Raw genomic sequence first — 144,179 nt, 5'->3', positions numbered from 1 at the left:
GGAAAGAGGCGTCAGTACTAGGGACCAAGCTCCAGGTCTTGCATGCACTGGCAAACACTCTACCACTCAGCCAAATCCTCTGACCCAGTTCATCGCTTGCACACGCACTTTTTAGGACTGATGTCGGGGATCGCTTGTTGGCCTTTTGACTAAGCTGTAGCATAGAACTGCCGTTGCCCCTACTATAAAGACTGAGTTGGCCATGGCAAAGTATATCCACACACAGCGGCATTTCTCTAAACACAAGAGATCAGGAACTCAGGGCAGAGTTTCAAAAAGCCTTCAACCTTTTTTTCTGGAGGTTCGGTAAATTTCATTAATCTTCATTCCTGATCTTAGACTGGGACAAGCTTTCAGCTCATTAGTTATCCTGTTCTGTGGTTGTTCCTCATATTGACAGCAGGATTTTTTTTTTCCTTAAAAAAAAAAAACTTTTTTGGGCAGGAAAGATGGCTTCGTGGTTAAGGCACTTGCCTTCAAAGCCAAAGGACCTCGGTTCAATTCCCCAGGACCCATGTAAGCCAGATACACAAGGTGACACAAGCTTCTGGAGTTTGAAGTGGCTCGAGGCCCTGATACACCCATTCTCGGTGTGTGTATGTCTGTCTGTCTGCCTCTGTGTGTGTGTCTCTCTTTGCTTCTTCCTCTCTCACTCTTTCAAATAAATAAATAAATTAATTAAATTGAAAAAATCTTTTTATTGATGTGGTGCTTAGATTCAGGTGTCCCCCATATACTTAGGTGTTCTGAATGCTAGGTTCCTAGCTGAGGGAGATTTGGGAATTAACGCCTCCTGGAGGCAGTGTATTGTTGGGGGTGGGCTTATGGGTGTATGGCTAGCTTCTCCTTGCCAATGTTTGGCACATTCTCCTGTTCCTATTGTCCATCTCATGTGAGCCAGGGGGTGATGTCCACCCTCTGCTCATGCCATCATTTTCCCTGCCATCATGGAGCTTCCCCTCGAACCTGTAAGCCAAAATAAACCTCTTTTTCCCACAAGCTGCTCTTGGTTGGGTGATTTCTACCAGCAATGTGAACGTGACTACAATTGACAACTTTCATACATATAGAAAATATACCATCATCATAATCCCCTCCCACAACCTTCCTTTTTCTCTTCCCAGATTCCTCCATTGAATCAATTCTACTTTCCAACTAGTCAGGGGCCAGCGAGATGGCTCAGCAGTTAAGGTGCTTGTAACCAACTAGTGTGTCTTCTACTTGGATGTCATTTTTTTTTCTCTCTCCTATTATGTGTAGGTAGAATCAGCCACAGCCACTTTGTGTCTGGAAAATAGTATCATAAGCAGTCCTCCCCTTCCTTTGGCTCTTTCATTCTTTCCACCACCTCTTCCGCGATAGTCCCTGAGCCTTGGAGGGTGTGATAGGGATACTTCAGTGCTGAGCACTCCTCTGTCACTTCTCAGCACTTTGGTGAGTTTTGAGTAACCCCAGTGGTCACCACCATCTGAAAACAGAAGCTTCTCTAACCCAAAGTGAGAGTTGCATTAATACATGGGTCTACACATAAGAATTTATAGGGAAGTTTGGTGGGCACAGTATATTCATCTACCCAGGCACAACAGTAATAGTTTCCTCCATAGGGTTTATGACCTCCTCACCCACAGACTTTTTTTTTTTGTTTGTTTTTCAAGGTATGTTCTCTCTCTGGTCCAGACGACCTGGAATTCACTATGGAGTCTCAGGGTGGCCTCAAACTCACAGTGACCTTCCTACCTCTGCCTCCCGAGTGTTGGGATTAAAGGTGTGCACCACCATGTCTGGCAGCCATAGGCTTTTGACTAGGTTTTCAGTATCAGGCAGGAGTTCCCTCATGGAGCAGGACTGCAGCATTTTCAATGATTTTGTATTGAAGGTTGAAGCCCTTGTAAGCACACCTCACATTTCCTCAGCTCGGCGGTTCCTGTTGCTTTCTCTGTTACTCCTGGCCATAAGTGTCCCAGCTGTCCTCCCCACACGAGGCCTGCCATGTCCTCTGACTCTGCTGCTCAGTTGGCAGTATAAATCAGCTCACACTCAAGATGGTCTGGATGGAATAATGCGCCTCTGGTTGAGATGTCAGAGGGTCTGATGATGTTGTCTTAGACTCTCTCAGTAAACACTGATGTGACCAGTGCCTTGTATCAGAGGATACGTATCACCTCCAAGGAATGATCGTTAAATTAGCCAAGATTCTTCAGCAACAAGTAGCAGAAAATGAACTCACCAGGACTTAGACAAAAACCCCGTGTTCTCTCTTAATTAGTTCAGGAGGAGGATAGACTGAGGACTGGTTAATGAGTGACTCGGGTTTCTTTGTTTCACCATTCTTGGGGTTGCAACTTTCATGCCATCATCTCCCCTGGGGAAACAGCAGTCTCAGGTGTCGCTCATGTGTCTAGAGGAAGATGACTAGTCTCACACGACCTCCTTTTTGAGAGGAAGGGAATCCTTCCCAGTAGCCCCCAACCTCCTCACACGATTGCCCAGCAGTCAGTTGCATATCCAACCTTAAAATAATTCTGCATCTGGCTGGTTAGATGGCTCAGGGATTAAAGGCACTTTCTCGCAAAGCTTGCCAGCCCAAGTTCAATTCCTTAGAAACCGTGTAAAGCCACATGCACAAAGTGGCGCCCACAACTGGAGTTTGTTTGCATTACCAACAGGCCCTGGCATGCCCTGTACCAAGGTAGTAAGATAACCACAACAGTCTAAGACATACAGGAAGGCACTTCTAGGACCTTTTGTTTTCATAGACTGGGGTTCTGCAATGAAGAAGGATGGTAGAATGAATGTTGGTTTGGCCACAAACAGCTTTTGGTTGAGGACACATATGTGTTAAGACGATTGATCCTTTTTCTAAGGACTTTGGAAAAGGCTCAAATAGATGGCAGGTGCCCACCCACACTTTCAACAGAGAGGTGCTGGACATGCTAGGTCAACTTTTTTCTGCCCTCAGCAACCTACCTGTCACTCACCCAAACAATTCACCTTTTTAAAAATAAGATATGTATATTTTATTGACAATTTATGTACTTACAGACACCAAACTTTGGTATTTTCCCCCCCTCTCCCTCCCCCACTTTCCTCCTTCATAAATCTGCTGTCCGCCCTCTCTCCATTAGTCTCTCTTTTAATTTGATGTTATCTTCTTTTTTCTCCTATTATGAGGGTCTTGTTTGTGTGTTGCTAGGCACTGCGAGGTCTTGAATATTATGGCCAAATTCTGTCTGGACAGTTGTATGTAAGGAGTGGTACCCTTCCTTTAGCTCTTACATTCTTTCCACCATCTCTTCTGCAATGAACCCTGAGCCTTGGAGAGTGTGAGATGTTTCAGTGCTGGACACTCCTCCATCCCTTCTTCTCAGCACTATGTTACCTTTTGGGTTACCCCAGTGGTTATTGCCATCTGAAAAGAGAAGCTTCTCTAACCAGAAGTGAGAGTAGAATTAATATATGAGTATGAACATTAAGTGTAGTGCTTTCAGGGTAATTTGATGAGAGATGCATTTATCCAAACAAGAGCAGGCTTTATACCCCTAAGGCTCATGACCTTCCTGGCCAGAGGCTTTTGATTAGGTTTTCAGTACCAGGCATGTATTTCCTCCCATAGAGTGGGCCTTCAGTCCAATTAGAGAGCAGCTGGTTTCCCCCAGAGCAGACATGCCACCATTGCACTTGTTCAGTCATTTGACCTGTCTGGACAAACTTGAGGTTTCCAGTGTCCACTGTTTTCACTGCTGGTGACTTCTGTCTCCCATAAGACTGCATGAAGTTCAGCTTTTTCCATTTTTCAGTTGGCTAGGGTACTGGGAGAAGTTTTTCTGCTCAGTACCAACTTGATTTCTCAGTGACTCTGCCACTCAGGCATGTGACATCTTCAGCAATAGGATCTTACCATCTCTTTCTAATGGGGAACCAAGGGCCTTGGAAATTGCTTATAATGTTTTGGAGGCAACAGGCCAATGACTCACTGGAAGGTATCCCATTCCAGGTACTGAAAATTTTCTACTAGCAATCTATGGCTTTTGGATGTGCCATTATTTAAGAAAGTAGATTTTCATATGTCTTATTCAGAATATCTTGAATTTTGATTGTCCCACCTCCCCCGGCCTTTCTTTCATACAATCTCTTCCCCTGACCTCGTTTAGGACTTTCCCTCCCTGCAATCTGTTCTTCTGCTTACATATATACAATACCATCATCTTAAGACCTTCCCTTTCCTACCTCCCTTATATCCTTTTTCTAACTTATGGGCCTCTGCTACTGATTTTTGGTTCCAGATCACACACAAGCCTACACATTTGTAGTTAGGATCCACATAAAAGAACATGTGACATTTGGCTTTCTGGGCCTGGGTTAACTCACTTAATATAATCCTTTCCAGATCCATCCATTTCCCTGCAAATTTCATAATTTCATTTTTTTTAAAATTATTTATTTATTTATTTGAGAGCAACAGACACAGAGAGAAAGACAGATAGAGGGAGAGAGAGAGAATGGGCGTGCCAGGGCTTCCAGCCTCTGCAAACGAACTCCAGATGCGTGCGCCCCCTTGTGCATCTGGCTAACGTGGGACCTGGGGAACCGAGCCTCGAACCAGGGTCCTTAGGCTTCACAGGCAAGCGCTTAACCACTAAGCCATCTCTCCAGCCCCATTTTTTTTTTTTTACTGCTCAATAGAATTCCATTGTATAGATTTATGACACCTTTATTATCCATTCATCTGTGGATGGACATTTAGGCTGGTTCCATTTCCTACCTATTGTGAATAGAGCAGCAATAAACATAGTTGTGCAAGTATCTCTAAGATAGTGAGAAGAATCATTAGGACATATGCCTAGGAGTGCTATAGCTGGATCATATGGCAAATCTATTTCTAGCTGTCTCAAAACCCTCCACACTGAACAATGGATGTACCAGATTACATTCCCACCAACAATGCAGAAGGGTTCCCCTTTTACCACATTCTCACCAACATTTATTGTCATTTGTTTGCTTCATGGTAGCCATTCTGATGGGAGAGAGATGGCATCTTAAGGTAGTTTTATTTTGCATTTCCCTGATGGCTAAGGATGTAGAACACTTTTATAGATGTGTATATGCCATCCGTATTTCTTCTGGTGAGAACTCTCTATTTAATTCCATAGACTATTTTTTTATTGGGTTATTTGATTTCTTATGGTTCTGTTTTTTGAGTTCTTTGCATATTCTGGATATGAATCCTATGTCAGATGTGTATCTGGCAGATTTTCTCCCATCCTGTAGGTTGTCTCTTTGCTGTACTCACAGTGCCCTTTGCTGTACAAAAGCATTGAATTTCATGAGATCCCAAGAGTTGATTAGTGGTTTTATTTTCTGAGCAATTGGGGTTATATTCAGAAAGTCATTACCTATGCCAATATGTTAAAGGGTTCCCCTACCTTTTCCTCTAGCAATTTCAGTTTCAGGTCTGATATTAAGGTCCCTGATCCACTTGGAGTTGATTCTTGTGCATGGAGAAAGACAAGGATCTATTTTCATCTTTCTACACATAGATATCCAGTTTTCCCACCACCACTTGTTGAAGAGACTGTCTTTTCTCCAATGAATATTTTTGGCATTTTGTAAAAAATTAGATGGCTTAACTTCTAGTTAAGATGGTGGTGTAGGAAACCATGCCAAATCAGCCAAGGGGAGAAAAAAGCTAAAAAACAAAAACAAAACAACAACAACAAAAACAACAGCAAAATTCACTCTTCTACTAAAAAGTGAGGTGTATAAGAAATTACTGATGGCAGCAGAGAAGTAGGAGAGATCCACACAGTGCACCAAAGAGGGACCCAAGCAGGAGCGCAGCGCAACTGAGACCAAAATCATCCCAAAAGGTAACTAGGATACATCAGGTCAGTACCTACCAAATAAGACTGGCATATAGGCCTAAACTGGAAGTGCTAATTGCACCTTCTATATCAGGATAAATTATATGTTAAATCTGATGGATGGTTGGATTTGCCATTCTTAAATAAGCTATATTTTGGGCTTGTTATTTGTTGTTTCTTGATTTATAGTGGCTTTGTTTCCTCTTCTGTTGTTCATTAGGGAAGGGTCTCCCTTGGTCACAAGCTGACTTGGAACCCTCAATAGACCAGAAGTCTTGACCTCCTAGTTGACAGGATTAAGGGTGTGGGGCACCACACACCCTAAGGGACAGTGACTTTGTTAGAGTACCTGGTTGTCATAATACCTCCTCTTGCATAAACACACTGTGCTATTTTTCATTAAATGTGTACATTGCTTAGTTAAATTTTAGAATCTGCCTGTATTTTGTTCCACACAGTCTACTTGAATACTCTCATAGCAGGCAAATGCAACATCAAGGGTCACTTTTGTAGATACTCTGAGAGTCTTAAGAGCCAGACCTAGCACCTTAAGCTCCTATCCTAAAGATATATAACATGAGATTGATTGATACATCTAATAATACTGTAACTAACTAGAAAATCCAAGCATTAAATTAAACCGAGATGCAAAAATATATATATTATAACACAAGAAACACCAACTATCACAACAATATAAACCTACCAAAAAGTATTAATGCATCAGAAATGACCTCCAGTGAGAATGAGTTAGAGAAAATACCTGAGAAAGATTTCAAAGGAATGATTATAAATATGCTCAAAGAAGTCAAAGAGGAAATCTAAAGGACCTTTAACATGAGACCTGAAACTGAAACTGCTAGAGGAAAATCCTTCATCATATTGGTCTTGGCAAAGACTTTCTGAATATAACCTCAATTGCTCAGGCAATAAAACCACAGATTAACTGCTAGGACCTCATGAAATTACCAAGATTTTTAAAAAATTTTTTTGTTATTTTATTTTTATTTACTTATTTGAGAGATACAGGCAGAGAGAGAAAGAGTCAGAGAGAGAGAAAGAGAGAGAGAATGGGCGTGCCAGGGCTTCCAGCCACTGCAAACAAACTCCAGATGTGTGCGCCCCTTGTGCATCTGGCTAACGTGGGTCCTGGGGAATCGAGCCTCAAACCGGGCTCTTTAGGCTTCACAGGCAAGCGCTTAGCCACTAAGCCATCTCTCCAGCCCAAATTACCAAGATTTTGTATAACAAAGGACACTATGAATAAAGCAAAGAGGCAACCTACAGAATGGGGGAAAAAAAAACCTTTGCAAGCTATACATCTAATAGAGGATTAATATCTAGGATATACAAAAAACTCAAAAAAATAAATAATAAGTAATCAAACAAACCAGTTAATAATGGGCTATGGAACTAAATAAAGAGTTCTCAAGAGAAGAAATATAGATTGCATATAAGCATCTTAAAAAAATTCTACATCCCTAGTCATCAAGGAAATGCAGATTAAAACTACATTGAGATTTCATCTCACTCCTGTCAAATGAGCTACCATAATGAAGCCAAATGCCTATAAATGCTGGTGAGGCTGTGGCAAAAGAGAAACCCTTCTACACTGTTGGTGGGAATGCAATCTGGTGCAGCCATTGTAGAAATCATTATAGAGGTTCCTAAGACAGCTAAAAATAGATCTACCACATGACTCAGCTATAGCACTCCTAGGCATATATTCTAGGGACTTGTCTCACTACTTTAGAGATACTTGCTCAACCATGTTTATTGTCACTCGACTCACAATAGCTGGGAAATGGAACCAGCCTAGATGTCCCTCAACTAATGAGTGGATAATGAAGATATGGCACATTTATAGAATGGAGTTCTACTCAGCAGTAAAGAAACATGAAGTTATGAAATTTGCAGGAAAATGGATGGATCAGAAAAGGATTATAATAAGTGAGGCAACTCAGGTCCAGAAAGCTAAATGTCACATGTTCTCACTCATATGTGGATCTTAGCTACAGATGACTGGACTTCTGTGTGACTAGGAAGAAAATTCAGTAGCAAAGGCCAGTAAGCTAGGAAAGAGATATAAAAGGAAGATAAAGGAAGGGAGGGGGGGACTTAATAGGATGGTATTGCATATATGTAAGTAGAATAGATTAATGGGGATGAAAAGGCCCAAGTCAGGTCAGGGCAAGAGATTGAGTAAAGGAAAGATGGAGAGAAGCTAATGAAAATCTAAGAGGATACAAATAAATCATATGGAAACCTACTTTTTTGGACAATGCAATCCTCAGGAGCCATAGATTCTTGCTAGAAAAATTTCAGTGCTAGGGATGGGATACCTTCCAGTGAGTTGTTGGCCAGGGAGGTACCTGATGCCTCCAAAACATTACATGACATTGCTGAGGCTCTAGGTTTCCCACCAGGAATAGATGGTAAGACCCTATTGCTGAAGACTCCACATACTTGGGCTGCAAGGTCAGTGAGAAATCCTGCTGGAACTGAGCTGATAACCTCCTCCATGTAGACCAGAAAAGACCAGACAGAAAGCTGGAAGAAGCCATTCTGCATGCAGTTCAATGGGAGAAAGAGAAATCACTAGTGAAGATACTCAACAGTGGACACTGCAAGACTTATATTTGGCCAGCCAGGCCAAATGAGCCAACGGGTACAATGGTGGCATATCTGTCATGGTGAAATCCATCTGCCCTCTAATTGGACTGGAGGCCCACTCCATCAGAGAGAATGCATCCCTGGTACTGAAAACTTAAAGCAGAAGTAGTCATGAGCCCTAGGGATGTAATGTCTGTTGCTGTCTGGCTAAATGTATATACTATGCTCATCAAACTGCCCAGTAAACACTTCCCTTAATGTTCATACCCATATATAAACTCTACTCTCACTTTTGGTAGAGCACATTATCGTTTCAGATGGCAGTGACGTAGGATGACTTAGAAGGCATCATAGTGCTGGCAAGAAGTGATAGGAGTGCTCAGCGCTGCAATATCTCTATCACATCTTCCAAGGCTCAGGGTCTGTTGTGGAAGTGGTGGCAGAAAGTAAGTAGAGCCAAAGGAAGGGTAAGACTCCATACACTGTGTTCCCCCCGACACAAGATAGCCTGGATATCCATGACCTCACAGTGCCTGACACTACCTACATAAGACCACCATAATACTAGGAAAAGATCATGACATCAAAATAAAAGAGAGACTGATTGAGACGGGGATGGAATATGATGGAGAATGGAGTTTTAAAGGGGAAAGTGGGGGGAGAGAGGGCATTTCCATGGGATATTGTTTACAATCATGTAAGTTGTTAATAAAAAAGAAAAAAATAATTAAAAAGCTGGGTGTGGTGGTGCACACCTTTAATCTCAGCACTTGAGAGGCAGAGGTAGGAGATTCACCATGAGTACAAGGCCACCCTATGACTATGTAGTGAATTCGAGGTCAGTCTGGGCCAGAATGAGACCCTACCTCAAAACAAACAAACAAACAAACAAACAAACAAACAAACAAACAAATAAATAAATACATTTTTTAAAAGTTCAAATAAAAAAAATCAGGTGGTGGTAGCTGCCTGGAGTAACATCTGAGTCCTCTATTCTGTTCCATTGATCTAAATGTCTGTCTTTGTGCCAATAGCATGCTGCTTTTGTTATTATGGATTTGTAACATAGCTTAAAATTGGGCATGTGATATGACCAGTCTTAGTTTTGTTGCTCAAAATCATTTAGCCTATTTGAGGTTTTTTTGTGCTTCCAAATGAAATGTAGGATTTTTTTTTTCTGTTCCTGTGAAGAATGCCATTGGAATTTTAATGGGGATTGCATTAAATGTATAGATTGCTTTTGGTAAGATTGACATTTTCACAATACTGATTCTTCCAATCCAAGAATATGGGATATCTTTCCATTTCCCTGTGTCTTCTGCAATTTTTTGCTTGAGTGTTTTAAAGTTCTCATTGTACAGATCCTTCACTTCCTCAGTTAAGTTTATTCCAAGGTACCTTTTTTTTTTTTTGAGGCAATTGTGAATGGAAAAGATACCCTGGTTTCATTCTCTATACGTTTGTTGCTAGTGTATAGGAAAGCTACTTATTTCTGTGTATTTATTTTGTATCCTGCTATATTGCTAAAAGTGTTTATCAGTTCTAACGGTTTGCTGGTTGAGTTTTTAGGGTCTTTTATGTATATAATCATATCATCTGTAAATAGTGATAATTTGATCTCTTCCTTTCCAATTTGCATTGCTTTTATGAGTGCCTCTTGCCTTATTGCTATAGCTAAGACTTCCAGCAGTACTATGTTACATAAAAGTGGGGACAGTGGACACTCTTGTCCTATTCCTGAATTTAGTGGAAAAGCTTTGAGTTTTTCACCATTTACTTTTATGTTGGCTGTAGGTTTGTCATAAATAGCTTTTATTATGTTGAGACCTGTTCCTTCTATTCCCAGTTTCTGTAATACTTTTATTATGAAAGGATGCTGGATTTTGCTGAATGCCTTTTCTGCATCTATTGAGATGATGATGTGATTTTTGTCCTTCAGACCATTTATATGATGTATTATATTTATTGATATGCACATGGTCGGGGTAAATAATATTTTTGATATATTCTTGTATTTTGTGTGCCAATATTTTGTTCAGAATTTTTTCCTCTATGTTCATGAGGGTGACTGGTCTATAATTTCCTTTTTTTTGTTATGTCTTTGCCTGGTTTTGTTATGAGGGTGGTTCTGGTTTCATGGAAGGAGTTTGGTAGAATTCCTTCTTTGTCTATTTTATGGAAAATTTTTAGAAGCATTGGTGTTCTTCCACAAAGGTCTGGTAAAATTTGCCAGTGAATCCATCTGGTCCTGTGCTTTTTTTAGTTGGGAGACTTTTTATAACTGCTTGGATCTCTGTACTTGTTATAGGTCTATTTAAATGGTTTTTCTCATCTTGATTTAATTTTGGTAGGTCATATGAATCAAGGAAATCATCTATTTCTTTCAAATTTTCAAACTTAGAGGTATATGTATTCTTAAAGTATGCCCTTATAATTGTCTGAATTTCTTTGGTATCTGTTGTAATGGTGCTTTTTTCATCTCTAATTTTATTGTTTTGTCTCTTCTTTCTTTCTTCTGGTCAAATTTGTTAAGGGTTTACCAATCTTTTTTATCCTTTCAAAGAACCAACTCTTTGTTTCGTTGATTCTTTGGATTGGTTATTTTTTTTTATTTTTTGGTTTCTATTTCATTAATTTCTGCCCTAATCTTTATTATTTCTTCTCATTAACTGATTTTTGGTTTACCTTGTTCTTCTTTTTCCAAGGCCTTAAGGTGGAGCATTAAGTTGTTTATTTGTGAACTCTCTAGTTTCTTAATACAGGCACTTAGAGCTATAAATTTCCCTCTTATGACTGCCTTCATTGTGTCTCAAAAGTTTTGGTATGTTGTATTATCATCATCATTTGATTCTATGAATTTATTCATTTCCTTTTTGATTTACTTAATGACCCATTGATCATTCAATAGCGTACTGTTTAGTGTCCATGAATTTATGTATGTTCTGTAGCTTTTCTTACTGATAATTTGCAGTTTAATCCCATTGTGGTCAGATAGAGTATAAGGGATTATTTCAATTTTCATGTATTTGTGGAGGTTTGCTTTGTGTCCTAATATATGGTCCATTTTAGAGAATGCTCCATGTGCTGCTGAGAAAAATGTGCATTCTGCAGCATTTGGATGGAATGTTCTGTAGATATCTGTTAGGTCCATTTGTTCTATGACATCATTTAATTCAGATGTCTCTGGGTTTGTTATTTGTCCCCCCCCACCCCAGGATGACCTATCAATTGATAAGAGTGGAGTATTGTAGTCTCACTACAATTGCATTTGATGTTATCTGTGACCTAAAGTCTAATAGTGTTTGTTTGATGAAACTGGGAGCCTCCATGTTAGGTGCAAATATGTTTAGGATTGTAATGGCCTCCTGCTGGAGAGTTCCTTTAATCATTATAAAATGACCTTCTTTATTTTTCCTCACTAATGTTGGTTTGAAGTCTATTCTGTCAAATATTAGGATAGCAACCCCTGCTTGTTTCCCATTTCCTTGAAATACCATTTTCCATCCTTCCACCCTAAGGTGGTATCTATCTTTTATTGAGAGATGAGTTTCCTGGAGGCAACAAATGGCAGGATCCTGCCTTTTAATCCAGTCTGCAATCCTTTGTCTTTGGGTTGGTCCATTGAGACCATTGATATTAAGAGTTATTATTGAAAGGTATGCATTTATTCTTGCCATTCTTCTTATTTTGTAGTGTTATTTCCTGTTTTCCCTTTACTGGTTCATTTAAACTGTTAGTTGAGTGTGGTTTGTTTTTTCCTAGTTCCTCCTGTGTGTGTTTTGCTTTCTCTTCAGCATTAAGAATTCCTTCAATTATTTTCTGTAGAGTTGGTTTAGTTGTCATAAATTCCTCTGGCCTGTCTTTGTTGTGGAATGTCCTTATTTCTCCATCAATTTTGGTAGATAGCTTTTCAGGATAAAGTAATTTTGGTTGACAGTTGTTATCTTTCAAAACTTGGAATATGTCATTCCAAGCCCTTCTGGCTTTTAAAGTTTGTGTTGTGTAATCTGTGGTTATTCTGATGGGCTTGCCTTTGTAGGTGACTTGCTTCTTCTCTCAAACTGCTTTCAATATATTTTCTTTGGTTTGTGTATTTAGTAGTTTAATTATAACATGGTGAGGAGAGGTTCTTTCCAGATTTTGTCTGTTTGGTGTTCTAAAAGCTTCTTGTATCTGCACTGGCATTTCTTTCCCAATTTGAGGAAAATTTTCTTCTATGATTTTGTTGAAAACACCTACTACTAAGCCTCTGGATTGAAATTCTTCTTCTTCTGTTATACCCTGAATTCTTATGTTTGATCTTTTCATAGTGTCCCGAATATCTTGAAATTCCCATTCATACCTTTCTGTTAGCTTGTCTTTCTCTTTGTTGGACTTTATTAGATCTTCTACCTGGTCTTCTAGTTTAGATATTCTGTTTTCTCCTTCACCCATTCTACTGGTGAGACTTTCCACCGAGTTTTTTTTTTTTTTTCTTTGACTGTATTTTTTGGAGCCAGGATTTAAGCTGGCTTTTCTTCAGTATTTCTATTTCCTTACTCATATCTTGTAATGACCTCTTTATTTCAGAAAACTGGTTTCCTGTTTTCTCTTTGAGAAGTTTTTTTCTTCTTCTTTAATTTCTTTGTTTTCTTCTTTGATTCCCTTCATTTCTTCTCTGATTTCTTTGAGCACAGATACCATCATTTTCTTGCAATCTTTATCAGACATTTCACCTAAAACTGTCTCATTGGTGATCATTTTTGATGGATTTATAGTTTTTGGTGGGAGTATATTGTCTTGATTCTTTGAGTTTCTTGTATTATATTGTTGCGACTTTTGCATCCTGAATTGATTTGATGATTGGGTTTTCTACTTGTCTGCAGTGTTCCCAGATGTGGCAATCACCTCTATATACCCACAGGATATGAGTTCAAGGTGCCAGGTTTAGCTCTTGTCCCCCAGGCAAGCCACAGAAGTAATCCTAGGTGTTGAGTTTGCTTGCTAAGCAAGTATTCTAGTGGACTAAGTGGAATGATTTACTGGTAAATTCTAAACTTCAACGAAGTAACATACACAATCAATAAAAACCAGCACAAAGTATGCAATTGTGGGGATTAAGACAAATAGTCACATAAAGCCAAAATCCCTAATGGTGCGTGATGTTCTACACCCTTCATCTTGTCAGCTTGGAGGTAAAAATCTCTGTTCTGAATTGGGTTCCAGGTCAACCTGAATCTGGATCAGACCCTGCCCCCAATAATGACAGAAGCAAAAAACAGAGGCCCTATATATATGAAAGCACCAAGGCAACAAAATTCAACCTCCAAATACAGGCTACTTGAAAATGGTAAAGCCAACCAAGAATATATATCCCACAACCTGCCCTGAGGAGGAAAGAGAGATTAGTTCTTGCAGAACTATGTACCTGTTTGTTTGTTTGTTTTGTCAGTCAGCCTCTGTATCTTTTGGGGTGGCTTCCAATCTCACCAATGCTGAGTACCTGCCTGGATCCCTCCGTGTTGTGCTGTGCAGCTGTACCCCTGATCTGCTCTGCTGGCTGCGCTGCCACTGGGAGCTGAATGCCAGAGGTTTGCGGTTTTGACGACGGGGGATGGAAGAGTTCAGACTTCTGGAGTTGCTCGCACTTTCAGTAGCTCTTTAGTTGATCTCAGCTGTCCCTCCTTCAGATTTCTTAACTCTGCAAGGAGGTTGATGGAGTTGAAACATCTGTTGCTTGGTCTCTGCTGCGGCTGTCGCCTGGCGTGCCTGTGGGACTGCGCTGGGAGGGCGGGTGCACGGATTGTGGCCACGATCACCACAGTGGGACTTTGGCCATTTTCTTCCTTTCTGGTGGATCTTGGTCTCTCCAGCTTCTCTGCTGTGTCTAAAAATAACGTATATTCCTTCACTTTTCAGAAAAAGAGTGTATTTTGCTAGGGTTTTGCTCAAATCCCTGCCTAGGCTCGTTTGGTGTGGCTCTTACGCTGCCATCTTACCTGGAAGTCCCAGACTATTCACTTTTTGTGTACTTATTTGTATCTGGCTTTCTTTTTTTTTTAAATTTTTTTTGTTTATTTAATTTATTTATTTGAGAGCAACAGACAGAGAAAGAGGCAGATAGAGATAGAGAGAGAGAGAATGGGCGTGCCAGGGCCTCCAGCCACTGCAAATGAACTCCAGATGCATGCACCCCCTTGTGCATCTGGCTAACGTGGGTCCTGGGGAATCAAGCCTCGAACCAGGGTCCTTAGGCTTCACAGGCAAGCGCTTAACCGCTAAGCCATCTCTCCAGCCCTGTATCTGGCTTTCTTTAGCCAACATAATGTTTCTAACATAATGTTAGATCCACCTATTATCACATGTGTTAGTAGTTTGTTTTGAATCACTGCACAAAACTTCATAGGCTTGGTTATTCATTTATCTGAGAAGATCACATGGCATTTACAAGTTTAAGGTCAACAAGTATATTAACTCTTTTCCAGAGAGTAGGGCTTGGACCTAGAAGCCCAGAGCTCTGAAGTCCTACGACTACAGATGTGTGGCTCCCAAGGGCAGGAATCTGTTCAGATGACAGTGTACCACTGAACAACTCTTATTTCCATTTATGGGGAGGTGCAGATACAAGATGCATTGTTGGTGAGGCTCCTTGGGCTGCCTTCCCTAAGGATGGTTATTCTCCTCATACAACTTGTCAGCAGGGCTTCTTTTATTCTGAGAATATTGGGCTTTGCATCTGAAGCAAGAATCCAAGTCACACCGTGGGCTGCCGCAAAGATATTTTTTCCCCTCTTGCCTAACAGAGACTTGGAACATATAAGACAGAAGGAGACAGGGAGGTTCCCTTCATGTCTGAGCTTAACTTAGTGTATCATTAGCAAACTCTTGGCCTTGAAGTTAGAAGACAGGTCCAGTAAACCTAATTCAATCCCTATTTTCTGTTGGAGTTATAGTAGCCCCAGACCTCTGCACACCCAGGGCTATGACCTCAACACTTAGTTCTTCAGTATATTTAACTCATGTGGCTATGAGTCATTGTTAATATGTTCAGCAGATATGCTGGTTTCCAAGCTGCACATCCAAAGTAAGAGTTTTAATTATTTTTCTTAGTGATTTGCTCATGTCTGCATACCAGCAGTCAGGCTTGGCTGACCAAAGCCATCTTGAAATATTTAACTTAGAATTCAGTATAGGACTGAGACATGCCAAATATTTCTAAGATCTCTATCCAGAGACAAAGGTCACTTGTCAAAGTCAAGTTCTAACCAAGCCACAGTAGAAAGCAAAATTCCATATATTAACCTCAGCTATGAAATGAATAAAATAAAAATTTGCACATCCTGTTCCAAAAACAAGTATGCTAGATATCCTGCAAAATAGGGGAAGAGGAAATTTTTATCTGGTGAGCAATAATATCAAAGATAATGAAAACCATTAAGCTGATTATCTTCATGTGCATTTGGATATATATGTGTGCACAGATAGATACAACATGCTTTGACTTACCAGTGCTATCAAATTAGTTAAACAACTAATACAAGTTTGCAAAACTTACATACATGTAATTATAATAAACACAAAGTATTATTCCATGGAGTTGTTTGTATATACAATGTTATTTATAACTTAGCAACTTTTTTTTTGCCTTAGAGGCTTCCATATCAAGGTACATAAATTTCATTTTATGACTTTCAACTGCTAATTTATATACTTTTACTTCTTGTGTACATGGTGTGGTGGTTTGATTAAGATGCTCCCCTGTAAACTTATGTGTTCTGAATGCTAGATTCCCAGTTAGTGGTTATTTGGGACCTGAAGTTTCTTGGAGGTAGTGTATTGTTGCTGGGGGTGGGGGGAGGGACGGGACTTATGGGTGCTATAGCCAGCCTTCCTTTGCCAATGTCTGGCACATTCTCCTGCTACTGTTGTCCACCTTATGTTGGCCAGGAGGTGATGTCCACCCTCTGCTCATGTCATCAGTTTTCCCCTGCCATCATGGACTTTCCCCTTTCGTCTGTAAGCCAAAATAGACCCTTTCCTTCCACAAGCTGTTCTTGGTTGGGTGTCTTCTGCCAGCAATGAGAAGCTGGCTGCAACAGATGGATTCAGTTCTCTCTTCACTCTGTATGCTTGCTGAGGGAGAGCACATCTTCTTATACTGTAGTTTCTCCAGCATGTTGAGAGCATCTAGTCTCTGCAGGGCCCCCAAGGTCCCAGCATTGTCCTCCTCCCAGTTTTGGATGTGTTGTGTTCCTTTCTTGTGGTTTTCACTTTGATGAAAAACCCTTTTCGGGGGGTCAGAGGTGTACAGCAGTGGTAGAGCAATTGTCTAGCAGAGCTGAAGCCCTGGGTTCCCTCCCTAATACCATCGCCACGAAACAACAAAAATAAAGCTTCTTTGACTATCTGGGGCCTAGAAAGCTTACCTATGAAACAAGGGAGAAGGACCTGACTCTCCCCAACAGTATTTGGCTAGGATATAAATACTGTTAAATAATGTTAAAAATACTAATGTTAGTAGTATGTCCATATTAAAACCAACCTTTAATGTTTGCTTCTTCTTCAAATACGCTAAGATGATGGGCGGGGCAGGGGGGAGCCAGTTTGGCTTTTGGATTGACATATCAGACCCTTCTCTTGCTCCTGGCTGCCCTGAGTGAGGGCTATCAACTAAGCAGTCCCTCCACTGGCAGCTGGTTGACCTGTCATCACGATATCCAACTGCCCTGATCACATCAGCAACACCTTGAGGAAACTGTCCTCCAGCCAGGTGTGGTGGCTCACACCTTTAATCCCAGCACTTGGGAGGCAAATGTAGGAGGACTGTCATGAGTTCGAGGCCACCCTGAGAATACATAGTGAAGTCCAGGTCAGCCTGGGCTAGAGCGAGACCCTACCTTGAAAAACCAAAACCAACCAAACAAAAAGAAACAAAGGAAGGAAGAAAGAGAGAGAGATAAAGAAACTACTCTAGCTGCCAGCTATGACTGTTGCTAAAAGCACAAATTTTCTGCTTCAGTGGGTATTGTTCTAACCCCTACTGCTCCAGCCTACATTGAGGGCAGAAAACTTCACTTGAGTCATGACCTCCTAATGTCCCTACCTGCAGCTATCCCTGAAGACCCACCCCTATCGCTCTTGACTTTATCATAGCCTTTCTCAACAAGCGCTGTGTGAGGAGGAAGAGCTCCCCTAGTATCCTCTGGCAAAAAACCTTGTGACTATCAGCAAGGAGGATGTGCCTGTGGGAGGCTTGTGTTTGGTCCTTATGGAAAGCTTGTGTTCAGTGGAATTGGAAGCAAGCCTATGGTAGGCTGTAGTTGATGGGATTATAGTCCAAGCACAAGTGTGCCACACCCTTTTTCTGGCTATATAAACAGGCTATTGCCACTCTTTTTAAAACAAAAAACAAGCCTGGTGTGGTGGTGCACGCCTTTAATCCCAGCACTCAGGAGGCAGAGGTAGGAGTATTGCAGTGAGTTTGAGGCCACCCTACATAGTGAATTCCAGGTCAGCCTGGGTTAGAGTGAGACCCTACCTCGAAAAACCAAGCCAAAAAAAAAAAAAAAAAAGGAAAGAAAACACAAAAAACCCCAACATTTTATTTACTTATCTGAGAGAGAGGGAGGGAGAGAGAGAGACAGACACAGACACATACACAGAAAGAATGGGTATTCCAGGGCCTCTAGCCACTGCAAAGGAACTACAGACATATGTACCACCTTCTGCATCTGGCTTGCATGGTGGGTACTAGGGAATTGAACCTGGGTCCTTAGGCTTCACAGGCAAATGCTTTAACTGCTAAGCCATCTCTCCGGTTCCTATTCGCCACTCTTTTTGGGGTTGGTGTGTGTAACAGTCAATAGTGTCCCTCTGTCTCTTTGGGATTTCCATCCAGACAGAGCACAATACTCCCAGCCAATCTTTTGTGACACATGAAGTCTGAGGACCAGCGACAGTCGGTTGAAGAAATGCAGCGCTGCTGTTCTGCTCTACGTCACTTTCTGTTTGCCCAAAGCTTGCCTATGGGGACAACATGTCTCTGGGCATGGTGGTGCATGCCTTTAATCCCAGCACTCGGTAGGCAGAGGTAGGAGGACCGCTGTGAGTTTGAGGCCACCCTGAGACTACAGAGTGAGTTTCAGGTCATCCTGGGCTAAAGATAAAGATAGAGCAAGACCCTACCTCAAAAATCCAAAAGACAAGCAAACAAAAAAAAAGCATGCCTTTCTTTTCCCAGAGAGCCTGAGCTACTTTGGGGTCTGGAGCACAAAATACCAGCCAAGGTGCCAGTGGTCGACTTTGTTTACAGACCTGACTTTTCTGTTTTATGAACGTTTTCATGGAGGCTGTTAGAAGGACAGAAACCAGCAGGAGAGCTCTGAGTTTGCTGGCGACTCTAGATAAAGTGAGGAGTCTGTCTATTCAGACTTTAATATTTTCTGTCATGGAAACAAATTTAATCCTAGAATTCCTGGACTAGATCCCTGAGGAAATCAACTCTCAAAACTAGACAGTTTTATTCTAGCTAGGACTTCTGGAAAATGATGGAAAAGATAGTATATTGTTTGATTTTCTTCTCAGTTTAGGAAACCTTTTGTGCTTTTTTTTTTTTTTTTTTTGTGAGAACATTCTTTATTGGTTTGCAACAGTAAATGAAGAAAGGGAACACATGAACAATTGTTCCTGGATCGGAGTCCCCAGAAGCAACTGCAGCTCTCCCTGTGCTTCTTAACATATCCAAAATATGGTATATAAACTATATGTAGTGGCACATGCCTGTAATCCCAGCACTTGGGAGGCAACAGCAGGAGGACTACTGTAAATTCAAGGCCAAGCCAGGCCTACATAGTGAGACTGTCTCAAGAAAACAATACATATGTATACATTTATAACTGCATGTAACTTATACTTATATATATAAATATAAATGTAGGGTTTAATATAATTTTGCAGTAGGAATATTAAAATCCAGTGTAAGTAAAAACAAGTAAGAAATATATACAGTGGGCTGGAAAGATGGCTTAGCAGTTAAGCCGCTTGCCTGCAAAGCCAAAGGACCCAGGTTCGATTCCCCAGGACCTACATAAGCCAGATGCACATAGTGACGCATACATCTGGAGTTTATTTGCAGTGGCTAGAAGCCCTCTAATTCTCTCTCCCTCCCTCTATCTTCCCTCTCAAATAAATAAGTAACATATTTTAAAAAATTCTGTAATATGTGTTTGCACAATAATTTATTCAAAAGAGTCACCATGGGGGCTGGAGAGATGGCTTAGTGGTTAAGCGCTTGCCTGTGAAGCCTAAGGACCCCGGTTCGAGGCTCAGTTCCCCAGGTCCCACGTTAGCCAGATGCACAAGGGGGCGCACACGTTTGGAGTTCGTTTGCAGAGGCTGGAAGCCCTGAGGCGCCCATTCTCTCTCTCTCCCTCTATCTGTCTTTCTCTCTGTGTCTGTCGTTCTCAAATAAATAAATAAATAATTTAAAAAAAAAAAGAGTCACCATGGGCTGGAGAGATGGCTTAGCAGTTAATCCTAAGGATCCCAGTTCGAGGCTTGATTCCCCAGGACCCGCGTGAGCCAGATGCACAAGGTGGCACATGTGTCTGGAGTTCGTTTGCAGTGGCTGGAGGCCCTGGTGCGCCCATTCTCTCTCTCTCTCTCTCTGCCTCTTTCTCTGTCTGTTGCTCTCAATTAAGTAAGTAAAAATAAACAACAAAAGAGACACCATGAGTTCAAGTCCAGCCTGGAACTACAGGGTGAGTTCCAGGTCAACCTAGGCTAGAATGAGACCCTACCTCAAAAAAAAAGTTTTTTTAAGGACTTTGTGTTTGTATATGCATGAATGCTTGTAGGTATGTCAGAGTGACACCTAACCTAGGTCCCCATGCTTTCAAGACAAGTTTACTGACTGCGCCACTCCCCTACCTTTCGAGATAGAGTCTCACTCTAGCCCTGGAATTCACTATGTAATCTCAACCTACTCACCTTTTTTTTTCCTTTTTTAAAAATTTTCTTCATTTTATTGAGAGATAGAAAGAGGGAGAGAGGAAAAAAAAAAAAAACGGGCATTCAGCCACTGCAAATAAACTCCAGACACATTTGCCAATTTGTGTATCTGGCTTACATGGGTCCTGGGGAATTGAACCTAAGTCCTTTGGCTTTGCAGGCAAACACCCTAACTGCTAAGCCATCTCTCCAGCTCCCATCCAACTTTTGAACATAGGGTATCTCATGGACCTGTAGCTTGCAAAGTAGTTAAGGCTGGCAGGCCACTGAGTCCAGGGAATCTGTCTGTTTCCCCCACCTGCTGGGATTACAAATGTACATCACCACTCCCAGTTTTCTCAGTTGTTTGTTTGGTCAACATTGGTTCAGGGGATCAAATTCAAGTCCTCAGGCCCATAAGGTAAACACTTTATTGACATAGCAATATCCCCAGCCCCTAAGGAGCTCACTGGGCAGCCTAGATTGGCTTTAAACTCACAATAAACAGTAATCCTCCTACCTCAGCCTCCCAAATTCTAGGATTAAAGGCATGAGCTACCACATCCAGATCTTTCTCTTCCTGATAGGGTCTCATGGAGCTCAGGGTACCTTTAAACTATGTAGCTGAGGAGGACGTTATTGAATGGAAACTCCTGTGGTAGTTTGCATCAGGTGTCCCCATAAGCTTAAGTGTTCTGAATGCTTGATCTGCAGCTGGTGGCAATTTGGGAATAGAACCTTGTTGGAGGTGTGCTATTGGGGGCGGGCCTATGGGTGTTATAGCCAGTTTCCTCTTGCCAGTGTTGACTCACTCTCCTGCTGTTGTTCACTTGATGTTGGCCAGGAAGTGATGTCCAGCCTCTGCTTATGCCATGTTTTTCGGGGCCATCAAGGAGCTCTCCCTCAAGTCTGTAAGCCAAATAAAACCCTTTCCTCCCACAAACTGCTTTTGGTTAGGTGCTTTGAGTCAGCAACGTGAAGCTGACAGCAAGAATTCCTGTTCTTCGCCTCCTAAGTGCTAGAATTACAGGTGTGCACTACCATACTCAGCTCTTAAGGACATTAAAAATTTTTTTCTTTTGTTTTGTTTTTCAAGGTAGGGTTTCACTCTAGCCCAGGTTGACCTGGAATTCACTATGTAGTCTCAGGGTGGCTTTAAACTCATGGTGATCCTCCTACCTCTGCCTCCCGAGTGCTGGGATTAAAGGTGTGTACCACCATTCCCAGATAAATTTTTTTTTTTTTTTTTTTTTTTTTTTTGCTTTTTTGAGGTAGGGTCTCACTCTGGTCCAGGCTGACCTGGAATTAACTCTGTAGTCTCAGGGTGGCCTTGAACTCACGGCGATCCTCCTACCTCTGCCTCCCAAGTGCTGGGATTAAAGGCGTGCGCCACCAGATAAATTTTTTTAAAATATTTATTTGAGAGAGAGAGAGAGAAAGAGAGAGAGAGAGAGGGGGGGGGGGAGAGAGAGAGAGAGAGACAGAGAGAGGGAGAGAACATGATGGGTGTGCCAGGACCTCTAGCCACTGCAAAGCCCAGACACCTGTGCCACCGTGTGCATCTGACTTACATGGGATCTGGAGAATCAAACCTGGGTCCTTAGGCTTCACAGGCAAACGCTTTAACTGCTAAGCCATCTCTCCTGCCCTTAAGGATATTTTTTATCAAGACTTAAGTAGATTCATCCTCTCTTACCTTCTTTTGTAGTAGAAAATTAGAAAACTTTTCTTCAAAGTTTTCCTGCTTTCTTTCATCTAGGGATGAAAAATAAAAATCTCTAGATTTGGCTTCAAAAGTTTTTTCATTTTAGGGGCTGGAGAGATGGCTTAGCGGTTAAGCGCTTGCCTGTGAAGCCTAAGGACCCCAGTTCGAGGCTCGGTTCCCCAGGTCCCACGTTAGCCAGATGCACAAGGGGGCGCACACGTCTGGAGTTCGTTTGCAGAGGCTGGAGGCCCTGGCGCGCCCATTCTCTCTCTCTCCCTCTATCTGTCTTTCTCTCTGTGTCTGTCGCTCTCAAATAAATAAATAAATAATTAAAAAAAAGTTTTTTCATTTTAGCAATAATTTTCCATTTCTATGTGGCATTTAGCACTTTTCTTCCTTTCACTTCTTTTCTTTTGTAATTGCTCCCTATGGCTCTTCTTCCCCCAGTAATATTCTTCATGAATTTCACAGTGTTGCTTTCCACTCTATCTAGCTCTGGGCCCCCAGGCCTTTGGTCACTTTGGATTAGGCTTTTAATCTTTCCTCATTCTCTTTATGGGTTCATTGCCTTTGTGAGTTAATAACAGCATGATTCCTCTGCACATGACGGATCACAGCGGCTGCTGTTAAGGCATTTACCATCTGGAATCGGTCTTTGACTTTGGCTATGGGCAGTGAGCTATTGAAGATTATGCTTTCCCAGCAGAAAAGCAGTGGTGGGGCTTCTTGTGGTTATTACAAATTATATCTTTCATTTCCTGAGAATGCTAGTGCCGGCCTTGACAATGGGAAACTTTCCATCAGTGGTTACTGGACACACCCACCAGTACATTGCTGATTAAAGTAAGGGAGCAGGGAAAAGGATTTGGATGAGGGCTGCAAATTGCTAGTAGGGTTTGGTCTAGTTTGATCAGGAAGGTTTAGGTGACATTTCTTTAGAACCATGAAGAGCATCACAGTTACGAATTCCAGTGCTCAGTCCTTCTGAGTGATGGCATTCTGTTCAATTCTGTCATGTGGGCAGCAAACCTTTAAATCGAAATCTGCCTCATCACATCTCTGCTGCTGTTGGGTACAGTTACACACTACTCATGCCAACTTTATTGTTGTAAGTATAAATCCAGTGACACTATGTAATTTAAGCCAACTTTCTCTTCTTTTTCAAGGTAGGCTCTCACTTTTTAGCCCAGGCTGACCTGGAACTCACTCTGTAGCTTCAGGCTTGCCTTGTTCTACTCTGTCTCCTAAGTGTTGGCATTTAAGGACTGCATCAACATGCTTGCCTTCTGATGTTTTCATTTCAAAATGAGTACGTTAGCCCTGCGTGGTCGTGCATGTCTTTTGATCCCAGCACTCAGAAGGCAGAGATAGGATAATTGCTTTGAGTGCAAAGCCATCCCCAGAGCAGAGTGAATTGTAGATCAGCCTGGACTAGAGTGAAACCCTACCTTAAAATAAACAACCACCCGCCCTCCACCCCCTGCAAAAAATAACCCCCAAAACCAAAATGAGTACCTTTAAAATTCAAACTTAACTAATTATCACTATTAAGCTCAAGGTTGATTAAGTCACGTAGAATATAAGTAGATACATATGCGAATTTTATCCAAATACACAAATTACATATGTAAATTAAATCACTAGTAATTCGAATGCAGTAGTATATTCAGTGATATATCATGCTTAAGGAAGGCTATCCAACAAACAAATTGAGGGTGTCATTACATTAGGTTTACTGAACACATCAAATTAGCAGATTGAAATGCTAGCCATGGCTCACTAGGTTTCTTCTCCCTGACAAACACACATCTAGAATATGTTTCTCAGCTTCTCTTGTTGTCAGGTATGGATCTGTGCACAGGTAACACAGCTGGAAACGTTGTGTCACTTGCAGCTCTGGGCCATGACTTTTAGCCTGTGTACTTAGTCTTTCTCCGTGAGAGAGATGGTGGAGCCACAGACAGAAGGGATGGATGACAGTGGAATAATTATTTGGAAGGTCACTTTAAGAACATTCACACTTCTCACTCGAATAACAGTTTTGCACACTACTAAGACTTGGATGATTGTTAATATTAGCAACCTAATACTGATTCATTTTGATTAAAAAAAAAAAAAAGCCAGCCAGGGTTCAATTCCCAAGCAACCCACCTAAGCCAGAAGCAAAAAGAGGTGCAAGTGTCTGGCATCTGGCATTCATTTGCAGCAGCAACAGGCCATCGTGTGCACACAACCCCCCACCAATAGACAATTTTTTAGTTTTCTTTTTCTTTTTTTTCGAGGTAGGGTCTTGCTGACCTGGAATTTACTATGTAGTCTCAGGGTGGCCTCAAACTCATGGTGATCCTCCTACCTCTGCCTCCCGAGTGCTGGGATTAAGGTCATGTGTAACCACACTGGTATAAACAATTTTTAAAGAAATGCCTATCATATTAAATGCCAATGTTGTTCTTTTTTATTATTACTAAGAATATTTTGTATGGATCCATCATGTGCTGGTAGACTCTTTTCCCTCATCCCTGCCCCCATTCCACAGGGGACCTTCCTCAGGGGAGTTGCAGGTATTCCCCATGGGGTTGTGGTTTATGCATTATGGGAGCAGCAGTCAGTTATTTTTTTTGGGAGGGGATGCCTCTGGGCATGATGTCTCGACCTGTGGTTCTTACAATCTTTCCACCCCCTCTTCCACAAAATTCCCTGAGCTGTGATGGGAGAGTTTTAAGTCTACTTCAGTGATGAGCTCTTAGGAGCCTCTGGATCTCTGCTTTGTTAAGTGTTGAGTATCCTTAGGGTCTGTTTCCTTCACGCTGGCACTGATTATCAGTTTCAGCATGGAAGGAGCATTCTTGCTCAGCTCCCCAATTCACCTATGGTTTCAGCTGAGGCTTGGCTGAAGTGCAAGGGGTAATTCATCTTCTCTGGTCTTGCTACCTTCTGAAAAAGAACAGATTCTCCAACGGAGAGTGAAGTCAGCACAGCTTAAATGGGATAAGCATTATTAATTTAGGGAGACAACTATGAAATTCCACCTTACTCCAGTAAGGATGGCAATCATTAAAAAAAGAATCCAATAGTGGGCTGGAGAGATGGCTTAGCAGTTAAGGCGCTTGCCTGTGAAGCCTAAGAACACATGTTGGAATCTCCAGGTCCTATGTAGCCAGACACAAAGTGACGCAAACATGCAATGTCACACATGCACACAAGGGGGCGTATGTGTTTGGAGTTCACAGTGGCTGGAAGGCCCTGGCATACCCATTCTCTCCCTCAAAAATTAATTAAAAATTAAAAAAATCTAACAACAAATGTTAGCAAGGATGTGGGGAAAGACTTGCCCTACCTGGGTCTTGGGGAATTGAACCTGGATGCTTTGGCTTTGCAGGCAAATGCCTTAACCACTAAGCCATCCCTCCAGCCCTGTTTGATTTTGTTTTGTTTTGTTTTACGAGGTAGTGTCTCACTCTAGCCTAGGCTGACCTGGAATTCACTATGGAGTCTCAAGGTGGCTGCGAACTCATGGTGATCCTCCTACCTCTGTCTCTCAAGTGCTGGGATTAAAGGCACGTGCCACCACACCTGGCTGTTTAACTTTTTTTAATTAAGTTTTTAAATTCCTTATATATTCTAGATATTAGGTTTCTGTCAGTGGTATAGCTGGTGATGATTTTCTCCCAGTCAGTGGGTAATCTATTGGCTCTGCTTATGGTATGTTTGTGCAAAAACTTTTTAGTTTCATGAGATCCCATTCATTGAGTGATTGTTTAATTTCCTGGGCTACTGGAGTTTTGTTTAGGAAGTCTTTCCCCACTTCTATATTGTGGAGAGTTCCTCCTATATACTCATTCCAGTAGGAGAAGAGTTTCAGATCTTTCTTTTTTTTTTTTTGGTTTTTCGAGGTAGGGTCTCACTCTAGTCTAGGCTAACCTGGAACTCACTATGTAGTCTCAGGTGACCTCTGCCTCCCAAGTGCACCACCATGGCTGGCTTGAGTTTCAGATCTTATATTAAGGTCTTAATCCATTTGGAGTTGATTTTTGTGTATGGTGAAGTGAATGGGTCTAATTTCATTTTTCTACATATGGTTATTCAATTTGTCCAGCACCATTTGTTGAAGATGCTGTCTTTTCTCCAATCTGCTTTATTCATACTTTGTGAATGAGCAAGTAATGGTAGTTACTTGACCTAAGGTCCGGGTCATTTTTTTTTTTTTAACATAGGGTCTCACTCTAACTCAGGCTGGCCTGGAATTCACTATGTAGTCCCAGGGTGGCCTCGAACTCATGGCAATCCTCCTACCTCTGCCTCCCAAGAGGTCCGGGTCTTTAATTCTGTTCCATTGGCTTATATTTCTGTTTTTATGCCAGTACCAGGCTGTTTCTGTTACTATGGCTTTGTACTATAGCTTTAATATTTTATTTTATTTTTAAATTATTTATTTATTTATTTGAGAGCAACAGACACAGAGAGAAAGACAGATAGAGGGAGAGAGATAGAATGGGCGCGCCAGGGCTTCCAGCCTCTGCAAACGAACTCCAGACGCGTGCGCCCCCTTGTGCATCTGGCTAACGTGGGACCTGGGGAAACCGAGCCTCGAACTGGGGTCCTTAGGCTTCACAGGCAAGCACTTAACCGCTAAGCCATCTCTCCAGCCCTAATATTTTATTTTTTATTTTTATTTATTTAAGAGCGACAGACAGAGGAGGAGGGAGGGAAGGAGAGAGAGAAAGAATGGGCGCACCAGGGCCTCCAGCCCACTGCAAATTAACTCCAGATGCATGTGCCACTTTGTGCATCTGGTTTACATGTGTCCTGGAGAATCATGCCTTGAACCGGGGTCCTTAGGCTTCACAGGCAAGCGCTTAACCACCAATGCATCTCTGTAGCCCCTGTACTATAGTTTTTTTTTTTTTTTAAATTTTATTTATTTATTTATTTGAGAGCGACAGACACAGAGGGAAAGACAGGTACAGGGAGAGAGAGAATGGGCGCGCCAGAGCTTCCAGCCTCTGCAAACGAACTCCAGACGTGTGCGCCCCCTTGTGCATCTGGCTAACATGGGACCTGGGGAACCGAGCCTCGAACCGGGGTTCTTAGGCTTCACAGGCAAGCGCTTAACCGCTAAGCCATCTCTCCAGCCCACCTGTACTATAGTTTTAAATCAGGTATGGTGAACTTCCAGAGGTGTTTCATTTGCTGAGGATGTGTTTAGGTATCTGAGGCCTGGCATCCCATAAATTTTGGCAAGTTGTGTTGTCATTGTCATTCAATTCTAGGAATTTACAATTTCTTTTTTGATTTCTTCCACAACCCATTCATTGTTTATTGTGGGAGGAAGTTTATTCAAATTATCTAATCCACTAACAGGTGGCCAAGGCAGGGGTTCTCTTTACTTCCTCCACTACCTGATGCCTTCCATGGTTGTTAAGCATTCTTTAAAACACTTGTTAATTTAGTTATTTGCACGGAGACAGAGAGAATGAATGTGAGTGGGAGGGCATTCCAGGGTCTCTTGCCACTGCAAAGAAACTGCAGACACATGTGCCACTTTGTGTATCAGGCTTTATGTGGGCAACTGAACCCAGGCTGATAGGCTTTGTAAACAAGTGCCTTTAGCCACGGAGCAATCTCCCAGCCCCTAGGTTTTAAAGAATTCTGATGGGGGCTAGGGAGATGGCTAGGCTGTTGGAGGTGTTTGTTTACAAACCTTGTCGGTCCTGGTTCAATTCCTCAGGATCCATGTAAAGCTGGATGCAGAAAATGGTACACATATCTGGAGTTCATTTGTAGTGGTCAATAAATTTTTTAAGTGTTCTGATAAATATGACTATATAATTTACACTTTGGGGATGAAACTGACAAAATTCAAGAGTTCTGATTATCTTTTTTTTTTTTTTTTTTCCGGTGCTGAGGACTGAACCCAGGGTCTTCTAAATCCCCAACCCCTGTTTTTTTTTTTTTTTTCAAGCAGAGTGTGAAAGAAATAGAGAGAGAGAGAGAGAAAGATAAGGAGGAGGAGGAAAGAGAAGAGAATGGGCATATCAGGACCTCCTGCCACTGAAAACAAACTTTAGACACATATGCTACTTTGTGCATCTGGCTTTACATGGGTACTGGGAAATCAAACCCCATCAGGTTTTGCAAGCAAACACCTTTAACCACTAAGCCATCCCTCTTTATTTTTTACTTCCTCAGTTAAAAAGTAGCTTCTGGCTGGGCATGGTAGCACATGCATTTAACCCCAGTACTCCAGAGGAAGAGTAAGAGGATTGCCGTGAGTTCAAGGCCACCCTGAGACTACATGGTGAATTCTGGGTCAACCTGGGCTAGAGTGAGGCCCTACCTCAAAAACAAAACAAAACAAAAAAAGCAGCTTCTGGTCTGTCACGGCATCACTAATCTGAAAACTATTATTTCCCAGATTAGCACTACAATATGTAGCCACAGAATACAATCCCTTATACAAAGAAAAATTTATTAATAAAAGGTCACACACAGAAAAGTACATGAATACAAAGCTATCTGTTTACAAAAGTAGAAGTTAGCATTTAAAACCTTCTCCATACAGTACATGATAATTTCCATTGTGAGCTGTAACAGCATTCTACACAGGCCAAAATCATCAGAAAACTGTGATCAAAAATAATACTTAATGAGAAACAAAACTAAGAAAATTCCTTAGTATTTTAAAATGAGTTGCACAAAATACATTTTGTTTACCAGGATTAGATTTTTCCCAGTTGGTTGGCACTAAAATTAACACACTTCTGGATGTAGCTACAGAAACGATTCTCACATAACATCTGAGAAAAGTACTACACGTTTGCAGTAGTCTAAACGCTAACAATGTTAAAGAAGGGAAAAGTATAAGCAGTCATATGTGGCCATGCAATTCTGGTGGCCATGAGACATTAAGAAAAGGAAATCAATTGCACTTGGCTTAATTTATAAAAGATGACTATTCCATGCATGAACACCTCAGGACATTTTACTTTATAAATGCAGAAGGACCAGGGAGTATCACAGTTCTATCGGCCCTGGGGACACTATTTCAGCAAGCACCTCTCTTCAGCTGCAGAACACGTCTGTGAAAATCCTAAAACAAAAACTTGGAATTCACGCATGTAAGATGGGAAGGTAGAAGTGGTTTTAAAAATTGAATGTTCATTACAAAACCTTTTGGGATGTGTCCTCTATTCTTTACACCATAAAAAATACTACTCCAATTCTCTTAAAAATTCAGTGTCAAAGCTACCATAGTAGCAAAGTAGTTAAAATATCAGAATAAAAGAATAAAAATACTTGAATCAATTTTCCAGGATTTTAAAAAAAGTTCAAATACACATAAGCTTATTTTCAAATATATATATATATATATAAGTACAAAGACAAGTTTTAAATATTTCAGCAAAGAAAAATCTTGATTTTATATCAAAAGACTGGGCTAGTATAATACATCTTAAAATACTTTAACAAGAACAGAATCTTCATAAATAGAAAAGATTCCTCTAACTCCAAACCCAATTTAAAAATATTATTAACCTGCACAATTTGTTTTTCAGGTGTCCTGTTATCATGAACTTTTGTGGCAATGGACTGTATTATTCTTGCAATCTGTTCTCTCTCAACCCCCCTCCCCTGCTGTAACAGTAGACAATGGAGCACTAAGTGCAAAGAAGAATGTAACAGTGTGTTTCCAGTGCTGGAAACCATACCCAAACCCAGGTCTTCAAGTATGCTAGGCACGAGCTCTACTCCAGAGCTGCGCTACCAGCCAACAGTGATTCTTATATTGGTCACGTCCAGTGTAAAAGCTTTTACTCACAGGTAATTTTCAAGTATCTGAATGACTGCCAGCACACTGCTCTTTTCTAACTCCAGAAGTGGAGTGGACAAGCAGAGATGTGGAACCTTTGAAGCTGCTTGGTTCTGAAGAACTGGGGACCTGCAGATTGTTGCTCTTCACCAAGCCAGTTTCAGTGACATCACTCTTTGGACTTCCTCTAGCGAAAGAAACAAGAGTCGGCATGCATAGATTCATAAGCACAAGTGTGATGTCAGTCATCTTCGGAGCTGTTACTCATTTTTCATTAGCTTTACCCCAAATCAACACTGACCTATATCAGAATATAACCAACCTGAACTCTTGGTATATTCTACCACTTCAAAATACAAGTATTATTTTTCCAAATATACTTTTGCTAACTTCCAAAACCTCACCAAGCCCTCATGTGCAGCTGAGCACAGTGTCTCAAGGGAATACAATTCAGTATGATCTACTTCCTGTGTCCATCTTATTGATTCCCACCACAGGTGAGATACCCCATAAGATGATTGAGATTTCAGCTCCTCCTTTACATTTTCAAATCCAGCAGAGGACAAACACATCTGTCTTGGAGCTGGGAAGATGGCTCAGTAGTTAAAGGCACTTACTAGCAAAGCCTGCCTGCCAGCTAGGGTTCAATTCCCAAGCTACCCTCATAAACTGGACACAAGCAATGGTATAAGCATTGGTGTGAACACACACACATAAAATAAAAAACCCATCTGTTTAGTTATAGTCAAGTATGGGAATACAGAGAAGGCTAAATTTTCCCACTTCAGAGGGCTATGCAAGATAACCTTAAAGTAGTATGCTATCAGCATTCTAGCAACAAACAAAAACCTGTTTTGTTGACCTTTGACCATTTAGGAAAAATCACTTTCATATTCAGAGAAAAAAAAGTTTGATAATTATCTTTATATAATACCATTTAGACAGAACTATATAATATAGTGGTCCTTTAAAATATCTTTTGGTTTATTTATTTGTTTATTTATTTAGGGGAGGGGGAAGGGGGCAGGCAGGCAAATAGGCAAAATGGACATGCCAGGGTCTATAGCCACTGCAAACAGACTCCAGATACATATGCCACCTTGTGCATCTGGCTTACATGGGTACTAGGGAATCAAACCTGGGTCCTTAGGCTTCACAGGCAAGCACCTTAACAGCTAAGCCATCTCTCCAGCCCAAATGTGTAGTGCTTTTTTGTAAGACAAGATCTTGATAATATAGTAGCCCAGGCTGGCCTTGAACTTGCTATTATATAGCTCAGGTTAGTCAACCTCAAGTTCATGATCCTCCTGAGACAGATCTTGACATTACTGTAACCCAGGCTGGCATTGAACTTGTTATGTAGCTCAGGCTAGTCAGCCTCAAATTCAAGATCCCACTGCCTCTGCCTCCCAAGTGTTAGTATTAAGCTGTGTATTAACTGTGTTGCATGATCAAATTTTAGTCTGTATTTCAAATAAAATTAAAACATTACCTAAATGTCAAGTACTTCTTGACAACTGCCATAAGAAATGAACATTACTGCTTGAACAACAAATATTAGGATTTTTCTTAAAGCTAGTAATTAAATTATTTATTTAGAATATTTTGCTAATAATTCTTTTTTTTTTTTTCAAGGTAGGGTCTCACTTTAGCCCACACTGATCTGCAACTCACTTTATAGACCCAGGCTGGCCTCAAGCTCACAGCAATCCTCCAACCTCAGCCTCCTGAGTGCTGAGACTAAATGCATGAGCCACCATCACTGGCCAGAATTAACATTTTAAAGAGTCTATTTAAAGGCTGAGCCCAAACTCCTTTGACTAAGCATATAGGGACATCTTTATAACATGGTTAATTTCCATAGTGTTATGCTTTAATAAAGAAAGGATAATTGGTTAATCTCACCTTCCTTCACTCCGAGCACTTTCCGATGCACTACTTTTGTCCCTCCCACTGCCCACTGGAACTTTGCTGCCGTCCTGTCCCCCAGAGAGCTTGGACCTGGACGCCGCTGGAGAGGCAGGTTCTCCACAGCCCTGCTCCCGGGCTTTGGGACTGCTTCCTCTGTCTGCTTTCACCTCTCTCACGGATGCTTCCGGAGAAGTTTGGATTTCTGTCAAGGTCTCTTGTCCTAAGAAATCCTGGTCAGTGATTGCTACTGCAGAAGTGCCATGGTTTGCTGTAGCTCCAGTGCTGGTTCCCATGGACTTGGAAATGACCTTCAGCTTATGTGAACTTGGTTTGTAATGCTTCTTTTTGTGTTTCACTTTAGAATTGTGCTTTAAGAAAAACTCACATGACTCTTGTAGCACTCTTCGACTTTCACTGATTGGACTGCAGGAAAAGCCAAGAAGAGGACTGACTCAATACATTTACATGCTACAGACAGACACCATAAAGGATAGCATGGCATTTTTGCCAAAAATCCTTATCCACTAAAGTTACAGATTCTATGTGACTGATTCTTTTTTTTTTTTTTTTTACAAAATCTGGAATTATCAATACTATGAAATTAGTAAATTTCCATGTAGTGAAGTATTTTGTGTAATTGCTTTATTTGCTTTTGTTAGTAGAAATAGCAAATTTGTAAGAAATTAAATAGCCAAAATCAAAGATGAAAGGCAAGGAACTTCAAATCAACATAAAGTAAGGGCCCAACTGTACTTTATCATAATAAATATGCCAATTATGAAAGTAGATAAAAGAGCTGGGTGTGGTGGTACACACCTTTAATCCTGGAGAGTTACGAGGATCTCTGTGAGTTCAAGACCAGCCTGGGACTACAGAGTGAGTTCTAGGTCAGTCTTGGCTACCGTGACACCTTACCTCAACAACAACAACAATAACAAAAAAGGTAGAAAAAGGACATGGAGTATCATCAGTGTCTTTGCTTTCTTTCATTAAAGCTGGTAAGTTTCAGTTGAGTTACTGTGGGTAGATAAATATAAGCTAGAAACAGAGCAACACTGCAAAAAAAATGATAAAGACCAGTTAAATTAATTTTTTAGATGTCAAAAAATTATTAGTGAAAAGGTCTACAGTTCCGAGTTTAAAATGTTTTCTGTGTCAGACAGGGCCTCACTATCCAGGCTAGGTTCAAACCCACCATCTTCCTGCCTCGGCACACAGCCTCCGAGTGCTTGGGGTCACAGGAGCACACCCCTTGCTCAGCTACACTTCTGAAATTTCTACTACAGAGTCCATTAGTCAAACCACTGGGGGATAATGTTTTTATAACTACAGTCCATTATGTACAATAACATACATAACTAAAATGAACTACTTATCAATATGTTTCAATATGATATAGGATATTCCATTATTTTGAATTTTTACCACTTGGGTAAAAGATATTGGTATTTATTTATGACAAAGAACTAAAGAGAGAGAGAGTGGGTGGGCATGCCATGACCCCTTACCCCTGCAAATGAACTCCAGATACATGCACCACCTTGTGCATCTGGCTTTACATGGGTACTGGGGAACTGAACCTGGGTCCTTTGGCTTTGCAGGCAAGTGCCTTAACCACTAAGCAATCTTTCTAGCTCCAATTTTGGTATTTTGATTGATTTCCTCCCTCCCTGCCTTCCCTTTGTTTCCTTCCTTTCCTTTCTTCCTTCTTTTTTAGTTTATTCACGGTAGGGTCTTACTCTTGCCCAGGCTGACCTAGAAGTCACTCTGTAGTCCTAGACAGAGCTCAAGCTCACAGCGATTCTTCTATCTCTGCAGTCCCAGCCTGCACCTACTTTAAAACAAAGTCAGGTAAGACAACAGATTCTTACTCTCTCTTGCGGTTTCGTTTAAAGAACCCAGCCCATTCTGTGCATGTTTTTTTGCTTCCAACCCAGAAGACAGCAGAAATACCAACAATTAATGTCATCAGGTATTTTATCATAAATAAAGCCAGTTCTGGCTGAGCTTTTGATTCCGCCTATAAAAACAAAACAAAATAAATAATGATATATTTACAATGCAAAGATATCCATAATGTCAATGTAAAGCTTAAAAGTAACAAATCTTCAATCTGAATTATTGTTAAAAAGTTTGAAATAACATAATTAATTGCAATTTAAGTGTAATACATTCCTACTTAAGTTCTGAACAATCTTTATGAGTATCGAATTATAGCTCTCAAAAATAAAAATTACTCTAAAGAATGAATTATCTTCAAAACGTTGACATGATTTCCTGTCCTTCCCTCACATAGATACAGCAACCTCTTATAATTGCTAACATATTTTGCCTCTTAAGTATTTACCTATTTTTCCTTCAACCAAATCTATGTTTAAACATTTAAACTCATTATAACTTATACTGTATGGTCTTTCTGCATTTATCTTTATGTTACTAAAACTTGGTTGGCTATAATAAAACAAGTATTAATAAAATATGCAATTGTAGAAAACTTATAAAAATTAACACTATAATTTTAAGTATAAATTTTCAAATACTATTTTAAATGTACAATAGAACTATCATATATTTTGCATTATAATTTGCTTTTTATACCAATATGTCTGAGAGACCAGTCTATATCAGTACAAATCAAGCTTTTCTTTATTAAAATATGTGTGGATATGTGCGTGTTCTTCTGTATACAGTTTTGTGTGTGTGTGTGTGTGTTGTGTCCAGTAGAAAACTTGGGTGTCATCCTTAGGAACACCATCCACCTCCTTTGAGACTGGGTCTCTTACTGGTCTGGAGCTAACCAATTAGCTTGACTGACTAGCAAGCCACAGGGTGCTTCCTGAGAACTGTCCCACTCTAGGATTATAGGAACTTGCCCCTCAGGCCCAGCATTTGTGTGTGACTGGTATATGCTTGTGAGGACAGGGATGTATATGCTATGGCATGCATGTGGAGGTTAGAGGACAAGTTTGGGTATTGGTCTTTGCTATCCACCTTGTGGTAGAGTGTTGTCCTCACTTCCCCCCTCCTGCTTCTCTTGTGGTAGGAGCATTGGGATTACAGACACACACCATAGCATCCAACTTTTTTTTTTTTTTTTTTGGTTTTTCGAGGTAGGGTCTCACTGTGGCTCAGGCTGACCTGTAATTCACTATGGAGTCTCAGGGTGGCCTTGAACTCTCAGTGATCCTCCTACCTCTGTCTTCCGAGTGCTGGGATTAAAAGCATGTGCCACCATGCCCGGCTGCATCCAGCTTTTACATGGGTTCTGGAGATGCAAACTCAGATACTCATACTGGCACAGCAAGTAGTTGATTTGCTAAGCTCTCCCACGGCCAGCATTTTTGCATGATTACTGAAGACTGAACTCAGGCCCTCATGCTTGCCAGGGAAGCATTTTACCTACTGAGCTATCTCCACAGCCCACTTTTCTATCATTTAAAAGGCTTGTGTGGGACTGGAGAGGTTGCTCAGTGGTTAAAGTCACTTTCTAACAAAGCCTGACAGCCAAGGGTTTGATTTCCCAGTACCAACATAGAGTCAGATGCACAAAGTGCCATATGCATCTGGAGTTTGTTTGCAGTGTCAAGAAGCCCTAGTGTGCTCACTTCCTCTCTCCCATTCTCTCTCTCCTTGCAAACAAATAAATAAAAATTTTAAAAAAGGCTTCTGTAGAGAAACCCTAACTTATTCAACTACCCCTATTAAAGATATTTAGGTTATTTCCAATCTACTTTCAATTTCAAATGATGTTTAGGAAGGGCTGGAAAGAGGAAGGGAGAGAAACAACGGAAGGACGAATAGATAAGAGGGACAAAAGGAAATGAAGTTGTATGCCTAGGACAACTATGTTCGCATGTAAAAATTTTGATATACTATAATGATAGTGCTCATGTAAAATGGAGGTGCTATCATATATCAATATTCAAAATAATGTATGAAATATATTATTCTTGTTGTTGTTGCTATGTTAGAGACACAGCCCAGGACCTTGTGCATGCTAGGCAAGTGCTTTACCACTGAGCTACATCTCCATGCAGACAAAATTTACTTTACTTATTTGAGATACAGTTTTGCTAAGTTGCCCAAGCTGGCCTCAAACTTGGTAATTCTCTTGCCTCAGCCTCCCAAGTAGCTGGACTATAGACACAGTGTACAATGCTAAAATCTTCTTTTTTAAATTTTCTATTTAAAAACAACTAGAATACTTTAAGAAATTTTATATTTTGCCAGGCATGGTGGCGCACACCTATAACCCCAGCACTTGGGAGGCAGAGGTAGGAGGATCACCATGAGTTCAAGACCACCCTGAGAATACATAGTGAATTTCAAGTCAGCCTGCACTAGAGTGAAACCCTACCTTTAAAAAAAAAGGAAATTTTGGGCTGGAGAGATGGCTTAGCGGTTAAGCGCTCACCTGTGAAGCCTAAGGACCCCGGTTTGAGGCTCAGTTCCCCAGGTCCCACGTTAGCCAGATGCACAAGGGGGCACACGCGTCTGGAGTTCATTTGCAGAGGCTGGAAGCCCTGGCGCGCCCATTCTCTCTCTCTCTCCCTCTATCTAGCTTTCTCTCTGTCTCTGTCGCTCTCAAATAAATAAATAAAATATTTTAAAAAAAGGAAATTTTGGGCTGGAGAGATGGCTTAGCGGTTAAGCGCTTGCCTGTGAAGCCTAAGGACCCTGGTTCAAGGCTCGGTTCCCCAGGTCCCACGTTAGCCAGATGCACAAGGGGGCGCACGCGTCTGGAGTTCGTTTGCAGAGGCTGGAGGCCCTGGCGTGCCCATTCTCTCTCTCTCCCTCTATCTGTCTTTCTCTCTGTGTCTGTCGCTCTCAAATAAAAAAAATTTAAAAAAAAAGGAAATTTTATATTTTAAGGACGTTACATTCAAAATTTAAAAAATACCACCCTTGTATTAATCATAAGCATCAGAAATGCTTGCCACATTGTTTTTAATTGTGGGATTTTCTTCCAGTTAAGAAATGACAGGATGGATTGGGCAAAAATCAAAATCCTATTTTTTTGGATCACATACTATGAAAAAGTTATGTCTACTGCTGGAGGAATGGCTTTGTGGTTAAGACGTTTGCCTGCAAAGCTGAAGGACTCAGGTTCAATTCCCCAGGACCCACGTCAGCCAGATGCACAAGGGGGCTCACGCATCTGGAATTTGTTTTTAGTGGCTGGAGGCCCTGGCGTGCCCATTCTCTCTCTTTCTTTCTCCCTCTTTCTCTGACACGTAAATAAATAAATATAATTGAAAAAAAAAGTTATGTCTAAAGACAGGTTTTTCCTACTAAGCAAGAAGTAAAAGCAATTCCCAAGTTAGCAGAAGTTACTCTCATTTTTTCCCTCTAATGAGGTTTCTTCTTCATAATTGTTAATCTGCTTTTGCCCACCCAATTTGATTTTTAAAACAGTAAAGACATAAAGGAGGCACTTGAGTATTGTAACTGGAGCTACAGCTTGAGGAGAGAACATGGAACACTTGTTCCAGTGTCAACTGATGCTCCCTGTGCTTGCTGAGTTTCGTTACCTGAAATCTAATTTTACGTCCATTACTAGTAAGTGTATTTCCAGGAACATTGTCTACATGAAAAGTAAACGGTGGCATAATCCAAATGGAAGCTCTTACCAGATCTGGACATGAGATATGGAACTTGCGGCAATGATCAGAGTACCAAGTGATCTCCCAGGTAATCCTGTTGACCAGCTCATAAACATAACACCCAAGAAGGGTCACTAATGGCACAAGATACAGGCCACTGAAGACTCCAATTCGAATCATAAATTTCTTTAGTTTCTCCTGGTTCCGGCCATCGTGTTGTATAACTTGTCGGACATGATTTAAGGAGATAATGCCAGCTAAGAGAAGAGACAGTCCAACAAACACACAGAGGCACAGAGGCAGAAGGACAAAGTAGCGAGAAGCATCCAGGTCATAAAGGCCAACAAAGCATACTCCACTAATGTTGTCTCCCTCAACTTTGTTCATGGCAAGCAGCATGACGGTCAGGAAACCGGGAACTCCCCAGGCAAAAGCATGAAACCACACTGCTTTCTGTTCAATGGCTTCACAACTCCATTTTCTTCCTGCAGCTAAGAACCAAGTGATGGTCAGAATAACCCACCAGACGGTGCCAGCCATCGTGAAGAAATACAAAAACATGAACACTACAGTGCAAGCCTTGTTCTGAGATCCCAGAACGACGGTGTCACCAAGTTCTAGCTTCTCATTGGCCTTATTGCAGGCTGTGCTGTTCCCTAGCAAAAATCCAATGAAGTACATCAGAGATACGATACTGTAACAGACAGAGTAATATATAATTGGTCTCTCTGGGTATCTGAATCTTTTTACATCAATTAAAAATGTAAGAAATGTAAACAGAGTTGCACAAAGACAGAATATAGAAACTATTCCAATAAAGCTTTTTGCAAATTCTAGCTCATCACTTTTAAAATACATGTTGGGACATGGAGGAGCACACTGATCAATTCCCAGAAACTTATAGCCTTGTCCCCCAGAAGTCTTAAGATGCCGTGGACACCAAATTCCAAGGTTTCTTTGGACTTGTTCAGTTTTCTTCTGAGGGCCAAGAGACTCTGTGTGTGGATCAAGAGTTACAGGAACACTGCCATCACAGTATTTCAATCTGCAAAGATTACAAAAAGTCTGTTAAGTCATTGCTTTTGACCTGTTATTTTATCATGTGCTTTCCAACTGTAAAATACTACCTTTGGGGCTGGAGAGATGACATAGTGGTTAAGGCGCTTGCCTGCAAAACCAAAGGACCAAGATTCAATTCCCCAGGACCCACATAAGCCAGATGCACATGGTGCCACATTCATCTGGAGTTCGTTTGCAGTGGATGGATGCTCTGGCATGCACATTCTCACTTGCTCTCTCCCTCCTTCTCTCATAAATAAATAAAAATTTAAAAAATACTACCTTCTACATTCATAGCTAATGAGAAGATATACAAACCCAAGTAGATTACAGATTAGGGTTGGATAGAAAGTTTCAGAACTGACTAAAAACTTGCTTTTTTCATTAATTCTCAACATACTAAAATATATCAACTTCAAGCAGTTAAACATGAAAACCTACTTCCTTAGAAAATAATTTAATAGTAATGATTACATATGTTCTGCTCTTGGGCTGGAGAGATGGCTTAGCAGTTAAGTGCTTGCCTGTGAAGCCTAAAGACCCCAGTTTGAGGCTCGGTTCCCCAGGTCCCACGTTAGCCAGATGCACAAGGGGGCGCACGCATCTGGAGTTCGTTTGCAGTGGCTGGAAGCCCTGGCGTGCCCATTCTCTCTCTCCCTCTATCTGTCTTTCTCTCTGTGTCTATTGCTCTCAAATAAATAAATAAAAAATTTTTTAAAAATCTTAAAAAAAATGTTCTGCTCTTAAGACTATTTTTTTTAATGTAAAATTTATATTACTTGGTAATCTCCAGACAAAAGTATGCTGGCTTGCTTATTCATGCATCTGAACTGTAGATCCTAGGAAAGTTTGCTTTTCCTTATTACTACGGTATGGAGCAAGCACAGGGTTTTGCACATTCTAGACAAGTGCCCCATCACTGAACTCCAGCACCACATCCACAGGCAAAGCAACTAAGAAGGCCAAAATGAGCTTCTTCCCTAGACTGGCAACGTAGAGTTCAAGTGCTAGGAAAGCAAGATAACCACCCAGGCTTAGGGAGGATCATCTTAAAATACCTTTACTGGACAGAGCTGAGAGATTAGAGCTATTTCAGTTTTGCACATAATTTTATTACTAAGTTGAGTTTGCAGACACCAGTATTACTCTGGAAGCTCTAAATAGGTCAAAAGTAATGGGAAAGTGTTGAGAATATACCTTAGAGTAAAAACATAATATGTACCCATAAAATGAATACTCAAAATTATAAAATAAAATAAACAGTGAAGGTGCCTGCTCGAAAAACTTAACAACCCGGGTTTGATTACCCAGTATTCATGTAAAGCCACATGCACAAGGCAGTGCACACATATCTGGAGTTTCTTTGCAGTGGCTAGGGATCCTGGTACACCCATTTTTTTCTCTCTTGACCCTCTTCTTTGCTTGCAAATAAATAAACATTATAAAAAATGAATACTTATATCTACCAACTTTATTAAAATATAGTATCATGTCAGTTTTGCCTAATATCTTTTTTTTAAAAAAATTCCACTAATTATTTGCGTGCTTGCATGTGTGTGTGTGTGGGGGGGTGTCAAAGTCTCTTGCCATGACAAACTCCAGACATGTGACACTTTGCATCTGGCTTTTTATGTGGGTGTGGAAGAATCAAACCCAGGCCACCAGGCTTTGCAAGCAAGTGCCTTTAACTGCTAAGCCATCTCCTCAGCCCCTTAATATCTTTTAAAAAATTATTTATTAGTTTATTTATTTGAGAGAAAGACAGAGAGAAAGAAGCAGAGAAGGAATGGGCATGCTAGGATCTCCTGCCATTGCAAATTAGCTCCAGACACAAGGGCCACTTTGTGCTTCTGGCTTTATGTGGGCACTGGAGAATTGAATCTAGGCCATCAGGATTTGTAAACAAGTGCTTTTTACTGCGGAGACTTCTCTCCAGCCCCCTTAATAACTTTTTTAAATAAAGATACACACACACACACACACACACACACACACACACATATGCAGTCTTAAAGCTATAGTTGGCACCCTTTTTAGGCCTTGCTTCACAGAAGAATTCATTACCAGAAATTTGATTTTTATTTTCCTTCTCAAGCATTTACAGATAGTTTACTGTACTAATGGATATGCTTAACCTCATATAGTAGCAATTTCACAGATTCTGACCTTTATATAAATGACATCATGCTATAACTTCCTTTTAAAAATGGTATGTTTAGACAGCTGTGTAGTACACATCTTTAGTCCCAGCACCCAGAAATCTGAGATAGGACGATCACTGTGAGTTCAAGGCCAGCCTGGGACTACAGAATGAGACCCTGCCTTGAAAAGAAAAACACTATTTATCCATGTTGACAGATGTCAGCTGCATTCATTTTATCAACAATATGGCAGTTGTCCAGTGTGCATTTCACACTTTGTTAATTGTTCTCTGTGATGAACTTTCAGACTTTTTCCTATTTAAAAAAATCAAGAATAACTGATATTCTTTTGATGACTTCTTATGTGTTAGGAGTTTCTACAGATGATTTTTTTAGGATTTAGGGTATGAGTACTTATAACTTTTCCATTGATTATGCACTTGTTCTGGAAAATAATTAGGTATTGACCAGAAGATGTAAGTTCCACAAAGGTTCTACAGTTTTTTCAATCTAGAAATAAAATCCACAAAACTGTCCTCCTCAGCTTAGTTATAAGAAATTTCTATATCACCAGGATCTTAAAATTCTAAACTCTCAATAGTAAAGAATAGAAAACAAAATTCAGTGAGTTAACAAGGTTCATTCATTACTTAACTATTGCTTAAATCTCCATTTCATTTTTTTCTTTTGTTTTTTTGTGACAAGGTTGCACTGTGTAGCCCAGGCTGGCCTAGAACTCCAAGTTGGTCTCCTGTTTCAGCCACCTGAGCACTAGGGTTACATACAGGTGTGCCCTACCATGCCATGCTCAGCTTTAAAATTTTCTTAACTATGAACTCTACAAATGATCAAGCCAACCAGTATTAATTACATTTATTTACTATCATAGAAAGGCCCGCTGGTGGTTTGACTGTAAGTGGCGCCATAAACTCAGGTATTTAAAAAAAAAATTGTTTATTTTTATTTATTTATTTGAGAGTGACAGACAGAGAAAAAGGCACATAGAGATAGAGAGAGAGAGAGAGAGAGAGAATGGGCACACCAGGGCCTCCAGCCACTGCAAACAAACTCCAGATGCATGTGCCCCCTTGTGCATCTGGCTAACATGGGTCCTGGGGAATCGAGCCTCGAACCGGGTCCTTAAGCTTCACAGGCAAGCACTTAACGCTAAGCCATCTCTCCAGCCCTCAGGTATTTTTTTGAAAACATATATATATATATATATATATATATATATATATATACACACACATTTGCAAAGCAGAGAGAGATAGAATACAGACAGAGTAAATGGGTGCACCAGGGCCTCCAGCCACTGCAAATGGAGTCCAGATGCATGTGTTACTTTGTGTATCTGGCTTTATGTGGGTACTGAGGAAGTGAACTTGTGTTATGCTTTGCAGACATGCATTTTGACTGCTAAGCACTCCAGCCCCAACTCATGTATTTTTTTCCTTTTTATTTTTGTTTTTTGGAGATTGGTTTCACTCTAGCTCAGGCTGACCCGGAACTCAGTATTGTCTCAGGGTGGCCTCAAACTCATGGTGATCCTCCTACCTCTGCCTCCAGAGTACTGGCAAAAAGGCGTGTGCCACCATGCCTGGCCCAACTCAGGTATTCTTTTTTATTTTTATTTTTGAGCGACAGACAGAGAAAGAGGCAGATAGAGACAGGGAGAAAGAGAGATAGAGAGAGAGAGAATGGAGGCGCCAGGGCCTCCAGCCACTGCAAATGAACTCCAGACATATGTGCCCCATTGTACATGTGGCTTACATGAGTCCTGGGGAATCGAGCCTCCAACTGGGGTCCTTAGGCTTCATAGGCAAGTGCTTAGCCACTAAGCCATCTTTCTAGCCCCCAACTCAGGTATTTTTTGATTAAGCTTCCTACTTAGTCTTCAGCAGACCAAGTCCTGCTGGAGTTGGCATGTCATTGGGGTGGATCTTGAGTCCAGCCCAAAGAGGTGTGTTCAGAGCCAGTTTGGGATCTGGAAGTCTGTGTCATCTCTCTGCTATGGACATATGAAGTGAGCCAGCTTCCTCTGCCATGATGAAGCTTCCCCTGGAGTCTGTAAGCCTGAAACAAACCCTTTCCTCCTATAAGCTGCTTCTGGTAGGGTGTTTGTCCCTGCAACAAGAAGGAAACTGTAAAAGAAAATTAGTACTAGAGAAGTGGGATTATTGCTGCAATGAATCTGACCATGTGGGTTTTGGTCTTTTGGAATGTGTTTGTGGAAGGATTTGGTACTTTGGGCTGGGGAAGCCTTGCAGAGCTCTATTGGCTATTCTGGTAAGAATTTGAAAATTCTAAATGCAAAGACAATTGTGGACTGTGAAGATATGGTTTATGAACTTTCAAAGGGGAAGAAAAAACTTTGTCAAGGCTGGGCTACTGGCATAAAGGCTGGCTGTGTTCTTTTACCCATGCCCTGAGAAGTTGAACAAGGTTGAATTTGAAAGTAATGGACTGGTGTGCTTGGTGGAAGGTATAGAACAGAAAGATGCACAGTTTATTAGGGGAAGAATTCAAGCAAGTTTGAAGTTATAGGCACAAAGACCGGTTTTTAGGTTACTTAAACTGCAATTGTTTAGGCGATTACCACTATTAAAAGTGGTCCTTCTGAAAAAGCCGGGCATGGTGGCGCATGCCTTTAATCCCAGCACTTGGGAGGCAGAAGTAGGAGGATTGCTGAGAGTTCGAGGCCACCCTGAGACTACCTAGTGAATTCCAGGTCACCCTGAGCCAGAGTGAGACCCTACCTCGAAAAACCAAAAAAAAAAAAAAAAAAAAGTGGTCCTTCTGTTTTGCATTGGGACAACAGAAAAGACATGCCCTTAAGGTGAGCGATGAAAGGCCAGCTAATAAGAATGCAAATTCTTTTGAAAGGCAGTGGGTTGAAGGAAGACTTGTGAAGGTCAAGCTTTACTCCCCTCTGGAGTTACAAATTTGGCTATGTTGCCCACCTAGTACTGATTTTCAGAAGAATGAAAAATGCAGAAAAGTGGCTCATGAAGCACACATGGTTCCAAGAGCTGCTGAGATGCAGCAATGTAAAGTGGTTAAAATCTCTGTATGGAGACCTAGTAAGGCCACTATATGGAACTATGAAGATGAACTGGCTCCAGGAGCAGCTGAGATGCAGCAATGTGAAGCAGGAGTAAAGCTTCTGAATACTGTATGATCTACGATGATGAAGTGTGGTTTACAGTGTAGACTCAAGGATGTTTTAGATAGACCTGCACTGTGGAATGGCTGATATGAAGAGCTGCAAGCTCAGAATGGAGTTTTCCTTAGGCTGTGAGAGGCCCAGCTAGAGGGACAGAACTGGAAACCCAGAGACTGTGTCATTGGTTTTGGGTGTTGGACTTGGAACTACAGATGCTTGCCTACTGGTTATTGATTTTTCATTGGTCTAGTCTCTCCTTGTTATGCCTTATTTTGCAATTGTGCCATTATATGTTGTAAGTATGTATCTTGTGTTTTGATTTTACAAGGCTCATACTTAAAAGACAGTCTTGAATCTCAGATGAGACTTTGGGCTTAAAAAAAAATTTAATTTTGGGCTGGAGGAATGGCTTAGTAAGGCCTTTGCCTTTGCCTTTGCCTGAAAAGCCAAAGGACCCAGGTGCGATTCTTCAGGACCCACATTAGCCAGATGCAGAAGGAGATGCAAGCATCTGGAGTTCATTTGCAGTGGCTGGAGGCCCTAGCATGCCCATTCTCTCTCTTTCCCTCCCTCTTTCTCTGTCAAATAAATAAAGTAAAAAATAAAAATAAATTAAAAATATTTTTAACTTTACTTATTTGAGAGAGAGAGAGAGAATGGACATGCCAGGACCTCTAGCCACTGCAAGTGAACTCTAGATGCATATGCCTCCTTATGGATCTGGCTTACATGGGTCCTGGGGCTTTGAATCTGGATCCTTTGGCTTTGCAAGCAAGCACTTTAATCACTAAACCATTTCTCTAGCCCAAGACTTTGGGCTTTTGAACAATGCTAAAGTTGGAAAAGACTATGAAGACTTTTGAGTTAGAATGAGTATGTTTTGCACTGTAAGATTAAGTCTATGGGGCTAGGGGCAGAATGTGGTGGTTTGAATGTAATGTTCCCATAGTCTTTGGTATTTTTGATTAAGATTAAGCTTCCTACTTAAGTCTTCAGCAGGCAGAGCCCTCCTGGAGGAAGGTGTCACTGGGGGCAGATTTCGAGTCCAGCCTTACTAGGTGCCCTGAGTCAGCTTGTGCTTGGTGGTATTGGTATTTCTCCCTCTTTGCAATGGATGTATGCTGTAGCAAGCCAGATTCTCCCATCATGATAGGGCTTCTCCTGGAATCTGTACACTGAAGTAAACCCTTTTCTCCTATAAGGTGTTTCTGGTCAGTGTTTTTCCCAGCAATGAGAAGGTAACTGCAAAGGCCTAGACTGAGTATTTATTTAAAGTGAAAATAAATATGAGATGGTTAAGTTCTGTTGTCAACTTGATCAGATCAGAGATCAAGTAAGAGACATACCACTTAAGCAGATCTGTGAGGGCATTTCCACAAAGAATTCACAGAAGGAGGAAGTCCTTCCTTTTGAGTGGGTGGCCCTTCTAGTGGAGGGCTGTATATAAAGAAGTCCCAAAAAAAACACAGGGCATTTTATATGGTTGCCTGAGCTACTTGCTGGTGCATACATCTACCCTGTTGCTTCTATTCTACCAGGACTTTGGAACCAGCTTCATCAGCCTTTCAATGTAGATGGAAGACCAGGGGGTCTGCAGAAGCCATTCAGGACTTCAGTGCCAGACTGAGACCATTAATGCATCCAGCCTCATGGACTGAGCAGCTACGGGGTTCTCTGACTCTCCAGCCTGCAGACAGTTATTGTTGGACTGCCTAGCCTGTATCTGTAAGCTAATCTAATAAATCTCCTTCACAATACATATTCACAGGCATGGTAGCAAACACACAAAGGTAGGAGGGATCACTGTGAGTTCAAGGCTACCCTGAAACTACTTAGTAAATTCTAGGTCAGCCTGGGCTAGAGTGGGACCTTACCTCAAAAATAAATAAATAAATAAAATATAATATAATATATATTCATTTATAGGTTCTATTCTCCCAGAAAACTCTAACACAAAATATATTCCTGGGGTTTTTATATCTGATAAAGACAATTTCACCTGGGCTAAATGTTACATAACACTGGCATGAAGATATATGTAACAAATGTAATTAGCATTTCAACTTTGAAACAGTAGAATATTTCACATTATAAAACATCTGTTAAGTATTTTCATTCTAAAATATACTTACTAATTTAAAACTGTATCATAGTATACTGGGTGAGGGGTGGAAATACATGCTGATTTGTTTTCTTGAAAGCAAGATAGGTATAAAGTTGAAAGGCAAGTTTGACTCTCACAATGAAGGCATGGAAAAAAGACACAAAGGTTGGAGAGATGGCTTACTGGTTAAGGCACTTGCCAGCAAAGCTAAAGAACCCAGGTTCGATTAGCCAGATGCACAAGTTGGCACACACATCTACAGTTTGTTTGCACTGGCTAGAGGCCTTGGTATGCCCATTCTCTCTCTTTCCCTATATGTCTATTTCTCATTTTCTCTCTCTGAAATAAATGTATTTTTTAAAAGACCCAAAAACAAAGGAAAAAACAACAACAATGTGATAGAAAATGGAAAATTTCCAAGATTGTCCTATGGCATGGTGGATATGCACTGTTATAGGGAAAGAAGGGTGAGAAATGCAAAAGGGGATAAGTGTAGCAGGTCAGAGTGGAAGAATAGCTGGAGCAGAGCTGAAAAGAAAGCCTCCACTGCTATGGAAGTTCTTGCACACAAGTGTGCCTATACTCTGACCTGCTGAGGAAACTGAAGGACTCAGAACTTAAGTGTCCTTCTAAACCTGACCCGAGGCAAATGCAGTTTGAAGGACAAAGACAGTCTCCCAAGTACCAGCAGCCTTCAGTGTATCATCATCAGAGTTCCATGGTTTCTCAAATAGAAACTGTCTTTATTTTTTAATCCAAAGTTAAATATGTTAGACCTTCAGTATGTAAGAAGCCTTTCAGCAAGCTAGAATTAGGGTATTTTTTAAAAAAAATATTTTACTTATTTATTTATTTGAGAGAAAGAGAATGGGCATGGCAGGGTCTCTAGCTACTGCAAACAATTTCAGACACATGTGCCACTTTGTCCATCTGGATTTATGTGGATATCAAGGAATCAAACATGGGTCCTTCGGCTTTGCTGGCAAGCACCTCAACTACTAAGCCATCTCATTTCTCCAGCTCTGGAATTAGGGTTTTTAATCAGAAATTCCCTTCATATTTTTAAAGTTGCCATAAAATCCAATTTTATTGACATATGAAGAAGATGAAATCTCTCTAGTAACCCAATCACCAGTATACAAAGGGATGTTGATGGAGGATTTTTATATCCATTGACTAGTTTGACATAGAGTTTATATTATTTCTTAAATGTAGATTTCACTTCTCAATACAATGCATCAAGTTTTCCCAAATATGAAATAAATTTGATTTGGTTTAATTACAAAGAAACAAGTTGTCAATTTCTCAAAAATGTCAAACTATACAAATCAAAACTCACAAGTGATGGGAAGTACAGCACAGGTCTTGGTGCTCATGTGTGTGAGTCACACCTTCACTTGCTTGGAAACTGCATAGGTAATCCCGTAAAGAACAAGCATCTTCTCCACAGACCTGACCACTTTGGAGTGTAACTAGAGCTTATATACTTCATTTTCTGCCTCCCTCTACTAGGATATAAGAAATTTTTGCATGTTGTATCTCTAGTGCTTAAAATAGGCCTGGCATAAAGTAAGTGCAGTAGTACTTGTTGACAACTTGCCATTTTCTTACCTTTCCTGTTGCTGTCATCATCCTTGGCTTTGGGCATTCTTAGGGCAACTCATTGAAACTCTTGCTTCTTGCTTAACTTTCTGACAACCAATCCCTAATCTACTTTGGCTACCTGTAATTGTGGTGAAGGAATCCTGCCACTGTCTTAAGAGCACACGATCTTCAAAAATCAACTCAGGCATCCTGCCTTTGATCTTGAAAGCTTTCATCCTTGCAGCTTGTTTATCCATTATGCCTCTAAAAAAAAACCTCACTGCGATCTCCTGTATCTGTTTCCATGAAAGATTTCATTTCTCTACTTCACCCCACATCTACTTAGACATTTAAGGGCAGTCCTTCCCCTCCACATATCCTTTCTTTACATTCCATCTGTATGATAAAACCCAGTCACAGATAAACCCAACTCTGCTTTCTCTGGACTTAGCCCCAGGCATCCCACCACTGTTGCAGAATATCTCAACAAGTCACTGTCCAGTACAAATTCAGATCACCCAAGCCTCTCCTGTCTAATCCTACCTATCAGTTCTCAAATTCACATCCTTCCTTCCCAGATGCTCAAAAGGACATTGACTCCTACTACTATTTCACAATGGAAATAGAAACCCACAGGTAGGATTCTTAAAAGAACCTTTACACCCTTACAGATGTTTGTAGCCATCCTGTCCTCCATCCTACCATTATGATGAAAACTCCTTGTAGCCACAGCCGCACATTACCTGTGATTGGGATCCTACTGCCCACAAAAACTTCTGATTCTCTCTCCTACTCTGCATACCCCAGCCTTTTTTTTTCTTTTTTATTCCTGGCATTTCTTAAAGGAGTCATGACTGTCCTTTTCCTTTATTGCCCCACTGTATTCATCTGATAAAACCCCTACCACAGATAATCTCAACCACTGATTTTCTCTGTACTTTGCTACTCTCACATTAAAATAAAATCTTCTGAGCTTTCCTTTGGCTGCCATATCTCTTCCTCTGTTTTATCACCAAATTTTCTGAGCATGTGTCCTGTTTTACTTTATACTTACTCCATCACCACTATAGCCTATCCTTCACCACCACTCCGGTGAAAAGGTAAAAGTACTGGACACTTCTCTCCCTTCAATATCCTTTCCCCTTCTGGACACACATGTTCCAGTTTCCTTATTAGTTCAACAAATGAATGATACCTTGCCAAAAGGAATTTAAATAGCAAAGGGATGAACAGTCAGAAGCAGCTAAGGGCCTATATCTTCTTTCACTCCTACTTACTGCAAAGTAATACTTACTGGAAAAGGGAATGGTCTACATTCCTCAGGTGACTGTCAAGGACAGTTGCCCCAAACCCCTAATGACAATGTGAATGAATGGCTCTACACAGAAACCATTCTTGTCTTAATATATTCAGGGATCTCATTGCTTTTAGGATGAAAACATTCAAGATGGACTCCAGAACAGTCTGACTGCTGCTCATCTCTCCTTCCATATCTTGCACGAGAGTCTTTCTTGACTCTAATCACTACAACTATATTGGCCTAATGTTTTTTCTGAGTGTTGGGATTATTGGCATGTACCACCATGCTTAGCTTTTTTTTTTTTTTTTTTTTTTTTTTTTTTCTTTTTCAAGGTAGGGTCTCACTCTAGCCCAGGCTGACCTGGAATTCACTATGGAGTCTCAGGGTGGCCTCGAACTCATGGCGATCCTCATACCTCTGCCTCCCAAGTGCTGGGATTAAAGGCATGCGCCACCATGCCCGGCCATGCTTAGCTTTTCATAGGCATTATAATTCTCCACTACGTCAAACTTTCCTGTCACAAAGTCTCTTAACAAGCTATTCCTATCACCCAGAATGTTCTTCCCCTCCTCTCCCACTGCCTAGTTACTTCATACTTTATCTTAACTTTCTTTCTATCTTTATTTATTTTTGAGACAAGGTCTCATGTACCCCAGGCTAGCCTTGAACTGTCTATATAGCTGAGGATGACCTTAAACTTTGAGTCCTTCTGCCTCCATCTCCTGATTTTTGGATTATCGATGTGCATCACCATTCCCCCTATGCAGTGGTGGGAACTGAACCCAGGGCTTCATGCATGATAGATAAGCACTCTACCAACTGAGCTACATACCTAGCCTCCAAGTCATCTCCTTCTTGATCCCTCAATTTAGGTCAAAGATATCAACACATATTCTCACAAAACTATATACATCTCCTTTGCTGTATCTACCACAGTCATAATTTTGTGTTTACTGGCATACTTATTTGATTATTCTGTCCTTCCCACCTCACTGTCAGTGCCCTGAGAGCAGCAACTGAATTTGTTTATTGCTAATCATTATGTCTGCACCACTGTACCCAACATATTATTAAACATTTGTAGAATAAAAAAGTAGAAGTCTATCACTATCATTATGGAAAACTACCAGTACTAAAACACCATTAGTATTCACTAAAAGTGAGAAACATAATTTACCTGTTACATTCAAGTTCTTCAGGCCATCTGATCTCAAATGTATCCATTAATTTTTTGCAATCAGAATATACTTTCTCACACAATTTACGACAAGGTGGGACCACATCAATTTTTTCTGTGCAGGTTGGTACAAAAGCTTGGCAAAGGAATGTTTCAACATCTGGTGAACATTCCAGATTTGCAAGAGGAAGAAAATGCTATTAAGAAAAACAGAAAGATGAGATTAGGAAAAATTTAATAAAAACTGAATGAAATTATTTATTTTGTTTAAAGTATGTAGTTTTTCATTTATGCTCCACAAAGAATCTTTAGTTCTCAATATGACCAAAAATTTGAGTTTATAACTTCATTAGTCTGTTTGTCTTAAGATCCCTTCATATAAGAGGGAAGCTATAACTTATTCAAACATGCATTTCTTAGAAGACATATTCCAGTGAGACCACTTTTCATAGTCAACACACTATTCAACTCAAACACTGACTCAGTGGTTCTAGACTCTTCCCCAGCACTCCTTATGGTCTTACAAGTTTTTCTGTCTTGCTGTCTGTTCCTTTTCTGATTCTCTCATTGCCTGATTGATTCTAAGCATGGAAATGTTCCAGAGCTCAGTTATTTAGCCACTGGGGAACCCACCAGCCCCCATATGTCCTGTGAACTCCAGATTTCAATGAACACCTGTTTCCTGGACAACTCTATTTGGCTGTCAACAGGCATCTCACACCCATCACAACTCAGCCTCACTGCATTCCTATCCCCTAAAGATTCTTCAATCTTCCACATTTCAGTAAAAGATACCACCATTCTAGGTACTCAGAGCCCAAAATGTCAAGATTCATTCTTTATTTCTCTCGCTTTTCACATCATGTCCAGTCCATCAACAAATTTTACTGGCTTTCCTTTCAAAACGTGTTCCAAATTTGACTATTTCTCACTATTACCACCCAGTCTAAGCCATTATGTCCTTGTCATGGACTACTGAAAAAGCCTCCTCCTTCTATGGTCTAAATTCCACTCATGCTAATCTTACAGTCAACTGTCCATATCAATCCCAATCCCTACCAGTGTGATTCTGTAAAATCTAAGGTTGTCTTTGTTCAAAGACTGTAATGGAACACATGCCAAAGTTTTTATCAACTCCTATGAGGTCTCAAATTTCCTGGATCTTAGCTGTGGCCCCAGATTTATTTCTTTTAATCATTGTTTATCTTGTCCATTCCATCACCATAAAATGGCCTTTTGCTTCCTTTTATTTCATATGTGTTTCTACCCTCAGAATCTGCTTTATTTATTAATTTTTTTTTGAGGTAGTGTCTTACTCTAGCCCAGGCTGACCCAGAATTCACATGTAGTCTCAGGATGGCCTCAAACTCGCAATGACCCTCCTACCTCTACCTCATGAGAGCTGGGATTAAAGGTATGTGCCATCATGCCTGGCCTGCCTCAGAATCTTTTTTCTTTTTTTAATTAGTTATTTGGGGCTGGAGAGATGGCTTAGTGGTTAAGGTGCTTGCCTGCAAAGCCAAAGGACCCAGATTCCATTCCTCAGGACTCACATAAGCCAGATGCACAAAGTGGTGCATGCATCTGGAGTTTGTTTGCAGCAGCTAGAGGCCCTGGCACACCCATTCTCTCCTTCTCTCTCTCTCCACTTCTTTTTCAAATAAATAAAATTTTAAAAGTTTTGAAAAAATATTTATTTGTATGAGTATATGTGTGTGTGTGTGTGTGTGTGTGTGTGTGTGTGTGTGTACACCATGGCCTCCTGCTGCTGCAAATGAACACTATACACTTGTACCATTTTTTGTGTCTGGATTCCATGGGCAGCTTGGTAACTGAACCTGAGCTGGCAGGCTTTGCAACTGAGCACCTGTAATCACTGAACCATCTTCCCAGACCTCAGAATCTCTGCATCTACAGCTTTCTCCAATTTTTCTGTCAGATACTGACATACTTTTTGACTTTATTTGGTTATCTGCTCAACTGTCACCTTGGAAGGGCATTCTCTGTCTACCCTATCTAAAATGTCATTTCCCATTTCATCACTGTAGTTTTCCCTTGCAAACATATAACATTTCATTCTATATTATTTATTTCTTAATTTCTACCTTCAATATTAGGAGAGATTTCATAAGGGAAAGAGTCTGTCAATTCCATTTACTACCCAATCTCCAGAGTCAACAGTGACTGCTTACTCAGTAATTTCTCTACAAATACTTACTGAATAAGCAAATACCTGTTGTTGCAGTTAGCTTTGCATTGCTGGGACAAACAACTGACCAGAAGCAGCTTGTGGGAGGTGAGGGTTTATTTTGGCTTACAGGCTTGAGGTTACGCTCCATGATGGCAGGGGAAAGGATGGCACGAGCAGAGGGTGGACATCACCTCTGCTACAGCAGGTGGACAACAGCGGCGGAAGGGTGAGCCAAACACTGACAAGGGGAAAATGGCTATAATATCCATAAGCCCACCCCCCAATAATACACTTCCTCCAGAAGGATCCAATTCCCAAACTGATACCAGTTGGGGACCAAGCATTCAGAACACATGAGTTTATGGGGGACATGTAATTCAAACTACCACATCTATGTAAAGGATGAGTCAATGTTAAAAAAAAAAAAGTAGGCCAATAAAAAATTTCAGAACATCAAGACAAATGAAAACAATCAGAGCTGGGCTGGAGAGATGGCTTAGTAGTTAAGCACCTATCCATGAAGCGTAAGGACCCCGGTTTGAGGTTTGATTTCCCAGGACCCACGTTAGCCAGATGCACAAGGGGGCACACATGTCTGGAGTTCATTAGCCGTGGCTGGAGGCCCTGGCATGCCCATTCTCTATCTGCCTCTTTCTTTCTCTGTCTGTCACTCTCAAATAAATAAAAATGAACAAAAAAATTTTTAAAAATCATAACTATTCCAACGAGGGGAAGAACACAGGCAAAGGATATAAATTCTAAATGCTCGAAATCAGATGTTAAAAGGCAATGAAGCACTAACTCTACAATGCAAAGCAAAGTTACTTTCAATCTAGACCCCAACCATTCATTTAGGTTAGGGTAAAATATTCATATTTTTGGCCCTCAGAAGACAAAAAAAAACCTTTCAAATTAAAAACTAGAGGATGTCAAATTCCTTGCTCAGCTTTTTTTTTTTTTCCCTCAGTTTTTCAAGGTCTCACTCTAGCCCAGGCTGACCTGGAATTCACTATGGAGTCTCATGGTAGCCTTGAACTCATGGTGATCCTCCTACCTCTGCCTCCCAAGTGCTGGGATCAAAGGTGTGTGACACCACGCCTGGCAAAGATGAACATACAAAAGGATATTATGAATATACCAGGAAGAAAAATATAAGCTGCACGATTTAGCTGGTCCAATAATGGAGAATAGACAGAGGAATTCCAAGCAGGACAGCTACCAAGCTAGTCCAGAAAACAATCGGAGAATACTTGTAGGAGGACAGATAACTGAAGGAAAGCTCTCCAAAGGATAGAAGTGGAGGACTAGAATCAACAGGTAATACCGTATTTGGAGAATCTGGGAAAACTGCTGCTAGGTATCTGACAAGTTTACTAAGACATGTGAAAAAGCCAGCCATATGCACACACAGCAAAGGAACTAGGGAAAATTCAACTGCTGCATTGGCAAAGAAATATGGGGACCAATATATTACTTGAGTCAGCAATGTATAACATTTAATATTCCTAGTAATGTTAACACTGACTTTAGATTTAGATAAAAATTATTATTAGGAAGTTGGGGAAAGAAGTAAAATGGTAAAATAAGAAAAATGAATCAGCTAATGTAATAGAAGAGAATGGACAGATATTGCTTAACATTCAGAAGTGGTGAATCAAATAAGAGTAAGCATATCAGATAGAACATTGCCTACACAGCCGAAGTACAATTAATGTTCAAAGTGGCTGCCCTGGGGAGCAAGCTTGGGATAGGGGTAGAAAAGGGTAGGCAAGGAGTGCTGATGCTCTGTTAAGAGTTGTAGTATTGAGTTTTCCCAGCTTTATTCAGATATACTTGGTATTTGAATCCAATATATATAAAGCATAGAGCATTATAAGCTTTAAAGCCAATACTATAACTTCAGTAAATATATTCATTACCACCAAAAGTTTCATCATATTCCTTTGTATTCTCTTTTCCTCCTTTTCCTTCCTCCCTTTGACTTCCTCTTCCATCTCTTGAGTAATTTTTCCCTGCGAAAATACTGACCTGAGGTCATCACAGAATGATATTTTCTATAATTTTTTTTTTGTTTGTTTGTTTTCTGAGGTAGGAGCTCACTCTAGCTCAGGGTGACCTGGAATTCACTATGTAGTCTCAGGGTGGCATCAAACTCACAGCAATTCTCCTACGTCTGCCTCCCAAGTGCTAGTATTAAAGGTGTGCACCACCACACCTGGCTTTATAATTTTATGTAAGTGGATTAACGTATGTTTTCTTTTTGTTGCTTAGCTTTTTGAACCCAGAATCACTATTTTGAGATACATTCATATTGTTTATCATAAAGTAGCCCATTTCCTTTAATTGTTCTAGCATCCAACTGTATTGTTATATTATCATTTCTCTATCCATTACTGCTGTGGACAGATTCAAGTGCCATTGGTTATGAGTGTGGAATAATTACTAGCAGGCAGTTCAACAAAGCTACAATGGTAAGAGACTTTAGTTTTCAGATATGGATTTAAAAGTCATAAATATAAAAATTGTTAAGTGACTTGGGTATGGTGGCACAGCACTCAGGAGGCAGAAGTAGGAGATCTGCTGTTAGTTCAAGCCCACCCTGAGACTACATAGTGAATTCTAGGTCAGCCTGGGCTAGAGTAAGACCCTACCTTGAAAAACAAAAACAAAAACAAAAACCTTCTCAAACCCACAGCTGTATCTAAAACAACAAGGGCTAGAGAGATAATTTAGTAGTTAAGGCACTTGCCTGCGAAGCCTAAAGACCCAGGTTTGACTCCCCAGTACCCACATAAGCCAGATATACATAGTAGTGTATGCATCTAGAGTTTTTTTGCAATGGCTAGAGGTCCTGACATGCCTATGCTCTTTCTCTCTCTTTATCTGCCTCTTTTTTTTTCTCTCCCTCTCAAATAAATAAAAATATTTAAAAACTAAATTTAAAAACCCATCCAATCTAACTCATCTAAGACTGAGATACTTTGAGGCCAAAATGGAGTGCAGAGCACGACCTGCTTCAAAATTCATTAACAGCATATACATAACCTATATGCCAACAATTAGAGGATAATAGTTTTAGAGGATTCTGATCCCACAGAAATTTCATCTGTCCTCGTAATGGGGCAAAATGACTAAGCAAAGACTGGGTCACCACAGTAGGTGTTCTGTGTCTCTCTCATCTAAATGATGCTAGGAGAGCTGACCTGCCCCTTCCTGTGCTTTGTTTTTACCTAAGAGGATTAGATGGAGAGCAAAGTACTTCCCTCAGTTTCTTTCACCTGTAGAGGGGGATGCCCTATGTTAGTATTCTTTAGGACTGAGATAGGCGGAGGAGGCACAAACAACTAGAATACTTATTTATTTACTACTCCCAACAAGCCCAGTTCCTAAATTTTCAAATTTCTAGGAATCAGATTATTTGGTGAAAAGCAGGAAAAAAGTACTGAGTTCTAACTCAGTAGCCCTTTTGCAATAGCCATGATAAGGACTAATTCAGTTTGTGACAGGCGTAAAGAAAACATTATTATACAGTTTTGCTATACAGTTTTCTAATAAGGCAAGTACAGCAAGTCAAGTCATTTCAATGTTTAATTCTTCTGGAGTACCAATGCTGATTAATCCAGTGATGCTCACGTTCATTCACAGAGTAGATGATAAATCAAATGCTGAAAACTCAAAACAAGCCAGGCGTGGTGGCACACGCCTGCCTTTAATCCCAGCACTCGGGAGGCAGAGGTAGGAGGATCACTGTGAGTTCAAGGCCGCCATGAGACTACATAATGAATTTCAGGACAGCCTGGACTAGAGTGAGACTTTACCTTGGCGGGGGGGTGGGGGAGTGGGGAACAAAACAAAACACCTCTGAAGACCACACAGGTAAATTGAAAGAGGTGGAAGACAACAATAGTAGTTGGACTGTCACTTAAATCCAGCAGATAGTTGTTTAGAAATATGTATTCAGAATTGTCAGATAAATAATATTTGTGTGTGTGTGTGTGTGTGTGTATATATATATATATATATATATATATATATATATATATATATATAATATTTTACAGGAAAAGAGAATTTCACATTTTGTATAAAAATCTCTACCAAACCTTATGTTTTTGCATTTTAATTTACACACTGAAAACACTGAAAGACAAAGAAAATAAAACTTTGGGTCAGAGCCAGTCGGGCTATGAACTTCCAAGTTGTGTTGCAGACTAGTAGCCAAAGAACTTTAGCCTTAGAGGGATCTGAGGGGACCCTAAGTCAATTATTTTCAAAGCGTCTGTGTACGTACTCATCTTGACAAAAATACAAAAAAAAAATTCCTTTAAATGAGAAGCTACAAAGAAGCCTGATATATTAAATAATCAAAAGTACAGCTACTCTGGCTGAAAAGGAAGCGCTCCCTGCTGAGAAGCCTCTAGAAGTTCCCTTTCACTACCAGTGACCTCAAAGCACCCCAAAGAGATCACAGATTGAAAACCACTGTCCTAAACCAAACATCAGACTACAAGGGAGAACTCTGGTGCCAGTTTTTTTTTTTTTAATTGGAAATTATTACTGAAATTCCAAAATCAACAGTGGGATTAGAATCAAGATGTTCTTGACCCAATGCTACTTTTACCAATATTACAACTACTGTAAACTAAGCCCTGTGCCTTTTCATGTGCCATTTCCCTTCACAACAATCCTGTGAGACAGACCTTGAAGATGAGGTTTCTAGGCTCTGAGAAGCTAAGCAACTTTGTGTAGTGACAAAAGTAGGGAGTAGCAGAAGTAGGCTATGACTTGGGAACATATGACTCCCGAGTATGTCCTACTGAACCTTTTACAATGCTACACCGAACTCTCCTTGAACTGCAAGACAGGCAAAAATTCCAATAGGATGAAAGGAAGAAAGATATCAAAAGAGTATTAGAGATGTTCATGCAAGCAGCTCTCCAGTTTGAAAAAGCAGAAGTTCACAGGCAGGTCACATCAAAGACTATACAACCTCAATCAAGATGTTATGCTTACCTTGGGAAGCACAGAATGGTATGCACACAGCAACAAGAAATAGCACTTTAAATAATAATAGGTCTGCCTATTGTTGATCTCAACACATTAATCAGATGAAAACACAAAATGATATGAAAATAGTTTCCCAGTCTTCTGAAATAAAAATCTTGTAAGAATCAATATTTTTTCTACAGTGTCTAAGTACTATATTGAAACCTTTAGATGCAAAGATTACTTACCTGACTCACTGTGATGTAATTTTGAGTGTGTGCATGTACATGTGTGTGTGTTTGTGTACATGCAGGTGTGTAGAGGCCAGAGAGCAACCTTGGGTGTCATTCCTCTCAAGTACTATCCATCTTTATTTCTGTACTTATGTGTGCATACATGTGTGTATTTGCATGTGTAGGCATGTATGTGTGCATGCATGCACATGAAAGTATATATAAAAAAAGTATATAAAAGGACAACCTAAGGTGTGGTTCCTCAAGAATGCCATCTGGTCCAATTAGCTAACATCAAGAAACAAAATGACAAGAAATGCTGGCAAGGGTATGGGGAAAGACCAACCCTTATTCACATTTGCTGGGACTTCAAATTGGCACAGCCACTGTGGAAATCACTGTGGAGGTTTCTCAAAAAGCTGCAAATAGAACCACCATATGACCCAGCTCTATCACTCCTGGGCAAAGATTCTAAAGACTCTATTATCTACGATGGAGACAGTGCTCATCCATGCTTATGGCTGCTCTATTCACCACAGACAGCACATGGAATCAGCCTAGATGTCCAAGATCTGATGAACAGATAATGAAGACATGATATACACACACAATGAAATTTTATTCAGCTGCAAAGAAAAATGAAAATATGAAACTTTCAGAAAAATAGATAGATTTGAAAAGACTGTATTAAGTGAAGTAACCCAGCTTAGAAAGCCAAATACTGCATGTTTTCACTTACATGCAGATCATAGCTTTTAATTGTAGGGTATGGTGTAAGCTGCAGAGAGCATCAGTAGATGCTGAAGCTCAACATGAGCCATGGGGGTGGGGAAGGGTGAGAGGGCTGAAGGAGAGGGGACAGTAGAACACATGTGATATAAAAGCAGATGGGTAAAATATTGGGGATAGAGGTGGAAGGAAGGAATACTAACAAAAATTAAAGACATGACAAAGCCATATGGAAACTCACTGCTTTGTTACCTAATTAAAAATAGAATTTAATTTTCTTCTTAAAATATTTTTAGAGAGAGACAGAGAAAGAGAGAGAGAGAGAGAGAGAGAGAGAGAGAGAGAGAGTCTAGGCATGCAGGATATCTGGCCACTACAAGTCTTGTAGTGATTTACATAAGTGTTGGAACTGAACCAGGGCCAACAGGCTTTACAAGCAAGTGCCTTTAACTGTTGAGCCATCTTCCCAATGTGAAAATATAATAAAAAAAAAAGAATTTGACTACAAGTCCCCTGTATGGATAGATAATACTGCTTTCAGAAGCTACAAGTTACTTTAGGAAAATCCTAGTGCCAGGGGTGGGATACCTTCCAGTGAGTTGTTATAGGTCAGGAAGGCTCCTGAAGCCCCCCAAAGAGTACAGGCCAATGCTTCTGGTTGTCTACAGAACTAGGTGGTAAGACCCAACAACTGACAAGACAGTACTTGCTTCTGCTGTAGGACATTGAGAAATCATGTGGGAATGGAGCTAGAAGCTTTCTTCTCCCTGCTGGCTAGCTTTCATGGTGCTAGGAGGTTCTATGTAGGCTGCTAGGGGGGAAAACAATTCTCACCAATCTTAGCCAACAGTGGACCCTGTGAGCTACACAATAACAGCCAGGCAGATGTGCTCACTGGTACAGTAACGAAATGACTGTTCTTTGGATAACCAACTTTTTCTGAATGGATCTGATGCCTGCTCCGTGAGAGGAAATTCATGCTTAGAACTGAAATCTAGTCAAAAGCTAGGAAAGTCACAGACCTAAATTGTTGATTGGCTAAATGGATATGTTGTATGACCATCAAATTGCCCTCTAAATATATGTCCATAGATCAGTGCTGCTCTCACCTCTAGTTAGAGAAGTAGCTACCACCAACTTTGCAGATGGTGGTGGCTACTGAAGAGATGCAAAACTCATCCAAGTGCAGAGAATAAGTGACTTTTGAGTGACTGGAGCTAAATGAGACATCTATATCACACCTTTCATGGCTAGGAGAACAATGTAGAAGAGAGGGCAGAAAGAATGTAACAGCCACAGGATGGGGAGAAAAGCCGTAGAACACTGCCACCCAGGCATGGCAGGGCTGTTTTACGTATGATTCACAGTGACCAGCATTACCTGTGCAGGGCCTACACAATACTGAGTCCATCAACATTCTGTCATGGATGATGGAGGAAGCATGAGGCCCTGGAATTACAGACAGTTAAGAGCAGTTGGAGGACTAGGAGACATTTTTTGCAGAGGTACAGCCACTAGTAAGAGCCACACGCTCTATAAATTACCTCCCCCCATGTCCATGCAAGAACCCTAATTAAACTCAGTGGGTTATAACTCCACACAAGAAAAGACAGTATGCTTCCTTTTATTTTAATTTGAGACAGGATTTTGCCAAGACACTAAGGCTGACCTAACTTGCAATCCTACTGCCTCAGTGCACAAAAGAGCTCAGATTAGTGGCCTGTGCCACCAAACATGTCTCCAATCCTCTGGCTATGTTCTTAATAAATTGTTTTTAGCAAAGTTACAAATGGTTATGGTGCTTTCCCACATTTTTTTTAAACTGTAACAAATTGGTACAGCCCTGGTTGGTATCTTGTATGTGGTTCTAATAGTACTAATGCTCTTGTCTCCAAAAAGCAGGCTGGAAAGATGGCTTAGCAGTTAAGAGCTTGCCTGTGAAGCCTAAGGACCCCAGTTAAAGGCTCGATTCCCTAGGACCCATGTTATCCAGATGCACAAGGGGGCGCACGTGTCTGGCCCTGGTATGCCCATTCTTTCTCTCTCTCTCTCTCTCTCTGCCTCTTTCTCTGTTGCTCTCAAATAAAAATAACAACAAAAAAAATTAAAAAGCAGGTACAGTGGCACATCATGGCCAACTTGCCTTAGGAAGCGGTGCTCAAAGAGTAGTTCCAAAATTAACAACTTCAGCAGTATCTAGGAACTTGATAGGAATACAAATTCTCCTTCTCATCCCAGACTTACTGACCTAGGAACTCAGAGATCTAGTTTAATAAGTTATTCAGATGATCCTAACAAGGTCTGAGAACATTTCCCTAGAATAAGGTCAGCTATTCAGCTCCATGTCTCAAATTTACTGCCAAAGGTCCTAAACCGTATTGCCATTACACAGGACATCACACTAGGCCATGCTATTGAGGACACAAAGCTGATGAAGCCATAAACAAGTACCCAAGATGCCACAGTAAGACATGGGTGCAAAGGAGGAGACTATCTCTGCCATGTAAGAGGGACTTTCAACTTTGGTTTTTCCGCCATTTGTTGATGATGACTGAAGACAATGATGGGACATCTTGATACATGAGCCTAAGTTACTTCCCATGAACTAGGTGTCATCAAACTCATGTACTCATGATGTCTCGTGTATCCAATAGCAGCCCATCTTCAAGTGACTAAGCAGATATTATTATTATTATTATTATTATTATTATTATTATTATTTTAAGGCAGGGTCTCATGCTAGCCCAGGCTAACCTGGAACTCACTCTAGCTCAGGCTGGTCCTAAACTCATTGCATCCTCCTACTTCAGCCTCTGAGTGCTGGGATTAAAGGCATGCGCCACCATGCCAGGCAGCTAAACAGATATTAAAACATAGGAAAAAATAGCTCTAGCATATTACTCATGTTCTCAGAATGCCTACTTCTGCCATATTACCAGTCTTCCCTTAAAATACATTAAAGAACTGAGGGTATAGCTCAGTTATAGAGCCTTTGTCTAGCATGCTCAAGGTAATGGGTCAGGCACCAGCACCATAAAGTACATAAATAACAAAAATTGAAGGCTTCATGGAGAGTTCCCTATGACCAAGTAACTGACATGGAATCAATTACAACCTGATTTCTCCAAGATAGCCCAGTGAACTGTTATATGATAATAAATCCATCCAGAGGTGTCTCTACTGGGTAGAATTCCAACCATTATGTCTTGTCCATATTGTCAATAGAAAGATAGTCTGGAATAAGAAGTTACAATGATGAGCTACTACTAGTGACATAACTTTAGAGAAATTTTAAAGAACAAGACTATACTTGGATGGGAGAAAAAAAGAAGAAAATTCTTTTTTGGGGCTACAGGAATGGCATAGCAGTTAAGGCACTTGCCTGCAAAGCCAAAGGACCTAGGCTCAATTCCTCAGGACCCAGGTAAGCCAGATGCACAAGGTAGTACATGTGTCTGGAATTTGTTTGCAGTGGCTAGAGGCCCTGGCATTATTCTATCTGCCTCTTCTATCTCTATCTCCCTCTCAAATAAATAAAATGCTAATAAAAAAATCTTTTTCCAAAAGTTTCCCTTTGGAAATTGGATAAATCTACATGGTATTACAAACTTGGGGCTTCTCAAACTCCTTCTTGCATCCTTGGGCAAGAGTTCTGCATTTCTTCCTCCTCTTAAGTTCTGGGCTTCTTTATTTCTGGGACCCCAATCATGTGCACAGGCTGCACATGCACACAAGATGGTGCACAAGTCTAGAGTTCGACTGCAGTGGCTAGAGGCCCTGGCACACCAATTCTCTCTCTCTCACAAATAAAATAAATAAAAATACGTAAATACTGAAAAGTCTTCCCACATAGTAGTGTGTATCACGGCAACTGTATTATTTTCAATGTATACCAAAAGCTTACTTGTCCTTTGTAATATTGTATTTAGATAAAGGGAAAGTGTCTTGACTACTTCTGGGTCTACAGACTTAAATATAAACAGAAAGGATAACATTTCTCCTAGCTAGACAGAGTTCCTATCCCAGTTCTTATATTAAGAGCCTGTCCACAATGGGACATAATTCTGTGGGACCAAAAGAAGATTATTGTGATTTTTTTCCTTTCCCTAGAATGTAGCATGCAGGTAATGAAACTTTGTTATTCTATTTTGTATATTTGTTGACTATATACCTGAATGTTTCTCAGAATTTTAGCTTTTAAGTTGTAAGATTTCTTTTTTCTTGTTTTGTTTTTCAAGGTAGGGTCTACCTATAGCCCAGGCAACCTGGAATTCACTATGTAGTCTCAGGGTGGCCTCAAGCTCAGTGATCCTCTTTCCTCAGCCTTCTGAGTGCTGGGATTAAAAGCATGTGCTACCACGCCTGGCTTAGATTTTTTTAAAACTTTGTAGATTTTATTAGATTATAGATAGAATTTATGAGAAGGTAAAACAGGTCATGAGTGGGGTCCCAGAAATGAGGAAGCCCACAACTTAAGAGAAGGAAGAAACACAGGACTCTTGCCTAAGAGAAGCTGCAAGTTGTAAACTTTAAACAAACAAACCAAAGATTCTTTACTGGCACATTTTGAAATACCAACCAGTTAACATGTAGATTTATCCAATTTCCAAAGGAAAACTCTTTTGGAAAAAGATTTTTTTAAACATTTTATTTATTTGAGAGGGAGACAGAGAGGAAGAGGCAGACAGAATCATGCCAGTCGAACTCCAGACACGTGCACCATCTTGTGCGCATGTGCAGCCTTGTGCTCACGCGTCACCTTGTGCATCTGGCTTACATGGGACCTGGGGAGTCAAATCTGGGTCCTCAGGCTTCACAGGCAAGTGCCTTAACTGCTAAACATCTCTTTAGCCCTTCGGTATTTAATTTTATATGATCAATATCGTATTTGTGGGTTAGCTATAGCCATTTTATTTAGTATACCCTGAAAAACAAAGAGGCTAATCACATTAAATACCTACTCTCCTTACAAATTGGAGTGCAAGGATTGAGAATAAGGAAGAGAGGTGGTAAGTGATAGCAGGGTAGGGTCTATTGTATTTTTCTAAAAGTAAAAATATTGTCCAAGGGCCTCTTGCCACTGTAACTGAGCACTAGGTGCCCGCATCACTTTCTGTGTCTGGATTGTCAGTGGGTGAGGAGTTAAACCTGGTTTGGCAGGCTTTGTAAGCAAGTGCTTTTGACCACTAAGCTATCTTTCCATCAACCCCCACCTTTAAAAATATATATTTATTTATTTATTCACTGTGTGTGTGTGTGTGTGTGTGTGTGTGTGTGTGAATGTGTCTGCTCCAGGGTCTCTTGCTGCTGCAAATGAATGCTATACATGTGTGCCATTTTTTGTGTATGGCTTCATATAGGTGCTGGAGGATCAAACCTGGCAGGCAGACTTTGCAAGCAAGTAAATTTATCCATCTCCCTAGCCTTCCCAAGATGCAAATATTTATCACACTACACAACAGTAATCAATTTTTCTTGGAAGTCTGTTGATCCAGTATTTGTCCTTTCCATTATTTTTAATTGAGCAGAAACACTTTAATAATACATACTAGCAGGTAGAAAGGAAAAGTTTTTATAGCTTACTTCCTTTAGTCTGCTTAAAAGTAGAATGGCCACATGCTGTTCCAAACACAATACATGACTCTAATTCTGCCTAGATCTCAATAACGGGCATTCAAAAAGGAAAATACAATATTCCTGTTTCCATTTTCCCTAGACCAGCTTTAGTCTTTCTGGATGAAATCAGTCTCTCAGGGGAGATCAACCTCACAATTTGAGAAACAATGCTCTGTCTAGATAGGAAACAAATGAACACAATGGAAAACCAGCAGCCATTTGTTTTTCCACTTGGAGAGTTAGACTGTCCAACATCCTTTTCATTACAAAGCCAAATTACTAATCAGTCACAAATTAACTTTGTAAAACAAATGGATTTAGGATTAGATAATCAAATAAGGAAAATACTAAAGACCTTTTTTTTATTATTTATTTAGGAAAGACAGAAAAAGAGAGAGAGAGAAGAATAATGAGTACAAGCATTCCAGTGCCTCCTGCCATTTCAAATGAACCCCAGACACATGCACCACTTTGTGCATTTGGCTTTATGTAGCTATTGAGGAATCAAACCAGGGCTGTGAGGCTTTGTCTTTAACCACTGAGCCATCTCTCCAGACAAGCAATTTCTGAAGCAAGATTAAAAATTCTGATATCTCCAGATCCCTTTGGTTGTGGTAAATTTAACTAAAAATTTCACATGGGCATGGGGAAATGGCTTAGTCAGTAAAAGCACTTGAAATTCAGGTGTGAGGACTTGAGTTTGGAAATGTTGGGCATGACAACTTATGCCTGTAATCTCAGCCCCAAGCACTGGGACAGGAACTCTGTTCCTATCTGCCAGACTCCCGGGAGAAATGTTATCCTTTCTGTTTATGTTTAGGTCAGCCTTTATTCTGAGACACTTTCAAGAGCTTTAAGGTTCACCCTCTAAAATGTGTTTTTTTCCCATGTATCAGTGCTGCATCTCTCACTGAGATGCAGATGGCAGTGACTACTGGGGAAACTCAGAGGACTGAGAACATGGGACTGCCCAGTGCTCAGCACTAAATGAGACATCATATTCTACCTCCAAGGCTCAGGGAACACTGCAGAAAGGGGAGCAGAAAGGATGTAAGAGCCAAAAGGTAGTGAGGAATACTTTGTGACACTATCCTCTGGACATGAAATGACCATTGCATTCATGACCTCAAGACCTGCATAATATAGAGCTTATCAATATATCTTTTATGACACAGACAGAAGTGGCATGCCAGGGCCTCCAGCCACTGCAATTGAACTCCAGAAGCATGTGCCACCTTGTGTGCATGCACAACCTTGCGCAAGCATCACCTTGGCTTATGTGGGATCTGGAGAGTCGAACCTGGGTCCTTAGGCTTCACAGTCAAGCGCCTTGACTGCTAAGCCATCTCTCCAGCCCTAAATCTATCAATATTTTAACATGAATGATGGAGAGCAAAAAAAGAGAGGAAAAAAATTAAAACAGAGTATGGGTTAGGGAGATGGCTCAGCAGTCAAGAGCACTTCTTGTGAAGCATGAAGGCCTGAGGAGGTCCCAGACAGACTGTTCCAGTTAGATGCCTAGGACCCACATAAACAGCTGGGTGTGACCACACATTTCTGTACTTCGTGTCCAAAGGTGAGCAGAGACCCAAGAATCTCCAGAGCTCCTGGAGCTTCCTCCCAATTAACGAGCTGTCAGGATGCTGGAAAGACCTATGTAGCCCTCAGCCTTTGTGAGGAAAATAAGTCATCAATGGTCTTAACCAGCAATGGACCCTGCAAGTTCATGCCTAGTCAGCCAGGCAAAATGTACCAGCTGGTGCAAAGGTGGCAATATCTGTTTTGGGGGAAACCAACTGCTCTCTAATTGGATTTGAGGCCCTCTCCATGGGAGGGAATTCATGAGGAGTACTGAAAACCCAGTCAAAAGCCTATAGCTGACAAGGTCATGAGCCCTAAGGGGGAAACTACTACTGTTGTCTGGTTAAATTAATATATTATGACCACCAAACTGCCCTCTAAACACTTATGTTAATGCCCATATAATAATGCTATACTTGGTTAGAGAAGCTTCTCTTTTCAGATGAAAGTAACCACTGGGGTGATTAAAAAATAGCCAAAGTGTTGAGAAGGGACAGTGGAGTGTGCAGCACTAAGACATCATTATCATACCCTCTAAGGGACCATCACAGAAGAGGTGTTGGAAAGAATATAAGAGCCAAAGGAAGGGTAGGACTGCTTACAATACTGATATCCAGACACGAAGTACCCTTGATATTCAAGACCTCACAGTGGCTAATGTTACCTACACAAGGTATAATAGGATGAAAACAATGATGGTATCAAGCCAGGCATGGTGGCACACACCTTTAATCCCAGTGCTTGGGAGGCAGAGGTAGGAGGATCACCATGAGTTTGAGGCCACCCTGAGACTATGTAGTGAATTCCAGGTCAGCATGGACTAGTGTGAGAACCTATCTCAAAAAACCAAAAAAAAAAAAAAAAAGAAAAAAAAAGAAAGAAAGAAAGAAAAAGAAGATGACATCAAAATAGAAGAGAAACTAGTTGGAAAAAAAGTAGGGATTCAGTGGAGGGGGAATTAGGGACTCTTTGGAGAAGATATAAAACACATTTTTAGTAAAAGCCACAGTACACGCAATTATAATCAAGTACTTGGTGGACAATCAACTTAAGTACTAAAGTATAATGCTTGAAAATAATCTGAAACATAGTTTATAATCCAATGACCAAATCAAAAGGTGAGTTCCTTTACTTCTATAAAAACAGAAGCCAACTTCCTTAAAAAATTAAGTTCCTTACAGAAATCCTAACAAATATATGTGGAGCTGATATGGCAAGGAAAATAGACATTAACTGATACATCTTGTTAGTATGAAGTTCTAGCGAAAAAAAAGATGATATGTAAAACATCTAAAAAATAGGGCTAGAGAGATGGCTTAGTGGTGAAGGCACTTGCCTGCAAAGCCAAAGGACCCAAGGTTCAATTCCTCAGGAATCATGTAAGCACAAGATGGCACATGCTTCTGGAGTTCATTTGCAGCAGCTGGAGGCCTTGATATGCCCTTTCTCTCTCTCTCTCACTGTCTCTCTGCCTCTTTCTCTCTCTCTCAAATAAATAAAAATAAATGTTTAAAAAAATCTAAAAATAGCAGAATGTCCTTCACATGGACAATGTAGTGAATAGAGATGAAAAATAAGAATTAGAAGAAAAATTCTCTTTGCTGGTCTATTAGGATGGGACATTTTTTTTTCAGCTTTTTAAAAACTTTTATATATTTTTTTCTCAATATATTTTATTTACTTATTTGAGAGAGAGAATAGGTGCACCTGGGCCTCCAGCCACTGCAAACAAACTCCAGATGCATGTGCCTCCTTGTGCATCTGGCTTATGCTAAACCACCTCTCCAGCCCTTTTCTTTTTCCAGCTTTTATTGAGCATCCACCATGAACAGAGGCACTGTACAAGGCACTAGGGTTAGAGATGAATTAATACCATCGAACCTTCAATAAGCTTACAATTCAGAGGCAATAACTGCAGTAAGAAATGTTGAAAGTATGAAGCATTATAAGTATGCAGTGAACTGGCCTATTCATTATGATTGGGGGAGAAATGAAAGCAGGCCTTACGCAAAACACTTATTTCTTTAACTGAGATCTGAAGGACTTGAGTGAGTTGAGAAACCAGCAGATTCACTGGAGCACACAATGAGCAAAGTTGGTACAGACATGAAAGTCATGTGGGTATGAGTTCTATCAGAACGCCCATCAGAAGCAAACTCTGATGCAGAGTGCACAGTGCGGGAAGGCAGGGTCCAGCATGAGGAGCCTCAGGTATCGCTCTAGAATAAAGCTTTATGTCTCAGGTTTCAAGAACATAGTGGAGTATATGAATATGAATATGGATTGTGTAGATTTGCATTTTTAATAACAATCACTTTGGCATCACAAAAGAGACTAGAAAGCAAAGATCTTTTTTAAAATATATAGTTTTTTCCTCCTCCCCACTTGTTTACTCTTTGAGACAGTTGTCTTACTGTCTACCTAAACTGACCTCAAACTTGTGATTCTCTTGCCTTAGCTTCCTAAACACTAAGATTATAGGTCTGTCACCATGCCTAGCAGAATTTTATTTTTGATTTAAGAAGACAACGAAATCAAGACACGGATGAAATGAATAAAGGCAGATAAAGTTGAGCAGAGGTTTAAAAAAACTGGTTCAGTTTTTATCTAATTGTAGTCTTCAAGGAAGTAGAAAAGATGAAAGTGTACATATTGCATGCTGTATATTAGGAAATATTTCCATGTTTAACCAGTAATGTCAAGTGCAATAAAAAAACACACACAACAGTTAGAGACACTGCGCACCATGTAGACAGTGAAAACTGAGTCACATGTAGTGCTCAATCCAGGGACAAAGTGTGTGTTCTCTGGGCTTCAGTCTCTTCACTTGTATGAGGGGCTCAGAAGCTCTTAATCTGAACCAGAAATAAAATTATTTCAATATATTTTTCAGTATGTTTTCTTTTATAATACTACTCATTCTCATTTTACAGATTCTTTTATACTGAGAAAGAATTACTAGCATCCAAATGGCTAAGAAGCTCTGCATGATCTTTAGGGTCAAATTATAGAACTGTCAGTCCAATATGAAAATTAAAGGAAGCTGGGCGTGGTGGCACATGCCTTTAGTCCCAGCACTCCACTGGGGAGGCAGAGGTAAGAGTATCACCCTGAGTTCAAGGCCACCCTGACACTACTTAGTCAATTTCAGGTCAGCCTGGGCTACAGCAGAACGCTACCTCAAAAAATCAAAACAATAAAATAAAATAAAGGAGAATGCTGCTGGCTAAGACAACTAGGAATGGGAAGGTAGGAAAACCAGACACTATAGGGGTTAAGTCTGACTCAGGTTCATGGGGGCGGGGTGTTTATTGTTTGTCGATTTCAATGCATCTTTTCCTTTTATAGGCTTGGATTAATGCTAGTATCACTGCTACTCAACTGCTTTGTTCTTTTGTATCCTTAGCCTCCTGAAGGATATTTTACAGAAAAGAAGTCTTTATGAGTAAACGCTATAAGAATGTTTAATGTGTGAAGATTATACAAGGATGAAAAAAAAATTCCTTTTTGATAATGTCCAGACACACAGCTACCTAGGAAAGCAGCTAGATAAATAAATAAAAAATAATAATAGCTTTTTAAGATAGAAAAGAAACAACTGGCTTTGAAAAGACATGTGTGCAACAGAAACCAGTTGTCACTGTCTTAAAATTATAGGCCTTTTAAATTAGCAGGGATGCACATCTCTCTACCTTTATACTGGCATTCTATAAGGAACTTGATCAAGTCTAAGTTATGAATTCAAACTTAAAACATATGTAGACACAATGCAGAAAGAAAATCAGATTAAAATGCTACAAGAACATTACTGAGATGTGTTATACAACATAATTATCATCAGAGAAAATGTGAATGAATGATGCAATTATTGCCTGAAGGCATTCCCCTCCACACGCTTTATGGTCTCACTGCATCATTTGTTTAGGGGCCAAAATATCTTACAGGGCCTGGAATGTGGCTCAGTGAGAGAGCACTTACCTAACAAGTAAGAGGCCTTCATTCTCAGTACCCGCTCCCCTCCAAAAAGAGAAAAGGAGATCATGCAATGGTTTGAAAAACTACTGAAAGATTACAATATAATTTGTAACATGTTTTAAAATTACATCTACTTAGCCTTTAAAAACTTTCCTGTCCTAGACATGAGCCTACAATGAGGTAGTCAAACAGCTATTCAATTAAACAAAAGACTTTCAAAGCTGCAAAATCAAGTGCAGTCAGCTTTTAAAAATAGTGTCTGTATTAAATTTGTGGGGGCCAGTTGTCTCATAAAAATAGCTTGAGGAACAACCTTTAATGTCCTCAGTTTTTCTAGAGAAAGATTACAAAAAAACACTTTAGTCTTTTTTCCTTCATGAAACTTATCAACCTAACAGATCTGTATGGCAGGGCAGGTTCCTGTCTCTACAGGTAACTCTTTCTTCCCACACCTCCCTAGCAATTTGCATATCTCTAAACCAGAGACAGGTAACTGAGGCACCTAAGGCAATCTTTAGTGTCACTCCACTTCTCACCTGATGTGTGGAGCTTCTCTGAACAAGAATCTTATAAAGAATATTTAAGTGCTATGCTTAAAAATGATCACTTTTTAGTAAAACACTACCTTTACCCCCAACGTATTCCAATAGTTTATTTGCTTAGGATAAGCTGAGCCAAGTAAACTTTTAAAAGAACAGTAAATTTCTTTTTCAAAAAATGCAGTGTGCCGGGCATGGTGGTGCATGACTTTAATCCCAGCACTCGGGAGGCAGAGGAAGGAGGATTGCCATGAGTTCGAGGCCATCATGAGACTACATAGTGAATTCCAGGCCTGCCTGGGCAGGAGTGAGACCCTGACTCGAAACCCCCCCCCCAAAAAAGCAGTGAACTTTAAAATAAAACAGCAAATTTCTTCAAATTTTAGTACATTGCAATATAGATTATTATTAGTCAATCAGGGAAAAAATCAGAATTCACCTTTCTAAAGAATCCACCAGCCAGCCATGGTGATAAATGCTGGCAGGAGGTGCTGAAGAATTGGAGAGGCAGAAGGAGCAGGAGTTTGAGGCTAGCCTGGGCTACACATTTTGCAGGGCATGGTGGCACACACCTTTAATCCCAGCATTCGGGAGGCAGAGGTAGGAGGATCAATGTAAGTTTGAAGCCACCCTGAGACTACATAGTAAATTCCAGGTCAGGGCTGGAGGGATGGCTTAGTGGTTAAGGTGTTTGCCTGTCAATTCCAGGTCAGCCTCAGCTAAAGGGAGACCCTATCTGGGTGTGTGTGTGGGCGGGGGGCGGATCAACTATACATAATTAAGAAAAGCAAACTATCTTCTAAGAGCAAGATATTTAGGAATCATTTGTAACCATATTTATTTATTTGAGAGCGACAGACACAGAGAGAAAGAGAGAGAGAGAGAGAGAGAATGGGCACGCCAGGGCTTCCAGCCTCTGCGAACGAACTCCAGACGCGTGGGACCCCTTGTGCATCTGGCTAACGTGGGACCTGGGGAACCGAGCCTCGAACCGGGGTCCTTCGGCTTCACAGGCAAGCGCTTAACCGCTAAGCCATCTCTCCAGCCCACCATATTTTATTATAAAACAAACCTTACATTAAACAAATTCACTGAAGATGGACTCAAATACACACAAAATATGTCAATAGGGGGATTTAATTTTCAAAAGAATTTTTCAGAACATGACTTGTGCAAAACTTAAAGAACTCCTTTTATGTTTAAAGGTTAAAGCCATACTTACAGTTTATTCTAGAACAAAGTATGAACCATTTTTCAATAAAGGCATGAAGAACTACTCACCTTCATTTCCACAGCAGCAGCACCCTGGTCATAATGACCCATTAGATTAGGAAAAAATGTCATGTTGTAGTCCATTTTCATACATCTGGGAACAGTAATTGGTTCACAGGTGAACAGACTGTGCCCCCTTATCAAGGGCAGAAAAATACACAGCAACAAAATTGGGGACCTCTTTTCCATTTTCTTCAAATTCTTGGTTTTACCACATGGCTTGGATTAAGCTTAAACTCCTTTCATCCTCAGAAGATTCTCACCCAAAGGCAATTTGTTCTGACTCTTCATTTAATTATTTTACCATTGTGAAGGCAGTTGCTTTCCAGAAAATGAGTTCTGGGTCAATCGCTGTAAAAACAACCTAGAGTGTTTTATCAGCAATATTTTGTCACAAAAATCAAAAGCAAGTCCAATTTCATTTGAGGTAACTGACATTGGCCAAAATGATGGAAAATTCCACCCAAGCAAGATACTCTCACCTACTTTAGCACAGAATATATCCTTTTGCTAAGGAAGCCTCATCTCTAGGGAACTGCTGATGGAAGGAAGGGTTGTACTGCAAGGGGGCGCAGGGTAAAAAAATGGGGGCACAGGATGAGTGAGATAGAAGGATTAAAAGAAATGCTGGTAGTTACAAATAAACTAAAACGGACCCAACATAAGTATAAAATCCAAAGACCCCTTGGGGCATCTTATTACACGCCAAGACAACTGAGGCCAGGAGAGCAAGAATCCTTAAAGACCCAAAGAGGTTTTCAACTTTTAGGACTGAAAAGCACTCTTGTCGGAGTATACTTTTCCCGTGTGTTGCTTGGTTGTTTTTTTTTCCCCATGGGCGAGCGAGGGAGACTTTCAGGATTCGGCCCGTGGAGGGACACGGCTAGTTCTCACGAGCTGAGGGGGTGGGCTGCGCTGAAGAAGGCAGCGTGGAGATAAAGCGGACAAACGCGGCCGGGGCGGGTGCGGAGACCCCTAGGTCCCCCCTTCTCCGACCGCTCCTCCGACGCCCGGGGTCCCGCGCCGCACCCACCTCCAAGGCCAAGTTCCCCGGGGCCACCTGCTCGCTCGCGGCGCGGAGCCCGGCCTGCGGGCGGGGAGTGCTGGGGGAACCCCGGGAGCCCTTCGAGGAGTCGGAGGGAACTTTTCCCACACACCTGCGGCTCGGCGCGCGCCCCCGCCGCCCCCCGCCGCCCGCCGCGCCTCCTCACCTCCCGCGGCGCGCCCTCCGCGTCGCCGCCCGCGCCCCCTCAGAGCCCCGTCACCTCAGACGGCGCGGGGCGGCGTCCGGGACTCGAGCGGCCGCCGGGGCCGCACGGGGAGCGAGAGCTGAGCGATCCCGCGAGACTGCGGCGCCAGGTCGGGCGGGCAGGTTGGGGCTCGCGGCGGCGGCGGCGGCGAGGTTGGGGGGGGGACTGGCCCTCCGCCCGGCTCCGCCCGCCCGGCCGCCCGCCTGCCCGGCCCGGCCCGGCCCGGCCTGACGCACCGGGCCTCAGGGGACGGCCGGTCCGGGAAGCCCTGCACCTTCCTGTGGGTCACCGCAGCCCCGGCGCGCTTCTGGGACCCGAGGCGTCCACCCCAGGATAGTTTTTAAACTCTTGCAACGCACTTCCCATCGCTTTGGCAGGAGCTCCGTCCGCCGTGGCCCAAGTGACCCGAGTCTGTAACTTCCTGGCTCACTTTCCCTGGCGGGGAGGAAAGGAAAGTTACGTGAGGGAGTGTGGTCCGCACCTGGGAGGGCAGGTGGCCCTGGGCGTCGCGGCGGCTGCTCGCTGTTTCTACGGGTTTGACTGATGCAGAAACCTTAAACTTCAAAACGCCTTTAGAAGTCAGCCTGGTTGTTAAGCGCCAGCTCTGCCCCTCATCCCACGTCAGATAAATTGCCCAATCTTTCAGGGGCTTAGATTCTTCACTATTGTGGATATGAATGTGAGCCACTGAACTTCTAGAAACCATTTGACAAATGCAAAGTGACTTTTTTTTTTTTTTTCTTGTTAATGGGCATAGAACCCCGAACCTTGTGCATGATGGTAGTTACGTGCATGTTATTATTGACCTGTATTCCCAGTCTTCAGAGTCATATTAAAAGAAGGTTTATGGAGGGAATACATCCCTGATACTGAAAACTTAAAACAGGGGTAGTCATGAGCCCTAGGGGTGTAACCTCTGCTGTTGTCTGGCTAAATGTGTATATTATGCTCATCAAGCGGCCCAGTAAGCACTTCTGTTAATGTTCATACCCTAATATTAATGCTACTCTCACTTTTGGTAGAGAATCTTCTCATTTCAGATGGCAGTGACCTTGGGATGACTCAGAAGGCATCATGGTGCTGGAAAGAAGTGACCGGAGTGCTCAGTACTGCAATATTTCTATCACACTTCCAAGGCTCAGGGTCTAATGGAGAAGAGGTGGTGGAAAGAATGTAAGAGCCAAAGGAAGGGTAGGACTCCCTCCAGACACAAAATGGCCTGGATATCCATGACCTCCTCAGTGCCTGACACTACCCATACAAGAGCCTCAAAATAGGAGGAAAAGATCATGGCATCAAAATTAAAAGAGAAACTGATTGAGATAGGGAGGGGATATGATGGAGAATGGAGTTTCAAAGGGGAAAGTTGGGGGATGGAGGGTATTACCATGGGATACTTTTTATAATCATGGAAGTTGTTACTGAAAATTTGAAGAAAAAAAAAAAAAAGGAGGTTTATTAGATCAATTATGGTACCGCAGGAAAAAACTTCACATTCAGTACTTGGGATGAAGGACACCACCAAATCAGCAGAAGTCAAGAGTTCTGAAATCTGCAAAGCCTCAAAATGGGGATGAAATTGAAGAGGAGAATTCCTTACTGCTTTATCAAAAGGTTAGTACTTATGTAAAGGGAAAGAAAGTAACAGGGGAAGAAAAATCTTAATAATATTAAGAGCTGAACAACTGCAGAATAGAAAAATGGGAGGACTATTTCTCACAAAATTTCTAAGCTTCTGAATGGAAAGAATATTTTTCAGCTGAGTGTGATGGCACAGGCCTCTCATCCCAACACTTGAAAGGTTGAGGTGGGAGTATTTCCAGTTCTAGGTCAACTTGAGAAACAGAGCAACTTCAAGACAAGCCTGGGAGACCCCATCTCAAAAAAGAAAAAAATACTACAAAATAATTAAATGATCTTGCTAAAATGAATTAATAAATTATATGTAGTAGCAAATACATACTTAATTTCTTTTTACTTTTATTTGTTTATGGGGGGGGAGGATGGCACGCCAGGGCCTCCAGCTGCTGCAAGCAAACTCCAGATGCTTGTGCCACCTGTCCATGTGGCTTACATGGGTCCTTGAGGAATCGAACCTGGGTCCTTTGGCTTTGCAGGCAAGTGCCTTAAGCTTTAAGCCATCCCTCCAGCCAGCAAATAAATACCTTATTAATTGTAGAAGTATTTTATTTCATTGCTTATTCCAATATCTTTAGCTCATCACCAGCCTATGCAGAAATGTACAATAATAATTGACCTTTGATACTTTGACAACTCTCATTAAAAATACTTTTATATAGCACTTGTCCTTGTCTTTGTTGAACTGATGGACAAAGACTTAAATACAGGTGCAAAAATAAATCCTCTGTTACAACCCAGAGCTCATTGTTAAGTATGAGCTTTTGCGGCGAACCCCCTGACCAGCAGGAGAAGAACGACCAGCAAACGAAGATCCTTCTTGATCACACTTTATTGGAGAGCCTCTTGGTTAACAGGAAAGCTGATGGCTAGGGGCAAGGAGGGTAGGATTACAGCTGCTTTTATAGGGCAGAATACTACGGGGCGCCTGCTGATTGGCTGCCATAGGCTCACCCACCCACAGGAGCCACGGGATAGGCTCAGGACAAGGTGCGTCAAGCGCATGTGCAACCTCAAGCGAGGTTGGCGCCAAGGCGTTGCCTAAATAAGGAAATGTTTACCTCAAGACTGGAAGGAAGCCAGCGCCATCTTGTAATGGCGTCTGCATTGGCTCCCTACAAGCTTTGATATATATAAGAAGGAATATGGTAAAAATACTTTTATAAATTTTAAAAATATTTTTCCTTTTTTTTGAGGTAGGGTCTTGCTGTAGCTAGGCTGACCTGGAATTCACTATGGAGTCTCAGGGTGGCCTCAAACTCTTGGCAATTCTCCTACCTCTGCCTCCCGAGTGCTGGCATTAAAGGCGTGCACCTCCTCAATCAGCAAAATATTTTGTCTTTATAAAAGTACTTTTTCAGTACTTTTCAGATAGGATAGTGGAGCATACTTTATATAGCAACTCTATATGTAACTATATAGACATACAGTATGGTGTCCTGTTTCGAGCCCTTACCTGGGTCCAAATTACACAACTGTGGCAGGCCTGCTTGAGCCTACTGACCTGTTGCTGAGGCTGAAGGTTCAGAGAGCAAACTGCACTAGGTATGCCCCAACTGAAAAATGTTGATTGGGCTGAGCAGAGACACAAAAAAGAACAGAGGTGGATAGAGGAACGTTGGGGGGAAAAAAAAATTAGAACATTGGCATGGGTCCCTTCCAACCTGAAATTCTTTCCCAATCTCATCTTTCCTTAGGCCTTTAGAAGCTATACTCAGGTCCTGGAGATATGGTTTAGAAGTTAAGGTGCTTTCCAGCAAAGCCAAAGGACCCAGGTTCAATTCTCCAGTACCCACATAAATCCAGATGCACAAGGTGGCTGTGGTAGTTTGAATAGATGGCCCCCAATATATTCAGTGTTTTATTAGTTTGTAGTTTGCATCTGCAGCCACCTGGCTGGAGGCAATGTTACTGGGTGGATCTTAAGGTGTGGTGGTGGGTTTGAGATTTCAATCTAAAGATATGCAAAGTGTGCCTAGCTGGAGTTCCTGAAGTGTGCTGTGCTGTGTGGCTTTTGGGCTTTTGGCTTGTGTTTCTTTCTCTGCTTGGACCTGTGAAGGCAGGCCAGTTTCTTCTGCCATTATGAAACTTATCCTGGATCTTATGCTTCAATAAATCCCTTCCTCCATAACTGTACCTGGTCTGGAAGTTCATCTCAGCAAACCTGAAGCTGTCTTCTACAGTGGCATATGTGCCTAGATCTTGTTTGTGGTGGCTAGAGGCCCTGGCATGCCCACTCTCTGTATATATCTGTTTCTTTGTCTCTCTCAAATACATAAATAAATAAAATATTTTTTAAAAGCTATACACAGGGCTGGAAAGATTGCTTAGTGGTTAAAGGCACTTGCTTGTAAAGCTTGATGGCGTGGGTTTGATTTCACAGCACCCATGTAAAGCCAGTTGCACACAGTGGCAGAAGTATCTGGAGTTTGTCTATAGTGGCTACTGGTCCTGGCATGCTCAAATACATTCTCTCTCTATCTGCTCTCTCCTCTCTCTCAAATAAATAAAATATTAAAAAATAAACCTCTACTCAAGCTTCAAGTTCCTTCAAGTAATATATAGGAATTTAATCATGTATTGACCTGACTTAGGGGCATTTGTGAGCATGACCTAGAAGACGGTCTTTATTTAAAAATTTTCAAGTGAAGTACATATCTTTTGCTTCCTGCTCTAACTTCTAAGTGCCACAGTGTTTGTAGCATAGCAGTTAACCTTTGGGTTGCATACATTACAGTAGGCCAGAAATAACATACCTTCTAATGACTACCTCCGATATTTCTGGAAAAGTAAAATTTTCAGTGCAGTAGTAACATGACACTGTGGGATAGAACCACATACTTTAGTGACAGTTTGATGTATAATACAGCCTCATTGGAGCTCTGGTATTGTCATCTGCAAATAAAGAGATTTATAATGCTGAAGAAAAATGGCTTAAGCTCTACTAATGCTTTGAGTTACATTTTGTGTCTATGAGTTTACCCTGCTGAGTTTTGTTTTTAGTGGCTTCAATACCTACCATCTGGTCATCTTTAATATTTAATATCTATCTTTTTTTCATTTAGCAAAGCAGCCATGTTAAGTCAATTAATAGAAAGGGTATTTCCCCTCAAGCTTCAGTTTGCATCTAGAAAAGAACATCCTCCTTTGAACTTAGTGATTTGGATAACTGAATTAATTTCCTTTGATGTGTAAACCCCATTTTATATCTAGTAGTACATCATGGACTGTTAATGACTCTATGACATTGTTCAAGTGCCCTAAAAATAAATAAGATAAACTCATTTATTAGAAGAATTAATATTAAATGTAAAATGTCCACACTATCCAATGTGATCTAGATTCAATGTTAGTCATATCAAAATTTCTACTGGATTTTTGGTTTTTGAGGTAGGGTCTCCCTCTAACCCAGGATGACCTGGAACTTATTCTGTAGTCCTAGGCTGGCCTTAAACTCACAGCAATCTTCCTACCTCTGCCTTCCAAGTGCTGGGATTAAAGGCATATGCCACCATACCCAACTTTGCATTTTTAAGTAGAAAACCTAATCCTAAAATTTATATGGCACAACACAAGACTTGGAATAACCAAAGCAATCTTGAGCAAAAGAAATGAAGTTGAAAGAATCATATTACCTGATTTTTAAAGTAAACTTCAAAGTTAGGTAATCAAGACAATATTCCTGGCATTAAAAAAAGAAAAAAAAAAGATAGACCAATGGAACAACAAAGGGAGCTCAGAAAAAAATTCTATGCATATACAATAAATTTATTTTTTTGTTTTGTGTTGTTTTTGGAGGTAAGTTCTCACTCTAGTTCAGGCTGACCTGGAATTCACTATGTAGTCGCATGGTGGCCTAGAACTCACAGCAATCCTCCTACCTCTGCCTCCCAAGTGCTGGGATTAAAGGCATATGCCACCATGCCCAGCTCAATCAATTGAATTTTGACAAGGGCACCAAAAATATACAATGAGAAAAGGGCAATCTCTCAACAAGTAGAGTAGGGAAAACTTGATAGCAACATGCGAAAGAATGAGATTAGGGTCTGGGGAGATGGTTCAGTGGTTAAAGGCGCTTCCTTGCAAAGCCTATTGGCCTGGGTTTGATTCCACAGTACCTATGTAAAGCCAGATGCACAGAGTGGTACATTTGTCTGGAGTTTGATTGCAGTACCAAGAGAGGCCCTGCCACACCCATTCTCCCCTATCCTTTTCTCTTCCTTTCTCTCTGTCTCTCAAATAAATAAACATTTTTTTTTTAAAAAAGAATGAAATCGGACCTTTATCTTAATCAGATATAAAAATGAACTTGGATTGTCAGGAGTCAGGGGTTAGAGAAAATAGGGAAATGTTGGGCAAAGGATACAAACTTTTAGTTGCAAGATGAATAAGTTCTGAGGATTTAATATTCTGCATGGTAACTATAGTTAATTGTATAGTTATTGTACCCTTAAAATTGACTGAGAGAGCAGGTCTTAAATATCTCCCTTTGCCCCTATAAAGTAACTATGCCAGGTGATAGATGAGTTACTTCCTTGACTATGCTATTTTACAACATATGTAAAATCATCACATTGTAATTCTTGAATGTACATAATTTTTATTTGCCAATGTTAACTCAACAAAGCTTGGGATAGGTCGTGAAAAACAAAAGAGGAAAAATGAATAAGGAAAATACCTACTAATTGGATAAGTGTTTGCTTTTATTAGGTAGGGTATTGCTCTAGCCCAGGCTGTCCTGGAATTCACTATGCAGTCTCAATGTGGTCTCAAACTTATGGTCATCCTACAACTTCTACTTCGTAAGTGCTGGGACTGAAGGTATGGGCCACCACACCAGGCTTCAGGTGGATTTGGGGGCAGTTAACAACATTTAAAAAGAGTTGTACTGATTTCTTCTAGAAAGAGAGGAATGGTGAAAGGGAAATTGAACCTGGGCCATCGGGTTTTGCAAGCAAGTATCTTAACCACTGAGCAATCCTTCCAGCTTCCTCTTTTTTGTAAATTAGTAACACATTTATAAACTAGTTAACTTTCTTATATATCACTTTTGTAAAATTTAAATCTTTATTTATTTGAGGGGAGTGGAACATTGGGCAGCCATGAACATGTAAGTTCTCCATTGCAAAGGTTTTCAAACCAGGACAAAGCATCACAGTGTGTTTCTGTATCCTTCCTCCACTCTAGGGACCCTAGATGCCCATGCTTCATGGGAAGAGGAAATCCTTCTCCAGCATTGCTTGTCCTCCCCATTACCTTCCCCACTAGTGATGAGTGTTGTCTTTCCATCAGTGGAGTTTTCTATAATTCTTCCCCATGGATTGGATTTTCCTCATATCACTACAGTTGTAAGTAGAGTTGATCTTTAAGGTGGTTTTGGTAATTGCACTCAGGAACGACTAAAATACAATAAAATCTTGGTCCAACTTTTGTTTCTTTTTAAATATAGTTCTGGATGATCTCTTTCATTTTAATTTCTACTCAATTTTGCTACAAACCCAAAACTATTACAAAAACAAGATCTACTAGGAGAGGGAGGGAGAGAAAGACAGTGAGGGAGAAAGAGAGAGAGAAAGGAATTCTGAGAATTTCCCAGAATGGGCTAGCATCTGGCTTTTGGGTGTCCTCATTTAAATTCGGCTAATTTAAAGGGAAAGGAGGAGCTAGGAGGTTCCTATCAAGGCCTTTAAAAATATAGGTAAGGGGCTGGAGAAATGGCTTAGCGGTTAAGCGCTTGCCTGTGAAGCCTAAGAACCCCGGTTTGAGGCTGGGTTCCCCAGGTCCCACGTTAGCCAGATGCACAAGGGGGCGCACGCGTCTGGAGTTCGTTTGCAGAGGCTGGAAGCCCTGGCGCGCCCATTCTCTCTCTCTCCCTCTATCTGTCTTTCTCTCTGTGTCTGTTGCTCTCAAATAAATAAACAAATAATTTTTTTAAAATGTTTAAAAAAATATAGGTAAGAAGGACTTGAGATTGCAGGTATGCCTATAATATTAGTTAGCTAGTGGGTGAAATAAAAGAAGGTCTATGTGCATTTACCCTGCCTGGAACAGTGGGTCAAATCCCTAGCAGTGTGGAGGAGTTATAGATGAGGGTGATACAGATGAGGATTTCCACAGTCCCACATTAACTCAATGATTATTAAGTCCTACTGTGTGTAAGGGGCACTGCCTAAAGGTTCAGAGATGTGTCATTAAAAAACAAACAAACATCCACAATTGACAGGAAAATAAGGGACATTGCCTGTTCTGATGGGAAAATGAGACAAGGCAGAGGAAATTTCTAGAGAATGATGTGTTTTGCTCATGTTTCATCCAGTTTGGGAAATGGAGTTTTCATTTAAGAAATCTCATAGCACAGAGCTATATGCTGTCAGACTGTGCAGACAGTATTAGAAGAGACACATTCCTTGACTTTTTCCTGTTGGATTGGTTTTACTATGATTGAAGTGTTGGCAGTCCATTATATGCAGCAAGAAATCCAGCAATTTGAGACATCTTGTAACTGTCATGAGGTTTGGAGAAATTGTATTGGTAGGGGGGATCCTTAAAGTATTTTGGATTTGGGGCATGATTATCAGGTCTGCCTGGATCATTGTGCTCAGCATTTGACTCCCTACAAAAGCATTTTGCACACACTCACCTCCTGTGTTCTTTCTAAACCTTATTTGCAAACTCTTCCATTTTTCGGAAGGATGGAAATTCTCACGTTGGGGAACTGATTCTTTGTTGGGAAGGAACAGTTCTTCTACTTGTTCCCATGCTTTTGGTAATGAATCCTTCAAACCTTCTCTTAATCATCAGTTCTAAGTTTTAAGATTAATAGTGAGACTCCTCAAAAAAAAAAAAAAAAAAAAAAGTTAGTAGCAAAAGTGACTTTCAGGCAGGAAAAACCTGGAAAGTAAGTGAAGTATTTGGTGACCCCTAGGCTCTGTGAAGAGCATCTGGTAGAAAATGTCCGGAAATACAACTACAGGTTTGTGATTTGGTACAGTCCCTGTAAACAATTTCCCTCTTTAGGTCAGATAGCAAGAAGCAGTATTGTGTAGTTAATAGTGAGGGCTTTAGTTCTAGAGACTTCTTGAGCTCTATTCCTGGGCTGGACTTCTAACTCTGTTATCTTAGACATCTGCCATAGTTTCTGTATCTGTAAAAATCAGTTAATAATAATCATATGTTTCTCACTAGTTGTCACAAGGGTTCATTAATTTATATAATTATAATATATATATATAATTTATATAATGCATTAAGACCTCTGCTTGGCAGGTAGTAAGATTCACAATTAATGTTGGTTATTCTAGCTCCCTTAGGGAAAAACCCTGGAGACCTTCTGAAATTTAGGCATATAATAGAGGCATAAGTCATTCTGATACCATCATCAAGCATTTTCTGTATCATTTTTTCTATAGTTACCATCTTGTTGCTGGGACCCCAGAAGCAGCTTCAGGAAGGAAAGGGGTGATTTTTGGTGTACAGTTTAGAGGGGAAGTCCATCGCAGCAAGGGGAAAGCATGGCAGAAGCAGGAAGCCAGTGTCACATTGTTATATTCACAGGGAAGTAGGGAGGAAGAAAACTGCAAACCAAATTGAACTATAAATCCTCAAAGCCTGCCCTCCAGGGACACACTTCCTCCAGCAAGACTCCACCTCCTAAAGCTCCCACAACCTTCTAGAACAACACCAACAGCTATGATTTAAGTATTCAAGTATGTCCATTGTGGGGGGGCATTTTACATTCAAATCACCACACCTTCATCTCAGGAGATGCTTTCGTGAATCACACTGCAACCATTTATCACTGCCCATGTTCTTAGGTGTATTAGGTGTGCTTCTTCAGGTCTTTCTTTTGTGAGGAGATGTTAGGTGGGGTCACATTATATAGACCAGCCTTGTGGCATTCCTCTTACCTTAGCCTCCCAAGCACTGGGATTACAAGCACGTGCCATTGTGTTTGGCTTAGGTTCTTCTGGTCTTGGCAGAACTTCCTTCTGCATCTGGTTAACTAGGTGGCACTGTTTCTGGAAGTCAACTGTCTATCTGCTGGAGCACTTCCTTCCATGAAGTCACTTATCCTCTAGCAGCCTTGGGTTTGTTCACAAAGAAATATCAGGGTTTCCTCCCTCAACAGGCTGCATAGCTACTTACATCCTGACAGCTAGTCAATAGGGATGACGCTTCCAGCTCAGCTCCAGCTTGATTTCTCAGGTCCTGCAGCCCAGACATGTGGGGTCTCTAGCAATAGGGTCTTACTATCTAGTTCTAGTGGACAACCAAGAGCTTTGACAATAGCTTATAATGCTTTGGGGGCATTAAGTGCCTCCCTGACTAACAACTTACTAGAAGGTATCCTACCCCAGCAGTGAAATTTTCTTGTAACAACCTCTACGGCTCTGGACATAGCATTATTTACCTCCACAGGATATTTCTGCCCAAAATCTTTCTTTACAGCAGTTATTTTTAAAATATTCTTCTGTACTACTCAATTTAATAATTTCTTTTTCAGCATGTCTGGCAGGTGGCCATTTACCTGGAACACCTTCAAAGATGGACAGGTAACTAATTTTTAGGCAGCTTTCATTGTATGGTTCTTTGTTTTGTCCCTGTAGAGGCATCGACTCTCAGGATCTTTGAATTATAGAACTGAAGGTCATTTAGGCAATGCACTTTTTGAAGCCAGATTCTTGGACAGGAAGCTGTAGGAAGGAAGTCTGTAGTTTCCACTGATTTATTCCAGTTCTGCCTTCTAGAGCAAAAAAAAAAAAAAAAAAAACCATTGTGTATTTGTTATTTACTTGGGTTCTTTTGTCTGTTTGCTTGTTATTTTTTCGAGGTAGGGTCTCACTCTAGTCCAGGCTGACGTGGCACTCACTCTGTAAATCCTCCTACCTCTGCCTCCCTCCTGAGTGTTGGGCTCAAAGACGACCACCACCATGCCCAGCTTGTTTTCTTGGGTTAAGATCTCCTATCTCTGGATCCCTAGTGCTGGAGCTACAGGTGAGTAACTCCACTCCCTGTTCTGCTTTTCCTTTTCGTTGTTGTTGTTTATTTTTATTTATTTATTTGACAGAGACAGACAGAGAGAGAAAGAGACAGAGAGAGAGAGAGAGAGAGAGAGAGAGAGAGAGAGAGCGCGCGAGCGAGCACAAATGGGCACATCAGGGCCTCCAACCACTGCAAACAAACTCCAGATATATGCACCACCTTATGCATCTGGCTTACGTGGGTTTGGGGAATCAAGCCTTGAACTGGGGTCCTTAGACTTCACAGGCAAGCACTTAACCACTAAGCCATCTCTCCAGCCCTTTTTTTTTTTTGTTGTTGGTTTTTTTTTTTTTTAAGAGAATTTAATCAAGTCTTTCTTGGACATTATATAATAGGTACATACTCTATGCCAGACACCTATTAATCCATGTTTTTCATTCATTTATGCTTTCAGTGTCTATTAAACAGTATTCCCGGGTTAAGGACTTACCCTTGAAAGTTTCTTGAGGCTGGGCTCCACCATCAGGATGGCTCTGACTTCATTATCCTCCTGCCTCATCATCCCAAATTGAGTTTGTCACCACACTCATCCTAACATGATTAGCATGGGGTTTCACTTCTATGTGAATCAAAGCCTCATTTTACTACTTGCTGACTGTATGACTAGGGAAAGTTATTTAATTTCCCTAATGCTTAGTTTCTTCATCTGAAAAATAAGCATAATTATTCCTCTTTCACACAGCAATTGTGATAATTAAATGAAATAGCAAATATAAAGTGCCTGGCTTATAGTAGGCACTCAGTTAATAACAGCTCTCACTACATTATTACTGCTTTTATTATTGTTATTAAGGGATGGTTACCACCCTCAGTATTTCAGTATGTGATCTCACTGTCTCCTAGGGTCTCAAATTATTCTCCATGGCTTGGCAATGCTTCCTTATTAGACTGTAGTATTCTGCATAGATAATAAAATATAGTGCCATGGTTGGGATAAATGGCTTTTACACTCTGGGATTTTTTTTTTTTACATATCTGGGATTGAATTCTGGCTCAGCTATTTACTATGAGTTTTAAGCCTCAGTTTACAGATCTGCAAAATGAGGGTAGCCCTTTTAGGGTTCCTCCCTGCCCCAGGAAACTCTTCTGCTTTCATATTTCAATAAAGGTTTGTTGGGCTGGAGAGATGGTTTAGTGGTTAAGCGCTTGCCTGCAAAGCCTAAGGACCCAGGTTCGATTCTCCAGGTCCCTCGTAAGGCAGATGCACAAGGGGGCACATGCATCTGGAGTTCGTTTGCAGTGGCTGGAGGCCCTGGAGCACCCATTCTCTCTCTCTTTCTCTTTCTGTCTGTCTGTCTCTCTCTGCCTCTTTCTCTCTCTCTGGCTGTTGCTTTCAAATAAATGAATAAATAATAATTTTAAAAAGATTTGTTTTCTTGCCCTTAAAAAAGCAATAGATCAGCCCGGTGTGGTGGTGCATGCCTTTAATCCCAGTGCTCAGAAGGCAGAGGTAGGAGGATTGCTGTGAGTTCAAGGCCACCCTGAGACTACAAAGCGAATTCCAGGCCAGCCTGGGCTTGAGTGAGACCCTACCTCGAAAAACAAAAACAAAACAAAGAAAAAAAAATCAATAAACCTGCAAAATAAGAAAAGTCATCTTTGTTAGCATTGGCATGAGAATTACATAGACGAATGTGCCTAAGACCCTTACCAAAGTGCTGTCACTCAGGACTTCCTGCACTGCCCGCTCTGCACCCTGTAGAAACTATAAACGTTTTTCCCAGTGTATTTTCATTGCCTATATCACGGTGTCATAAAAAGAATCAAAAGAAAATTGGGCCAAGTCACTCCAGCTCTTGCAGCCTTCCCACAATGCACAAGGAAGGGGACAAATACTGTGGTGCCTAAGCTTCCGGAACTTGCAGCTCCAGTAACCCGTGGCTCACTTTCTTCCTTATTAGTTTTTTGTTGTTGTTGTTGTTTGTTTGTTTTGGGTTTTTGGAGGTAGGGTTTCACTCTAGCCCAGGCTGACCTGGCATTCTGGAATTCACTATGTCTCAGCGTGGCCTCCAACTCTTGGCAATCCTCCTACCTCTGCCTCCAGAGTGCTGGGATTAAAGGTGTGCACCACCACGCCTGGACTTTTTTACTTTTATGCAGAGAGTCCATGAAAATGAAAATTCAAAGTCTTTCCAGATGAAGTAATCCCATAAATATAACCATCTCGACTCTCCAGATTTGCCAAGACTCTCCATCCTCGCTGACCAAGTATGGCTGTCTGGAAAGTCAAATCTGGGGAGAAAGTGCCCGCTTTGGTGCAGGCGTTGTGCTGGAGTTTCGTGAGGTGCCAAGCAGAGCGTCGGGCTTCCCCGCAGCTGTACCTGAGAGGACAGGCAGCTAGGTACTATGTTTTGAAAAAAGCATTAACTAATGGCCAGAGGCTAATTTCCTTTTGCTGGATTAAATGCTGATCAGAGGTAGGAAGGAAGATTGGAGACAATTACTTATTTCCATCATCCAAGGGTGCCAGAATGTCTTTTTTCTGTTTTTTTATAAACAGCTCGAGTCTTGGCAAATGATTCCCTTCACAAAAGCTCGACAGACATGATGTGTAGGTCTAACAGGAGGGAGAGAAGACTGCAGAACAATGGGTCTTGTGATGCTTTAATTTGTTTGTTTGTTTTTAAGCGTAAGAAAAGAGCTCTCACTAGCATTAATTGGGCATGCACAGGAAAAACACGTGACCTTGCCTGGCTTTGGTAAGAAGCCTGCTGTGCCTCTGGCCCTGTCATCACTTCTCACTAATAACAGCCAGTGGGGCTGCATGTGGGCTAACCTTACTATTGTGGATTACATTTAGAACCCAACATTCCCCCTTTTATGTTTGCCCTTTCCTCCGCGGGCTCCTTTGTATATTACTGTTGCAGTCCAGTTTGCATTGCTGGTAGAAATCACCCAACCAAGAGTAGCTTCTGGGAAAAAGAGGTTTATTTTGGCTTACAGGCTTAAGGGGAAGCTTCACGATTACAGGGGAAAACGATGATATGAGCAGAGGGTGGACATCACCCCCTGGCCAACATAAGGTGGACCATAGCAACAGGAGAGTGTGCCAAACACTGGCAAGGGGAAACTGGCTTTAATACCCATAAGCCTGCCCCCAACAATACACTCCCTCCAGGAGGTATTAATTCCCAAATATCCATCAGCTGGGAACCTAGCATTCAGAACACCTAAGTTTATGGGGGACACCTGAATCAAACCACCACAGTTACCTAGAAATGTTCTGTATCTACCCATGTGGTTGAGCAATGAAAATACAGTTAGCGTTCTCTGCCCCAGTGAGGGGATCACCTCATTCCCAGGTGTGTCTTATCAACACTGTTTCTACTAGGACCAAAATGGTCCTTTAACACGTTACAAGGATGAGTCTGTCTTGTGAAATTTCCATTCTTTCAATATTGTTCTCAAAGCAGCTGGCAACACATAGGCCGTATCAACATTATTTGCATAAGAGATGAGTTTCCAGGTCCTAGAATAAGAAAGCAGAAGAGACTGTGGGAGAGGCAGCTTGGTTTGGCACAAAAGATGACATTTCATAATAAATTAAGTCTCTGTAATGTATTAGAACTACTACAAAAACATTTGTAAGTGCATATGTATCTCTTATCTTTAAGAATTTGATAAGGAAAAGTCAGGGGTAAATATACAGTGTAATGTATTATGACTAAAGCCTCTTATCATATCATAGTGGTGTCAAAAAAATCCAGCTGGAGAGATGGCTCAGCAGTTATTAATACTTCCTGTGCAAGTGTGAGGGCCTGAGGAGAACTTGAGAGACTGAGTTCCATTCCTGAACACCCCTGAACACCTGGGCATGGCACACGCATCTGTAACCCCAGTCCCATAGCAGAGCAGATACCCAAGGGTGCCCAGAGCTCATGAAAAAGCAGCAAGCTAAGGGATCCATAAAAGACTCAGGCCCAAATGGGAACTGATTGGAAGAGTGATGGAGTGGGACAGCTAACAATCTCCGCATACTTACACAAGATGCTGATGCACATGTACACCACACACACACACACACACACACAAATTACAAAACAATCATGGGGCTGGGGAGATGATTCAGTGGTTAAGAGTGTTTGCCACTTAAGCATGAGGGTGTTTCTAGCCAGAAACCACCAAGTTCCACCCAGAGCCCATGTAAAAAGGTAGGGGTGGCCATGCACGTGTGCAACTCCAGTCCACAAGGGAAGGCAGAGAATCACTGGGGTTCATTGACCAACAGTGGCTCTAAGGAAGAAACCCCTGTCTCAAAGAAATATGTGAATGAATGATAAAAGAGGGACATCTCCTGTGGCCTTCACATACATGCACATGGGACACACACATCTACACACAAGCATACATGTGCATATACCACACACACATGCACACACACACACATACACATCCACATATACCACACACATAAAATCACTTTTGGGAATGAAAATGTAAACAGTAAAAATAAAAAATTATATGATTGTGTATTGCAGTTATCTTCTCATTGCTGGGGAAAACACTGACCAGAAGCAGCTTATGGGACAGAAGGGTTTCTTTCAGCTTACAGGAGAAGCTCTGTCATGATGGAGGAACCTGGCTTGCCACAGCACACATCCATTGCAAAGAGGGAGAAAAGCCAATACCACCAAGTACAAGCTGACTCAGGAAACCTAGTAGGGCTGGACTCAAAATCTGTCCCCAGTGACACCTTCCTCCAGGAGGGCTCTGCCTGCTGAATACTTAAGTAGGAAGCTTAATCTTAATCAAAAATACCTAAGACTGCGCTGGAGAGATGGCCCAGTGGTTAAGGCACTTGCCTTCAGAGCTTCATGACTCCAGTACCCATTTAAAGCCAGATGTACAAAGTGGCAGATGTATCTGGAGTCCATTTGAAGTGGTGTCCATTCTCTCTGTCTCAAAAAATACCTAAGATGCCATGCGTGGTGGCACACACCTTTAACCTCAGCACTTGGGAGGCAGAGGTGAGAGGATTGCTGAGAGTTTGAGGCCACCCTGAGACTACAGAGCGAATTCCAGGTCAGCTCTGAGTTAGAGCAAGACCCTACCTTGGAAAACCAAAAATAAACAAACAAATAAATAAAATTATTTAAAAAGTACCTAAGACTATGCAGACATTACAATAAAACTGTATCTGGAGTTCATTTGCAGTGGCCGGAGGGCCTGGTGCACCCATTCTCTCTTCTATCTGCTTACAAATAAATAAAGAAATAAATATATTTTAAAATACCTAAGACTATGAGGACATTACATTCAAATCAGCACACTGTGTCAGATACAACAAACATTTTGATACTATTATAAATTTCTGTAGCATATGATAATTACTTCAGTATTTCATAGGAATAGGGCAATATTCCTGTGAGAATTAAGTCAAGCAAAAACACAATCCATATGATAAGAATGATAAAGTGGTCATTTGCTAGACAAAGGATAATATGACAAGGAAAAAGAGGGGAGATGGGCCAGCAGTTAAAGATGCTTGCTTGCAAAGCTTGCCAGCCCGGGTTTGATTCCCCAGTACTTATGTAAAAGCCAGATGTACTAAGTGGTACACGCATCTGGAGTTTCTCTGCAGTGACAGAAGGCCCTGGCATGCTCATACACTCTCTGTCTCTCTTTCTTTCAAACAAATGAATAAATATACATTTTAAAATATTTTTTGTTTATTTTATTTATTTATTTGAGAGCAACAGAGAGAGAGAGAGAGAGAGACAGAGTGAGAGAGAGGAGAAATAGAATGGGCGCACCAGGGCCTCTAGCCACTGCAAATGAACTCCAGATGCGTGCGCCCCCTTGTGCATCTGGCTAACGTAGGTCCTGAGGAATCGAGCCTCAAACCGGGGTCCTTAGGCTTCACAGGCAAGCCCTTAACCGCTAAGCCATCTCTCCAGCTCAAAATAAATATATTTTAATAAGGAAGAAAATGTATAGCAAATAGATTCACAGACTCAAAGCTAAAGAAACATTTCAAGATAGATTAGACTCTTATCTTTCCATAATTTTATGTACGTTACCTCCTCCCCCCACGATCAACGTTTGTGAAATATTTATTTTGAGAATAATTATAATGAATATTTATGAGCTAACTACCATGAGTCAGACATCTGTGGAACGGGTGCCTCTTCTTGTTTAATTCCAACAATGACTCCATAATTGTAGGAGGTCACTTTATTTGTATATTGTTTTGTTGAGGCAGAGTCTCACTCGCTGTGTAGCAGACACTGGCCTGGAATTCAGTATGCAGTCTAGCCTGGGCTCAAACCAATGATTCCCTTGCCTCAGCCTCCTAAGTGCTGAGATCATAGGTACATGGTCCATCATACCCAGGTCTATCATTACCATTAAAAATTTATTTATTTATTTATTTGAGAGAGAGGCAGAGAGAAAGAGAGAGAGAGAATGGGGATGTCTGGGCCTCTAGCCATTGCAAACGAACTCCAGACACACGTACCACTATATGCATCTGGCTTACATAAGTACTGAGGAATCGAACCTGGGTCATTAGACTTCACAGTCAAGTGCCTTAACCTCTAAGCCATCTCTACAGCCTCTGCCATTACCATTTTTATAAATGGCTTCTGGAAATTGTGTAACTTGCCCAAGATTATAAAGCTAGTGAATGGCAGAGTCAGAATGGGAGCCCAGTCTGTTCGCGCACTGTTCATCCACCAGTCACTTGGCTGCTTGCTCTTAGCTCCAGTGTGTCCCTTCCACAATCCACTGCACATCTCATCCTTGGTCTGTATAGTTCTGAGTGGAACCCACCATAACTTAAAACTAAACTAAAATTCAGTTCCTCAGTCAGGCCAGCTATATTTCAAGCACTCAAGAGTCCCCAAGTGACTAGTGCTATGGTTTATAGATTGATTCTGTCAGTTCAGGAGGTTTTTCTGGACAGAACTGGATTCAAGACCTGGAAAACATTCCCCCCCCACCTTTTTTTTTTTTTGGTTTTTCGAGGTAGGGTTTCACTGTAGCTCAGGCTGACCTGGAATTCTCTATGTAGTCTCAGGGTAGCCTTGAACTCAAGGTGATCCTCCTACCTCTGCTTCCCAAGTGCTGGGATTAAAGACATGCACCACCATGCCCGGCTCCTTTTGGCAGTTTTTTTGTGTTTGTTTTTGTTTTGTTTTTCGAGGTAGGGTCTCACTCTGGTCCAGGCTGACCTGGGATTAACTCTGTAGTCTCAGGGTGGCCTTGAACACATGGCGATCCTCCTACCTCTGCCTCCCGAGTGCTGGGATTAAAGGCATGCGCCACCACGCCCGGCTCCCTTTGGCAGTTTTAACAGCAGTGACAATGAGTCACAGCAGCTGGTGGTCAGTGGGTGGCAGCAACAAAAGCCTCAGGCAGTCAGTAATAGGGACAAATGCCTGATGAGCCTTGAGATGTCACTTTCTTTCTTTTTCTCTAGCTTTAGAGTGGTAGCACGTTCCTCGGATGCTAACTTCTCAACCTGTCCTGGTTTTTGCTTCTTCAGCCCTTCCAGAATGTTTCTAACTATTCCTTCTAGTATATCTTCCATTTGAAACACTTAAGAGTATAGCCAGGTGTGGTGGTGCACACCATTAAGCCCAGTACTCTGGAGGCAGAGGTAGCAGGATTGCGTGAGTTCAAGACCATCCTGAGACTACATAGTAAATTCCAGGTCAGCTGGACTAGAGTGAGATCCTATCTGGAAAAACAATACAAAAATTTTAACAAAGAGAAATGCTTAGAGCATTTTGTACCAGATTCTAAGTTCTTAACTCATAAGCTATGGACATAAGGAAATGAAAACTTAAGATTTAAGCTTCAAAACTAGAGTGATCATTTAGTTAGAATGATTGCCTAAGTAGTTAAAAATACTTTGGGAAGAAATATACAATTATTTTTTAATATGACAAACATTATTTACATAATTGAAAAATATTTAATTTGAAGTCACAGATATGCCCTTGAATTTTACTCTCATCTTACATTTTTATTTACCTACCTAAAATCAGATTTTTAGGAATGCTAAACCAATTAATTAGGCTTATTCCATGATTAATTAGCTGACCTTAGGCCTGACAAAAAAACTTATATCTACTCTTTTTAACATATTAATTAATTTATTATATTAAGTAAATATACTCTTTTAAAAAAAATTGAGATAGTAAGGGAAAGAGAGAGAGAATGGGCATGCTACAGCCACCTGCCACTGTAAATGAACTCCAGGGAATTGAACCCAGGCCAATGGGCTTTGCCAGCACCTTTAATATTGAGCTACCTCTCCCGACACTAAATATATTCTTACTATATTTAATATAGAAATAAAGCCACCCTATAATGGTTAAAAGAGTTGAGAATGAAAAAGCAGGAAAGAGTCTAGATGAGATCTTTCCTATTGCTTTTGAAGTGACCCTTTCCATGGTAAAAGAACTTTGAACACTGACTTTCTATTTATTTGTGCTCCTTCCACCAACTGCTGATCAGGGAAGGAAAAAGCACAGGAGGGTGAGGCAGGACTTCCAAAATGATGGCGCAAACGCTTCGGCTGATCTTGTTACCACTAGAAAAGCAATGCTACTTGTGAAAAAAAATTTAGTTTTTCAGTACTGAGGACTGAAGTTAGGGCCTTGCACTTGTTAGGTAAGATCTTTTCTACTGAACTAAATCCACAACCCCCCAAATATTTCTAAAAATCACTTAAAGTCCCTGAAAATTATTTGTTGTGGTTTAGATATGAAAGACACTCCGGCCCCCCCCCCACAAAAGGCCAATGCATTGAAGGCTTGGTCCCCAAATGCATTAAGGAAAGGTGACCGGATTATGAGGTTGCTAACTTTATCAATGGATTAATCCAGTAATGGGTTTGTGGCTGAGTGAGTTATTAGGAGGTTGGGGTTTGCCTGGAAGAATTTGATTACATGAGGGTGTGTGGCTTTGAAGGGTATAATCTGGTCTCTTCCTTTCTTTCACTTTCCTAGCTACCATGGGGTGAGCAACTTTATATTTCACCATGGCCTAGAAACACAGAGCTATGGGACCATGAGCCGAAACCATAAGCAAAAACTAGAGTCTTCCTTCCTTAATGTTTTTTTCTGAGGTTTTTGTAACAGTAATGAAAAATGAATACAAAGCAGGTGTGGTGACTCACTCCTCTAATCCCAGCATTCAGGAGGCTGAGGTAGGATGATCACCATGAATTTGAGACCAGCCTGGGCTACAGAATGAGTTCCTTTTTGTTTGTTTGTTTTGTTTTTGTTGTTGTTTTTCAAGGTAGGGTCTCACTCTAGTCCAAACTGACCTGGAATTCAATATGTAGTCTCAGGCTGGCCTTGAACTCATGGTGATGGGATTAAAGGTGTGAGCCACCATGCCCAACTCCAGAATGAGTTCTAAGTCAGCCTAGGCTAGGGTGATACATTGCTTCAAAAACATTAAAAAACAACAACAACAACAAATGAATAAATTGGCTAAAGAGTTTATGCAATGATAAACAGTTAATCAAGAAAATCTTCTAGATTTCTTTTACCCTTAGGTCTAAAATTAGCCTCTTGTAGATAGTATGTAGTTACATTTTGGCTTTCAAATATTCATTCAGCTGATCTATGCATTTTTCTTGGTGTACTTAATCCATTTATATTTAAAGTAATTACTAGTGGACAGTGACTTGCAAATTTAACATTTGTTACTTGTTGCTTTTTTGGTTCTGTTCACCCCTTGCTACCTTTTTCTTTGGTACTTTGTTTCTTTTTCTTGCTATTTTTTGTTATATGCACTTAGTTTTGGTTGGCTCTACCAATCTACCAGATTTTTTTTTTTCTGTTTTTTCAAGGTAAGGTCTCACACTAGTCCAGGCTGACCTGGAACTCACTATGTAGTCTCAGGGTGGCTTCAAACTCATGGCAATCCACCTATGTCTGCCTCCCATGTGCTGGGATTAAAGGTGTGCACCACCACACCCGGCCAATCTACTAGATTTTTATAAAGAACAATAGCAATTTGTGGCATGTGGGCTACAACCAGTTATACTGATATTTTTACTTTCACCATCTTAATCTTCTGAAAACTATTCCCCAACTTTGGAACTACATTTTACAGGAAAGACTACCAGCCACTGAATTTGGAAGACTCTTCTTCAGTTTCTCCCATAAAGCTTTTAATTATTCCAACACATTACACTTACTTGTTTGTGGATCTGTTGTCTCCAGAGATACCTTGAAAGCAGGTCAGTTAATTATACCTCTCTGTATGCCTGGTTCTTTGCACAGGGGCTGGCAAACAGTAAAAATTCACAGCATTGCTTGAATTGATGAATGAATGCTGTGGTTCATGAAACACATCCATTTTTTTAGCATCAACATGTTTTACATAGCAAATTTTTATTCAAAAATGCTTGTCATGACTAATTTAAAAATGCATTAATTTAAAATATTTATTTCTTTATTTGAAAGCAGAGAGAGAAGAGAGATGGACCAAGACAATGGGTGTGCCGGGGCCTCCAGCAAAGCAACTCCAGATGCATGTGCCACTTTGTGCATTTGGCCTTATGGGGACATTAGGGCATTGAACTCAGCTTGTTCTGTTTTGTAGGCAAGTGCCTTAACCACTGAGCCATCTCTCCAGCCTACCTGCCTTAATTTTATATTCATCCTGCTTGTCTCAACTTCATCAATTTTTCAGGAACTTCCAGCAGATGCACCAATGAATACTGTCATGGGACTGAATTAGGAGTTGGTTGATGTTTTCAACATGAACTTAAAAGTCAAAATTAATAAACCTTCCTTAGTTCAGGTAATAATGATAATAATAATAACTAATGTTTAGTTGGCAATTTCCCATTTATAAAGTGCTCTTAAAGTCTTTGCCTCAAATTCTGTCAGTTTTTTAAAAACATTTTATTTATTTATTTCAGAGAGAGGAAGAGAGAGAGAGAGAGAGAGAGAGAATGAGAATGGGTACACCAGGTCCTCTAGGCACTGCAAACAAACTCCAAACAAATGTGTCATCTTGTGCATCTGGCTTACATGGGTTCTGGGGGATTGAGCCTGGGTCCTTTGGCTCTGTAGGTAAGTGACTTAACTGCTAAGCCATCTCTTTAGCCCATATATGTTTCAGGGGGAAAAAAAGAACAACTCCTGTGTCCTAAAAGTAAAAAGCCGAGCATGATAGCACACACCTTTAATCTTAGCACTTAGAAGGCTGAGGTAGGAGGATGGCCTTGAGTTCAAAGCCAACCAGGGTCTGCAGAGTCAATTCCAGGTCAGCCTGGGCTAGAATGAGACCTTGCCTCAAAAAAAAAAAAAAAAAAGAAAAAAAAAAAAAAAAAAAGAAAGAAAGAAAGAAAAGCAGAATTACTGGTTGTCCCACAATGAGATGAAAAATATAGGACAAATAAGATGGTTGCATATTGTGAAAGAAATCTTACATGTTTGAATTGCTAAAATTAAGATATTTTTCTAAAAGTTGAACACTAATATAAAAAACATAACTGTGGGAAGTTAAAATTTGGTTTCTTTTACTAAATAATCAATGCTTTTTGGAGAATGGATCTGCTCACTGAACCCAGAGATGCTGTTTGGTCAGACTAGCTGGCCAGGAAGCCCCTAGGTGTCATGCCTGGTTAGAGACTGCCCTTGAGCCCCTGAGGAAGGGACTATATTAAGTTCTTTGCAATACCTACAATTAGTAAAGATTTGGGTCCTCCAGCTTTGGTTTACACACCTGTTGGAGACCAAGGTGAAGTGGACTAGGGAAAGCTTCGCTAGAAGTAGATAACATGTTAGATGTGGACAGTGTCTCCTGAGATGTTGAGCAAGACTCCCCATCATAATGAGCCAACTTTTCTTTGTGTAAACCTTTTACTTAACAGGATTATACCTGCAAGCACACCTCTAGACATTTGTTTTAATTTTGAAAAGGTTCTGCTGGGTTGAAAGACTAGAGATACGCAGAAGTAGAAATGAGTAATCGTGTACTCAAACATACTTCCACTCACAACATGTGAGGACTTGTATGTAAAAGGCATTGCAATAAGAAGGGCAAGTGTGGCAGAAGGGAAAAGCAGAAGTAAAAACAAAAGAACTTCAATGTGTTGTGTCTCAAAGCCTTGTATATAGCTGGATGGCTGAGAAGTTTCTAGTGGGATAAGAATTCAGGTTTGAGAAGAAAATAAAAAGGCTTGTGGTGACTCCCTCACCTCATAAGATTGGAATCTCGCAGAATAATAATCAAGTTTATACAAAGAAGGTAAGCTGCAATTCTTGCAGGTCAGCATAAAACTTTTTAAATTTATTAATATATATTTTTATTTTTAAGGAAATAATATTCAAGATCTATTTTAATTATTATTTTTTTTAATTTCAGAGAAAGAGAGAATTTGTGCACCAGGGCCTCAGTCACTGATATCCAACTTCAGATGCTTGCGCCACCTAGTGGGCATGTGCCGCCTTGCTCTTGCCTCAACTGTGCATCTGGCTAACATGGGATCTGGAGAGTCGAACCTGGATCCTTTGGCTTCTCAGGCAAGCATTTTAAGTGCTAATCCTTTTCTCCAGCCCAACATTTATTTTTTGACAGAAAGCATCATCAGGTAAAACTATAGGGGTGTCTCTAAGCCACCCATTCATTCACAAGATGTGATTAGTTCAGTGAGAAAGCCATGGGCCATAATTTTATATACATATATATAATTTTGGCATATGTGTGTGTTTAGAGTATATGATGTATGTGTGTGGGTGGGTAGGTGGGGATATGTGGTTCAGAGGCCAGAAGAAAACACGAGGTGTCCTCCCTTATTGCTGTGTGTCTTTGAGGTTCACTGAACCCAGAAATGCTGTTTTGTCAGACTGGCTGACCAGGAAGCCCCAGCAATTTTCTAGTGTCTTAATGTTACATGTGTGTGGGGCCAGGCCCAGCTTTTTGTTTGTTTGTTTAAAAATTTTTTTGGGGGGGAGTCTGGAGAGATGGCTTAGCGGCTAAGTGCTTGCTTGTGAAGCCGAAGGACCCCGGTTCAAAGCTTGATTCTCCAGGACCCACGTTAGCCAGATGCACAAGGGGACTCACGCATCTGGAGTTCGTTTGCAGTGGCTGGAGGCCCTGGCATGTCCATTCTCTGTCTCTGTCTCTGTCTCTCTCTCTCTCTCTCTCTTTCTCTCTCTCTCTCTCTCTCTCTCTCTCTCTCTCTCTCTCTCTCTCTCTCTCTCTCTCTCTCCCTCTCCCTCTCCCTCTCCCTCTCCCTCTCCCTCTCTCTGCCTCTTTCTCTCTCTGTCACTCTCAAATAAATAAATAAAAATGAACAAAAAAATTAAAAAAATTTTTTTTGATGGGTGTGTCTGAGGCCTGGTGGGATTTGAGGACGCAGGGCAGACGGATGGACGAACGTCCTGCTGGGCGCGGGAGGCGCCTGGCGGGGATAGCGCTGGGCCGGGAAGCAGAAGTCGTGGTTCTACTAACCAGTACCTGCTGGTCAGGCGCTGGACGTGCTGGAGCCCTGGGAGCCGACCGTGTTCCATTCGATGCTGGTTTCCATCGTGGGCATGGCGCTGTACACTGGCTACGTCTTCATGCCCCAACACATCATGGCAATACTACACTACTTTGAAATTGTACAGTGACGAAGATGTGGCCAGGATCAGAGGTTCCCGGGGAAGACCCACCCGATGAAGTTGGAGTGAGACGTCATCAGAAAACTACTGGCTGTCACAACCACCCTTACTCCTACAAAGACTAGGCTCCATGAGGGGAGCAGGAGAACCATTCTGACTCATGTATCACATTCTTTATTTTTAATTTTACAAGAGGCTCTTCTACAGTAGTTTTTGTCTATTTTAACCTTGTAGTCATTTGTACTTTGGTATCAGTATTTTCTTAACCTTTGTGACTGTTTCAATAAAACCCTGTGAAAGCGTTTCTTAATGCCACTTTGAGTATATCTTAATTGCCTTCTATTTTTAAGACGCCAGGTCATCTATTATATGGCATATACGGCTGCCTAGACATATTTCTACTCTTGACCAAAGTTTTGTAAGAAACAATACAAGATTTGGGGAGGGGGCAGGAAGACATTTTATTGAGAACTATGTACACAAGACTTCTCTGTAAGCTTGAACTCAGGAGGACATTAGCCTCTTAACAGCTTTTGCTCTAAACTATTAACATGTTTCTTAGTCTGGAAGAAGTAAAGATCTTGCTAAAATTAATATAAAGAACATTTCATCTTTTAAATATTTAATTTTTTAAAAATTTTTTTGTTCATTTTTTATTAATTTATTTGAGAGTGACAGAGAGAGAGAAAGAGACTGAGAGAGAGAGAGATTGAGAAAGGGCGTGCCAGGGCTTCCAGCCACTGCAAACGAACTCCAGATGCGTGTGCCCCTTGTGCATCTGGCTAACGTGGGACCTGGGGAACCGAACCTCGAACCAGGGTCCTTAGGCTTCACAGGCAAGCGCTTAACCGCTAAGCCATCTCTCCAGCCCCAAAATATTTAATTCTTATGTGGATTTATTTACAGGAAACTTAGGTGGGGATTCTTGAGCCAGTGGGTGTTTGGTTAAGTGGCATTATTACGTAATGCTTAGATACACTGTAGACTTTTTAATAGAAGGCAAATCAGTTTCCTCTGAGGCACTGTTAACAGTGTATGTACTTAAAATTTAATTTTATGATTGTAACAGGTGCTGTAGATGCATTTGCACATTGTGATGGATGTGATGAAATGGATTGTTAAATCTGTAGCAAAAAGAAATGTAATCTTGGTTTAAATCCTTTCAATCTTTGTATTTTTTAAAAGATTTTTATTTCTTAGATGTAAAATGACTACCTAATTTTTAATGTAAGCTCACAAAATTCAAAGAGAATAAAACTTAAAAATTTTTTTTTGACTTTTGTTTTTTACTAAAAACATATTTTGCATGGATACATCATGGGTTGGTGCCATCTTTTCCTGCCTTCCTGCCCCCATTCTCAGTGAGGTTGCTGGTATTCCCCATAGGGTTGTGTAAGCCCAGCTTTTTACATGAGTACATGTGTAAATAGAACCTAGAGCAAACAAGGCACGTTCATAGGCTGGCATGTTTACATGTCAGCTGCACTTGCCCTCTGAGCTACTTCCCCATCCCTTAAATTTATTTATTTATTTTGATTTTTTTGAGGTAGGGTCTCACTAACTCAGGCTGACCTGGAATTCACTATGTAGTCTCAGGGTGGCCTTGAACCTACTGCGATCCTCCTACCTCTGCCTCCCAAGTGCTGGGATTAAAGGTGTGTGCCACCATGTCCAGCCCTTGAATTTATTTTTAATTGACAATTACACTTACTCATAGGGCTTAAAAATAGGATGGTTTAAGTGGCCTACAGTAGCATAAGAGAATCAAGCTAACATGACAAGGGGCTGACACTGGTAGTTTCAACAGCTTACTTGGCATGTTTGAATTAGCAGTTAGTGCTGTCTCATGGTTTATCTTACCCTTCCATTCGTGATTTGGCAAGTTCATGACCTCTCTCTCTTACATGGAAATGACTTTGCAGTTGATTTAGGGGAATCACTATTCTCTCGATTGTAAGTTCAGTGTGCCAGGATCTGTGTCTCTGGTCTTCATGTGGCTCAGGAGGTTTCCTCGGGTCTAGCTGTGTTCACGTGTGTGATTCTATAGGATACGACGTTTGTGTGGGGAACACAAAAGGATCACCATCCACTTCCAGCCAGTTCGTTTCCTGTCTGTTAGATGTTGTTTCTGTCTAGAGGTGGAGCTGGCCAGGCTAATTGTTCTGATCAGAGGAGGATGAGGTCATGGCTCTGCTGACTGCCGCCAGTGTTCAGACATGTATTGATATGGCATTCTACAGCTGGGCTGGCTCTGTGAACTGAGGAGGTGGGCAGGGGCATCTTTGCCTTGACATGCCTGGTACTCACAAGAAACCCAAGCTTCTACGCTTCTTCCCTGTTCCTCTGTCATTTCAAAACCTGTGCCTCAGTTCCCTACTAGGATTGATGAGGATTTAGATAAAGATAAATGAGTACTTCTTTTGCTGGTATTAGTGGAAAGGGATTTAATAATACATGTTTTGAAAAAAATAGGTACTCACAGAACTTCTTGAAGGATTGGAGAGACTCTGTCAGCAAGAAGACCATCACCAGATGTGTGGCCCCGAAACCTCATACCTCCAGAACTATAAACCAAAACAAAGCTCTTTTGTTTGCAGAGTGCCCTCTTTCAAGTACTTTTTTCTCTCAATTTTTATTAACATTTTCAGTGATTATAAAAAATATCCCATGGTAATAACCCCCTCCCCCCACTTTCCCCTTTGAAATTCCATTCTCCATTATATCCCCTCCCCATGTCAATCAGTTTCTCTTTTATTTTGATGTCTTGATCTTTTCCTCCTCTTATGATGGTCTTGTGTAGGTACTGTCAGGTACTATGAGGTCATGGATATCCAGGCCATTTTATGTCTGGAGGGAGCATGTTGTAAGGAGTCCTATCCTTCCTTTGGCTCTTACATTCTTTCCACCACCTCTTCTGCATTAGACCCTGAGCCTTGGAAGGTGTGATCGAGATGTTTGTTACTCAGTACTCCAGTCACTTCTTTCCAGCATTATGATACCTTCTGAGTTCTCCCAAGGTCACTGCCATCTCTGCTCCTGCTTGGGGCCCATTGTTGGTTCAAGTTGGCGTGGCCGGGTCCCTGGACCACTGCTCTGTTCACTGGAGCTGGGCACAGGCGGTAGGGGAGGGGAAGGAGCCGATGTTGAGGCTGTTCCACGCGTTCTTCTACCTTGTGATCTGCTCTTCTGTTGTTCCCTGCTGTTCTCCTTTCGGTTTCTTGAGTTTGTGGAGAGCTCCAGTGTGAGTGGAAAATCCCCTCACCTGGCTTTTCCTCCGGCTCAAGCCAGCCTGTTGCCTGGCTGGCTGGCGCGCTGCCTCTGCAGTCCTGCGGACCTGCCGGAGCCGCTTCTGCAGGCCTCTGTGCACTCTGGATCTCTCATACTTCTCCGCTGCCATTTCAATTTCCTATACACCTCACTTTTTAGTAAAAGTGTGTATTTTGCTGGTTTTTTTTTGTTTGTTTTTGGATTTTTTCCCCCTAGGCTGCTTTGGCGTGGTTCCTACGCCGCCATCTTAACCGGAAGTCACTCTCAAGTATTTAATATAAAGAAAAATGGGCTAATATAGTCACATTAGCCTCCTAGGGATATGCCATCCAGAGAACTGCTGTGAAAGGAATGGAGGGAGGAACACTTGAACTTGATCAAAGCTTTTGCTTTGAATTTGCCACTGAGTAAACATATAGATTGACATCACTGCATTATGTTAACTTGGACAAAGACTGGTCTGTGTCTGAGACCAGCACAGCAAGGGCCATAGGACTATAATATTGTAATTCCCTGAGAGCTTGTTACAAATACAGCATCTCAATGCTCAACTCCCATCCTTACTGTCTAGAGGCTCTGAGGCCTGGAAATCTGTATTTCACAAGCCTTCCAGCTGACTCAAATATAGACAGTGTGACTATCTTAGTCCATTTCTCATTACCACAAATATTTAAGGCAGGCCACTTTGTAAAGAAGAGACTTATTTTGGCTTATGGTCCTGGAAGTACAAGGTTTAAGGACCTCATCTGGTGATGGTATTGCCAGCAGAGTTCCAAGGTGATGCAGAGCATAGCATAGTGCTGTGGTTTGAATGCACAGTGTGCCCCTTGGGCTTTTGTGTTTGAATACTTGGTCTCCAGCTGTTGACACTATTTGAGAAGGTGGTAGAACTTTTAGGAGCTGGAGCCTTACTAGAGGAAGTGTGTCACTAGAAATGGACCTTGAAATTTTATAGCCTTAACTCACTTCCTGTTCACCTTGTGCCTCCTCACTGTCAATACAATGTGGCCAGTTGGCTTCTTGCTCCTGCTACCATGCCTTTCCTGCCATGGTGAACTACACCCCCTAGAACTGTAAGCCAAAATAAACCCTTCCTTCCTTCAAGTGCTTTTTGTCAGGCACTTTCTCATAGCAATAAGTAAATAATACACATGACAAGAAACAAGGAACATCCATGTGTGAATCTCTTTGAGTCTGTTCTTGTGATATCTACCAGGATTTAATCATGGAGACTCTGACCTCAAGACCTTATCTTATCTAAGCACCAGAGTCAGATAAAGTTCCCACTATTTTAAGACCTTACAATAAGAATTAAATGAAGCCTTAGGATACCCAAACCTTAAATAGCCAAACCATAGCAGTGAACAATGTCCTGGTGTGCCCAGAGCTGTTGAAAAGGAAAGATTCCTGTGATGCTGTTTTTTTTTTTTTTAATTTTTATTACTATTATTTTTTTATTGCTAAAACCAGAAGTGTTCTGAACAAGCCAGGACAAATTGGTCACCTTAAAAGCATCTTGTATGGGAAATAGTCCAAGACTTTCTGTGCAGGTGCTTGGTGGGGGATGGAGAGTTTGTGAGTCATAGGTACAAGGAACCATATTATTGAAGAAATGTGATGGTGAAATTCTATTCACTCAAAATAACTTAGGTCAAAACAGCAAAATTCTCATTGGTCACTGCTTTTCATGTAACACTGAAGACAGAAAGTGCCAAAATTCTGAGCTGAATGACTTTCAAAAGTGAGATCTGGGCTGGAGAGATGGCTTAGCCATGAAGGTGTTTGCTTGCAAAGCCTAAGAACTTATGTTTTAATCTCCAGGTCCCACATAAGCCAGATGCACAGTGATGCAAGCGCACAATGTTGCACACAAGGGGGCGCATGCATCTGGAGTTCGATTTCAGTGTCTGAAGTTCCTGGCATGTCAGTTCTCTCTCTCTTTTCTCTCTCTCTTTTTTTTTTAAAGGCCAGTCTGTTGGGCTTGCCTCAAAGAAAAAAGTGAGATCTGACAAATTGACAAATATGGGTTGCAGATGAATTTTCACAAGTCATACACTTACTTTTTCAAAAATTTGTTTATAGCAAAGTGACCTTTTAAAATTTTATTTCAACTCTTTTTTTATTGACAACTTCCATAATTATAGATAATAACCCATGACAATTCCCTCCCTCCCCCCACCTCCCCCTTTGCAACTCCACTCTCCATCATATCCCCTCCCCCTCTCAATCAGTCTCTCTTTTATTTTGATGTCATCATCTTCTCCTCCTATTACGATGGTCTTGTGTAGGTAGTGTCAGACACTTGAGGTCATGGATATGCAGGCCATTTTGTGTCTGGAGGAGCACGTTGTAAAGAGTCCTACTCTTCCTTAGGCTCTTCCATTTTTTTCTGCCAACCTCTTCTACAATGGACCCTGAGCCTTGGAAGATGTGATGGAGATGTTTCAGTGCTGAGCACTCCTCTATCACTTCTCAGCACTATGGTGCCTTCTGAGTCATCCCAAGGTCACTGCCATCTGGAAAGAGAAGCCTCTCTAACCAAAAATGACAATAGCATTAATATATGGGTATAAACATCAAGAGAAGTGCTTACTGGGCAGTTTGATGAGCATGGTATATACATTTAGCCAGGCAGCAGCAAATGTTACACCCCTAGGGCTAACGACTACCCTTGTCATAGGTTTTCAGTATCAGGCATGTATTCCCTCCCATGGAATGGGCCTCCATTCCAATTAGAGAACATTTGGTTTCCCCCATAACAGACATGCCACTATTGCACCTGCTGGCTCATTTGGCCTGGCTAGCCACATTTAAGGCTTGCAGTGTCTACTGTTGGATATCTCCACTGGTGATTTCTCTTTCTCCCATTGAACTGCATGCAACATAGCTTTTTCCAGATTTCATGAGCTGGTCTACATAGAGAAGGTTTTCAGCTTAGCTCTATAAGGATTTCTCAGTGGCCTTGTAGCCCAAGTATGCGAAGTCTTCAGGATAGGGTCTTACCATCTATTCCTGGTGGGAAACCAAGAGCCTCAGCAATAGTCTGTAATGTTTTGGGGGCATCAAGGACCTCCCTGGCCAACACGTCACTGGAAGGTCTTAAACCTCCCACTTTGCCTGGTGGCATCACTCAGTCCCAGGCATTTTTTAAACATCTATTTGTGTTAAGCAGGCATGGTGACTCACTCCTAAAGCCCCAACACTTGGGATGCTGAGGTAGGAGGATCACCCCGAGTTTAAGGCCAGTCTGAGCTACAGAGTGAATTCCTGGTCAGCATCTCCCTATGTGTGTGCTCATGTGTGGTGTGTGAGGGTTGTGCACACACACCATGTGGCATGTGTGGTGGTCCATGGACAAGGCTCAGGTGCCAGCCCTCATTTTCTACCTTGTTTGAGGCAATATGGCTTGTGAGCTACTGGGGATTCTCCTGTCTCCAGCCCTCGGCTTACCCTGTGGCAAGGGGTGTTGGGATTACAGACGTGTGCTGCTCTATCCAGGCTCTGAGGATCCAAATCTAGGTCTTCGTGTTTGTGCAGCAAGTGCTTTACCCAATTAACCACTTTCCCAGGCCCAGACCTGGACATTTTAAAGTAAATTTAATTAAATCAGAATTTAATTTTTGTACTCCCCACCCCATTCCTTGCCTCAATTCTGCCGAGCTTTCCCAGAGGTACAGTGCTGGCAGCGGGGGTGGGAGGTAGCATTTGTCCCTGCTGGCGTCTATAACGATGTACATCATCCCAGCAGGAATCTTCTAGGACATCTGGGTTCTCCATCTGGTCTCCAGGAGTTAGTCCACGAAGGTCACCTTGCATCTCAGTCTCAACCTTTACACCTGCTGGCCTCTCTCAATGACTTCTAAAGTCCTTATGATAGAGAGTGAGGAGCTTGGGGCACACGGGTGTGGGGGGTCACAGGGAGTGCTCTCAGGTTCTGCTTGCCTAGACATGTTGTCCACCTGCTCCAATTGGAGACCTCACCAAGTGGGTCTAAGGAAGCGCCATGAGGCTTGCCATCTGGATTATCACTGGGGAATAAGGCACAGGACTTCTCTGCTTTACAATCCTCTGGTCTGGTTCTCTACGGGAGGGTCTAGTGGACAATCTGGGCACAGTACCCTGCTTGGGGATCCACAGCACCCATTTCCTCCACCACTGTCTTTCTGTTCCTCTTCTTTCCCCTCAGGCCAAAGGATGCTTATCATCTGGGCTGGGAACTCACTCTTGCATAATCAAAGATTATTCTCAGTTTGTATTTATAGTAACAGCTTCACAATTTAGGGGTGCAGCAGAGCCCGCTGATGTCAACGTACTTGCAATCTGCCTTCTTGCCTTAGTAATCGAGTGTGGGTTATTTAGATCAGCTGTGTGTCCCACTAAAATCATGCATTCCCCTGTCTTGATGTTAGACATGGTCACATGTCTATACCTGGGCAAGTGAAATGTAAGCCAGACTTCTGGGATAGCTGTGTACTGATCCGGGTCCATGGGATGAGATACTCCTTCCCTCTCCTTAGTCCCCATTGTCTCAGGTGGGGATGTAATGGTTGGCGCTCTAGCAACTGTGTTGTACCAGGAGGGAATCTTGCGGCTTCAAGCCATCCTAGGATGGAACTGAAATGCACATGGAGTATAAATCTCTGACAGGCCAGCTCAAGTCTGTCTAGCAGACTTTTGTTTATTTATTTAATTTAATTTTATTTTTTTTAGGTTTTTGAAGTAGTGTCTCACTCTAGCCCCAAATGACCTGGAATTCCCAGGAAGTCTCAGGGTGGCCTTGAACTCACGGTGATCTGCCTACCTCTGCCTCCCAAGTGCTGCGATGAAAGGTATGCACAACTATGCCAGGCAACTTAAAAAAAAAATTTTTTTTGAGAGAGAGACAGAGAGAGAGTAGAGATAGGCAATTGGCACACCAAGGCCTCAGCCACTGAAGTTGAACCCCAGATGCTTGTGCCACCTAGTGGGCATGTGAGACTTTGTGCTTGCCTCACCTTTGTGAGTCTGGCTTATTGAAAGAGTTGAACATTGGTCCTTAGGCTTTACAGGCAAGCACCTTACCACTAAGCCATCTCTCCATCGCTTTTCCTCTTCCTTCTTTCCTTCCTTCCTTCCTTCCTTCCTTCCTTCCTTCCTTCCTTCCTTCCTTCCTTCCTTCCTTCCTTCCCTCCCTCCCTCCCTCCCTCCCTCCCTCCCTCCCTCCCTCCCTCCTCCTTCTTTCTTTCTTTCTTTCTTTCTTTCTTTCTTTCTTTCTTTCTTTCTTTCTTTCTTTCTTTCTTTCTTTCTTTCTTTCTTTGAGAAACTCTGAGAGAGAGACTGAGATAGAGATACCAGACCTTTTTAATGATTATATTTACATTCTCTCATTCTGTCTTAGCCTAACTAACTTTAACAAAGTATTGAGGTTTTGTTTTTCCCTCAGTCTACTTGCTGTAGTGTTTCAAAGGTCTAAAGGAAACTCAGTAGCTAAAATCAAGACTTTTTTTTTTTTGCTTTTTTGCATTTACATTGAAACAACCCTTTCCACACAAGAAGGGGCATCCTCTTGCAGTCTGAAAGAGACAAGAAGAAACCTATGCTGATATTTCAAGATATTCTATCTTCACGCATGCAAATTAGCTGAACAATCACCATGCCTGGGATTAAAGTCTGGAATTCACATTCAAGATCAAAGAGGCCATGTAGACAAATGAAAAGCTATCAGCACATTTGATACCTGAAAGTTCTACTGAGTCTGAAACAGTGGCTGCAAACACCATGTTGACCCGCTTCTCCCTGTTCCAGCTCAACAGCCGAGTGCTCTCCCTCCATGGCTGCAGGGTCATATTTGTGTGGGTCACCTACTGAATTTCATGAGTTAACGTTTGATGTTGATCTGTGGTGTATCAGGTTGGCTGTTCAATGAATAACATAAGTCACTAAATTCATGAATACATCACTGTTCCTGTATGTTGACAATCATCATGTCTATTGCTTCTTCCTCCTTCTCTCCTTCTACCTCCTCATCTCTATCCTTCTTATCCTTCCTCCTTGCATTTCTTTTCTCCTCCTCTTCCTCCTCCTTCTGAGCTTTGCTGTGTCTCCCAGGCTTGCCTTGTATTTGAACTTTCTACCATCATGCCTTAGTCTTCGACATGTACCACCACGCAGCCTCAAATTCTTTTCCTTCCTAAGGAAATGATGGTTATTTAAATATAGTTTACGAAATTTAGTTTCCTGAAATATGTATCTATCCAAGGGTATGTCTGTTTTCTGAAAGAATGCAACAAATGTGGTTACTGAGTTTGATGGCATAGACGTAAATTTAGCATTGTAATCTAGAAAAGTAGAATTAATTCTAATAAGACTTTGATGATGGGTTTAAGAGATGGCTCAGTGATTAAGATGCTTGCCTGCTAACACTAATGACTCAGGTTCAATTCCCCAGTACCCACATAAAGTCAGATGCACAAAGTGGCACATACATCTGGAGTTCATTGCAGCAACTGGAGGCCCAGGTATGTCTTTTCCCTCTCTCTCTGCTTATAAATAAATTTTTAAAAAATAGTTAATGAAGGCTTTTATGTCCTATCTACAAGAACATCCTTCTCCATGCAAAGATCTTTCCTTTTTGGTGTTCACAGGCTGTAATTTTACATTTTATGGCATGGATTTAAAAAAAAAATGATTCTTTGATCAGATGCAACAGCTATGACTATGTCTACAGAGGCCATATGGCTTCTAACTTTTAGTTTTGTCTTGGTTTGTTTAAAGTCCATTCCACAAATAATGAAACACCACTCATAAGAGCATAAGGAAAAACTGCAAATAAAAACTTACATGCAGAACTTGGACAATGAAAATCAAAATCAAGTTAAAAAAAATCCAACAACAACTATATAAAACAAAGGACCATAACTTGACAATGGTTTCCCATTTGAGTTCACAGAGAGCTAAAACAAAAGGCCAGGCACAGGAAGTCACAGAAGACTTACTAATTAGAAAAGGGAAGCAGGCCATTTCCTTGGGAGGTGCATATTTTGTCCTGGTACCAAATCCTCCCAAGTGTTTTATAATTTGGAACGTTAGAGGCTCCCTGAGTTATACAGCAAACAACATTGCTTATGACTCGCTTTTACTTTAATACTCTGAGAAAATGTTAATTAAAATTCATTGCGTGTTGCTCTCCTTCCACCTTGTGCTGGTATCTGGTTCAATCAGGAAAACAGCACCCTTGCTTGTTTTGCCAATTTTCTTTAGTTTCAGCCGGAGACCAACACAGAGAAAAATCAACTCCTACCAAATAGAGAGCCAGAGCCTCAGAGGCCCCCAACACCTCATCACTGAAGCAGACCAAAAATGAACCCAACATTGGCTCAGGGAAATTTTGTGGAAGAGGGGGCGGAAAGCATGTCAGAGCCACATATTGGGTCATGATATGCAGAGACATGTATCATACCAATAACTGTGGGCTAACTCCACAATGCACGACCCATATACCTCAACAAGGCGGGGCCAATGGGGAGGAGGCCGGTCACGAATGAGCTTAATAATGGTTCCAAACTGCCTGTATTTGCTGAAGACAAAACTAATAAAATTAAAAAAAATTCATTGCATGATCTCTCAAATTGGTATTTTTCCTCTGAATAAATATGAATAGGAATGTCATTCTTTTTTTTTTTATTTTAGAGAGAGAGAGAGACAGAGACAGAGACAGAGAGAGAATTGGCACGCCTAGGCCTCAGCCACTGAAATCAAATGCCAGATACTTGCGCCACCTAGTGGGCATGTGAGACCCTGCGCTTGCCTCACCTTTGTGTGGCTGGCTAAATGGGATCTGGAGGGGGATAGAACATGAGTCCTTAGGCTTCACCGGCAAGTGCCTTAACCGCTAAGCCATCTCTCCAGCCTGGGATATCATTCTTAAGCAAGCTGTTCCATGCGCAAATAACTTTGGGAACCACTGAATTACTCAGCATCAAGCAGGCTTCTTTGGGAGGAGATTCAGAAACTTTGACATGTTGATGTGAATTGTGTTTCTTTGTGAAAAGTAAGTACATAGCTGCTTCTAGAACTTACCTGACCACAGAAGCCTTTCCTCTGAGGTTCCCCTACAGTAACTGGATTCTGCAGCGCTGTTTGGGAAGGACAAGGCCAGGATGAAGTAAAGCAGACCCAGAGAGAGGCGGTGAGGCGGCCTTTGCAGTTTGAGCGGCACCGACATGTGCAGACTTGGGTATAAACCTTGTTTTTTGCACCTACTGGTGCCACCCAAACTCTCTCGGCCGTATGTCGCACAGGGAACAATTAGGAACAAAAATGTCTATAAGAATTATCAGGGATTTGTTTCTGTGATATAGTAGGTCGAGGGATGGGCCATTCAAAGCCAATGCAGATGTTTAGAGATGTCATCCGGGTCCAGGCTTTTCTTTTCTGTTTGATATGCTCAGCATGGAGGCTTCTCCTGTCTTCATGCTTGCTGCCTTATGTGTACAAAATGACTTCTGCATCTTGTTTCACATCTTCATTTCAGCCAGAAAAGGGGAAGAAAGAAGTAAATTACTTTTGAGTATCTAGCCCACACTGAAACTCTCCCTCAGAGAAATATCGTGGGGCCTAGGTGAGATAATGAAAGTAGGGTGCTCCCATAGGACCTGGCACTGGAGAGAGCTCAGTGAACAGTAGTCATGTGCATCGTGGTCTTGAATGTGGTTTGATACAGTCCAGCATTTGGAGCACCTAGAAGGGTTAAGAACAGAACTGTGCCTGTTTTAGCCAATGATGAGCAGTTCTCTTATTCCTCAGTGGGGTTTTGGATAGAAGCAGATCAGACTGGTGCTGCCCTCTCTTGCAAGGCTTTGGAATATGAATAGGTAAATATGATGTGTGAGGCCAGATGCTGTAGAAACTGTAGAGATCCATTCTATCTCTCTCTCTCCAGTTCCTTAGGCCAGAATTTGATCAGAAAGCCATTTTGATGACAGAGCTCAATCAAACCCAATAGTCTTCTTTTCTTTTCTTTCTTTCTTTCTTTCTTTCTTTCTTTCTTTCTTTCTTTCTTTCTATCTTTCTACCTTCCTTCCTTCCTCCCTCCCTTCCTTCCTTCCTCCTTTCCTTCCTTTCCTGTTTGAAATACTTATTTATTTATTTTAGGCAGGGTCTCAGTCTAGCCCAAGCTGACCTGGAACACACTCTGTAGTCCAGGGCACCTGGCCTTGAACTCACAATATTCCAACTGCCTTATCCTCTCAGTTGGAATTATAGCTATGCATCACCATACCCATCAAGCTCAATAAATTTCTGTATCATAGAGTGTAGCCAAGATGATTTGGAGAAGTCTCGATTCTAAATGTTCTATCCCATTGTCAGACCATGGACATAAGGAAATTTCCTGACCATGGGTTATAAAATTCAGTAGCTTTATAGAGCAAGCATTATAAAGTATCAATGAACAGATATATATTACTTGCCGTGAGTCAGCCATTGTCATGTAGAGCTGATTAACCCTTTGTAAAACAAAGTTACTTGGGGGAAATAGTATGATAAATATCTCTTAGTTTAGGAGAAATTCACTGTAATGAGAGGGGAAATAAAATTATCACCAAAATAACTTGTACTAAACATCATCTCATAGGTTATAAATCCAGATGCCTGAGGAGAGGGAGGAAGGCAAGGGCACTTATAATGACAAAGGGTTAATCTGCACCTTCTAGAAGTGAAACATTCTCCTGGTGCTTTCATCCTCCACTGTCATCTTAAGTCTGTGGTCCCCTATGTCATTATCTCACCATCCAAACACTTTCATCCTCCCCTATCATCTCTGGCTCTGTGGTTCCCCCATATCAGTATCTCACTTGGCAGGTCACTGTATCCAGCAGCAGCTTCTCATCCTCCCATCAGATCCATGGACAGGGCACTTTCATTCAACCCCACATGTGATGGTTAATATTCACTGTGGGGAAGCGGGGGAGATGGCTCAGTGGTTAAAAGTGCTTGCTTGCAAAACCTTCAAACCCGAGTTTGATTCCCCAGTACCCATGTAAAGCCAGATGCACAAAGTGGTGCATGTATGCCAGAGTTTATTTGCAGTGGCTAAAGGCCCTGGTACACCCATACTCACTCTCCCTCTCTCTCTCCTTCTCTCAAACATGTAAAAAAAAAAAAAAATTCATTGTTGGCTTGACTGATTTAGAATTGCCACAGAAACACAGCTCTGAATGTGTCTATCATAGAGTTTCTATAAACGTTTAACTGAGGAGGAAAGACCCACTCTGACCATTCCATGGGCTAGGGTCCTAGAAGGAATGAAGAAAGTGAGCTGAGCACCAGCATTCATCCCTCTGCTTCTCACATCTTTATTTTTTTTAATTTAATTAATTAATTAATTTATTTATTTATTTGAGAGCGACAGAGAGAGAGAAAGAATGGGCGCACCAGGGCCTCTACCCACTGCAAACGAACTCCAGATGCGTGCACCACCTGTGCATCTGCCTACGTGGATGCTGGGGAATTGCTTCTCACATCTTTAAAAGGAGAGAGAAAGCAGTGTGACAATGAGTCATTCACTGTGTGAAGCTAGTTCCTTATTTTCAGTGCACAGAGAGAAATAGAGATAGATGATAGATAGATAGATAGATAGATAGATAGATAGATAGATAGATAGATGGAAAGGGTCTGACCCAGAACCACCAAACTGTCAGACTCTCAACTCAGCTGATTTCCAACAGCTCCCATCAGATCATTACAAAGCAATCCACCACCGTGACCTGTCCACATGACCCCATTCATCCCAGCATTGGATCACTTTCTCCCTTTCCATCCTCACCAGATCTGTTCTTCACTCCTCTGCCCTTCTGAATTCTTTGATACAGCTTCTTTCAGCCTGCCCAGGAGCTTTTCTAGGAGAGTTTATTTCCAGAGGCTACCTTGAGCCCTCTAAGATATAGCACAACGTGAGCCTTACTCTTGCTCTTGGTTTTATTGTTTCCTGGTGGCTGGGATGCCACCAGCCTGCCTTTCATTTCAAGATGCCTATAGCATAATCCCAGGGCTATCTCTGGTCAGGTGGACAGACCTAGCCAGTTTTTCCTCTGTATGCAGCTGAGAAAGAAGAGATGGAGAATCTTAGGTAAGTGATAATTTGCCTTAGATCTTTTTAGGTGTCACTGTAAATGATTATAAAATTGTAAATTTCCCACTGATAGCCACGTCAGTGAACAAGCAAATAAATAAAATATTCAAGTGATTTGTGATACCTAAAAGTCAGATAGAGAGATGGCTTAGTGGTTAAGTGCTTGCCTGTGAAGCCTAAGGACCCCAGTTTGAGGCTCGATTCCCCAGGACCCATGTTAGCCAGATGCACAAGAGGGCACATGCGTCTGGAGTTTGTTTGCAGTGGCTGGAGGCCTTGGTGTGCCCATTCTCTCCCTCTCTCTCTCTCTCTCTCTCTCTCTCTCTCTCTCTCTCTCTCTTTCTCTCTGTGTCACTCTCAAATAAATAAAATGCTTTAAAAACCACTTCAGAGAAAGTTCTAACTATTTAATATATAGATTCCATAACATGATGCTACAGGTCTAATGGAAGCATACCACAGCACCCTGGGACCTGTGATTTATACCTCATGGTTTGCATAATGACAGAAAATTGCAATTTGACTCCATCTTCTTTACTATGCACTCTAATCAATACCAAATCTCCCTTCAATTCGATTCTAAACAGAATGCCTGTAGATCTTGCCCCTCTTTCTTCAAAGGATTGTTAGTAATTTGCGTCTTAAAAACCATCGAATATGCTGGACGTGGTGGCGTCTGCCTTTAATCCCAGAACTTGGGAGGCAGAGGTAGGAGCGATGGCTGTGAGTTCAAGGCCAGCCTGAGCCTACATAGTGAATTCCAGGTCAGCCTGGGCTAGAGTGTGATCCTCCCTCACATAGGGGGTAAGGGAGGGTTAAGAAATAGTTAAAGGACCCAGAGCTTAAGGAGATATCACATGCAGCAAAACAGGAAAGGATCTCCAAACCAAACACAGGCAGAGAGCAAACAGGAAAATGGCCAGGTAAAAAGAAATCCCCCCTTCCCAGCCAAGTGAGGAAAGGAGAGATCTTACCCATGGGAGCCGGAAAGCAAAGACTAGGAGAGTGAAGAGAGGTTTTCCTACATATGCCAGGCCCATTTAGGGTTAAACATCCACTAGGATGTGTCTCGTCATCAGACTCAGGTGGGTAAGGGAGAGACCTGGTTGGTTGGTGGATTCACGAGGCTAGCTCAGGGAAGACCAGTCCCCAGGTGTACTAAAACCCAGGGGACTTGAAGAAGCAGGAGGCTGCTGCTGGGGAATTGCTTGTAGCCATGTTGGATGAGACTGGATTAGATGTGGGTTCTAGCCCTGCCAGGGCAGGCAAGGTGTTGTAGTTAGCTCCATGTTGCTGGGATGAACTTCCAAATAGACATAGATTACAAATCAGGAGAAGTTCAATCAATGGCAGAAGAAAGTGCTTACTTCCGTACATCCAAACAGAGAACCATAGCAAACAAAACACCACCAACCAGCACACACACTACCGGAGCTCACACTTCTCTCTACACCTTTGGGCTGGAATCCATTTCGTCCCCACCTACACTCCCCTTCCTCCAGCCGGCTGCTGGAGACTTAAGCAGGAAGCTTAACCTTAGTAAAAAATTACCGGAGGCTATTGGGGAGACACATTCAAACTACCACACAAGGTGACATTCATGTTCTCCTTGAGCCTTTGTCCCTGGCTGACTACCTATGAAAAAGATAGCTTGGGCTGGGAAGATGGCTCAGCAGTTAAAGTGCTTGCTTGCAAAGTCTGATTGCCTGGGTTCAATTCCCCAGTTCCCATGTAAAGCCAGATGCACAAAGTGGTGCATGTGTCTAGAGTTTGTGTGTAGCAGCGAGAGGCCCTGGTGCACCCATGCTCCTCCCTTCTCCTTCTAAATAAGTAAATAAATAAAATATATATTTTTAAAAAGCTAGTTTGCTCTTGGCCCTCCTTCATTAGCCCCTGTTTTGTAGGCCCCCAAAAAATAAGCAGACATTGACATGGCCTGACAGAGCCATCAAGCATATACTTTGTAAATCCTGGAAAGCAGTCTGGGAACTAAAAAAAATGCCGACTCATGCCAGCTCCCCAAGATGTTGGTCTGCCAGCTCTGTCTAACTCATCAGCCTATCAGGAACCCCTCACATACACTCAAAGTAACCAAGACAATCCCCAAAGGTATAAAAACCACTGATCCAAGTCACTCTTCGAGTACCCATTTGAGACCCCTCCTGGCTTTGGAGCTGTTCTGTTTCACTTTCACTTCACTTTTGCTTTCTGTTTTGATAATAAACTTGATCTCCTGCTGAACTTGTCATTCTTTATGGGTTGCAAGGTAAGAACTCAAGAGCTTGAGAAGTTTTAGTGACCACTGAGTGTCCAGCACTCTGACCCCTAAACTAAGCACATCCAGAGCTGAGAAGGCTCCTCTGCTTTTAAAACTGGCCACAATATGAGATCATTCATAAGTAGAACTTTTACCAAAATTTATATATATGTGTGTGTGTGTGTGTGTGTGTGTGTGTGTTCATCCTTGGGATCTAAAAAACACCTAGTAAGTGCATGATAAATAAACAAATGAGTTAATGGATCCCAAATGTAGCATTTAGACCATGGGCTTTGATAATACTACATGTCAGATAAGCACTTTCAATTCAATAAGCACTTATTGAACTTGTAGAATGTTCAACATGGTATGTCCTATAGAACAGAGGTCCTTACAATAAGGTGAGGCATTCTAACCCCTTAGGTAATTACAAGGGTAACATGGTATCAAAAGCTTGAGGTATAGAAAGAGACAGGGTCACTCAGTATAAGGAAGGATCGCTTCTGGGTAAGAGAATTAAAACTTTTGCTGAGGATTGACAGAGTTGAGAGACTAACCTTGGGAGGAAAATAAGGTTCCAGTGGGAGTGGAGAGGAGGGGTTTCCGCAGCACTGTGCCCAATACAGGCAGTGTGATGGGCACGCAGAGGGCTGCAAGCTGCTCAGAGAAGGACAGTCTAATATGTGCAAGCTGCTGAGAGCTGTACAGATAGGGAGGGGCCTGAAAACCGGCCAGATGAAGACATTGGTTACTTAAGACAGTGAGGACTACGGAAATACAGAGCAGGGGAGGGTCAGATTTGGTTAGTGACCTTCCTAGCCAGATGAGGCAAAGGAGACTCGGATGGGAAATGACTTGCCCGCGTATGCATGCATCGGAAGTGACAGAGCCGAATTCTACCAAGGACTCTTGGCTCTCACCTCAACCCTCCCCCCGAACCACAGCTCTCCTGTGTCCCACTCCCTGCGCAGCTGGCTAGGGGTAAGTGTGCAAGGCATGTTGATGAGGACCAGGAGACTGACGGGCTGGGAACTTCGAGTGGTATCAGGAAGAGGTACTGAAAAGAGAGCAAGGGCATGTCATGTGAAGCCTTCTCCTTGGGGAAATATGAACACGGGCCATTCACTCCAGATACAGCACAGACAACGGACCAAAGTACAATTGTACCAAAACCAGTTTTGATGAACCAGTGAGGTTTTTCTTTTCTTTTCTTTTCTTTTTTTGTGTGGGAGGGGGTCTACTTACAAGGCAGGGTGAGGGGTTGCTTACAGGAGAGTGGGTCACTCAGAGGTGACCATTGGTCTTAGGAACAGGGTAATCAAGTTATCCCTGGTTGCCTGAGCCTCCGTGGATTCCGCCACTGCATCCTGGGACCCTCCATACTTACCTCACTAGGAGTTAGGTTTGAATTCTGTTCCTGATTCTATTACTGATTTACTGTGAGAACTCGAGACACGGCTTTTGTAAGCGTAGTTTCCTCTATTACATGATGAAAAGAAAGGGCTTCTCATCCATTCTTTCCCAAGGATAGATCACACAGTCCTATGAATTTAAATATGAAGTTTTACAAACTGTGTGTCATGAAGCCTGACCACCGCCACCACCCCCCCCATTTGAACTATAAGTTTGACTTTACACCTGCCTACTCATCTCCTCTCTAATGTCTACTAAGCATGGAGTACCTTAACATCCAAGTAGAACTCATGAACTTTCTGTCTCATACCTGTTCCTCCTTTCTATCTTCTCTTTCTCAGTAAATGACACCATCAATCAAGCTAATCGCTGTTACCAAAAATTGAGGGATCATCTTAAATTTTCCTCTTCTTCTGCCAAACTACTTCTGGGTCCCAAAAGGAAGTCCTGTATGCCCTGAAATGGTGCTCAGATTCACCTGCTACTCAAAACGGTAGCCAGAAATACTTTTCAATCATCAAAACTGCCTCGTAAGCTGAGGAGATAACATAATTGGAAAGTGCTGGCCTCACAAGCATTAGGACATGAGTACCAGCCCCAGGACCCATGTAAAAATGGTGGGCGTGGTGGCATGCGTTTATAATCCCACTTCCTGGGGAGGTGGAAATAGGCAGGTCTCTGAGATTCACTGCCCAGACAGTCTATACTAATTACTGTGCTCCAAGCCAATGAGAGACCCGGGTGGGTGGTGTTCCTGAGGAATAATACCTAAGACTGCCCCCCCCCCCACAACTCTACCTTTTTGCCATGGCACATGAAACCCTCTCTGGATGTGGCCTTGCTTTCCTCTCTCTCCTCCCACCCTTGCCTTTCTCCCCCATCGCCTCATCCATGTTTAAATGCTCTTGACCTTCACCCTGGACTGAACTTGTTTCTGCTCACGTCTTGTGCAGCTGCCTCTTTATGGCCACAAACCTAATGCTGGCATTTGTAAGGGGAGCAAGAGCTGGAGTGTAGCCATGGGGACAGATTGGGAGGGCCCTGGGCTGTAGCAGAGGCCACCACAGGCAGAAAAAAAAGCGGGGAGCAGTTACCCCATCTTGCCCACCACTGGAGCTCATTGGAGAAGCCTAAGAGGGAAGTTTATGAGGACACAGAAGAGTGCCCAGGTAAAACAACTCCAAACACTGAGCTCTATAAACACATCACAGGATGCTGAGAAGTGGCAGCAAGCATCTAACTGGATTTCCTTCCCCACCATCCTTTCTCAAACTTCGAAGTAGAGAAAAGAGAGAAACGTTGAACAAGGCAGTAGGAGTTTATCTCAGTTTGTAGCAGGATGGCCACCTCCTACAGGCCCTGACAAGGGACAGGCGTGGGAGAACCCCTTCCTTTGGGTCAAGACTGACATTTAGAAGAGCAAGTCTTAGAAAATAGACCATGTTAGCCGGGCATGGTGGCACATGCCTTTAATTCCAGCACCCAGGAGGAAGAAGTAGGAGGATCACCATGAGTTCGAGGCCACCCTGAGACTACATAGTGAATTCCAGGTCAGCCTGGACCAGGGTGAGACTCTACCTCAAAAACCCCCAAAAATAAAAATAAAATAAAATAAGACCATGTTTATAACTCTCAGTGGTTCTTGGAAAAGTTCTAGGGATGCTGGAGGTGGCAGGGAGATGTTTCCTCGCATCTTGCTTGTACCCACAGGCCTATTGCAGAGTCATCACACTGCTGGACCTGGGCATTCTGCTTCCTGGAGAGCGGCATTGCTCCCCTGATACAAGGCTCTGGACAATTCATTAGTGCGAAAGGAAAACATGAGACCCTTCAATCCATTGCTCTGCGACTGCTCACATGGGATTCCTGTATGTCTGCAATCAAGTCTCACCTGCTAGTTACTAATTTGGGGACAAAACTCCCAGAGCACAAAACCAGCTAGTGAATTTTCTTCCTCTGTGTTGCCCTGAGTCAGTGCTTCTGTCAGGATCTGAGTCCCTGTACCTTAGCAAAGGTTCTCGAGAAGGCTTACCTTCCCCGGCCTGGGGATGCCAGGGGTGCATTCTGTACTGAGAAAGACGTGCCCATCTTGAAAAGAAGTACACATTACAAGAACAAAGTACTTAAGCGAAGATCCACCTTCCTGAACCTTCACTTTTGAAAGCTGAATGTGAGGTGCCATGTCTTCCTGATATCTAGCAACGTATAGGGCTGGTTCAAGGGCAACAGTTGACAAATGTGTGTTCATGTTCATGTGCTATGGACAGGGCTGAGTGCCTTATCTGTGCATCCTTACTAAGTCCTTCCCATCCCAAGGGCTACTAGGAGCCCCACTTTGCACATGGGCATGCAGGAACACAGAGAGGTAAAACTACTTGCACGAGGCCACAAAGCAAGTAGGTGGTGAGGTTGTCTTTCTGATCCTGGAAAGTCTGATTCAAGATGTCCTCACAGTAGTTTGTTCAGGACAAAAGTCTCATTGTGGCAGCTGGAAAGATGGCTCAGTAGTTAAAGACAGTTGTGTGCAAAGCTGGACAGCCTGGGTTTTGACTTTCCAGTACCCACATACAGCCATATGCACAAAGTGGTACATCAGCTGGAGTTTGTTTGCAGTGGCAAGAGGCCCTGTTGTATCCTCTCTCTCTCTCTCTTTTACTCTCTCCCTCTCTCTTTAATCTGGATCTCTGCTTGCAAATATATATATTATAATATAAATATATATATTTTTAAATTTTTTTGTTTTATTTTTATTTATTTATTTGAGAGCGACAGACAGAGAAAGAAAGAGGCAGATAGAGAGAGAGAGAGAAAGAAAGAATGGGCACGCCAGGGCCTTCAGCCAGTACTAATGAACTCCAGATGTGTGTGCCCCCTTGTGCATCTGGCTAACATGGGTTTTGGGGAATCAAGCCTCGAACCGGGGTCCTTTGGCTTCACAGGCAAGCTCTTAACCGCTAAGCCATTTCTCCAGCCCAATATATATATATTTTTGAGGTGGGGTCTCACTTTAGCTCTGGCTGACCTAGGTAGTCTCAGGCTGCCCTTGAACTCACAACAATCCTCCTACCTTGGCCTCCCAAGTGCTGAGATTAAAGGTATGCAAATAACTAAAAATATTTTTTAAAATTATTTTATTTATTTGGGAAAGAAAGAGAGAGAGACAGATAGAGAGAGAGAGAGAGAAAGAGAATGAGTGTGTCAGGCCCTCTAGCCACTGCAAATGAACTCCAGATGCATGCACTAGCTGTGTATCTGGCTTTACATGGGCACTGGGGAATCAAACCTGGGTCCTTAGGTTTTGCAGGCAAGCACCTTAACTGCTGAGCCATCTCTCTAGCCCCAATAATATTTTTTTAAAGTCTCGTTATCTTGCCCAGGCTGGTCTTTAACCCTTTATCTCGAATGGTCTTTCTTCCTCAGCCTTCTATGTAATTGGGACTATAGGCTGCCATTTCTCCATGGGACCCCAGCCCCTCAGACTCTCTCTATGGTAGTTTCATAATGCTTGAGTTTGCAAAACATCATCCACCCCCCAATTTTCTTATTATTTCTGTCTGAATATAGCTGCTCTGTTGCTGGTAAGAAGTGGAAAGAAACAAATATGTAACTGTCCAGATTTGGATCTAGGGCGTTATAACTGACTGGTCAGGTAGGAAGTGCTGAGGCGGTAATACTATAAAAAGAGCTGTGAAATTACTTGCCTTCCCTCATGACAGAAAGGAGATGACCCTGGGCACTTACTCATGGTCCTATGGACAGAATATGGGTTTATGGACTTTTATAGACAGGCGGACATAGGTTCAAATCCCAGCTCTGCCACCTCCTAGTTGTGTGGCCTTGAGCTTTTCAGCTTGTTTCTTTATATGTAAAGTGGGGTTGGTTAAGACTCACCTGGCAGGCTGTTTGATGGATCAGAGATAGTGTGTGCAAGGCACCAAGGATGGAACCTGACATGCAATGATAGTTATCATGTGGCAGACACCACATTATCTACATTTGTTATCTCACTTAATCCTCACAATACACCCTTGAAAAGGTGATGTTATTTCATTGAAGGGAAGTAAGCCTCTGCAAGGCGCCATGATATGCCCCAGGTCACACAGCTGGAAGACGGCAAGTTAGGATTCGTCTTCCCCACGTGAAGCTTGTGCTCACTCTGTTTTTATAGGCCCTGTGGCTGCCACCCTTCACTTCCTAGGGTATTCAGTAGCTAGCATTCATCTTAAAACACAAGGAGATAGTCTGTAGAAAACAAAATAAAGTTTAAAATGCAAACACATTTTCAGCTATCTCCTCAGTTTATCGCAGGGGTGTGAAAGGGCTATGTGGACCAGAAATGGCAATCTGGCTTACCGTTTTCTTTTTCTTTTTTATTTTTGTTGTTCACTTTTATTTATTTGAGAGCGACAGACAGAGAGAAAGAGGCAGATAGAGAGAGAGAATGGGTGCGACAGGGCCTCCAGCCACTGCAAACAAACTCCAGATGCATGCGCCCCTTTGTACATCTGGCTAACGTGGGTCCTGGGGAATTGAGCCTTGAACCGGGGTCCTTAGGCTTCATAGGTAAGCGCTTAACTGCTAAGCCATCTCTCCAGCCCACCATTTTCTTTTGTAAATGAAATCCTGCCTGCAGAGTACTAATCTAAGAAATGAAAACAAATAAAACTCGCTCTGGCACTGAGATTTTCTTTTTTTTTGAGTTAAACCTGAGGCATCCATTGCATAATTGGTACTTCCATATTCCAACAGAATGAAGCATAAATTCCCTTTGGTCCTGTCTTTTATTGTTCCAGGAAGATGGCTTGTCGGAACAATTTGGAGTGAGTACAAAGTCAATGGACATAGCGCAAGAGCTCACTACAAGGAAGGCTGGGAAGTACAGCCTGGTATAGCTCCCAGGAGTGAAAAGAAGATTTCCCTGCCACACTCACTGTCCAAGTTAAAGTGTCCAGTGGTCACTTGGATGTACAGCACAGGAGCCTGGGATAGAGTGGACCTGGGATGAAATCACCCAAGCTGTAGGGTCATATGAAATTGTTATAGGACAAAGAAAAATAAATAAAATAAGTTAAGATAAATTTAAAAGTGGGTAGAATGTAAAGAAGAGCAGTTGCAAAGGAAATCTTGAGGAATATTGACATTGAAAGAGCAGGTGGAAATGGATTGGCAAGGGAGACTGATAAGTGACAGAATCAGAAAAGCAAGAGTGACCAAAAGGAGGGGAGTATTGCAAAGGTACATAAGGGCTAGATAGATGGCTAAGCGGTCAAGGCGTCTGCCTGCAAAGCCAAAGGACCCAGGTTCCATTCCTCAGGACCCACATAAGACGCACAAGGTGTTGCACGCATCTGGAGCTCCTTTGCAGTGGCTGGAGGCCCTGGTGCTCATCCTCCCTCTATATATTTCTCTCTCTCTCTCTCTCTCCCAAATAAATAAATAAATAGAATAAAATATTTCTTTTAATATGAAAGGTAATATGTATTAGGGTTTTCTAGAGGAACAGAACCAATAGAATGAACTGTATTAAAAGGGAATTTATTGGATTAGTTTATGGCAGTCCAACAACAGCTGGCTGCAGGCCTGAGAGTCAAGGAACCCGGTAGCTGCTCGGTCCACGAGGCTGGATGCCTCAGCAGTCCCGATCAGGCACTGAAGGTCTGGAGGGAGCCAATGGACTCCAGCCCACAGTGGAAAGCAGCACTGGCAGCCAGGTGGGCGAAAGGTATACTTTCTTTCCCAGGGGCTTCCTTAGATAAAGCTCCCCCCTACCTCCCCTGGGGGCAGGCACCCACTCTGGGGGAAGGGCTTACCTTGGGGGTAGGATTCCTCCTCTTCCTTCAGTTAATCCTTCTGGGAAGCAACCTCAGAGACATGCTTATGAGGAATGTCTGTGGATTCCTAAACAGATCAAGTTGACACAAACTTAACCATCACATCATATAATACTTGAAAAAATATTTATTTGAGAGAGAGAGAGAGAGAAAGGCAGATAGAGATAGATATGTAGAGAGAAAGAGAATGGGTACGCCAGGGCCTCCAGCCACTGCAAACAAATTCCAGATGCATGTGACACCTTGTGCATCTGCCTTATATAGGTCCTGGGGAATTGAACCTGGGTCCTTTGGCTTTGCAGGCAAGTGCCTAAAATGCTAAGCCATCTCTCCAGCCCAAGGTAACCATTTTGATGACTTTTTGTTGTTGTAGTTTTGAGTCAGAATCTCCATGGGATCAAGGGCATGTGCCACCACACCTGCCCTTGTGGTACAACTTATAAATGGAACATCTACAGACCTGTGGCATCGCAGAATTGCTCACTGACAACTGAAGACTTCTTACATTCCACGCATGCTTGGGAGAAAGTGGAAGATTATCTACAGATGAAAACCAGGTCTTAGAAAATATGTTGCTTGAGCATGATAGTAAAAAAGAGACAAGAGAAAGAAAGCTGCTCATATTGAAGCCTGCTTTTACAGCAATTCATTGACCTTGGAGACCAATAAGAGAAACATTCAATAAAGAGGTATGTTGTTAAACCAGCTACCTGCTGTATAATTGAAGTTTAATGCACTGGGGAAACCCTAAGAGCTCATATAAAACACATAACTTTGCATTACTTCACCGAAGGTCATTGGGTGAAGGATGCTGAGATGGAGAGTGAAATGAACAAGTATCAATAGCACCAATGCCATGGAAACTCTTTTTTAAAAAAATTATTTTATTTTTATTTATTTATTTATTTATTTATTTATTTATTTATTAGAGAGAGAGAGCATGAATGGGCATACCAGGGACTTCAACCACTGCAAATGAACTCCAGATGCATGCGCCTCCTTGTGCATCTGGCTAACGTGGGTCCTGGGAAATTGAACCTGGGTCCTTTGGCTTTGCAGGCAAATGCCTTAATCGCTAAGCCATCCCTCCAGCCCATGCCCTGAAAACTCTTGCCATGGAAGTGGCAAGAGAAAGCCCCAGGCCAAGGAGAGCAAGGGAGCGGTTAAAAGCCTATCGCAGTGCACTGAACTGGGGGCTGAAGAGAGGATGGGCAGAACTGTAGGGCTGTGTTCTGTCCTGCGTTATTCTAATTCCTCTGGAGGCGAGTCCCAAAGGACTGAATTTGGGACTAGGAAGATGGCTCAGTGGTGAAAGGTGCTTACTTGCAAAAGCTTATTGGCCTGGGTTCAATCCCCAAGCTGTCCACAAAAGCCAGAGTACAAAAAGTAGAAGTGTATAGCATTCGTTTGTAGCAGCAAGAGGTGCACATACATGCAAACAGGTAAATTAGAACTAAAATCGGACCCCCAAACCAAAAGGTTGAATCCTAGCCCTGTCATACGTACCTTATAAAAATATGCAAGTATTTTTCTGGGATTGAATTAATTCTCTAGGGCTCTTATAACAAAGTCCCACAGACTGGTGGACTTAACCAACAGACATTTATTTTTTCACAATCTGGAGTGTCTGAGATCCAGGTGTCAGTAGGATTGTTTCCTTCTAAGTTCTTTCTCTATGGTTAGTAGATGGCCATCTTCTGGTTTTCCAGTCTTCCCTCCACGCATGCATTGTGTGTGTGTGTGTGTGTGTGTGTGTGTGTGTGTATTTCTGTGTCCTAATCTCCCCTCTATACAAAAATACCAATTAGATTAGATTAGGGCCTACAAAAATGACCTCACTTTACATTAGTTGCCCCTTTAAAGAGCCTATCTCCAAATGTAGTCCTATTCTACAAAGTGGGATTTAGGACTTCAACATTCGAGCTTAGGCAGTATACAGTTCAGTCCCTAATGTGTGCAGTTCATACACGAGATTATTCACAGGTGTATACATTTTACATGTTAATGAAAGTAGCCAGATTGCCACTGAAGAGTCATAGAATGTTCCACGCCAAAGACGCCACGTTGGCATAAGGATCATTTGGAGCTAAAGGCACTTTATAAAATGTCCCCAAAAGAAGGTTTTTATTTATTTTAATTAATTTATTTATTTGAGAGAGAGAGAGAGAGAGAGAGAGAGAGAGAGAGAGAGAGAGAGAATGGGTATGCCAGGGACCTCTGCCACTGCAAATGAACTCCAGATGCATGCACCCCCTTGTGCATCTGGCTTATATGGGTCCTGCGGAGTTGAACCTGGGCCCTTTGGCTTTGCAGGCAAGCGCCTTAACCACTCAGCCATCTCTCCAGCCCCAAAAGAAGGTTTTGACTCTTCTCTTCTTCCTGAAAGCAGGGTATAAAGCTACATGACAAAGAAGTCCTCCCTATAGCAAGATAAAAGAAACATTCTTATCACCAGAGATGGGGCTGAGAGAATTCTGTACAACCTTGCTAAATTAGCTTTTCTTCCTAAAGCCTTCCCCTATATTTTAGTTACCTTTCCATAGATGACTCTTTCTCATAGTTGAGACACAACACCCTACCACAAGCTTATGGAAGAAAAGGGTTATTTCAGCTTACAGTTTTTTTCTTTTTTCTTTCTTTTTTTTTATTTTAGAGAGAGTCCAGGGGTGGAGTGGGAGAATTGGCATGCCAGGGCCTCAGCCACTGAACTTGAACTCCAGACACTTGCGCCACCTAGCGGGCATGTACGAACTTGTGATTGCTTCACCTTTGTGGGTCTGGCTTGCATTGGATCTGGAGAGTTGAACATGGGTCCTTAGGGTTTGTAGGCAAGTGCCTTAACTGCTAAGCCATCTCTCCAGCCCTCAGCTTACAGTTTTAAAGGAAAGCTTCTATCATGGCATGGAAAGCATGGTGGCAGCTGGGTGTCACCCAGGATACCTAACAGATCATAGAACGTACTGCAATCTTTGAAGGAAGTATGTGTGGGACAGGAGTGCTGGAGATTTGTGGCTGTGGGTGCATGGCTCCTGTATGGATGACAAGACATTTTGCTGAGGTTGAGCTATCTACCCAGAGGGAAATTGATCACTTTGAGAAGGTGCTTTGGCTAGAAAGGAATGAGTAAGTAGTCATGTTAGCCTCTGACTTGGCAGCACAATTCGATAAAAGGGAAGATCAAATGGAAGCTCTGGCATGCCATTCTTACCACTGGAGGCACAATAAGAAAATGAAGGTCAATGCTACTCTGGGAAAAACAAATTTCTCCTAGAATCCAAAGACCTGGAATCCCTGGGAAGACTCAGGCAGTGAAGGGAAGGAATGGGGTGGAAGTTATAGAGGATCCCTTCCCCCAAGTCTGATCCTTGGTAAGGGAAAGGCAAGGTCCATGCTTCAGCATGCAGACAAAGGTACTAACAACTGTCCTGTTGGGGGCTGGAGAGATGGCTTAGCGGTTAAGCCCTTGCCTGTGAAGCCTAAGGACCCCGGTTCGAGGCTCGGTTCCCCAGGTCCCACGTTAGCCAGATGCACAAGGGGGCGCACGCGTCTGGAGTTCGTTTGCAGTGGCTGGAAGCCCTGGCGCGCCCATTCTCTCTCTCTCCCTCTATCTGTCTTTCTCTCTGTGTCTGTCGCTCTCAAATAAATAAATAAATAAATTAATTAATTAAAAAAAAAGAAACAACTGTCCTATTGGGCAAGGGACTATGGTCACTCATGAAGTCTGTTTCTGAGCTGCTTGAAAGGGAGAACACTTTTAAATAGCCCACTAGTGATACATAGCCTCTGTGAGGTAGGGAAACCTGGGGGACCAGAGCACTTGGATCACCTCATGAATAGAGAACAGAACGTGTTAAGGCATCTAAAAGGAAACACCCCTGTGGTGGTTTGATTCAGGTGTCCCCCATTAACTTAGGTGCTCTGAATGCTAGGCTCCCAGCTGATGGAGATTTGGGAGTTAATGCCTCCTGAAGACAGTGTACTGTTGGGGGCGGGCTTATGGGTATTACAGCCAGTTTCCCCTTATCAGTGTTTGGCACACTCTTCTGTTGCTGTGGTCCACCTTATGTTGGCCAGGGGGTGATGTCCACCCTCTGCTCATGCCATTGTTTTCCCCTGCCATTGTGGAGCTTCCCCCAGAGTCTGTAAGCCAAAATAAACCTCTTTTTCCCACTCTTAGTTGGGTAATTTCAACCAGCAATGTGAACCTGACTGTAATAGTAAAGAAAAACAAACAAACCCTGAGATGCCCCATTTGAGTGAGCAGGAAGCACACACGTGAGGGTTTGTGGCGCTAGTGGGCCACAAGATGCAGTCAGTGGCGGAGCTTCCTGAGGAGTCCAGAGTTTCTGACAGAGATAGAGGACATCCAACGTGTAGCTCCGCTCCAGGTCTCGATGCTTCCTCTGTCTGTGGGCACCACGGACACTTAGGAACTCTATCAAATCGGAGCTCAGTGGGGGTTTTGCATGAGTGCAGTTGCCCCTAAGCTATCTAATGCTCTGTAAGTAACCCCTAAAATTCTCATTTACTTATCAAACTAGACTTGAATCTTTTGTTGTTGTTGTTTTTGTTTTTGGTCAATTGGTAACTTCTCAGTTCAGAGGCAAGAGTTTATGTCTCCCTGGAAAATTTATTTAGCGAAAAGCATTTAAGTTTTACAACTACTTGAGTCACTCCTAATGAAGGCCCCTTTGCAATTGAAAATATTAAATCAATTTGTAACTTTCTCTCCTATTAACCTGTCTGATGTCAAACGAATTCCCATGCCATATTAGGGACCCTGAGAGGGTAGAGGTACAGTTTAATTTCGAATAAACCATTGTTTTTTTTAATATTCTGATTTCATTTCAGCTAGTAATGACTGAAATTTTCTTATTCCCTTTACTTTCCCCAAATAGATGTTATCAATTAAAAAAAAAAAACCACTTACTGGGCTGGAGAGATGGCTTAGCGGTTAAGCGCTTGCCTGTGAAGCCTAAGGACCCCGGTTCGAGGCTCGATTCCCCAGGACCCACGTTAGCCAGATGCACAAGGGGGCGCACGCATCTGGAGTTCGTTTGCAGTGGTTGGAGGCCCTGGCACGCCCATTCTCTCTTTCTCTCTCTCTCTGCCTCTTTGTCTGTCACTCTCAAATAAATAAATAAAAATAACAAAAAAATTTAAAAAAAAACCACTTACTTATCAAGTAAAAAAGTGGCACATTTTTGTTTCAACTTGCTTCATTGCTGGTAAGACTGAGGATTTCTTTATATTTTTATTAGTCATTCAAACTTCTTCCTGCTGGTTAATATTTTTATTTATTTGAGGGAGAAAGAGAGAGAGATAAGAGAGAGAGACAGTATGGGTGTGTCAGGGCCTTCTGCCACTGATAACAAACTCCAGATATATGTGCCACTTTGTGCATCTGACTTTATGTTAGTACTGAGGAATCAAACCCAGGCCATCAGGCTTTGCAAGCAAGTACCTTTAACCACTGACTCATCTCTCCAGCCCCATTATCCTTTTCTCAATTTTCCCCTTGGGTCATTTGTATTTTACAAGATGAAAATTATCTTGATATGTGGCATTATACTAAGTCTTTGATATATGTGCTGTAAAAATTTTAATTTGTCTTTAAACTTGATTTATGTACATTCTCATCATAAAGAAGTCTAAAATTTTAATTTTGCTACATACCCATTATCTTCTCACCTTCTCAAGGACATTTGACTCATGGGTTTCTTTACCTTCCAGCACCAACTCCTCACTCCCTACAGTATCGGTGCTGTAGAATAGAAACTTATTATATTCTGGCAACTTCTCCAACCACCAGTTGCTTTTTTTCTTTGATTCATAGAAAAATTTCTCAAAAGAAACTTTTCTCTATTTTCTCTACTTCCTCCTCTCTGCTCCATTCCTCCGCCTGTCCATTGTGGTCCTGGTGACCACCCTTCCCCTGAAACTGACCTTGTACCGGTTACCAGCACCCTTCCTGGTGCCAATTATAATCACATCTCTGTTCTCACATGATTTAACCTCTCGGCAGCATTCATGGTAAAAGGTCATTTCTCTTTCCTGAGACAGTTTCCTATCTGGCTTTCATGTGTTCCCCATTTTCTTCATAACTTCCTCACCATGTGTCCTCTTCTGACTCCTCCTCCACCACCATTTCCCTGAATATTGGCGTGTCTCAGGACACAATCCTGGACTTTCCTCTTCTGGATTCTTATTTATTTATGTGCATGCACGTGTGAGGGTCCGTGTGCTCACACCAAGCCCGCAAACACCAGATGCTTGCATTAGTTTTTGCATCCACTTATACGGATGGCTTGGGAATTGTACCTGGGCTAGTAGGGTTTGCAAACAAGCTCCTTTAGCCACTGAACCATTATGGTGGTTTGATTCAGGTGTCCCCCCATAAACTTACGTATTCTGAATGCTAGTCTCCCCAGCTGATAGCAGTTGGAAATTAAAGCCTCCTGGAGGTGGTGTATTCCTGGGGGCAGGCTTATGGGTGTTATAGCCAGTTTCCCCATGCTAGTGTTTGGCACACTCTCCTGCTGCTATTGTCCACCTGATGTTGGCCGGGGGGTAATTTCCATCCTGTTCTTATGCCATCATTTTTCCTGCTATCATGGAACTTCCCCGTCAAGCCTGTAAGCCAAAATAAACCTCTTTTTCCCCACAAGCTGCTCTTAGTTGGGTGATTCCTGCCAGCAATGTATACCTGACTGCAACAATAAAGTGGTACTCAGGAGGGGGATTGCTGCTAGACATCTGACTGTGTGGCTTTGGGCTTTTGGAGGTGATTTTCAAGAGGAATGTGGAAGGATTTGAAACCTTGGCCTAAGAGATGCCTTGAAGTACTGTAAGTACAGCTTGATGAACTACTCTGGTCAGAGCTCAAAGACCAGAATTCATTAAGAACTATGGACTGAGAGGTTTGGCTTATGAGGGTGAGAAAGAGCTTTGCTTGGACTGGGCTAGAGGCAATTTGTGTGAGAAGCTTGCTCTTATGCCCGTGTCCTGAGAAGTTGTGCAGGGTTGCTTTGCATAGAAGTGAACTGGTGTGAGCAGAGGGATATGGAAAAAAAAAATATTTGGGTGAGCTGCTGCCTGTTAGGCTGTAATTGAGAGATTGGGCCAGCTGACCTGACTAGGGCAACCGGAAGAATGTGGCCTCTTTTGAAGGTGTCTGAGTGCTCAAGAAGTATCCTGTTCTTCAAAGTCTGCTTTATTCCCCCCTGGATTAACAAATTGGCACCCTACCTGGTATTGTGGGGTATAAGAAATGCAGGAAAGAGGTGGTTATTGAATTTGCAACATGGTCGTGCTTTGGAAATGGCCATGGGCAGTGTGAAGCAGGTTTGCTGGTTGCTTGCATGGAGACCCCAAGGGGCCATGAGTGGGTTGCAGTGGAGACCCGGTGGAGATGCAGGGCCACGAGATGGCTGCTAAGGAAAGCTGCTGGCCCCAGTGAAGTTTTCCAGAATTGTAAGTAGCCTACCTGGAGGGGCAGAATTGGAACTCCAGAGACTTGCTGGTTATAATTGTCAGACTTGGAGACTTGTCACTGGCTAAAGTTGCTGGACTTGGAGCTACAGAGATTGGTGTTTGCCTTGTTTAAGTCATGTATTGCTTGTGTATTTCTTTGCTATGCCCAGTGCCATATTTTGCAGTGTGGATGTTTATTCTGTGCCATTATGGGTTTTGGGGGGAGTTTTTTTTTTTGTATTATGATTCAGTTGAAAGACCTTGAATTATGGGGATGTTTAAACATCATTGGGTTTGATAAAAACAACAGGGACTTTTAAAGTTGGATGAATACATTGCATTTTAAATTATTGATGATTACCATATTATGGAGGCCAAGGGTGGAATGTGGTGGTTTGATTCAGGTGTCCCCCATAAACTTAGGTGTTCTGAATGCTAGTCTCCTCAGCTGATAGCAATTGGAAATTAAAGCCTCCTGGAGGTGGTATATTGTTGGGGGCAGACTTATGGGTGTTATAGCCAGTTTCCCCATGCCAGCATTTGGCACACTCTCCTGCTGCTATTGTCCACCTGATGCTCAGGGGATGATGTCTACCCTCTGCTCATGCCATCATTTCCCCTGCCATCATGGAACTTCCCCGTTGAGCCTATAAGCCAAAATAAACCTCTTTTTCCCCACAAGCTGCTCTTGGTCAGGTGATTTCTGCCAGCAATGTGAACCTGACTGCAACAGCCATCTTCCCATCTCCTTCTTCTGGCTTCTTAAGTGAACTAATTCCTGAGCCATTAAGTATGCTGTCTAAAAAAAATAATAATAATAAGAGACTTGCCTGGGTTTATAATTCCAAATTTGCACATATCCCTGAATGATTCTCTGAACTTTAGACACATCCAAGTGACTCCCAAACACCACTGCTTGGACATATCACACATAAGGGATCCAAAACGCTTCTCTTGATTTAAAACTCTAGTCCCTAGTCCTTCCCCACCTTTATCCCATTTTCCCAAGAAACCAAAACTTTTAGTAATGACCCTGATTTCTTTCTTCCCCTTCATTTTCCACACCCATTTCATCAGCAATTCATGGTGTTTCTATTTTCCTTGAGTATTCAACATGCACTGCTACCCATCTTTCAACCATTCCTCCACTGATGTTGTCCTCAGGGATACAGGTGTAGCTTCCTAATCACCTTACTGTTCCCACTCCTCTCTATCCTCTAGTTAAGTGATAAAAAGAATTTCATTACCATAAATCATGTTAAGTTGTTTAATCATTTATTTATTTGTTGTTTTTGTTTGTTGCCTCTACTAGTTCCATGCAGGCCCACCCAGCTCTGTTTTATTCCCCATGTCTGGCACACTGAACCTTCTCAGTAAATGTACTTGGAGTAAAAGAAAGCAAATAAATGCATAATTTTACATGTTATATCACATTGGTAATTTGTCTAATAAGACAATTTTCCTGAGGCTGGCTACTTCTCAGACTGGTGGGACAGGGCAAAAAGACCCGCTTTATTTCATTAATTACTGAAGAGAACAAGAAAACCAGCTTTTTGGGGACAGAAACTGGTACAGAGGCTGCATAGTCACACCCCTTAGGCAGAGAAAAAAAGTGCAGTTTCTGTGAGTAAGCCATAGTGAGTGGCAGGAAGCCTCACAATGTGGAGACCCCAGCTCTAGCTAATGCACACATTGGCTCCAGTTAATTGGTCAAGTGGCACTGAAGGACTGAATGATAGAGATCTTCTAGTTCTTTAAAGAAGAAAGTCTTTTACATCAGTTTAAATTAGGTGGTGAGGGGGCTGGAGAGATGGCTTAGTGGTTAAGTGCTTGCCTGTGAAGCCTAAGGACCCTGGTTCGAGGCTCAATTCCCCAGGACCCACATTAGCCAGATGCACAAGGGGGCGCATGTGTCTGGAGTTCATTTGCAGTGGCTGGAGGCCCTGGCGTGCCCATTCATTCTCTTTCTCTCTTTCTCTATCTATCTATCTGCCTCTTTCTCTCTCTGTCACTCTCAAATAAATAAATAAATATAAACAAAAAAATTAAATTAGGTGGTGAGGGACTGGAGAGATGGTTTAGTGGTTAAGTGCTTGCTTGTGAAACCTAAGGACCCTGGTTCAAGGCTCGATTCCCCACTACGCACATAATCCAGATGCACAAGGTGGCGCATGCATCTGGAGTTCGTTTGCAGTGACTGGAGGCCCTGGTATGCCCATTGATATTCCGCCCCCCTCTCTCCCTCTTTCTCTGTCTGTCACTCTCAAATAAAAAAAATATAATTTAAATTGAATTATAACTTGAAACAGCAGCTTAAATGAAGTAAAGAGCATTCTCTCTCATGAAGACTCAAGGTGTACAGTTTGGGGCTCATGGAGGCTACACTGAATCAGGGCCCAGGCTTCTCCTCACTTGTCACTCAATTTGGCATCACTTCCATTCCCAAGGTGGCCCAATGGGCTGACATAACCCTAGCCACTACCTTCTTGTTCCAGGAAGCAGGAGGAGAAGGGGGTGGGAGAATGAGAAAAGCTTCTACTCTTCCTTAGGAGACTTCCTGGGAGCTTCTGTGCCTGGCTTCTATTATTTCATTGAACTCAGTCATGTAGCTACTCCTAGCTGCAAAGGAGGCTGGCAGTGCGCACCTAGCTATGGAAGAAGGGGAAAAAGTATATTGGAATTCTAAATTCTGCCAGAGCTGCCTAAATACATGAAACATCTAGCTGTTAACACTATGGTGACCAAATAAGGAATATCTGTCATCTGGTTTCAGCAGATGAGCCACCTCTGCCACCCATCCACCTCTGGGAATCCTGCTTAGAGGATAGATGGAGAGTGTTTCTGTGACATTTGGGAGTGAGCAGCACAGGAACAGGTGGAGATGAGGAGGGCTGCACAGAGAGGTCCAACATGACTGGATGTGGGTAGCACTGTGAAGGTGGGCAGTTGAGAAAGAGTGGGGAGGTACCATCCTACAGTGCATGGAGTACTGGCAGCAACCCAGGTGGCACCTGCTTCGGTTCCCTTCCTCTTAGGTCTAGGCATTTATCTGAAGGTACAGTTTCCAACCTCTCCAAATTATAAATTTGCTTTTGACTTTTAATCAAAGGTGCCTTCTCATAGCAGATGTTGAAGTTATTGTCTTGTTGCTGGGACAAACACCCAGGCAAAATCTGCTGATGGGAGGAAAAGATTTATTTGCTCCATGGTAATAGGGGAAAGGATGGCATGAGCAGAGGTTGGTATCACTCCCACCACAGCAGGTGGAAAACATCAGCAGGAGAGTGAGCCAAACTCTAGTAAGGGGAAACTGGTTATAACACCTTTAAGCCCACCCTCAACAACACACCTCTTCCAGCAAGACTCCACCTCCCAAGTTGCTATCAGTTGGGAAGCAAAGAGTCCAAACACATGAGTTTATGGGGGACATCTGATTCTAGCTACCACACCCAAGCTCCCCAAGAGGCCCGTGCCCTCTCTAATTGTTGCCCTCTCCACTCACACATTTCCCTCATCGGCTTCTTAGACTTGGCCCAGTTTCAGACGAGGTGACAATTCCCCTGTAGATGGTTGAGTCTTCTAGCTGCCAGAGCTACTACTGGCTGGAGTGGGCACCAGGAGTGGCGGGGAAAGCACTGGTTTTGCAGGTTGAGTTCTGTCTTGGGCATCCCTGCCCATCACTTCCTGACTGAGTGGGCTACACTTACATTTACACTTAGTAAGAGCAGGCCAGGGCTGACTGCCTTCTCCTGGCCTACTCACAAGCCTTGGAAGGATTCACTATTACTTAAGCAAAAGGCGTTTGTAGGGATTGAAAAAGAGATAAAAGAGAGAGGAAGGGAAGGAAGGAGAAAGAGAAAAAGTCTAAACAGCTGTGCATACAAATTTAAGGTTCCAGAAAAGAGCTCTGTAACCACCACATATGTTTGCAATTAATGACTTTATTGACACAAACTTTGCAATGGAAAGTGTTATTCCCAGAAGGATAGTAGGAATCCATTCCTGTCTTAACACATTAAAAACAAAAGTCCAGATGTGCTTTTAGTGACATGGCTTAACTTCCAGCCACTGTCTCAGTGAAATCCAGATTATTCTGGGGAGGACAAGGTCATAGACCCTCTATTCCCTCTCCCCTCAAAGTGAGAAAGTGTCTCTATATGTGCCAACCTTTCAAGATGATAAATTCTAAATAACGTGCAGCAGTGAACTGAGGCAAACAGAGTTGGAAAGAGAAGCTGGGCTCCGCCCGTGGCTGACAGCACATCAACTGGTGAAGCGACAAGTCTAAACACAGCGCACATGCCCTGGAGAACAAGCCCTTGAACTCGCAGGATGGCTGCCAACCTTGCAGCAGGGCTCCTGCTGAGCAATGCCACTGGGGACATAGGAGTCACAGGGTTTGCATTTATTTTATTTTTAAAATTGTCAGAACATGAAGTTCCCTAGAAGCCCTTTAACAAGGAGTCAAAATGATAGAGTTCTTGGAGCTGTGGTGGTTGTGTATGGTAAAGGCTTCGTACAGTGATCAGAACAACTAATCTGTGATTTGACAGAAATCTATCTTTAACATGAAAGTGTGATTCCACCGCAGAGCAGTTCACCAAGCCCGAGGGTCTGAGTCAGTCTCCTGAGTAGCAAGTTCACGGTTAAAGAGTCGGGATATACAATCATGACTGGCCAGACTCCAAATCCTTCAACATCGGTTACAGTAGCTGGCATGAGGTTGGCACTGAATGAATAAATATACAATCTACCATGAAAAAAAAAAAACCCAAAGAATGAAGAACACTACTTCTTATGTTTGGGAAATAATGCTGGAGAAAAGGGTGAATATCTGCATTTTAACCTGCCTAGGTTACTTCTGTGCACTGCGTTGTATAAACATGTATCTTTTGACTGCCTATTGCTGCTAAATATAGTTTATTGGTTCAGTTTGGCACAACATGAACTCTACCTTTCCCAAATTCCAAGCATGTTAGCAATCCTTTAAAACTCTTGCTATGTTATATTGCAGGCAAATGTGTTCATCTGAACATGTTTTTAAAAAGTGAGAGAAAATTATTCCTACTGAAACATCAGTTCACTGTGTTGGCTGCCTGTTTTCCAGCACAGTGGCTCTCACTCTAATGTCAGTGTGAATACATATCAACCAGGTTGTGGCTTTCTAAAGTAATTACTTTGCAGATACCAAAATAACGTAGTCCTGAGGCTATGTACAGAGAGGCCATGGGGGTGCCACGTGTGCCGCCACATGTTCCTGGGCCGCCTCCCTCCTGTGAGTGGTGTCCAGTTCTCTAATTACAATGGACAACGGCCTGAATAAGAAGGACAAAACCCACAAGAATACAAAGGGAACTATAAAACTATGAAAGAAAATGCAGTGTCTGGTTGAGCCCTGGAGGGCATGGCAGGTTAGGTGCACAGGTCACAAAGACTGTGACGCTGTGGTTGGGAAGCAAGTGAACAGACATCAGCGTAGCAGACCTTTCCAGGTAGAGGAGGACCAGGTGTGGGACTGTGCTGCAGAGACCTCCCAGAGATCCTCGGGCTGGTGGAGCCAGTGTGTGTGTGAAACTGGGTTCAATCAGTCTCATTTCGAATTAAGGAGACAAGAATGGCAGGGAGTTTTCCTGTTTCTCCAGTTCTCAAATTTCTGGGTTGAGAGTTGGGTGAAAGCCAACTTTTATGCGAAGACAGCAAATTTTGTAAATGACAGTATTGAAAAAGAAAGAATGAGCTTGACTGAAATCATACACTGTCAATCCAGGAGAAGTTTTCACTGAGGTGTGACTCTTTCCACCAAGAAATTCCTTCCTCCTGCCTTTATGTGTCACAAACCCTGGCTTACCATAGCTATGGAAGACCCCTGCTACAGATGCTGCAAAGGGACAAACCAAACCACATTTTGGCAAGTAACATATTTCAGGACTGTTTGGTACATCTACTATATGTGATAAACAGGAGGTCCCAACAGCGCAGGTAGCTGCAGGTCAAACCATCGCTCAGTAGCAAGAGGCACCTGCTTCCTCAAGGTTCCTTGGTGCAATCCAGTGCCACAAAGGCCTCCAAAGAAGTTCATCTGCTTCTGTGTCCAGACACTCTACTAATTGACGCAATTCTTCGTGATTCGTTTACTTCTGTCCATCTGTCGGATGTTCTCTGTAACGCTGATCGTGACTTCTTTTGCAGACATTCGCTTAGCATCTCTTTTAGCCTGTTAAATTTAAAATAGTGAATTCAGTTACTAGCAAATATCTGAAGTTTTTCTCATTTGCATTAACGTCTCAAGATTATTATGAGCGCACAGGCAGGGAGGGAGAATAACCTACAAGAACCCATGCACATAAGTGCCTCTCAGGGGTTTTAATAACACTAGAGCATTGTACCATAAAAGTCCAAAATATTTACACCAAAAATATTGTACACATCATGTGACATGTGCTATTCTGCTACATGTATACATTCTTATTTCAGAGGTTGAATTTCTAGTACCATCTTAGCACAGAGCCTGGCACAACATGTTGAGTAAAATATTGTTGATAGCTCTCTCTTGACTAGCCCTTAGGGTTGGAAAGCCCTGTGGGAGTCACCAGAGGGCAATGCCACCAACAGCATGAATAAGCAAGCTATGAAATAAACCAGCTGTACAAGAAGTACACGCTTGTACAATACTGGCACACAGTGTTAGCAAGTAACCAACTGTTTTCTGATTGAACATGAGAGGCCCACTCGATGGGAGAGAACTCATATCTGGTACTGGAAACCAAGTCAGAATCCCATGGTCAGGAACCTCAGACTTCAGAGAGAGTCCCCCATTGTTCTCTGGAAAAGAAGAGTGGACTTGCACACCAAAAACAAAAAGAAAAGAAAAGAAAAAAATCTCTCAAATAACTTTGCATACCCCCTTTAACCTAAGCTGCTCTCACTCTTGGTTGGAAAACCTGCTTTATTTTAAAGATGGCAGAGAAAACAGAGGAGAACCAAGATCCATTAATAGGACAAGAAGGTATCCAACTGCCCTCCATGAGCTATACCACCTCTAACCATATCTTCCAGGGCCCACGAGAAACTGCAGAGCAAGTGGTGACATGAATATTGTTCTTACTGCTAGCCTGACAACCAGCTCTAGGGTGATGGTGACAGACACAGTGATTAATAAAAACCTATCAAGGCAGAAACCCAGAGGCTATAGAGAACTCAACACTAAATCTGACTGCCAACAGGCCTGCTACGGCTCAGGGAACATTGTGGAAGAGTGGGTAAAAAGTTTAAGAGCCACAGAGTGGGTGGGAATATTCTGAGGTACTGTACCACCCCCTGTGATCCTACAGGGACTGATTGAAGCCTTCATGACTGCACAGTATATATAGTAAAAAAATTGTTGAATGCATGAGTTAACTGAGCTCCCTCAAAGGGTAGTAAGGAGGTTTACACAGCAGGCATTAGCAGAGCAGTTAAGTATTTTCTTTAAAGGTGTGCTTTATTTTACTTTATTTATTTATTGGAGTGTGTGTGAGAGAGAGGCAGACAGACAGAATGGACACACAGGGCCTCTAGCCACTGCATATAAACTCCAGATGCATGCACCACCCTGAGCATCTGGCTTATGTGGGGCCTGGGGAATCAAACCTGGGTCTTTGAACTTTATAGGCAAATGCCTTAACCACTAAGCCATCTATCTCTTCATATATATATATTGGCCTTGTTGAGATAAGGGTCTCTCTCTAGCCCAGGCAGACCTGAAATTCACTATGTAGTTGGCCTTGAATTCATGGCAATCCTCCTATCTTTGCCTCCTGAGTGCTGGGATTAAAGGGGTGTGCCACCATGCCCAGTTTAGTTAAGTTTTTGAGCTTTAAGACAGAGTTTAGTTAAAACACTGGCTATATAGTTTCATGGTGGGCATTTTTTTTCTAACTTCACTCCACTGATCCTGAATTTACTCATGTGTAAAATGAGAAATGATAATTTCTACCCCATAGGATTATTGTAAGGATTAAATAAGATAATACAGATAAGATACTTGGTACAATGCCTGCTACTACATAAAAATGAGAAACTTTAAAGGAAGAGCTATCTATTTTAGGTGAAGATAAACCTATCATAAAAGCCTAGTATTAATCATAAATATTAAAGCATTTTCTAAACAGTAGATTCTTCAACAAAATATGTCTATGCCCCCAACTTCTCACCAAGTGAAAACAACTTTAATGGGAGCCATGAAGGAGGCTAATCTCATGCCCATTCCACTGAATGAAATTTGTCAAAAGCGTACACATGCCTAAGTATACTTCTTGTGTAGTGGAGTGAACATGCAATGACTTTGAACTTGTCTCCACAGTTTTGTCTTCTCCAGGATCCATTCCAGGAAGAACCTGCTGTCCAGCTGCAGAGACTCTGGTTTTAGAGAGCCACTCCACCAAAGTTGTGCTCTCCCAGAGGTGGCCCAGTGAGGGAAGAAAGGGAGGGATCTAAACACCTGCCCACTGTGGCCCAAGGCAACCCAGTTCTGGCAAGTCATTCAGCTCCAGAACTCACCATGGCTGGGGCATCTGAGACTGTTGTCTGCCTGCTCCAAGGCTTAGCTTCTCCCTCCACCAGTTCCTGTTTCTACCTCTCCCTTTTACAAGCACTGAGCCTTTTTGGGCACTTCCTAATGACCATCCTGTATGGGGACGTGGCCCAGTCTACTTCCTGGAAAACAGAGTCTCAGATTCAGTGGGAGCAGCCGTCACAATATGAGTAGTTCCCCATGCAGGTAGGTGTGAGGCCCTGTGGATAGATGTCCATTTCTCATACCGCATGGCTCTCCCCCGCACCACACACACTATCTAGCCATGTTATCTGAAGTGTAACCAAAGAAATGGCGGACTGTCACAGCACTGGACAAAAACAAACTATGTTGCTGAGTTTATGCAAAAGTGATAGGAAGGTTTCTAACATCATATAAGGCCTGTGAGCCTGTGGTCACTGCTGGTGTTGCTTTTCCTTGGCAGGAGCATCCTTCTACAGGCTGCTGCTTCTGGGACACCAACTCCTCACACAAGCACCATTGTTACTTTTTTAAGTTTTTTTTTTTTTCAATTTTGGAATGTTTGAGAAAGCAGATATTGATTTATTTACTTATTTTAAAAATATTTTTATTGACAACTTCCATAATTACAGACAATAAACCATGATAATTCCTTCCCTCCTCACTTTCCCCTTTGCAACTCCACTCTCCATCATATCCCCTCCCCCTCTCAACTAGTCTTTCTCTTTTTTAAGAAAAATATTTTATTCACTTATGAGAGAGAGAGAATGGAAAATGAGCATGCCAGGGCCTCTAGCCACTGCAGACAAACTCCAGGTGCATGTGCCACCTTGAGCATCTGTCTTTACATGGGTCCTGGGGAATTGAACCTGAGTCCTTTGGCTTTGCAGACAAGGGCCTTAACCACTAAACCACCTCTCTCTAGCCCCTCTCTTATTTTGATGTCATCATCTTTCCTCCTGTTATGTGGGTAGTACCAGGCACTGCAAGGTCATAGATAGATTTAAGTTTAAAAAAATTAATTTATTTGGAGGAGAGAGAGAGAGAGTATTGGCACATCAGGGCTCTTGCCACTGCAAACAAACTCCAGATCAATGCCCCACTTTGTGCTGTGCATCTGGCTTTATATGGGTACTAGGGGCTGCCAGGCTTTGCAAGCAAGCACCTTTAACCACTGAGCCATCTTCCCAACCCTGTCATTTTCATCATGATTATTACTTGGAATTGTCCTTGTCTGACTGGAGCCACCTACTCCAGAAATGCCAAAGATCACCCGAATTCCTGAAGGAGGCCCATAGCCAGCACCTAGTTGTTAGTGTGAGGGATACCAAGGCTAGCACTCCTGCCTTAGAGGAGTATGCATCAACAACGCCGTTCACACCCAGAGCTCCCTGATGCGTCAAGCTGAGGCTGCTCAACTGGGGACACATGTGTTAAACTTTATACTTGAGCTGAGCAACTTCCCCCCACCATGCAGGTGATAGTCCATTCTCTGCACAGGAGTCATCATCTCGGCTCTGCTTCTAGGGAACCAAACGCAGTAATTTATGGATGACTTGGGGGTATTCAAGGACAACTTAGACTCTGCCACTGATTTCAAAAGATAGAATTTCATTGTTTCACTTTTTTTTTTTTTTCGAGGTAGGGTCTCACTCTAGTCCAGGCTGACCTGGAATTCACTATGGAGTCTCAGGGTCACCTGGAACTCATGGCGAGCCTCCTACTTCTGCCTCCTGAGTGCTGGGATTAATTTCCAAGCTGGAGTAAAGAGGCAAAGACTACCAAATGGCAATTCTCCCAGCAGCCACACAATATGTATGGTAGTGAGTCCAGCTACTGTGGACAGTTTCTTATATGAGCGTGTTGTAAGTCTGTACAAGGAACACAGAGCACTAGCTATGTATGGGGTCCAGGAGACCTGGACTAGGGCCAAAGTCCTGTCACCATTCGGGCGTTAGCCTGAACCTCAGTCCCTTACCTGAGAAACAAGGAAATGACTGTTTCTTAGATGCTTTTGAGAGAATTAAGTATGTCACTTTGCATTGGTCAATGGACAAACTACTGGTCTTTCCAGGACAGACCCATTTTAAAATTAACTGCCCCATGTTCCAGAAACCTCTTCAGACCCTAGCAAACCAGGACAGTTCCCCCAGTGGTAGCCACTGCCATTAATTCCATTTAAAAATCATGCTAGTCAAGTGTGGGGGCACACACCCTTAATCCCAGCACTGGGAAGGCAGAGGGTGGAGGACTGCCATGAGTTTGAGGCCACCCTGAGACTACCTAGTGAATTCCAGGTCAGCTTGGGCTACAGACAGACCCTACCTGAAACTCCCCCCCCCAAAAAAAAAATCATGTCAACCATGTCAAATTGCTATCAACAGTGTAACTCTGCTGAATTTGATGACTACTGGGACAATGTCTTCTAAGTAGTAGCTCTAAAATACATGGGCTTGGGGCCAAAGGAAAAGCTAGAGTTCTGATTCCAATAGTGAGCACAAGAAGTTCCCAGCCACAAACAAACCCACTGTCCAACAGCTACTACATTAAATTTAGCCAACTACACAATTAGAACTGGACATGTTTTCGCAAACCTTCCTTCTTTTTCTTTCATCTCTGTGTGGTGTGTGTGCATGCATGGTGGTATGTGTGCATGTTCGCACTAAAGGTCAACATGAGAAGTCTTCCTTAGTCACTTTCCATTTTATTTTTTTGAGTCTCTCACCAAACCTAAAGCTCACTGATGCAGTTAGACTAGCAAGCCAGTAAGCCTCGGGGATCATGTGTCCCCACCTCCCAAGCACTGGGGTGACAGGCACACACCACCACACCCAGATTTTATGTGGGTGCTGGTGATCAAACTCAGAACCTCATACTTGTAATGCAAACACTTTACTGACTGACTGTGGCAGTTTGAATAGATGGCCCTCAATATATTCAGTGTTTTATTACTTTGTAGTTTGCATCTGCAGCCACCTGGCTAGAGGTGGTTTCACTGGGCGGATCTTAAGGTGTAGTGATGGGTTTCAGATTTCAATCTAAAGATATGCAAAGTGTGCCTATCTGGAGTTCCTGAAATGTGCTGTGCTTTGTGGCTTTTGGCTTTTGGCTGGTGCTTCCTCTCTCTCTCTGCTTGGTTCTGTGAAAGCAGGCTAGCTTCTTATGCCATTATGGAACTTCCCTGGATCTGTAAGTTTCAATAAATATCTCTTTCTCCATAACTGTGCCTGGTCTGGAAGCTCATCTCAATGAATCTGAAGCTGTCTGCTACAGAAGTTGGTACGGAGGAGTGGGCTGAGATGAACCTTACCATGTGGATGTTGCTCGTTTGGAACCTTTTGTTTTGGAGGAATGGGCATGGACTTGGTGCTTGCAACTGAAGATGCCTTCTGGAGTGGTAAGCTAAGTTTTATGGACTATTCTTATGAGAGTTTGAGAATGCTAAGTGCAGACAGTATTGAACTTTGAGGCCTGGATTATGAGCTTTCTAAGGGGAAGGAAAGACTGCAGAGGACTTTATTGGAATGGGGCTACTGGCATTAGGGTTGGCTATGGTCTGCTGCCCAGGCCAGAGAGTTTGATCAGGATTAAATTTGTAATGGACTGATGTGTTTGGCTAAAGATAATTAGACCGAGAGATTAAAGATTTTTAAGTTGGAAAACCTCAAGCAAGTTAAAATTACAGGCACTGAGACTGGTCTTAAGTTACTGAACCTGTTATTGTCAAACACATTAGCAATCTTAAAGAAAATGGCCCAACTCCTTTACATTAAAACAATGGAAAGGATGCCTGAGGAAAGGCTATCCTAGAAATGCAAACTCATTTGAAAGAATTGACTGGAGAAGGAACCTGCTTTTCAAGGTTATTATTTATTTTGTTCCTAAATTAAGAATATGGCTGTGTCCTGCACAACTGGTACTGGTTTCAGAAGCATAAAAAATGCAAGGAGTGGTCATGAACTGCACATGGTTCATGGAGCTGCTGCTGAGATGCGGTGTGAGGTAGGGCCTAATTCCCTGAGAGGCTGAAAGAGTCTTTGGAAGATGGACCATGGTTTGCCTGGACACCTGAAGACATTTTGGATATACCAGGACTGTACAAGGGCTACCATGGAGCACACTGTTGGTCTAGGATGGAAGTGTTCCCTGGATACTCTGTCCAGCTGGAGGGGTGGAATTGGAAAAAATGGCGACAGTCAGTCTCTGGTTGTACTGGACTTGAACTACAGAAGTTTGATGGTGGTTGAGTTTGCATTGTTTTAGTCTCTCCTTGCTATGCCTTATACCAGTTGAAAATGTTTACTCTGTGCATTTATATGTTGTAAGTATTTAACTTGTATGGTTTTACAGGACTCACTATCTTAAATTGGTCAAGACTGTAGGGACCTTTGAAACTGAACTGAGTAAAATTTACAATGTGTGATGGTTATAAATCTATTCGGAGACAGGGGCAGAATGTGGCAGTTTGAATAGATGACCCCAGTATATTCAGTGTTTTATTAGTTTGTAGTTTGCATCTGCAAACTACTTGGCTGGAGGTGGTGTCACTGGGTGGATCTTAAGGTGTGCTGGTGGGTTTTAGATTTCTATCTAAAGATATGCAAAGTGTGCCTATCTGGAGTTCCTGAAGTGTGCTGTGCTGTGTGGTTTTGACTGGTGCTTTCTCTCTATCTGTGCTTGGTCCTGCAAAAACAGGCCAGCTTCTTCTGCCATTATGGAACTTCCCCTGGATCTGTGAGCTTCAATAAATATCCCTTCCTCCATAACTGTGCCTGGTCTGGAAGGTCATCTCAGAGAACCTGAAGCTGTCTGCTACATGGAGCCATCTCGCCAGACTCATCCCTGCAATCTTTTAAAAAGAGAAGCTTTGGAGTCTGAGACATCAACCCAAAGGTGCCCACTTTATAGCTGTGAGAATACCTGCAACCTACTTACAACTTGGAAACTTTCTATTCTATTCTGTTGTGGTTTGAATATGAAATGTCCCCCATAGGCTCATGCATTTTGTCCCCATTTGGTGGCACTGTTTTGGAAGGTTATTGAACCTTTAGGAGGTGGAACCTTGTTGGAGAAAGCAAGTCACTGTGGGTCGGCCTCAAGGTTGTATAGCCCAGCCCTAATTTCTGTCCCTTCTCTGCTTCCTGATGCTGTGCCTTCCCCATCATACGATGGATTGTGTTTCTTCAAATTGTGAGGGAATAAACCTTTCCTTCAAAATAAACCTTTACTTCCTGAAAGTTGCATTTGTCAGGTATTTTGTCACAGCAATGAGAAAAGTAATTAACACAGGTTTCAAGCCCAAATAAGAAGGAGAAAGAAGAAAACTACAATACAGGATGTTTTTTCTAGAGAAGTTCTGATAAGTTTTCCCTTCTTATGATAAAGGTATGAAGATATGAGGAAGTTATTCCCTTTCATACCTCAGGATCTCTGATGTGGCTTTCAACTAGACAAACCTTTGTATGTAACATTCCTTTCTTAATGACAAGAAAATAAAATATGTCTATATTACAGGCTTTAAAAAAAAAAATCTCATGGTTCTCACCTCCATGATGACAGAATCCTGTTTGGCACTTTTTTCTTTTACAGCTATCTGCTAATGCAATTCTTCTTCCACTTCTAATATCCTTGTTTTGTGGGCGTTGTTACCTTAGACTCTCATTACTGGGGCCCCTCTTGTCTCTCTCCTACTTTGACAGCTTCTCTATTCTTCTCTTGTCTCATTTTCATGGATTTTCCCTTGTCTCTTTTTCATAACTGCAGGTTTAGTACCCTGTGAATCATAGCTCTAAGTCCCCTTGATACTGCCTCTTTAATTAGAAGTCATTTGCTGGCTGCCATTTCCCAAGGGTAGCCAGATTGACTGTGATAACTTCTGGGCAGTCTCCAACCCAGATGGACTTGTTTCTCTTAAAGTTCAGACGTCAGCCAGACACATAACCACAGAGGTGGGGACAGCTTGGCTATTTTGTGGAAACCTCAAGACTGCAGTAAACTTTGTTCAGCCATTTCTCAGTTTCACCCCAAATGGTAATAGAGACATTTTTGACTTTGCTCAGACTCAGTAGATATGTTAGGGACTTAAGAGATGGCTTAGCAGTTAAGGCACTTGTCTGCAAAGTCAAAGGATCCAGGTTCAATTCCCCAGGGCCCACATAAGCTAGATGCACAAGGTGGCACATGCATCTGGAGTTCCTTTGCATTGGCTGGAGGCTCTGGTGTACCCATTCTCTCTCCTCTCTGTCTCTCTCTGCTTGCAAAGAAGTAAATAAAATATTTAAAAATATAGATATGTCATGTGGTGGCACATGCCTTTAATCCCTGCACTCAGGAGGCAGAGGTAGGAGGATCACAGTGAGTTTGAGGCCACCCTGAGACATAGAGAATTCTAGGTTTCCAAGTCAGCCTGGGCCAGAGCAAGACCCTACCTCGAAAAACAAAAACAAACAAACAAAAAGGAATAAATAAATAAAAAGATATGCTGGTACCTAACATGGGATTGTACAAACCCTTTCATAGTTCTTTACAGGTGACAAAGCTTACTGAGATTCTGACTCATCAGATACCATTTATTAGTATTATTAGTATTTTTAATTATAAAAGCAGTGCATAATTTTGGTAGAAAAAGAAAAAACTTGGGGCTAGGGAAATATCTCAGTGGTTAAAGCACTTGCTTGCAAAGCCTGCTGGCCCCATTCAATTTCTAGTACCTACCTACAACCTGATGCACAAAAGTGACCCATTCATCTGGAATTTGTTTTCAGTGCAAGAGGCCTTGGTGCACCCAGTCTCTCCATCTCCCCACTCCCTCTTTCTCTCTCTTCCTACCTCTTTCTGCTTGCAAATGCATAAATAATTTTGTTTTTAAAAAAATTGACAAGCCAGGCACTATGGTACATGCCTATAATCCCTGTATTTGGAAGGCTGAGGCAAGAAGATTGTGAGTTTTTGTCCAGCCTGGGCTACTTAGTGAGTTCAAGGCTAACATGGGCTACATAGCAATAATATATCTTTAAAAAAAAAAAAAAAGGCAACAAAACAAAACCAAAAGTTCAAAAGTAGAGAAGGCTACAGTGATTCCAGGCTCTGGTCCCTTGATGTCTTCTCCACAGGTAACCATGTGTAGTAATTTTCCATGGAATGTGGTAGGGATTTTCCAATTGTCTAGCATCACAGGGCTCTGTTATTCTCTTTCCCAGGGGTCCTTACTTCCTGTGTGGTCTTTAGCCATAGTTTGAAGTGTACACCTCTCTATTTATTTTCCACTTTACCATCAGATTATAAATATCAAAATGGTAGAGCCATAGTCATGACAGAATCCCAGCAAGTACTTCTCACTTCAGTTGTGTGAATTGCAATTGTTCCTTACTTCATGGCTAAAAGGCAGATTGGGGATCTTCACTGCGTTTGCTTGCGCAGGGAGGCAAGTAGATCGCTCAGGCTAATTTGCCCAAGGACCATGTCCTATAGGTGATGGTTCAAAATAAACATGGTGGTTCCAGGCCCGCATGCAGCTTCCAACAACTCTGATAAAGCTTTAAATTTACTTTAAATTCTCCAACATTATGAGTCAGGAAAGAAGAAAGAAATGCTTGTGTTTTAGAGGCAGAAGTTTGAATTCCAACATAGTGAAAACACAGCTCGGGTACCCTGTTGGACAAA

General features: G+C 41.9%; 2 protein-coding genes, 1 long non-coding RNA gene and 1 pseudogene across 7 annotated transcripts in view; 2 read left to right on the top strand and 2 right to left on the bottom strand.

Moving 5' to 3' along the window:
• Window positions 1-28,596: 28,596 nt before the first annotated feature.
• Fzd6 (frizzled class receptor 6) lies at window positions 28,597-72,875 on the bottom strand. Of its 4 annotated transcripts, none has more exons than XM_045143988.1 (7): window positions 72,855-72,875; window positions 71,133-71,474; window positions 50,002-50,198; window positions 37,498-38,515; window positions 33,739-33,887; window positions 31,862-32,290; window positions 28,597-30,143 (listed from the first exon to the last, which is right to left on the bottom strand). In XM_045143988.1, the coding sequence occupies exons 2-7, from the start codon at window positions 71,310-71,312 to the stop codon at window positions 29,975-29,977; spliced, it is 2,142 nt and encodes a 713-aa protein (XP_044999923.1). In that variant the 5' UTR covers window positions 71,313-71,474; window positions 72,855-72,875; the 3' UTR covers window positions 28,597-29,974. The 4 variants fall into 4 exon arrangements, with proteins under 4 accessions (XP_044999923.1, XP_044999924.1, XP_044999922.1 ...); XM_045143989.1 differs by lacking the exon at window positions 72,855-72,875 and adding an exon at window positions 72,733-72,753; XM_045143987.1 differs by lacking the exon at window positions 72,855-72,875 and adding an exon at window positions 72,335-72,391.
• A 1,796-nt stretch (window positions 72,876-74,671) lies between these two features.
• On the top strand, window positions 74,672-74,806 carry LOC123459165 (annotated as a pseudogene).
• An 8,048-nt stretch (window positions 74,807-82,854) lies between these two features.
• LOC123458793 lies at window positions 82,855-97,252 on the top strand. 2 transcript variants are annotated; one of them, XR_006635786.1, is made up of 4 exons: window positions 82,855-83,005; window positions 93,128-93,254; window positions 93,710-93,820; window positions 96,499-97,252. It is a non-coding gene; the product is annotated as an uncharacterized LOC123458793 (long non-coding RNA). The 2 variants fall into 2 exon arrangements; XR_006635787.1 differs by lacking the exon at window positions 96,499-97,252 and adding an exon at window positions 95,393-95,452.
• Window positions 97,253-131,905: 34,653 nt separating this feature from the next.
• Baalc (BAALC binder of MAP3K1 and KLF4) overlaps window positions 131,906-144,179 on the bottom strand; it is an 89,530-nt gene continuing 77,256 nt past the window's right edge. Inside the window, exon 3 of the mRNA XM_004663024.2 lies at window positions 131,906-134,198. Coding sequence (XP_004663081.1) covers window positions 134,088-134,198 — 111 coding nt within the window. The 3' untranslated portion in view covers window positions 131,906-134,087. The remainder of the gene's footprint in view (window positions 134,199-144,179) is intronic.

The sequence above is a fragment of the Jaculus jaculus genome, chromosome 2 (assembly GCF_020740685.1).
Source record: "Jaculus jaculus isolate mJacJac1 chromosome 2, mJacJac1.mat.Y.cur, whole genome shotgun sequence".
In the NCBI taxonomy this organism is placed as follows: domain Eukaryota; kingdom Metazoa; phylum Chordata; class Mammalia; order Rodentia; family Dipodidae; genus Jaculus; species Jaculus jaculus.
The sequence above is the reverse complement of the archived record's forward strand: the minus strand, read 5'-3'. Positions and strand labels throughout refer to the sequence as shown.

Bases quoted from the DNA above. Each gene is read 5' to 3' on its own strand.
- Fzd6 (XM_045143988.1), bottom strand. From the start codon at position 71,312: ATGGAAAAGAGGTCCCCAATTTTGTTGCTGTGTATTTTTCTGCCCTTG. The intron at 33,888-37,497 runs GTAAGAGCTTCC...TTGTTTTTATAG, and splicing joins ATATCTCATGTCCAGATCTG to GCGGAATCAAAAGCTCAGCC. The intron at 32,291-33,738 runs GTAAGAATCTGT...CTTTTCCTGCAG, and splicing joins AAACGAAACCGCAAGAGAGA to TCCAATCAGTGAAAGTCGAA.